This window comes from Protomyctophum bolini, assembly GCF_963924005.1.
Source record: "Protomyctophum bolini genome assembly, chromosome: 16".
NCBI classification, from domain to species: domain Eukaryota; kingdom Metazoa; phylum Chordata; class Actinopteri; order Myctophiformes; family Myctophidae; genus Protomyctophum; species Protomyctophum bolini.
In genome coordinates this window covers 6497461-6641639 of record NC_137877.1, presented here as the reverse complement: position 1 = coordinate 6641639, position 144179 = coordinate 6497461, and the positions used below count along the sequence as shown (strand labels likewise).

General features: G+C 40.3%; 7 protein-coding genes across 13 annotated transcripts in view; 4 read left to right on the top strand and 3 right to left on the bottom strand.

The window, feature by feature from the left end:
* Nucleotides 1–7624, top strand: part of sytl5 (synaptotagmin-like 5) — a 44407-nt gene extending 36783 nt beyond the window's left edge. For both annotated transcript variants that reach the window (XM_080786123.1, XM_080786122.1), the window contains exons 15-17: nucleotides 324–462; nucleotides 615–823; nucleotides 6144–7624. In XM_080786123.1, the coding sequence (XP_080642249.1) occupies nucleotides 324–462; nucleotides 615–823; nucleotides 6144–6286 (491 nt within the window). In that variant the 3' untranslated portion in view covers nucleotides 6287–7624. The remainder of the gene's footprint in view (nucleotides 1–323; nucleotides 463–614; nucleotides 824–6143) is intronic.
* A 31418-nt stretch (nucleotides 7625–39042) lies between these two features.
* Nucleotides 39043–65820, bottom strand: srpx (sushi-repeat containing protein X-linked). 2 transcript variants are annotated; one of them, XM_080786103.1, is made up of 10 exons: nucleotides 65674–65811; nucleotides 60455–60511; nucleotides 58771–58959; nucleotides 56407–56583; nucleotides 51569–51695; nucleotides 51084–51205; nucleotides 49848–50027; nucleotides 45262–45395; nucleotides 41113–41234; nucleotides 39043–39943 (listed from the first exon to the last, which is right to left on the bottom strand). In XM_080786103.1, exons 1-10 carry the CDS (start codon nucleotides 65759–65761, stop codon nucleotides 39760–39762), a joined length of 1380 nt encoding a protein of 459 aa, XP_080642229.1. In that variant the 5' UTR covers nucleotides 65762–65811; the 3' UTR covers nucleotides 39043–39759. The 2 variants fall into 2 exon arrangements, with proteins under 2 accessions (XP_080642229.1, XP_080642230.1); XM_080786104.1 differs by lacking the exon at nucleotides 60455–60511 and having other exon boundaries at nucleotides 65674–65820.
* rpl24 (ribosomal protein L24) lies at nucleotides 57965–138726 on the bottom strand. 2 transcript variants are annotated; one of them, XM_080786106.1, is made up of 7 exons: nucleotides 138667–138726; nucleotides 138466–138541; nucleotides 137953–138063; nucleotides 137160–137296; nucleotides 135858–135921; nucleotides 134865–134980; nucleotides 57965–57975 (listed from the first exon to the last, which is right to left on the bottom strand). In XM_080786106.1, the coding sequence occupies exons 1-6, from the start codon at nucleotides 138669–138671 to the stop codon at nucleotides 134900–134902; spliced, it is 474 nt and encodes a 157-aa protein (XP_080642232.1). In that variant the 5' UTR covers nucleotides 138672–138726; the 3' UTR covers nucleotides 57965–57975; nucleotides 134865–134899. The 2 variants fall into 2 exon arrangements, with proteins under 2 accessions (XP_080642232.1, XP_080642231.1); XM_080786105.1 differs by lacking the exon at nucleotides 57965–57975 and having other exon boundaries at nucleotides 134856–134980.
* Nucleotides 75649–79736, top strand: otc (ornithine transcarbamylase). The gene is made up of 10 exons (XM_080785166.1): nucleotides 75649–75762; nucleotides 75954–76092; nucleotides 76524–76605; nucleotides 77336–77423; nucleotides 77689–77842; nucleotides 77926–78048; nucleotides 78243–78296; nucleotides 78535–78684; nucleotides 78983–79120; nucleotides 79250–79736. The coding sequence occupies exons 1-10, from the start codon at nucleotides 75677–75679 to the stop codon at nucleotides 79304–79306; spliced, it is 1071 nt and encodes a 356-aa protein (XP_080641292.1). The 5' UTR covers nucleotides 75649–75676; the 3' UTR covers nucleotides 79307–79736.
* Nucleotides 80993–90138, top strand: gpr161b (G protein-coupled receptor 161b). The gene is made up of 6 exons (XM_080785417.1): nucleotides 80993–81183; nucleotides 82897–83287; nucleotides 84665–85389; nucleotides 85587–85694; nucleotides 87641–87766; nucleotides 88169–90138. Exons 2-6 carry the CDS (start codon nucleotides 82944–82946, stop codon nucleotides 88444–88446), a joined length of 1581 nt encoding a protein of 526 aa, XP_080641543.1. The 5' UTR covers nucleotides 80993–81183; nucleotides 82897–82943; the 3' UTR covers nucleotides 88447–90138.
* dcaf6 (ddb1 and cul4 associated factor 6) lies at nucleotides 90750–124253 on the bottom strand. 4 transcript variants are annotated; one of them, XM_080785476.1, is made up of 21 exons: nucleotides 123801–124253; nucleotides 119246–119307; nucleotides 115937–116029; nucleotides 115556–115741; nucleotides 115252–115365; nucleotides 114620–114755; nucleotides 113631–113842; nucleotides 109529–109622; nucleotides 108245–108364; nucleotides 106734–107333; nucleotides 106142–106339; nucleotides 103972–104031; nucleotides 101612–101831; nucleotides 99826–99929; nucleotides 98551–98944; nucleotides 97991–98032; nucleotides 96552–96690; nucleotides 96158–96314; nucleotides 95544–95632; nucleotides 92338–92443; nucleotides 90750–91458 (listed from the first exon to the last, which is right to left on the bottom strand). In XM_080785476.1, the coding sequence occupies exons 1-21, from the start codon at nucleotides 123886–123888 to the stop codon at nucleotides 91400–91402; spliced, it is 3273 nt and encodes a 1090-aa protein (XP_080641602.1). In that variant the 5' UTR covers nucleotides 123889–124253; the 3' UTR covers nucleotides 90750–91399. The 4 variants fall into 4 exon arrangements, with proteins under 4 accessions (XP_080641602.1, XP_080641603.1, XP_080641604.1 ...); XM_080785477.1 differs by lacking the exon at nucleotides 97991–98032; XM_080785478.1 differs by lacking the exon at nucleotides 106142–106339 and having other exon boundaries at nucleotides 123801–124252.
* mpc2b (mitochondrial pyruvate carrier 2b) lies at nucleotides 125386–132564 on the top strand. Its single transcript, XM_080786700.1, has 5 exons — nucleotides 125386–125746; nucleotides 129064–129104; nucleotides 129198–129282; nucleotides 131306–131417; nucleotides 131722–132564. Exons 1-5 carry the CDS (start codon nucleotides 125653–125655, stop codon nucleotides 131762–131764), a joined length of 375 nt encoding a protein of 124 aa, XP_080642826.1. The 5' UTR covers nucleotides 125386–125652; the 3' UTR covers nucleotides 131765–132564.
* Nucleotides 138727–144179: the final 5453 nt, after the last annotated feature.

Sequence of the window (144179 nt, the reverse complement as noted above, 5' to 3'; positions counted from 1 at the left end):
TGAGCAAATAGGCATAGTGTCTATTTTACGTCATGATGATGCACAATGATAAGACCGCCCCTCACTTCACACAGGCGTGATTTCTTTTTTTACAAAAAAAAGGGGTGGGATATCCGATCCTTTTAATAATCACGGTAAATCACCTCTGCAGCATTTCTGCCTTGCAGCAAACCTGCTTGTTTAAAGAAATGTGCGCCTGAGGATGCGACTCCTACTGTGCCTTAATTAAAGTACCCAGTGCACGGGTACAAAGTAGGTGTGCGTGCAATGACTCATGCTTTCATCTTCTGGTGTTCCACTTTATTTTGTCCCCCCTTCCACAGTAAAGAAGGGGTTCCTGAAAGGTAAAAAGACCAGCAGCTTCACGCCCCCTAAAGGGGGCATGGTTGAGCTACTGGTGAAAGAGGCCAAGAATCTAACTGCAGTCAAATCTGGAGGCACTTCCGATCCTTTTGTCAAAGGGTGAGTTGCTTTATTTTAGTTTGATTTTTTATTTATTCTGATGTGTGAAGTCCTTCACAACATGCAACAAACGCTGCTTGCCTAATCAATGGATATAGCATACAGCTTCTGCCCACGTGAAATACAGTATGTGCCCTCCCCTCCCCGTCAAGGTACCTGCTCCCGGACAGCAGCAAGTCAACAAAGCACAAGACGGCAGTGGAACGACGGACTGTGAACCCAGAGTGGAACCACACCTTTACTTACTGCGGCCTTCAGCCAGGAGATTTGAACAGTGTGTGCTTGGAGCTCACCGTCTGGGACAAGGAGTCCCTGGCCAGCAATATCTTCCTGGGTGGAGTGAGGTTGGGGGCCGGCACAGGTGTGTATGCTTGTGGGTAATTGCAACACATTACCTTTCCATGCTAGTGTAGTATCAATAATTAAATTTATTTTTGTGTGTGTGTTCATCAACTGGTGTGATATTATGCACAATAAACCCTGCTACTGTAGCTTGTGGTGGGTTCAGTAGTAGCAACACATTACCTTTCCATGCTAGTGTAGTATCAATAATTAAATGTATTTTTGTGTGTGCGCCGTTTTTGAAAAAAAATGAAAAAATAAAAAAACGATGGGTTATAGCCCATGTTTTTTGAAATTTTGAAAAAAAAAGTTAGCCTCGTTTCTCATCATTTTGGACCATGGGCTATAGCCCATATCGTACGGCATACTATAGCACGCCGTTTTTCATCATTTTGGAGGATTTGAAAAAAATGAAAAAATAAAAAAACGATGGGTTATAGCCCATGTTTTTTGAAATTTTGAAAGAAAAAGTTAGCCTCGTTTCCCCATCATTTTGGACCATGGGCTATAGCCCATATCGTACGGCATACTATAGCACGCCGTTTTTCATCATTTTGGAGGATTAGAAAAAAATAAAAAAATAAAAAAACGATGGGTTATAGCCCATGTTTTTTGAAATTTTGAAAAAAAAAGTTAGCCTCGTTTCTCATCATTTTGGACTATGGGCTATAGCCCATATCGTACGGCATACTATAGCACGCCGTTTTTCATCATTTTGGAGGATTAGAAAAAAATGAAAAAATAAAAAAACGATGGGTTATAGCCCATGTTTTTTGAAATTTTGAAAAAAAAAGTTAGCCTCGTTTCTCATCATTTTGGACCATGGGCTATAGCCCATATCGTACGGCATACTATAGCACGCCGTTTTTCATCATTTTGGAGGATTAGAAAAAAATGAAAAAATAAAAAAACGATGGGTTATAGCCCATGTTTTTTGAAATTTTGGAAAAAAAAGTTAGCCTCGTTTCTCATCATTTTGGACCATGGGCTATAGCCCATATCGTACGGCATACTATAGCACGCCGTTTTTCATCATTTTGGAGGATTAGAAAAAATTAAAAAAAAAAAAAAACGATGGGTTATAGCCCATGTTTTTTGAAATTTTGGAAAAAAAGGTTAGCCTCGTTTCTCATCATTTTGGACCATGGGCTATAGCCCATATCGTACGGCATACTATAGCACGCCGTTTTTCATCATTTTGGAGGATTAGAAAAAAATGAAAAAATAAAAAAACGATGGGTTATAGCCCATGTTTTTTGAAATTTTGAAAAAAAAAGTTAGCCTCGTTTCTCATCATTTTGGACCATGGGCTATAGCCCATATCGTACGGCATACTATAGCACGCCGTTTTTCATCATTTTGGAGCATTAGATAAAAATGAAAAAATAAAAAAACGATGGGTTATAGCCCATGTTTTTTGAAATTTTGAAAAAAAAAGTTAGCCTCGTTTCTCATCATTTTGGACCATGGGCTATAGCCCATATCGTACGGCATACTATAGCACGCCGTTTTTCATCATTTTGGAGGATTAGAAAAAAATTAAAAAATTAAAAAACGATGGGTTATAGCCCATGTTTTTTGAAATTTTGAAAAAAAAAGTTAGCCTCGTTTCTCATCATTTTGGACCATGGGCTATAGCCCATATCGTACGGCATACTATAGCACGCCGTTTTTCATCATTTTGGAGGATTAGAAAAAAATGAAAAAATAAAAAAACGATGGGTTATAGCCCATGTTTTTTGAAATTTTGAAAAAAAAAGTTAGCCTCGTTTCTCATCATTTTGGACCATGGGCTATAGCCCATATCGTACGGCATACTATAGCACGCCGTTTTTCATCATTTTGGAGGATTAGAAAAAAATGAAAAAATAAAAAAACGATGGGTTATAGCCCATGTTTTTTGAAATTTTGAAAAAAAAAGTTAGCCTCGTTTCTCATCATTTTGGACCATGGGCTATAGCCCATATCGTACGGCATACTATAGCACGCCGTTTTTCATCATTTTGGAGGATTAGAAAAAAATGAAAAAATAAAAAAACGATGGGTTATAGCCCATGTTTTTTGAAATTTTGAAAAAAAAAGTTAGCCTCGTTTCTCATCATTTTGGACCATGGGCTATAGCCCATATCGTACGGCATACTATAGCACGCCGTTTTTCATCATTTTGGAGGATTAGAAAAAAATTAAAAAATTAAAAAACGATGGGTTATAGCCCATGTTTTTTGAAATTTTGAAAAAAAAAGTTAGCCTCGTTTCTCATCACTTTGGACCATGGGCTATAGCCCATATCGTACGGCATACTATAGCACGCCGTTTTTCATCATTTTGGAGGATTAGAAAAAAATAAAAAAAATAAAAAAACGATGGGTTATAGCCCATGTTTTTTGAAATTTTGAAAAAAAAAGTTAGCCTCGTTTCTCATCATTTTGGACCATGGGCTATAGCCCATATCGTACGGCATACTATAGCACGCCGTTTTTCATCATTTTGGAGGATTTGAAAAAAATGAAAAAATAAAAAAACGATGGGTTATAGCCCATGTTTTTTGAAATTTTGAAAAAAAGAAGTTAGCCTCATTTCTCATCATTTTGGACCATGGGCTATAGCCCATATCGTACGGCATACTATAGCACGCCGTTTTTCATCATTTTGGAGGATTTAAAAAAAATGAAAAAATAAAAAAACGATGGGTTATAGCCCATGTTTTTTGAAATTTTGAAAAAAAAAGTTAGCCTCGTTTCTCATCATTTTGGACCATGGGCTATAGCCCATATCGTACGGCATACTATAGCACGCCGTTTTTCATCATTTTGGAGGATTAGAAAAAAATGAAAAAATAAAAAAACGATGGGTTATAGCCCATGTTTTTTGAAATTTTGAAAAAAAAAGTTAGCCTCGTTTCTCATCATTTTGGACCATGGGCTATAGCCCATATCGTACGGCATACTATAGCACGCCGTTTTTCATCATTTTGGAGGATTAGAAAAAAATGAAAAAAAAAAAAACGATGGGTTATAGCCCATGTTTTTTGAAATTTTGAAAAAAAAAGTTAGCCTCGTTTCTCATCATTTTGGACCATGGGCTATAGCCCATATCGTACGGCATACTATAGCACGCCGTTTTTCATCATTTTGGAGGATTAGAAAAAAATGAAAAAATAAAAAAACGATGGGTTATAGCCCATGTTTTTTGAAATTTTGAAAAAAAAAGTTAGCCTCGTTTCTCATCATTTTGGACCATGGGCTATAGCCCATATCGTACGGCATACTATAGCACGCCGTTTTTCATCATTTTGGAGGATTAGAAAAAAATGAAAAAATAAAAAAACGATGGGTTATAGCCCATGTTTTTTGAAATTTTGAAAAAAAAAGTTAGCCTCGTTTCTCATCATTTTGGACCATGGGCTATAGCCCATATCGTACGGCATACTATAGCACGCCGTTTTTCATCATTTTGGAGGATTAGAAAAAAATGAAAAAATAAAAAAACGATGGGTTATAGCCCATGTTTTTTGAAATTTTGAAAAAAAAAGTTAGCCTCGTTTCTCATCATTTTGGACCATGGGCTATAGCCCATATCGTACGGCATACTATAGCACGCCGTTTTTCATCATTTTGGAGGATTAGAAAAAAATTAAAAAATTAAAAAACGATGGGTTATAGCCCATGTTTTTTGAAATTTTGAAAAAAAAAGTTAGCCTCGTTTCTCATCATTTTGGACCATGGGCTATAGCCCATATCGTACGGCATACTATAGCACGCCGTTTTTCATCATTTTGGAGGATTAGAAAAAAATAAAAAAAATAAAAAAACGATGGGTTATAGCCCATGTTTTTTGAAATTTTGAAAAAAAAAGTTAGCCTCGTTTCTCATCATTTTGGACCATGGGCTATAGCCCATATCGTACGGCATACTATAGCACGCCGTTTTTCATCATTTTGGAGGATTTGAAAAAAATGAAAAAATAAAAAAACGATGGGTTATAGCCCATGTTTTTTGAAATTTTGAAAAAAAGAAGTTAGCCTCATTTCTCATCATTTTGGACCATGGGCTATAGCCCATATCGTACGGCATACTATAGCACGCCGTTTTTCATCATTTTGGAGGATTTAAAAAAAATGAAAAAATAAAAAAACGATGGGTTATAGCCCATGTTTTTTGAAATTTTGAAAAAAAAAGTTAGCCTCGTTTCTCATCATTTTGGACCATGGGCTATAGCCCATATCGTACGGCATACTATAGCACGCCGTTTTTCATCATTTTGGAGGATTAGAAAAAAATGAAAAAATAAAAAAACGATGGGTTATAGCCCATGTTTTTTGAAATTTTGAAAAAAAAAGTTAGCCTCGTTTCTCATCATTTTGGACCATGGGCTATAGCCCATATCGTACGGCATACTATAGCACGCCGTTTTTCATCATTTTGGAGGATTAGAAAAAAATGAAAAAAAAAAAAACGATGGGTTATAGCCCATGTTTTTTGAAATTTTGAAAAAAAAAGTTAGCCTCGTTTCTCATCATTTTGGACCATGGGCTATAGCCCATATCGTACGGCATACTATAGCACGCCGTTTTTCATCATTTTGGAGGATTAGAAAAAAATTAAAAAATTAAAAAACGATGGGTTATAGCCCATGTTTTTTGAAATTTTGAAAAAAAAAGTTAGCCTCGTTTCTCATCATTTTGGACCATGGGCTATAGCCCATATCGTACGGCATACTATAGCACGCCGTTTTTCATCATTTTTGAGGATTTGAAAAAAGTGACGAAATTACAAAAACGATGGGTTATAGCCCATGTTTTTTTAAATTTTGAAAAAAAAAGTTATCCTCGTTTCTCATCATTTTGGACCATGGGCTATAGCCCATATCGTACGGCATACTATAGCGCGCCGTTTTTCATCATTTTTGAGGATTTGAAAAAAATGAAAAAATGAAAAAAAACACAATAAACCCTGCTACTGTAGCTTGCGGTGGGTTCAGTAGTAGCAACACATTACCTTTCCATGGTAGTGTAGTATCAATAATTACATTTATTTTTGTGTGTGTGTTCATCAACTGGTGTGATATTATGCACAATAAACCCTGCTACTGTAGCTTGCGGTGGGTTCAGTAGTAGCAACACATTACCTTTCCATGCTAGTGTAGTATCAATAATTAAATGCATTTTTGTGTGTGTGTTCATCAACTGCTGTGATATTATGCACAATAAACCCTGCTACTGTAGCTTGTTGTGGGTTCAGTAGTAGTGAGAAGATAATAAGAAAGTTCCTTGTAGGCAGTCTAGTGTGGAAAAGGTATTAATAAAGCAATACAAATGTGCATTCCCTGTGTCCCTCCAGGCATTAGCTATGGGAATGAAGTGGATTGGATGGACTCATGTGGGGAGGAACAACGGGTGTGGCAACGTATGATTGATAACCCAGAGGTCCCTCATGAGTGTACCCTGATGCTGAGGTCCAGCATGCACAAGCGCAACACATGAGCTGCGTGGACACATGGAGAGAAAAGAGAGGGCAAGGAGAGACAGAAAACCGAGGTGGAGGGGTGGATGGCGAGCAGAGCACAAACGAAGTGAAACACACAAAGTTACTGAAAGATGTGATGAGAAGGACTAAATCAAATCAATCAGTGGCTGACAGAGTTCCATGTTCTATTCTGCAATACGGAGAGGATGACATGCCCCTACTTCCTGCCCTCTGAGCCACCATGTAGAGAACCCTTCTCCTTTATAGAACAACCAATCATGCCTTACATACTCCCCATATTCCTCTCTACCTTAGAAAGTATCTACCCATGACCAAGCACTGCTACTACCGCTGTATTGTGTATATTACTTTTCATGTATTGTATTTAACCTGATTTACTAAATAAGCACACGGTTTGAGTCCTTGTTGTGTGTCCGATATGTCTCCTGTGGTTTCTGTACACCAGTCATTTCTTCTGCTTGTGGTGACAAGTGACAGAGACCATTCGCAAGGTGTTAAAGAGTTTGATCACTGCATGCAGAGACTTGTATACATTCCATTTAGCCTACAGACAACCAAATTGTGTACTGAAGCGCATAATGAAGCACACATTGAGAACTGTCACACCAAAAATGGCACAAAGTTAAAAGACTACATATAGGCTACTGTAGTAGATATATATGCTCAATTTACCAAACACTGTATCAGTGAGATCATGAAATCTGTATCACGTTCTTAAGGAAATAAGAGGTAGCAGACCCAAAGCCAGATCAAGCCCTGATTATATCAATACAATGATATCCACTCTGTAAGGTGTAAGCATTACACTTCCAAGCATACAGTGTATGTGTGAGTAACAGGTGTGTGTCTGCTGTGTTGTATAGCATGAGTCACTGTGGAGGCAAGACCACCGCCTCCAGGAGAGCATAGTCACTGACTGTCACCCCATCTCTGTTACCCTGTTACATGTGTTCTCCATGCCAACAGATTCCCCATAATAAATCATCTAGTTCGGGAAAATGTGTCAACTGGCTGTGCTGTCATTCACGGAGGCCAGCTCTGCCTCATTGTCCTTGTAAAATCCTACGCTAGTCTAAATTCTCGGAGAGAAAACAAGTATATAATCGTACGTATACAATAATAGCAAGAATACATGACATCCTCCACCGTATAGTATACCGTAGATAGATGAGAGACCAGTGCAATACCTGACTATAGTGAGGAAACTAGACTCTAGGCATGTACTACTGTATATCTGTTTGTTGTGTCTGCAGAAAGGGGTCTGTATATCATGGCGTCAAATTCACTGTAATAAAACGTATTTTGTCTCAAATGTGTTACAGGAATATTTTGAAATAAAAGCATCTTTCCACAGATTGACTCCTCCTGTTCTTAGATACGTGCAGACCGATACAATAGATCAGGGCTACTCAATTTAAGATGGCTCAGGGGCCGTACGATATGGGTTATATGCCCATGGTCCAAAATTATGAAAAACGAGGATAAATGCTAATGTCTCTCATTCTCCGCAATTTCTGCAATTTCCATTTCCGCAATTACCATTTCCGCAATTTCCGCAATTCCGCAACTTTTAATATCACAATTATTGTAGCTAATCTTTAACTGAATCTGGAAGTATTCCTTTATTAAATGATTCTTCATAGTCTGGAATTGTAACTGATCAATTTTCTTTTGTGACTTTCGCCTTTATTTTATATGGAGGGACAGTCAGTGGTGTAAACTTTATTTATATAGCACATTTCATACATAAAATGCAACTCTGTCACATTCTGTCTCTCCCTCAGTCTCCACACTGGCCTCCCATATCCCATTCCAGCACACCCAGTTCCATTTACACACCTGTCAACTACCTAATCAGCCCAGCAGTGAACACTTCTCCAATCAACCTGCTCACTATAACTGTAATAAACTGGACTCAGTACAAACACTCATTGTCAGTTCATAACCTGTGTCACAGATGTCCTGCCTGTTCATGTGTTGACTTTGATGTCATTCTGATTCATGCCTGATTCCTACCTGCATTCCCCTGTGTAAGATATCTCGTAATTCTTTATTAAATACTTTATTATTATACTCTAGTTTGTTGTGACTTTGCTCCTGGGTTCAACTCTGTCTGCATCCTTGACAACTAAAGTACTTCACATATTAAACTTTATTTATATAGCACATGTCATACATAAAATGCAACTCAAAGTACTTCACATGAAAATAAAATAAAAAATAACAAGCAGCGGAATGCCAGAAACAAAAAGTACCGGTAGGTCAATCTACAATTAGCAAATAAAAATAGCAATACAAAACTAAAACATTAAAAATGGTAAGGAAATTTGTATTGGATAATACATTTTAAATTGATATTATTAGATATTCAACTTTATTGACATTTATAATTAAATTGGTGTCTTTACACTGTAGAATCCATTGTTGTTTGTTTCTGTTGCTTAACTCTGTTGCTTTAACTACATATAAGTGTCTATTTGTTTGTCTCTAAATGTTTTGATGAATTGAACAATGCCCTTTGTTCAATTCATGCCATACTATAGCACGCCGTTTTTCATCATTTTTGAGGATTTGAAGAAAATTCAAAATTTCAAAAAACATGGGTTATAGCCCATCGTTTTTTGAATTTTTGAAAAAAATGTTATCCTCATTTTTCATCATTTTTGAACATGGGCTATAGCCCCTACCGTACGGCATACTATAGCACGCCGTTTTTCATCAATTTTGAGGATTTGAAGAAAATTCAAAATTTCAAAAAACATGGGTTATAGCCCATCGTTTTTTGAATTTTTGAAAAAAATGTTATCCTCATTTTTCATCATTTTTGAACATGGGCTATAGCCCCTACCGTACGGCATACTATAGCACGCCGTTTTTCATCATTTTTGAGGATTTGAAGAAAATTCAAAATTTCAAAAAACATGGGTTATAGCCCATTGTTTTTTGAATTTTTGAAAAAAAAATTATCCTCATTTTTCATCATTTTTGAACATGGGCTATAGCCCCTACCGTACGGCATACTATAGCACGCCGTTTTTCATCATTTTTGAGGATTTTAAGAAAATTCAAAATTTCAAAAAACATGGGTTATAGCCCATCGTTTTTTTTAATTTTTGAAAAAAATGTTATCCTCATTTTTCATCATTTTTGAACATGGGCTATAGCCCCTACAGTACGGCATACTATAGCACGCCGTTTCTCATCATTTTTGAGGATTTGAAGAAAATTCAAAATTTCAAAAAACATGGGTTATAGCCCATCGTTTTTTGAATTTTTGAAAAAATGTTATCCTCATTTTTCATCATTTTTGAACATGGGCTATAGCCCCTACCGTACGGCATACTATAGCACGCCGTTTTTCATCATTTTTGAGGATTTGAAGAAATTTCTAAAAACATGGGTTATAGCCCATCGTTTTTAGAATTTTTGAAAAAAATGTTATCCTCATTTTTCATCATTTTTGAACATGGGCTATAGCCCCTACCGTACGGCATACTATAGCACGCCGTTTTTCATCATTTTTGAGGATTTGAAGAAAATTCAAAATTTCAAAAAACATGGGTTATAGCCCATTGTTTTTTTAATTTTTGAAAAAAATGTTATCCTAATGTTTCATCATTTTTGAACATGGGATATAGCCCCTACCGTACGGCATACTATAGCATGCCGTTTTTCATCATTTTTGAGGATTTGAAGAAAATTCAAAATTTCAAAAAACATGGGTTATAGCCCATCGTTCTTTGAATTTTTGAAAAAGATGTTATCCTCATTTTTTATCATTTTTGAACATGGGCTATAGCCCCTACCGTACGGCATACTATAGCACGCCGTTTTTCATCATTTTTGAGGATTTGAAGAAAATTCAAAATTTCAAAAAACATGGGTTATAGCCCATCGTTTTTTGAATTTTTGAAAAAAATGTTATCCTCATTTTTCATCATTTTTGAACATGGGCTATAGCCCCTACCGTACGGCATACTATAGCACGCCGTTTTTCATCATTTTTGAGGATTTGAAGAAAATTCAAAATTTTAAAAAACATGGGTTATAGCCCATCGTTTTTTGAATTTTTGAAAAAAATGTTATCCTCATTTTTCATCATTTTTGAACATGGGCTATAGCCCCTACCGTACGGCATACTATAGCACGCCGTTTTTCATCAATTTTGAGGATTTGAAGAAAATTTAAAATTTCAAAAAACATGGGTTATAGCCCATCGTTTTTTGAATTTTTGAAAAAATGTTATCCTCATTTTTCATCATTTTTGAACATGGGCTATAGCCCCTACCGTACGGCATACTATAGCACGCCGTTTTTCATCATTTTTGAGGATTTGAAGAAATTTCAAAAAACATGGGTTATAGCCCATCGTTTTTAGAATTTTTGAAAAAAATGTTATCCTCATTTTTCATCATTTTTGAACATGGGCTATAGCCCCTACCGTACGGCATACTATAGCACGCCGTTTTTCATCATTTTTGAGGATTTGAAGAAAATTCAAAATTTCAAAAAACATGGGTTATAGCCCATTGTTTTTTGAATTTTTGAAAAAAATGTTATCCTCATTTTTCATCATTTTTGAACATGGGCTATAGCTCCTACCGTACGGCATACTATAGCACGCCGTTTTTCATCATTTTTGAGGATTTGAAGAAAATTCAAAATTTCAAAAAACATGGGTTATAGCCCATCGTTTTTTGATTTTTTGAAAAAAATGTTATCCTCATTTTTTATCATTTTTGAACATGGGCTATAGCCCCTACCGTACGGCATACTATAGCACGCCGTTTTTCATCATTTTTGAGGATTTGAAGAAATTTCAAAAAACATGGGTTATAGCCCATCGTTTTTAGAATTTTTGAAAAAAATGTTATCCTCATTTTTCATCATTTTTGAACATGGGCTATAGCCCCTACCGTACGGCATACTATAGCACGCCGTTTTTCATCATTTTTGAGGATTTGAAGAAAATTCAAAATTTCAAAAAACATGGGTTATAGCCCATTGTTTTTTGAATTTTTGAAAAAAATGTTATCCTAATGTTTCATCATTTTTGAACATGGGATATAGCCCCTACCGTACGGCATACTATAGCATGCCGTTTTTCATCATTTTTGAGGATTTGAAGAAAATTCAAAATTTCAAAAAACATGGGTTATAGCCCATCGTTTTTTGAATTTTTGAAAAAGATGTTATCCTCATTTTTTATCATTTTTGAACATGGGCTATAGCCCCTACCGTACGGCATACTATAGCACGCCGTTTTTCATCATTTTTGAGGATTTGAAGAAAATTCAAAATTTCAAAAAACATGGGTTATAGCCCATCGTTTTTAGAATTTTTGAAAAAAATGTTATCCTCATTTTTCATCATTTTTGAACATGGGCTATAGCCCCTACCGTACGGCATACTATAGCACGCCGTTTTTCATCATTTTTGAGGATTTGAAGAAAATTCAAAATTTCAAAAAACATGGGTTATAGCCCATCGTTTTTTGAATTTTTGAAAAAAATGTTATCCTCATTTTTCATCATTTTTGAACATGGGCTATAGCTCCTACCGTACGGCATACTATAGCACGCCGTTTTTCATCATTTTTGAGGATTTGAAGAAAATTCAAAATTTCAAAAAACATGGGTTATAGCCCATCGTTTTTTGATTTTTTGAAAAAAATGTTATCCTCATTTTTTATCATTTTTGAACATGGGCTATAGCCCCTACCGTACGGCATACTATAGCACGCCGTTTTTCATCATTTTTGAGGATTTGAAGAAATTTCAAAAAACATGGGTTATAGCCCATCGTTTTTAGAATTTTTGAAAAAAATGTTATCCTCATTTTTCATCATTTTTGAACATGGGCTATAGCCCCTACCGTACGGCATACTATAGCACGCCGTTTTTCATCATTTTTGAGGATTTGAAGAAAATTCAAAATTTCAAAAAACATGGGTTATAGCCCATTGTTTTTTGAATTTTTGAAAAAAATGTTATCCTAATGTTTCATCATTTTTGAACATGGGATATAGCCCCTACCGTACGGCATACTATAGCATGCCGTTTTTCATCATTTTTGAGGATTTGAAGAAAATTCAAAATTTCAAAAAACATGGGTTATAGCCCATCGTTTTTTGAATTTTTGAAAAAGATGTTATCCTCATTTTTTATCATTTTTGAACATGGGCTATAGCCCCTACCGTACGGCATACTATAGCACGCCGTTTTTCATCATTTTTGAGGATTTGAAGAAAATTCAAAATTTCAAAAAACATGGGTTATAGCCCATCGTTTTTTGAATTTTTGAAAAAAATGTTATCCTCATTTTTCATCATTTTTGAACATGGGCTATAGCCCCTACCGTACGGCATACTATAGCACGCCGTTTTTCATCATTTTTGAGGATTTGAAGAAAATTCAAAATTTTAAAAAACATGGGTTATAGCCCATCGTTTTTTGAATTTTTGAAAAAAATGTTATCCTCATTTTTCATCATTTTTGAACATGGGCTATAGCCCCTACCGTACGGCATACTATAGCACGCCGTTTTTCATCAATTTTGAGGATTTGAAGAAAATTAAAAATTTCAAAAAACATGGGTTATAGCCCATCGTTTTTTGAATTTTTGAAAAAATGTTATCCTCATTTTTCATCATTTTTGAACATGGGCTATAGCCCCTACCGTACGGCATACTATAGCACGCCGTTTTTCATCATTTTTGAGGATTTGAAGAAATTTCAAAAAACATGGGTTATAGCCCATCGTTTTTTGATTTTTTGAAAAAAATGTTATCCTCATTTTTCATCATTTTTGAACATGGGCTATAGCCCCTACCGTACGGCATACTATAGCACGCCGTTTTTCATCATTTTTGAGGATTTGAAGAAATTTCAAAAAACATGGGTTATAGCCCATCGTTTTTAGAATTTTTGAAAAAAATGTTATCCTCATTTTTCATCATTTTTGAACATGGGCTATAGCCCCTACCGTACGGCATACTATAGCACGCCGTTTTTCATCATTTTTGAGGATTTGAAGAAAATTCAAAATTTCAAAAAACATGGGTTATAGCCCATTGTTTTTTGAATTTTTGAAAAAAATGTTATCCTAATGTTTCATCATTTTTGAACATGGGATATAGCCCCTACCGTACGGCATACTATAGCATGCCGTTTTTCATCATTTTTGAGGATTTGAAGAAAATTCAAAATTTCAAAAAACATGGGTTATAGCCCATCGTTTTTTGAATTTTTGAAAAAGATGTTATCCTCATTTTTTATCATTTTTGAACATGGGCTATAGCCCCTACCGTACGGCATACTATAGCACGCCGTTTTTCATCATTTTTGAGGATTTGAAGAAAATTCAAAATTTCAAAAAACATGGGTTATAGCCCATCGTTTTTTGAATTTTTGAAAAAAATGTTATCCTCATTTTTCATCATTTTTGAACATGGGCTATAGCCCCTACCGTACGGCATACTATAGCACGCCGTTTTTCATCATTTTTGAGGATTTGAAGAAAATTCAAAATTTTAAAAAACATGGGTTATAGCCCATCGTTTTTTGAATTTTTGAAAAAAATGTTATCCTCATTTTTCATCATTTTTGAACATGGGCTATAGCCCCTACCGTACGGCATACTATAGCACGCCGTTTTTCATCAATTTTGAGGATTTGAAGAAAAATAAAAATTTCAAAAAACATGGGTTATAGCCCATCGTTTTTTGAATTTTTGAAAAAATGTTATCCTCATTTTTCATCATTTTTGAACATGGGCTATAGCCCCTACCGTACGGCATACTATAGCACGCCGTTTTTCATCATTTTTGAGGATTTGAAGAAATTTCAAAAAACATGGGTTATAGCCCATCGTTTTTAGAATTTTTGAAAAAAATGTTATCCTCATTTTTCATCATTTTTGAACATGGGCTATAGCCCCTACCGTACGGCATACTATAGCACGCCGTTTTTCATCATTTTTGAGGATTTGAAGAAAATTCAAAATTTCAAAAAACATGGGTTATAGCCCATTGTTTTTTGAATTTTTGAAAAAAATGTTATCCTAATGTTTCATCATTTTTGAACATGGGATATAGCCCCTACCGTACGGCATACTATAGCATGCCGTTTTTCATCATTTTTGAGGATTTGAAGAAAATTCAAAATTTCAAAAAACATGGGTTATAGCCCATCGTTTTTTGAATTTTTGAAAAAGATGTTATCCTCATTTTTTATCATTTTTGAACATGGGCTATAGCCCCTACCGTACGGCATACTATAGCACGCCGTTTTTCATCATTTTTGAGGATTTGAAGAAAATTCAAAATTTCAAAAAACATGGGTTATAGCCCATCGTTTTTTGAATTTTTGAAAAAAATGTTATCCTCATTTTTCATCATTTTTGAACATGGGCTATAGCCCCTACCGTACGGCATACTATAGCACGCCGTTTTTCATCATTTTTGAGGATTTGAAGAAAATTCAAAATTTCAAAAAACATGGGTTATAGCCCATTGTTTTTTGAATTTTTGAAAAAAATGTTATCCTAATGTTTCATCATTTTTGAACATGGGATATAGCCCCTACCGTACGGCATACTATAGCATGCCGTTTTTCATCATTTTTGAGGATTTGAAGAAAATTCAAAATTTCAAAAAACATGGGTTATAGCCCATCGTTTTTTGAATTTTTGAAAAAATGTTATCCTCATTTTTCATCATTTTTGAACATGGGCTATAGCCCCTACCGTACGGCATACTATAGCACGCCGTTTTTCATCATTTTTGAGGATTTGAAGAAATTTAAAAAAACATGGGTTATAGCCCATCGTTTTTAGAATTTTTGAAAAAAATGTTATCCTAATTTTTCATCATTTTTGAACATGGGCTATAGCCCCTACCGTACGGCATACTATAGCACGCCGTTTTTCATCATTTTTGAGGATTTGAAGAAAATTCAAAATTTCAAAAAACATGGGTTATAGCCCATTGTTTTTTGAATTTTTGAAAAAAATGTTATCCTAATGTTTCATCATTTTTGAACATGGGATATAGCCCCTACCGTACGGCATACTATAGCATGCCGTTTTTCATCATTTTTGAGGATTTGAAGAAAATTCAAAATTTCAAAAAACATGGGTTATAGCCCATCGTTTTTTGAATTTTTGAAAAAGATGTTATCCTCATTTTTTATCATTTTTGAACATGGGCTATAGCCCCTACCGTACGGCATACTATAGCACGCCGTTTTTCATCATTTTTGAGGATTTGAAGAAAATTCAAAATTTCAAAAAACATGGGTTATAGCCCATCGTTTTTTGAATTTTTGAAAAAAATGTTATCCTCATTTTTCATCATTTTTGAACATGGGCTATAGCCCCTACCGTACGGCATACTATAGCACGCCGTTTTTCATCATTTTTGAGGATTTGAAGAAAATTCAAAATTTCAAAAAACATGGGTTATAGCCCATTGTTTTTTGAATTTTTGAAAAAAATGTTATCCTAATGTTTCATCATTTTTGAACATGGGATATAGCCCCTACCGTACGGCATACTATAGCATGCCGTTTTTCATCATTTTTGAGGATTTGAAGAAAATTCAAAATTTCAAAAAACATGGGTTATAGCCCATCGTTTTTTGAATTTTTGAAAAAGATGTTATCCTCATTTTTTATCATTTTTGAACATGGGCTATAGCCCCTACCGTACGGCATACTATAGCACGCCGTTTTTCATCATTTTTGAGGATTTGAAGAAAATTCAAAATTTCAAAAAACATGGGTTATAGCCCATCGTTTTTTGAATTTTTGAAAAAAATGTTATCCTCATTTTTCATCATTTTTGAACATGGGCTATAGCCCCTACCGTACGGCATACTATAGCACGCCGTTTTTCATCATTTTTGAGGATTTGAAGAAAATTCAAAATTTCAAAAAACATGGGTTATAGCCCATCGTTTTTTGAATTTTTGAAAAAAATGTTATCCTCATTTTTCATCATTTTTGAACATGGGCTATAGCTCCTACCGTACGGCATACTATAGCACGCCGTTTTTCATCATTTTTGAGGATTTGAAGAAAATTCAAAATTTCAAAAAACATGGGTTATAGCCCATCGTTTTTTGATTTTTTGAAAAAAATGTTATCCTCATTTTTCATCATTTTTGAACATGGGCTATAGCCCCTACCGTACGGCATACTATTGCACGCCGTTTTTCATCATTTTTGAGGATTTGAAGAAAATTCAAAATTTCAAAAAACATGGGTTATAGCCCATCGTTTTTTGAATTTTTGAAAAAAATGTTATCCTCATTTTTCATCATTTTTGAACATGGGCTATAGCCCCTACCGTACGGCATACTATAGCACGCCGTTTTTCATCATTTTTGAGGATTTGAAGAAAATTCAAAATTTCAAAAAACATGGGTTATAGCCCATTGTTTTTTGAATTTTTGAAAAAAATGTTATCCTCATTTTTCATCATTTTTGAACATGGGCTATAGCCCCTACCGTACGGCATACTATAGCACGCCGTTTTTCATCATTTTTGAGGATTTGAAGAAAATTCAAAATTTCAAAAAACATGGGTTATAGCCCATCGTTTTTTGAATTTTTGAAAAAAATGTTATCCTCATTTTTCATCATTTTTTAACATGGGCTATAGCCCCTACCGTACGGCATACTATAGCACGCCGTTTTTCATCATTTTTGAGGATTTGAAGAAAATTCAAAATTTCAAAAAACATGGGTTATAGCCCATCGTTTTTTGAATTTTTGAAAAAAATGTTATCCTCATTTTTCATCATTTTTGAACATGGGCTATAGCTCCTACCGTACAGCATACTATAGCACGCCGTTTTTCATCATTTTTGAGGATTTGAAGAAAATTCAAAATTTCAAAAAACATGGGTTATAGCCCATCGTTTTTTGATTTTTTGAAAAAAATGTTATCCTCATTTTTCATCATTTTTGAACATGGGCTATAGCCCCTACCGTACGGCATACTATAGCACGCCGTTTTTCATCATTTTTGAGGATTTGAAGAAAATTCAAAATTTCAAAAAACATGGGTTATAGCCCATCGTTTTTTGAATTTTTGAAAAAAAATGTTATCCTCATTTTTCATCATTTTTGAACATGGGCTATAGCCCCTACCGTACGGCATACTATAGCACGCCGTTTTTCATCATTTTTGAGGATTTGAAGAAAATTCAAAATTTCAAAAAACATGGGTTATAGCCCATCGTTTTTTGAATTTTTGAAAAAAATGTTATCCTCATTTTTCATCATTTTTGAACATGGGCTATAGCCCCTACCGTACGGCATACTATAGCACGCCGTTTTTCATCATTTTTGAGGATTTGAAGAAAATTCAAAATTTCAAAAAACATGGGTTATAGCCCATCGTTTTTTGAATTTTTGAAAAAAATGTTATCCTCATTTTTCATCATTTTTGAACATGGGCTATAGCCCCTACCGTACGGCATACTATAGCACGCCGTTTTTCATCATTTTTGAGGATTTGAAGAAAATTCAAAATTTCAAAAAACATGGGTTATAGCCCATCGTTTTTTGAATTTTTGAAAAAAACATTATCCTCATTTTTCATCATTTTTGAACATGGGCTATAGCCCCTACCGTACGGCATACTATAGCACGCCGTTTTTCATCATTTTTGAGGATTTGAAGAAAATTCAAAATTTCAAAAAACATGGGTTATAGCCCATCGTTTTTTGAATTTTTGAAAAAAATGTTATCCTCATTTTTCATCATTTTTGAACATGGGCTATAGCCCCTACCGTACGGCATACTATAGCACGCCGTTTTTCATCATTTTTGAGGATTTGAAGAAAATTCAAAATTTCAAAAAACATGGGTTATAGCCCATTGTTTTTTGAATTTTTGAAAAAAATGTTATCCTCATTTTTCATCATTTTTTAACATGGGCTATAGCCCCTACCATACGGCATACTATAGCACGCCGTTTTTCATCATTTTTGAGGATTTGAAGAAAATTCAAAATTTCAAAAAACATGGGTTATAGCCCATTGTTTTTGAATTTTTGAAAAAAATGTTATCCTCATTTTTCATCATTTTTGAACATGGGCTATAGCCCCTACCGTACGGCATACTATAGCACGCCGTTTTTCATCATTTTTGAGGATTTGAAGAAAATTCAAAATTTCAAAAAACATGGGTTATAGCCCATCGTTTTTTGAATTTTTGAAAAAAATGTTATCCTCATTTTTCATCATTTTTGAACATGGGCTATAGCCCCTACCGTACGGCATACTATAGCACGCCGTTTTTCATCATTTTTGAGGATTTGAAGAAAATTCAAAATTTCAAAAAACATGGGTTATAGCCCATCGTTTTTTGAATTTTTGAAAAAAATGTTATCCTCATTTTTCATCATTTTTGAACATGGGCTATAGCCCCTACCGTACGGCATACTATAGCACGCCGTTTTTCATCATTTTTGAGGATTTGAAGAAAATTCAAAATTTCAAAAAACATGGGTTATAGCCCATCGTTTTATGAATTTTTGAAAAAAATGTTATCCTCATTTTTCATCATTTTTGAACATGGGCTATAGCCCCTACCGTACGGCATACTATAGCACGCCGTTTTTCATCATTTTTGAGGATTTGAAGAAAATTCAAAATTTCAAAAAACATGGGTTATAGCCCATTGTTTTTTGAATTTTTGAAAAAAATGTTATCCTAATTTTTCATCATTTTTGAACATGGGCTATAGCCCCTACCGTACGGCATACTATAGCACGCCGTTTTTCATCATTTTTGAGGATTTGAAGAAATTTCAAAATTTCAAAAAACATGGGTTATAGCCCATCGTTTTATGAATTTTTGAAAAAAATGTTATCCTCATTTTTCATCATTTTTGAACATGGGCTATAGCCCCTACCGTACGGCATTTGTAAGTGTAAGGCTTAATTGGGTCGTCCACTCACAGTTAACAGTCTTTGTATTGAGTTTGTGCTTGAAATGTAGGCCTACTGTAATTCTGCAAACTGTTAATAAATATTTCAATCAATCAATCAATTTAAAATTGACATTTCAACTATTGATCAGACGCTGTGCATTGACGACACCTAGTGGTCATTCATTTTAATTGCATGCATGCAGAGAAATCACAACATTGTGAGACGCACTGGGTCGTTGCCATGTTTTGCCACGGAAACCAGCGACCTGCCTTGTGTAAGTAAGTAAGTAAATTTTATTTATAAAGCACCTTTCTTAACAATGTTACAAAGTGCTGTACAGTGACACAATAAAATCAATCATAATTAAAACAGGACAGTACAACAAGCAAATAAGAACAACATAATCAAGTCAAATAAAATCAGAAAAATGTTCCCGAAATAAAAACGTTTTCAGTGGACGAAGCCAGGCTTGATACGAGCAGACGTGGCAACGCGATCGAAACACAGGGGCAATCTCCCGTTGGCCGAGAGGTTGGAACTCACGGGCCAATGGGAGCCTGTGTCGTGTAATTTCTCCCTTTACACTGACTATAATTCTATCTATTTGAGACAGAAACGGCTAAGCAATACGGCAGGCTGTAGGCTGTAGTCAAAAGCACCGGACGAATGAAGGCAGGCAGAGAGTGTTCTGAAGTGTAGTGTAGAGTCGATCATTTTATTGCAACCGAGACCAAGACAGAGAGCTTCGCCATTGTCCCTGAGCCTGGAGCTCAGGGACTCCCTCGTACTGAACCGCTGCCGCGGCCAGTTTAAGACTCCCTAAACCTTGCATTTTACAGGACATATATACAGTGTTTTTGCATAGACACAGATATACGGAGGTGGAGACTGAAACTTTACATACCGGTATTCATCAACATATTGCCACTTGGTAAGCAAAGGTCTCTCCTGGATACAATAGAATGCTAAGTTCCCTATCACCAGGCCAAGCTACTTGACTAAGGCCCACGACACCTTGACTTTAAATATCAAAGACAGGCCTCTGCAGACACAGTGACTGCAGATAGTGACAGTTGACTTATTTAGCATGCCCTTAGCACAGTGACCAAATGTATAAGTCGGACATTTTAACATGGCTTATATATGAATATCATGAAATATAGATACCACACCTGCATGCTTTTGGGCGGCCAATAAGGGCAGGGGTAAAACAGAGAGAATTGTTCCGGATCCTTAACATCAACTAGCACAGAAAAGCTGTGTTGTAGTAACCAGCAGTTTAGCTCAGTGTGATGAGTGTCTGTGTTTGTGATCCACAGGTCCAGGGTTCAAATCCCACATTATTCATGTGTCTCTGTGATGCTTTGCTTTGCACACTGACTTTCAGAAGGACAACTTTAAAGCAGCACAGAAATTCCCAATGATTGTGTGCCTCAGTGGACCAACGGATAAGTCAAATGATATCCCTAGTATACCTAGTAGAAGTGTGCCGGTTCGAACCCCGACATACTCAAATCTTTACTGACACTTTGCATTCCACACTAACATCAACTAGCACAGAAAAGCTGTGTTGTAGTAACCAGCAGTTAGCTCAGTGTGATGAGTGGCTGTACTTAGTTGTGATCCACAGGTCCACGGTTCAAATCCCACATTATTCATGTGTCTCTGTGATGCTTTGCTTTGCACACTGACTTTCTTGAATAAAAAATAAAAACTCAAAAGCACCAGGAGACATCTGCTGAATGCCCCAAGGTGCCTTGGCTCAATGGTGTGGAGCGCTTGACCCAGTTGCCAGCTTCAGACAGTTGGCCGGTTCAAGTCCCATGTCATGACATCAAGGTGCTGGGAAGGACCATCGGGAGACGGTGCTCTCTCCCCCTGTTTCCTGAAAAGTAACGGTTGGGGGTTATGCCGTACGATATAGGCTATAGCCCACCATCCAAAATGATGAGAAACGAGGATAATTTTTTTTTCAAAATTTCAAAAAACATGGGCTATAACCCATCGTTTTTTTTTTCATTTATTCCGCAATTTCCGCAAATTGCGGAAATTGCGGAAATGGAAATTGCGGAAATTGCAAAATTGCGGAAATTGCGGAAATTGTAATTGCGGAAATTGCGGAAATGGTAATTGCTGAAATTGCGAAATTGCGGAAATGGAAATTGCGGAAATTGCGGAAATGGAAATTGCGGAAATTGCGGAAATTGCGGAAATTGTAATTGCGGAAATTGCGGAATTGCGGGAATTGCGGAAATTGCGGAAATTGCGGAAATTGCGGAAATGGAAATTGCGGAAATTGCGGAAATGGAAATTGTGGAAATTGCGGAAATGGAAATTGTGGAAATGGAAATTGCGGAAATTGCGGAATAAATGAAAAAAAACGATGGGTTATAGCCCATGTTTTTTGAAATTTTGAAAAAATAATTATCCTCGTTTCTCATCATTTTGGACGGTGGGCTATAGCCTATATCGTACGGCATAACCCCCAACCGTTACTTTTCAGGAAACAGGGGGAGAGAGCACCGTCTCCCGATGGTCCTTCCCAGCACCTTGATGTCATGACATGGGACTTGAACCTGCCAACTGTCTGAAGCTGGCCACTGGGTCAAGCGCTCCACACCATTGAGCCAAGGCACCTTGGGGCATTCAGCAGATGTCTCCTGGTGCTTTTGAGTTTTTATTTTTTATTCAAGAAAGTCAGTGTGCAAAGCAAAGCATCACAGAGACACATGAATAATGTGGGATTTGAACCGTGGACCTGTGGATCACAACTAAGTACAGCCACTCATCACACTGAGCTAACTGCTGGTTACTACAACACAGCTTTTCTGTGCTAGTTGATGTTAGTGTGGAATGCAAAGTGTCAGTAAAGATTTGAGTATGTCGGGGTTCGAACCGGCACACTTCTACTAGGTATACTAGGGATATCATATGACTTATCCGTTGGTCCACTGAGGCACACAATCATTGGGAATTTCTGTGCTGCTTTAAAGTTGTCCTTATGAAAGTCAGTGTGCAAAGCAAAGCATCACAGAGACACATGAATAATGTGGGATTTGAACCCTGGACCTGTGGATCACAAACACAGACACTCATCACACTGAGCTAAACTGCTGGTTACTACAACACAGCTTTTCTGTGCTAGTTGATGTTAAGGATCCGGAACAATTCTCTCTGTTTTACCCCTGCCCTTATTGGCCGCCCAAAAGCATGCAGGTGTGGTATCTATATTTCATGATATTCATATATAAGCCATGTTAAAATGTCCGACTTATACATTTGGTCACTGTGCTAAGGGCATGCTAAATAAGTCAACTGTCACTATCTGCAGTCACTGTGTCTGCAGAGGCCTGTCTTTGATATTTAAAGTCAAGGTGTCGTGGGCCTTAGTCAAGTAGCTTGGCCTGGTGATAGGGAACTTAGCATTCTATTGTATCCAGGAGAGACCTTTGCTTACCAAGTGGCAATATGTTGATGAATACCGGTATGTAAAGTTTCAGTCTCCACCTCCGTATATCTGTGTCTATGCAAAAACACTGTATATATGTCCTGTACAATGCAAGGTTTAGGGAGTCTTAAACTGGCCGCGGCAGCGGTTCAGTACGAGGGAGTCCCTGAGCTCCAGGCTCAGGGACAATGGCGAAGCTCTCTGTCTTGGTCTCGGTTGCAATAAAATGATCGACTCTACACTACACTTCAGAACACTCTCTGCCTGCCTTCATTCGTCCGGTGCTTTTGACTACAGCCTACAGCCTGCCGTATTGCTTAGCCGTTTCTGTCTCAAATAGATAGAATTATAGTCAGTGTAAAGGGAGAAATTACACGACACAGGCTCCCATTGGCCCGTGAGTTCCAACCTCTCGGCCAACGGGAGATTGCCCCTGTGTTTCGATCGCGTTGCCACGTCTGCTCGTATCAAGCCTGGCTTCGTCCACTGAAAACGTTTTTATTTCGGGAACATTTTTCTGATTTTATTTGACTTGATTATGTTGTTCTTATTTGCTTGTTGTACTGTCCTGTTTTAATTATGATTGATTTTATTGTGTCACTGTACAGCACTTTGTAACATTGTTAAGAAAGGTGCTTTATAAATAAAATTTACTTACTTACTTACACAAGGCAGGTCGCTGGTTTCCGTGGCAAAACATGGCAACGACCCAGTGCGTCTCACAATGTTGTGATTTCTCTGCATGCATGCAATTAAAATGAATGACCACTAGGTGTCGTCAATGCACAGCGTCTGATCAATAGTTGAAATGTCAATTTTGATTGATTGATTGATTGAAATATTTATTAACAGTTGGCAGAATTACAGTAGGCCTACATTTCAAGCACAAACTCAATACAAAGACTGTTAACTGTGAGTGGACGACCCAATTAAGCCTTACACTTACAAATGCCGTACGGTAGGGGCTATAGCCCATGTTCAAAAATGATGAAAAATGAGGATAACATTTTTTTCAAAAATTCAAAAAACGATGGGCTATAACCCATGTTTTTTGAAATTTTGAATTTTCTTCAAATCCTCAAAAATGATGAAAAACGGCGTGCTATAGTATGCCGTACGGTAGGAGCTATAGCCCATGTTCAAAAATGATGAAAAATGAGGATAACATTTTTTTCAAAAATTCAAAAAACGATGGGCTATAACCCATGTTTTTTGAAATTTTGAATTTTCTTCAAATCCTCAAAAATGATGAAAAACGGCGTGCTATAGTATGCCGTACGGTAGGGGCTATAGCCCATGTTCAAAAATGATGAAAAATGAGGATAACATTTTTTTCAAAAATTAAAAAAACGATGGGCTATAACCCATGTTTTTTTAAATTTTGAATTTTCTTCAAATCCTCAAAAATGATGAAAAACGGCGTGCTATAGTATGCCGTACGGTAGGAGCTATAGCCCATGTTCAAAAATGATGAAAAATGAGGATAACATTTTTTTCAAAAATTCAAAAAACGATGGGCTATAACCCATGTTTTTTGAAATTTTGAATTTTCTTCAAATCCTCAAAAATGATGAAAAACGGCGTGCTATAGTATGCCGTACGGTAGGGGCTATAGCCCATGTTCAAAAATGATGAAAAATGAGGATAACATTTTTTTCAAAAATAAAAAAAACGATGGGCTATAACCCATGTTTTTTGAAATTTTGAATTTTCTTCAAATCCTCAAAAATGATGAAAAACGGCGTGCTATAGTATGCCGTACGGTAGGGGCTATAGCCCATGTTCAAAAATGATGAAAAATGAGGATAACATTTTTTTCAAAAATTCAAAAAACAATGGGCTATAACCCATGTTTTTTGAAATTTTGAATTTTCTTCAAATCCTCAAAAATGATGAAAAACGGCGTGCTATAGTATGCCGTACGGTAGGGGCTATAGCCCATGTTCAAAAATGATGAAAAATGAGGATAACATTTTTTTCAAAAATTCAAAAAACGATGGGCTATATCCCATGTTTTTTGAAATTTTGAATTTTCTTCAAATCCTCAAAAATGATGAAAAACGGCGTGCTATAGTATGCCGTATGGTAGGGGCTATAGCCCATGTTCAAAAATGATGAAAAATGAGGATAACATTTTTTTCAAAAATTCAAAAAACGATGGGCTATAACCCATGTTTTTTGAAATTTTGAATTTTCTTCAAATCCTCAAAAATGATGAAAAACGGCGTGCTATAGTATGCCGTACGGTAGGGGCTATAGCCCATGTTCAAAAATGATGAAAAATGAGGATAACATTTTTTTCAAAAATTCAAAAACAATGGGCTATAACCCATGTTTTTTGAAATTTTGAATTTTCTTCAAATCCTCAAAAATGATGAAAAACGGCGTGCTATAGTATGCCGTACGGTAGGGGCTATAGCCCATGTTCAAAAATGATGAAAAATGAGGATAACATTTTTTTCAAAAATTCAAAAAACAATGGGCTATAACCCATGTTTTTTGAAATTTTGAATTTTCTTCAAATCCTCAAAAATGATGAAAAACGGCGTGCTATAGTATGCCGTACGGTAGGGGCTATAGCCCATGTTCAAAAATGATGAAAAATGAGGATAACATTTTTTTCAAAAATTCAAAAAACGATGGGCTATAACCCATGTTTTTTTAAATTTTGAATTTTCTTCAAATCCTCAAAAATGATGAAAAACGGCATGCTATAGTATGCCGTACGGTAGGGGCTATTGCCCATGTTCAAAAATGATGAAAAATTAGGATAACATTTTTTTCAAAAATTCAAAAAACGATGGGCTATAACCCATGTTTTTTGAATTTTTGAATTTTCTTCAAATCCTCAAAAATGATGAAAAACGGCGTGCTATAGTATGCCGTACGGTAGGGGCTATAGCCCATGTTCAAAAATGATGAAAAATGAGGATAACATTTTTTTCAAAAATTCTAAAAACAATGGGCTATAACCCATGTTTTTTGAAATTTTGAATTTTCTTCAAATCCTCAAAAATGATGAAAAACGGCGTGCTATAGTATGCCGTACGGTAGGGGCTATAGCCCATGTTCAAAAATGATGAAAAATGAGGATAACATTTTTTTCAAAAATTCAAAAAACGATGTTTTTTGAAATTTAGAATTTTCTTCAAATCCTCAAAAATGATGAAAAACGGCGTGCTATAGTATGCCGTACGGTAGGGGCTATAGCCCATGTTCAAAAATGATGAAAAATGAGGATAACATTTTTTTCAAAAATTCAAAAAACGATGGGCTATAACCCATGTTTTTTGAAATTTTGAATTTTCTTCAAATCCTCAAAAATGATGAAAAACGGCGTGCTATAGTATGCCGTACGGTAGGGGCTATAGCCCATGTTCAAAAATGATGAAAAATGAGGATAACATTTTTTTCAAAAATTCAAAAACAATGGGCTATAACCCATGTTTTTTGACATTTTGAATTTTCTTCAAATCCTCAAAAATGATGAAAAACGGCGTGCTATAGTATGCCGTACGGTAGGGGCTATAGCCCATGTTCAAAAATGATGAAAAATGAGGATAACATTTTTTTCAAAAATTCAAAAAACAATGGGCTATAACCCATGTTTTTTGAAATTTTGAAATTTCTTCAAATCCTCAAAAATGATGAAAAACGGCGTGCTATAGTATGCCGTACGGTAGGGGCTATAGCCCATGTTCAAAAATGATGAAAAATGAGGATAACATTTTTTTCAAAAATTCAAAAAACGATGGGCTATAACCCATGTTTTTTGAAATTTTGAATTTTCTTCAAATCCTCAAAAATGATGAAAAACAGCGTGCTATAGTATGCCGTACGGTAGGGGCTATAGCCCATGTTCAAAAATGATGAAAAATGAGGATAACATTTTTTTCAAAAATTCAAAAAACGATGGGCTATAACCCATGTTTTTTGAAATTTTGAATTTTCTTCAAATCCTCAAAAATGATGAAAAACGGCGTGCTATAGTATGCCGTACGGTAGGGGCTATAGCCCATGTTCAAAAATGATGAAAAATGAGGATAACATTTTTTTCAAAAATTCAAAAAACAATGGGCTATAACCCATGTTTTTTGAAATTTTGAATTTTCTTCAAATCCTCAAAAATGATGAAAAACGGCGTGCTATAGTATGCCGTACGGTAGGGGCTATAGCCCATGTTCAAAAATGATGAAAAATGAGGATAACATTTTTTTCAAAAATTCAAAAAACGATGGGCTATATCCCATGTTTTTTGAAATTTTGAATTTTCTTCAAATCCTCAAAAATGATGAAAAACGGCGTGCTATAGTATGCCGTATGGTAGGGGCTATAGCCCATGTTCAAAAATGATGAAAAATGAGGATAACATTTTTTTCAAAAATTCAAAAAACGATGGGCTATAACCCATGTTTTTTGAAATTTTGAATTTTCTTCAAATCCTCAAAAATGATGAAAAACGGCGTGCTATAGTATGCCGTACGGTAGGGGCTATAGCCCATGTTCAAAAATGATGAAAAATGAGGATAACATTTTTTTCAAAAATTCAAAAACAATGGGCTATAACCCATGTTTTTTGAAATTTTGAATTTTCTTCAAATCCTCAAAAATGATGAAAAACGGCGTGCTATAGTATGCCGTACGGTAGGGGCTATAGCCCATGTTCAAAAATGATGAAAAATGAGGATAACATTTTTTTCAAAAATTCAAAAAACAATGGGCTATAACCCATGTTTTTTGAAATTTTGAATTTTCTTCAAATCCTCAAAAATGATGAAAAACGGCGTGCTATAGTATGCCGTACGGTAGGGGCTATAGCCCATGTTCAAAAATGATGAAAAATGAGGATAACATTTTTTTCAAAAATTCAAAAAACGATGGGCTATAACCCATGTTTTTTTAAATTTTGAATTTTCTTCAAATCCTCAAAAATGATGAAAAACGGCATGCTATAGTATGCCGTACGGTAGGGGCTATTGCCCATGTTCAAAAATGATGAAAAATTAGGATAACATTTTTTTCAAAAATTCAAAAAACGATGGGCTATAACCCATGTTTTTTGAATTTTTGAATTTTCTTCAAATCCTCAAAAATGATGAAAAACGGCGTGCTATAGTATGCCGTACGGTAGGGGCTATAGCCCATGTTCAAAAATGATGAAAAATGAGGATAACATTTTTTTCAAAAATTCTAAAAACAATGGGCTATAACCCATGTTTTTTGAAATTTTGAATTTTCTTCAAATCCTCAAAAATGATGAAAAACGGCGTGCTATAGTATGCCGTACGGTAGGGGCTATAGCCCATGTTCAAAAATGATGAAAAATGAGGATAACATTTTTTTCAAAAATTCAAAAAACGATGTTTTTTGAAATTTAGAATTTTCTTCAAATCCTCAAAAATGATGAAAAACGGCGTGCTATAGTATGCCGTACGGTAGGGGCTATAGCCCATGTTCAAAAATGATGAAAAATGAGGATAACATTTTTTTCAAAAATTCAAAAAACGATGGGCTATAACCCATGTTTTTTGAAATTTTGAATTTTCTTCAAATCCTCAAAAATGATGAAAAACGGCGTGCTATAGTATGCCGTACGGTAGGGGCTATAGCCCATGTTCAAAAATGATGAAAAATGAGGATAACATTTTTTTCAAAAATTCAAAAACAATGGGCTATAACCCATGTTTTTTGACATTTTGAATTTTCTTCAAATCCTCAAAAATGATGAAAAACGGCGTGCTATAGTATGCCGTACGGTAGGGGCTATAGCCCATGTTCAAAAATGATGAAAAATGAGGATAACATTTTTTTCAAAAATTCAAAAAACAATGGGCTATAACCCATGTTTTTTGAAATTTTGAAATTTCTTCAAATCCTCAAAAATGATGAAAAACGGCGTGCTATAGTATGCCGTACGGTAGGGGCTATAGCCCATGTTCAAAAATGATGAAAAATGAGGATAACATTTTTTTCAAAAATTCAAAAAACGATGGGCTATAACCCATGTTTTTTGAAATTTTGAATTTTCTTCAAATCCTCAAAAATGATGAAAAACAGCGTGCTATAGTATGCCGTACGGTAGGGGCTATAGCCCATGTTCAAAAATGATGAAAAATGAGGATAACATTTTTTTCAAAAATTCAAAAAACGATGGGCTATAACCCATGTTTTTTGAAATTTTGAATTTTCTTCAAATCCTCAAAAATGATGAAAAACGGCGTGCTATAGTATGCCGTACGGTAGGGGCTATAGCCCATGTTCAAAAATGATGAAAAATGAGGATAACATTTTTTTCAAAAATTCAAAAAACAATGGGCTATAACCCATGTTTTTTGAAATTTTGAATTTTCTTCAAATCCTCAAAAATGATGAAAAACGGCGTGCTATAGTATGCCGTACGGTAGGGGCTATAGCCCATGTTCAAAAATGATGAAAAATGAGGATAACATTTTTTTCAAAAATTCAAAAAACGATGGGCTATATCCCATGTTTTTTGAAATTTTGAATTTTCTTCAAATCCTCAAAAATGATGAAAAACGGCGTGCTATAGTATGCCGTATGGTAGGGGCTATAGCCCATGTTCAAAAATGATGAAAAATGAGGATAACATTTTTTTCAAAAATTCAAAAAACGATGGGCTATAACCCATGTTTTTTGAAATTTTGAATTTTCTTCAAATCCTCAAAAATGATGAAAAACGGCGTGCTATAGTATGCCGTACGGTAGGGGCTATAGCCCATGTTCAAAAATGATGAAAAATGAGGATAACATTTTTTTCAAAAATTCAAAAACAATGGGCTATAACCCATGTTTTTTGAAATTTTGAATTTTCTTCAAATCCTCAAAAATGATGAAAAACGGCGTGCTATAGTATGCCGTACGGTAGGGGCTATAGCCCATGTTCAAAAATGATGAAAAATGAGGATAACATTTTTTTCAAAAATTCAAAAAACAATGGGCTATAACCCATGTTTTTTGAAATTTTGAATTTTCTTCAAATCCTCAAAAATGATGAAAAACGGCGTGCTATAGTATGCCGTACGGTAGGGGCTATAGCCCATGTTCAAAAATGATGAAAAATGAGGATAACATTTTTTTCAAAAATTCAAAAAACGATGGGCTATAACCCATGTTTTTTGAAATTTTGAATTTTCTTCAAATCCTCAAAAATGATGAAAAACGGCGTGCTATAGTATGCCGTACGGTAGGGGCTATAGCCCATGTTCAAAAATGATGAAAAATGAGGATAACATTTTTTTCAAAAATTCAAAAACAATGGGCTATAACCCATGTTTTTTGAAATTTTGAATTTTCTTCAAATCCTCAAAAATGATGAAAAACGGCGTGCTATAGTATGCCGTACGGTAGGGGCTATAGCCCATGTTCAAAAATGATGAAAAATGAGGATAACATTTTTTTCAAAAATTCAAAAAACAATGGGCTATAACCCATGTTTTTTGAAATTTTGAATTTTCTTCAAATCCTCAAAAATGATGAAAAACGGCGTGCTATAGTATGCCGTACGGTAGGGGCTATAGCCCATGTTCAAAAATGATGAAAAATGAGGATAACATTTTTTTCAAAAATTCAAAAAACGATGGGCTATAACCCATGTTTTTTTAAATTTTGAATTTTCTTCAAATCCTCAAAAATGATGAAAAACGGCATGCTATAGTATGCCGTACGGTAGGGGCTATTGCCCATGTTCAAAAATGATGAAAAATGAGGATAACATTTTTTTCAAAAATTCAAAAAACGATGGGCTATAACCCATGTTTTTTGAAATTTTGAATTTTCTTCAAATCCTCAAAAATGATGAAAAACGGCGTGCTATAGTATGCCGTACGGTAGGGGCTATTGCCCATGTTCAAAAATGATGAAAAATTAGGATAACATTTTTTTCAAAAATTCAAAAAACGATGGGCTATAACCCATGTTTTTTGAAATTTTGAATTTTCTTCAAATCCTCAAAAATGATGAAAAACGGCGTGCTATAGTATGCCGTACGGTAGGGGCTATAGCCCATGTTCAAAAATGATGAAAAATGAGGATAACATTTTTTTCAAAAATTCAAAAAACAATGGGCTATAACCCATGTTTTTTGAAATTTTGAATTTTCTTCAAATCCTCAAAAATGATGAAAAACGGCGTGCTATAGTATGCCGTACGGTAGGGGCTATAGCCCATGTTCAAAAATGATGAAAAATGAGGATAACATTTTTTTCAAAAATTCAAAAAACGATGGGCTATAACCCATGTTTTTTTAAATTTTGAATTTTCTTCAAATCCTCAAAAATGATGAAAAACGGCATGCTATAGTATGCCGTACGGTAGGGGCTATTGCCCATGTTCAAAAATGATGAAAAATGAGGATAACATTTTTTTCAAAAATTCAAAAAACGATGGGCTATAACCCATGTTTTTTGAAATTTTGAATTTTCTTCAAATCCTCAAAAATGATGAAAAACGGCGTGCTATAGTATGCCGTACGGTAGGGGCTATTGCCCATGTTCAAAAATGATGAAAAATTAGGATAACATTTTTTTCAAAAATTCAAAAAACGATGGGCTATAACCCATGTTTTTTGAAATTTTGAATTTTCTTCAAATCCTCAAAAATGATGAAAAACGGCGTGCTATAGTATGCCGTACGGTAGGGGCTATAGCCCATGTTCAAAAATGATGAAAAATGAGGATAACATTTTTTTCAAAAATTCAAAAAACAATGGGCTATAACCCATGTTTTTTTAAATTTTGAATTTTCTTCAAATCCTCAAAAATGATGAAAAACGGCGTGCTATAGTATGCCGTACGGTAGGGGCTATAGCCCATGTTCAAAAATGATGAAAAATGAGGATAACATTTTTTTCAAAAATTCAAAAAACGATGTTTTTTGAAATTTAGAATTTTCTTCAAATCCTCAAAAATGATGAAAAACGGCGTGCTATAGTATGCCGTACGGTAGGGGCTATAGCCCATGTTCAAAAATGATGAAAAATGAGGATAACATTTTTTTCAAAAATTCAAAAAACGATGGGCTATAACCCATGTTTTTTGAAATTTTGAATTTTCTTCAAATCCTCAAAAATGATGAAAAACGGCGTGCTATAGTATGCCGTACGGTAGGGGCTATAGCCCATGTTCAAAAATGATGAAAAATGAGGATAACATTTTTTTCAAAAATTCAAAAACAATGGGCTATAACCCATGTTTTTTGACATTTTGAATTTTCTTCAAATCCTCAAAAATGATGAAAAACGGCGTGCTATAGTATGCCGTACGGTAGGGGCTATAGCCCATGTTCAAAAATGATGAAAAATGCGGATAACATTTTTTTCAAAAATTCAAAAAACAATGGGCTATAACCCATGTTTTTTGAAATTTTGAAATTTCTTCAAATCCTCAAAAATGATGAAAAACGGCGTGCTATAGTATGCCGTACGGTAGGGGCTATAGCCCATGTTCAAAAATGATGAAAAATGAGGATAACATTTTTTTCAAAAATTCAAAAAACGATGGGCTATAACCCATGTTTTTTGAAATTTTGAATTTTCTTCAAATCCTCAAAAATGATGAAAAACAGCGTGCTATAGTATGCCGTACGGTAGGGGCTATAGCCCATGTTCAAAAATGATGAAAAATGAGGATAACATTTTTTTCAAAAATTCAAAAAACGATGGGCTATAACCCATGTTTTTTGAAATTTTGAATTTTCTTCAAATCCTCAAAAATGATAAAAAACGGCGTGCTATAGTATGCCGTACGGTAGGGGCTATAGCCCATGTTCAAAAATGATGAAAAATGAGGATAACATTTTTTTCAAAAATTCAAAAACAATGGGCTATAACCCATGTTTTTTGAAATTTTGAATTTTCTTCAAATCCTCAAAAATGATGAAAAACGGCGTGCTATAGTATGCCGTACGGTAGGGGCTATAGCCCATGTTCAAAAATGATGAAAAATGAGGATAACATTTTTTTCAAAAATTCAAAAAACGATGGGCTATAACCCATGTTTTTTGAAATTTTGAATTTTCTTCAAATCCTCAAAAATGATGAAAAACGGCGTGCTATAGTATGCCGTACGGTAGGGGCTATAGCCCATGTTCAAAAATGATGAAAAATGAGGATAACATTTTTTTCAAAAATTCAAAAACAATGGGCTATAACCCATGTTTTTTGAAATTTTGAATTTTCTTCAAATCCTCAAAAATGATGAAAAACGGCGTGCTATAGTATGCCGTACGGTAGGGGCTATAGCCCATGTTCAAAAATGATGAAAAATGAGGATAACATTTTTTTCAAAAATTCAAAAAACAATGGGCTATAACCCATGTTTTTTGAAATTTTGAATTTTCTTCAAATCCTCAAAAATGATGAAAAACGGCGTGCTATAGTATGCCGTACGGTAGGGGCTATAGCCCATGTTCAAAAATGATGAAAAATGAGGATAACATTTTTTTCAAAAATTCAAAAAACGATGGGCTATAACCCATGTTTTTTGAAATTTTGAATTTTCTTCAAATCCTCAAAAATGATGAAAAACGGCGTGCTATAGTATGCCGTACGGTAGGGGCTATTGCCCATGTTCAAAAATGATGAAAAATTAGGATAACATTTTTTTCAAAAATTCAAAAAACGATGGGCTATAACCCATGTTTTTTAAAATTTTGAATTTTCTTCAAATCCTCAAAAATGATGAAAAACGGCGTGCTATAGTATGCCGTACGGTAGGGGCTATAGCCCATGTTCAAAAATGATGAAAAATGAGGATAACATTTTTTTCAAAAATTCAAAAAACAATGGGCTATAACCCATGTTTTTTGAAATTTTGAATTTTCTTCAAATCCTCAAAAATGATGAAAAACGGCGTGCTATAGTATGCCGTACGGTAGGGGCTATAGCCCATGTTCAAAAATGATGAAAAATGAGGATAACATTTTTTTCAAAAATTCAAAAAACGATGGGCTATAACCCATGTTTTTTGAAATTTTGAATTTTCTTAAAATCCTCAAAAATGATGAAAAACGGCGTGCTATAGTATGCCGTACGGTAGGGGCTATTGCCCATGTTCAAAAATGATGAAAAATTAGGATAACATTTTTTTCAAAAATTCAAAAAACGATGGGCTATAACCCATGTTTTTTTAAAATTTTGAATTTTCTTCAAATCCTCAAAAATGATGAAAAACGGCGTGCTATAGTATGCCGTACGGTAGGGGCTATAGCCCATGTTCAAAAATGATGAAAAATGAGGATAACATTTTTTTCAAAAATTCAAAAAACAATGGGCTATAACCCATGTTTTTTGAAATTTTGAATTTTCTTCAAATCCTCAAAAATGATGAAAAACGGCGTGCTATAGTATGCCGTACGGTAGGGGCTATAGCCCATGTTCAAAAATGATGAAAAATGAGGATAACATTTTTTTCAAAAATTCAAAAAACGATGGGCTATAACCCATGTTTTTTGAATTTTTGAATTTTCTTCAAATCCTCAAAAATTATGAAAAACGGCGTGCTATAGTATGCCGTACGGTAGGGGCTATTGCCCATGTTCAAAAATGATGAAAAATTAGGATAACATTTTTTTCAAAAATTCAAAAAACAATGGGCTATAACCCATGTTTTTTGAAATTTTGAATTTTCTTCAAATCCTCAAAAATGATGAAAAACGGCGTGCTATAGTATGCCGTACGGTAGGGGCTATAGCCCATGTTCAAAAATGATGAAAAATGAGGATAACATTTTTTTCAAAAATTCAAAAAACGATGGGCTATAACCCATGTTTTTTGAAATTTTGAATTTTCTTCAAATCCTCAAAAATGATGAAAAACAGCGTGCTATAGTATGCCGTACGGTAGGGGCTATAGCCCATGTTCAAAAATGATGAAAAATGAGGATAACATTTTTTTCAAAAATTCAAAAAACGATGGGCTATAACCCATGTTTTTTGAAATTTTGAATTTTCTTCAAATCCTCAAAAATGATAAAAAACGGCGTGCTATAGTATGCCGTACGGTAGGGGCTATAGCCCATGTTCAAAAATGATGAAAAATGAGGATAACATTTTTTTCAAAAATTCAAAAACAATGGGCTATAACCCATGTTTTTTGAAATTTTGAATTTTCTTCAAATCCTCAAAAATGATGAAAAACGGCGTGCTATAGTATGCCGTACGGTAGGGGCTATAGCCCATGTTCAAAAATGATGAAAAATGAGGATAATTTTTTTTTCAAAAATTCAAAAAACGATGGGCTATAACCCATGTTTTTTGAAATTTTGAATTTTCTTCAAATCCTCAAAAATGATGAAAAACGGCGTGCTATAGTATGCCGTACGGTAGGGGCTATAGCCCATGTTCAAAAATGTAGAAAAATGAGGATAACATTTTTTTCAAAAATTCAAAAAACGATGGGCTATAACCCATGTTTTTTGAAATTTTGAATTTTCTTAAAATCCTCAAAAATGATGAAAAACGGCGTGCTATAGTATGCCGTACGGTAGGGGCTATTGCCCATGTTCAAAAATGATGAAAAATTAGGATAACATTTTTTTCAAAAATTCAAAAAACGATGGGCTATAACCCATGTTTTTTAAAATTTTGAATTTTCTTCAAATCCTCAAAAATGATGAAAAACGGCGTGCTATAGTATGCCGTACGGTAGGGGCTATAGCCCATGTTCAAAAATGATGAAAAATGAGGATAATTTTTTTTTCAAAAATTCAAAAAACGATGGGCTATAACCCATGTTTTTTGAAATTTTGAATTTTCTTCAAATCCTCAAAAATGATGAAAAACGGCGTGCTATAGTATGCCGTACGGTAGGGGCTATAGCCCATGTTCAAAAATGATGAAAAATGAGGATAACATTTTTTTCAAAAATTCAAAAAACAATGGGCTATAACCCATGTTTTTTGAAATTTTGAATTTTCTTCAAATCCTCAAAAATGATGAAAAACGGCGTGCTATAGTATGCCGTACGGTAGGGGCTATAGCCCATGTTCAAAAATGATGAAAAATGAGGATAACATTTTTTCAAAAATTCAAAAAACGATGGGCTATAACCCATGTTTTTTGAAATTTTGAATTTTCTTCAAATCCTCAAAATTGATGAAAAACGGCGTGCTATAGTATGCCGTACGGTAGGGGCTATAGCCCATGTTCAAAAATGATGAAAAATGAGGATAATTCTTTTTTCAAAAATTCAAAAAACGATGGGCTATAACCCATGTTTTTTGAAATTTTGAATTTTCTTCAAATCCTCAAAAATGATGAAAAACGGCGTGCTATAGTATGGCATGAATTGAACAAAGGGCATTGTTCAATTCATCAAAACATTTAGAGACAAACAAATAGACACTTATATGTAGTTAAAGCAACAGAGTTAAGCAACAGAAACAAACAACAATGGATTCTACAGTGTAAAGACACCAATTTAATTATAAATGTCAATAAAGTTTAATATCTAATAATATCAATTTAAAATGTATTATCCAATACAAATTTCCTTACCATTTTTAATGTTTTAGTTTTGTATTGCTATTTTTTTTTGCTAATTGTAGATTGACCTACTTTTTGTTTCTGGCATTCCGCTGCTTGTTATTTTTTATTTTATTTTCATGTGAAGTACTTTGAGTTGCATTTTATGTATGACATGTGCTATATAAATAAAGTTTAATATGTGAAGTACTTTAGTTGTCAAGGATGCAGACAGAGTTGAACCCAGGAGCAAAGTCACAACAAACTAGAGTATAATAATAAAGTATTTAATAAAGAATTACGAGATATCTTACACAGGGGAATGCAGGTAGGAATCAGGCATGAATCAGAATGACATCAAAGTCAACACATGAACAGGCAGGACATCTGTGACACAGGTTATGAACTGACAATGAGTGTTTGTACTGAGTCCAGTTTTATAGTGAGCAGGTTGATTGGAGAAGTGTTCACTGCTGGGCTGATTAGGTAGTTGACAGGTGTGTAAATGGAACTGGGTGTGCTGGAATGGGATATGGGAGGCCAGTGTGGAGACTGAGGGAGAGACAGAATGTGACAGAGTTGCATTTTATGTATGAAATGTGCTATATAAATAAAGTTTACACCACTGACTGTCCCTCCATATAAAATAAAGGCGAAAGTCACAAAAGAAAATTGATCAGTTACAATTCCAGACTATGAAGAATCATTTAATAAAGGAATACTTCCAGATTCAGTTAGATTAGCTACAATAATTGTGATATTAAAAGTTAAATGCTCGTCATATGACATAACAGAGAGGAATGGGCCGGACCCTGCGCGCAAGGGGACAATTTACAATTTTACAATTTAGGCATTTAGCAGACGCTCTTAATCCAGAGCGATTTACATTAAGCAAGAACAAAAGCATGGGAATACATCACATAAAAGCATTTATCATGAAACATGCGTGCGTATATATAATTGCACCACTGAAGAATCCCAACAATGTGAAGTGAGGGGCGCTCTCATCGTCAGATTCGCCGCATGGAGCTGGGGGGCGATGGGCTGAAGTCCAGGGGTGATGAGCTGGATAGGGGGAGGAAGAGGAGGAGGAGGAGGAGGAGGCAGCAGGTAGGCTGGCGGATGATGAGTGGACGGAGACTGATGGCAGCCATTGGACGGTGAAGAGAGAGGCTCGGAGCTAATGTCAGAGACACTGGGCTGGTCCACAGTCAGGTGAAGGATCATTTAAAATCACAATAAAGTGGAAAACAGGAAACAAGAAATGGGTAATACATTTTAAATTGATATTGTAATCACAGACTATCTTCTTGGTGTCTTTGAACTATAATTTGACATTTGATTTAAACATACAAAAGGACAAAAGTGTCATCAAAGCAGGTTATTGAAAAAATGAAAAAATGAAAAAATGAAAAAAGAAATCTGCAATTTCCATTTCCGCAATTCCGCAATTTGACAAAAACGATGGGTTATAGCCCATGTTTTTTGAAAGTTATCCTCGTTTCTCATCATTTTGGACCATGGGCTATAGCCCATATCGTACGGCATACTATAGCGCGCCGTTTTTCATCATTTTTGAGGATTTGAAAAAAATGACGAAATGACAAAAACGATGGGTTATAGCCCATGTTTTTTGAAATTTTGAAAATAAAAGTTATCCTCGTTTCTCATCATTTTGGACCATGGGCTATAGCCCATATCGTACGGCATACTATAGCGCGCCGTTTTTCATAATTTTTGAGGATTTGAAAAAAATGACGAAATGACAAAAACGATGGGTTATAGCCCATGTTTTTTGAAATTTGAAAAAAAAAGTTATCCTCGTTTCTCATCATTTTGGACCATGGGCTATAGCCCATATCGTACGGCATACTATAGCGCGCCGTTTTTCATCATTTTTGAGGATTTGAAAAAAATGACAATAACGATGGGTTATAGCCCATGTTTTTTGAAATTTTGAAAAAAAAGGTTAGCCTCGTTTCTCATCATTTTGGACCGTGGGCTATAGCCCATATCGTACGGCATACTATAGCGCGCCGTTTTTCATCATTTTTGAAGATTTGAAAAAAATTACGAAATGACAAAAACCATGGGTTATAGCCCATGTTTTTTGAAATTTTGAAAAAAAAAGTTATCCTCGTTTCTCATCATTTTGGACCATGGGCTATAGCCCATATCGTACGGTATACTATAGCGCGCCGTTTTTCATCATTTTTGAGGATTTGGAAAAAATTTCCATTTCCGCAATTTACGCAATTACCATTTCCGCAATTTCCGCAATTCCGCAATTTGACAAAAACGATGGGTTATAGCCCATGTTTTTTGAAATTTTGAAAAAAAATCCTCGTTTCTCATCATTTTGGACCATGGGCTATAGCCCATGGTCACAGGTACATAGGTTGAGTAGCAGTGCAATAGATAGATTAGAATAGCAAAACTTAAACAATATCATCTCTCTCCATTGCGTTTGTTTCCATGGTTATTTGCTTGGGGAGGGTTAGTCTTCTGAAGAAATTGAAGAAACTGGTTTAACAGTACTTTAACAGCATAAATCTTCACAGTTGCTGGTGTCTACAATCAGCGTGTCATCTTGAGTACCTGATGAAAGTTGCCCCAGGGCAGTTGCTCTTACAGTCATCTGCAGAACAAAAAGAAATGAGCCATGTTGCTCCCGACGGTCTTTAGGAAGTACATTGAGGTATGCCAAGTATTGGGTATCTTAAGTGGTGTAGCGATTCTTGTAGACCAGACCCATTGCAAGTTGCTGTACGCAACCCTAAGCCATTCTAAGGAACAAATTGATAAGATGATGTCATGTTGTTTACATATAACACCTGCTGTACCACTGACGCTTATACTTCAAAAATGACAAGATACCCTTCATGATAGTTGTGAGAGATGCTTTTAATGAGTGTCACATGACTTCAGACATAGAGAGAGAGGTGGACTGTCTGTCAGACTAGCATCACTGTCTCCCACTATACAAGAACACTGCAAAGAATGTCGGAAAAGTAGAAAAGGGGAGCCATAAATATTTGACAGGTGAAGTCTCCACTTTCATACCCCAAAATAATGTATTTATTATACAAAATAGAAAAACATGTTTCTGCTGTAGAAATAATAATAATAATAATAATAATAATTACAACAACAAAATTAAAAACACAAACAGACAAGACATGAGAATCAATATGATTGTAATGTATGACCCATTTTTTATGACCTCTTATGACACAGACGCACGCACGCGCACGCACACGCACACACACGCACACGCGCACACACACACACACACACACACACACACACACACACACACACACACACACACACACACACACACACACACACACACACACACACACACACACACACACACACACACACACACACACACACACACACTACAGTACATCCACTGCACTCACTGCTAACTGTATACAAAAGTGTAAGTGATTTAGAGCGTGTTTGATCTAAAGGCTCTTAGTGACCGCGACAGGAGATTTGAAAGGATACTGTGAAAGAATAGCAAGCCTCGGGGGGGGGGGGGGGGGGGGGGGTAGGGGTCGCATGGGATTTGACAAGCTGACAGACGAGGGTCTATGATTGACAGTTCTGCGCTGCCTCCTGCTGCAGCACCATCTCATCCTTGCGGACGGGGAACGTGTCGATGGTGGTAAAGATTTCGGCAGACGTGATGGGGAACGCGTAGCGCTGCTTGTCGATGCCCTGTTTGTCCACCAGCACCATGTGGTAAGATCGTTGTGGGATCTGGAGTAGTAACCTTGAATATACAGTGATATTGTCGTATTATTATTATATCCCTGCTGTCATCTTTCAGGAAATGACAAATATATAATTTTCAGGAAATAAGAAAACCATATATCATCATCATCATCATCATACTATCATCATACTATAATTCTAACAATGACAATGACTTTTTTCGATTTGACACATTAATGATTAATAATGAATTTATTAGTGAATAATAACAGCCGTTTACAGCCGTTTACAGCAGTTTATCCGTGGTCTATCTCCGACCGAGCCACACTATTAGCACACATCTCTCCATGGCAAAAGAAATCTGCACGCTCCCAGAATCCGGCTAGGCTACATTTTACCGACGCAACTGTCATATTTACTGTCCAAATATTGTGTGTGCGCGTGTGTGTGCGCGCGTGCGTGTGTGAGAGGGACGGTAAACAGTCAGCAACACGTTAAATTTCTACTTCGACTAAAGAAAGAGGCAGCGATGGAGCCATAAGTCCATATCCATACATTCGGGGACATAAATTGCGCAAAATACTTTTAAACATGACGGCAGCAGCCTGCTGTATCCTCCTAGCTGTTGTGTGCTAAGCTACATTATCATACGGAACGGAACCACAACAGTCAACACGGCAATGACCAGGGTTGCCACATTGACTGAGAGGGAAACAAGCAACCAGGTCTATGAAAATGTTAACAGGCCAGATAAAGTCAGAAAATCAGAAAATAAATCTAGAATAAGCAACAATATTGCTGACTGTCAAACATCATTGTCCAATGTTGTTTTAGAGCAGTGGTTCTCAAACATTTTCATGTCATGGACCACTAATATTATATATATATATATATATATATATATATATATATATATATATATATATTTACTATATATATATTTGCTGTTCATATATTCAGAACGGGTAATATAAGGACTAGTTTTTTTAAACAAAGCAATACAGCCTCATCAAAGTTGGTGTTGGTGTCAATTACTTCCATGAGAGGGGGAGAGGTGGTGGAGTTAGTTTCTTTCGCAGACATTTTGAGGGTCCAATGGAGTTTTCCAATATATATAATATAATTATATATATATAATTATATTTTCGAAACAACACACAGACCTAAAGGGTGTTCAATGTGTGTGTGTGTGTGTGTGTGTGTGTGTGTGTGTGTGTGTGTGTGTACCTGAGTTGCAGAGACAGGCCTGGGGTAAGAAGCCTGTGTCGAATGCGGCCAATCTGAGCTGGATAAGTCCCCACCAGCTCAATCACTGTCACATGCCTCAGGTCCAGACCACACTGGGCGTGCTGTAAAACACCACAGAGAGACCACAGTCAGACAGAAATCCTGTGTGTTAAATGTTAATGTAATGTGCTGCTTCCCTTGGCGCTTCCCCGTCATCTGTGGCACGCGGGGTGAAATCAACCCTCAGCGGCATCTGCCAGACACAACACAGGTTGGCCCTCATGCATCCAACCCAGTAGTAGAAGCCACGGGTGAACGCATGTACTGTATGTCGGACATTTAAAACCCTAACCCCAAGCCCTAACCTCAAGTCTTCACCGGCCATGCATGTCAGACCCCCGTCGCCTCGGGCTTAACCGGCCACGGTTTAAAACTTTACTTCATCGGCACAAAAAAGTTGTTTGCTGTGTTGGCACAGAAATAGTGGCGTAAGCAGGATTTGAACCCGGGAGGTGTGGATTCAGATTCTACTGAGCAGGTGGCCAGAATGAGTTTTCAGGCTGCGTTAAGGCTCATACATAGTCTGGATTTACGGTGTTTAGGTGACCACCGAACTACAAGATGACGTCACGAGCCGCGGTGAAGAGCAAACCACCGCCACCGCTCCAGCCCTTCTCTCTGTTTTTACTCACCACCACTCAATGTTATTTCAGCTCCGGTGGTCAGCTCACCACCGGAGCGGTGGTCACCTCACCACCGGAAATCCAGACTATGAATAGGCCTTTAGAATATGCCCAACACCCAACTCACGTAAAAAGAAAGAAACCCCGCCAGAAGCCCCGCCCAGTAGGGGCCCATCCCCTCCCCATATTTCTGGCAGAAGCCGCTGAGGGCTGATTTCACCCTTCGGCTCATCTGTGGCACTTCCCATGGTGCTTCCGTCATCTATGGTGCTTCCTATGGCAGTGGTTCCCAAAGTGGGGTCCAGGGGTACCTGAGGGAGTTCCAGGGGGGACCCATCTATTTTGTTCATGTTCATAAAGTGCTAAAGTGTTTAAAGCAGTGGTTCCCAAACTTTTTCATGTCAAGGACCCCCAAATTGACACTACTTAGCCCGTGGACCCCCATTTGAAAAGATATGCCAGGGACCCCCATAAGAGAAGACGTACACATTTAGACGTCTACATTTAGACGTCTACATTTAGACGTACACATTTAGCGTCTACATTTAGACGTCTACATTTAGACGTCTACATTTAAACGTCTACATTTAGACGTATACATTTATTTGTTATCCGTGTTGCGAGGATGAGGGGGTACCTGGAAAAATATCTACCCCAAAAGGGGTAACTGGTCCAAAAAAGTTTGGGAACCCCTGCTATAACCCATCGTTTTTTTCATTTTGTCATTTTTTTCAAATCATCAAAAATGATGAAAAACGGCGCGCTATAGTATGCCGTACGATATGGGCTATAGCCCACGGTCCAAAATGATGAGAAACGAGGATAACTTTTTTTTTCAAAATTTCAAAAAACATGGGCTATAACCCATCGTTTTTTCATTTTTTCATTTTTGTCAAATCATCAAAAATTACGAAAAACGGCGCGCTATAGTATGCCGTACGATATGGGCTATAGCCCACGGTCCAAAATGATGAGAAACGAGGATAACTTTTTTTTCAAAATTTAAAAAAACATGGGCTATAACCCATCGTTTTTTTTCATTTTGTCATTTTTTTCAAATCATCAAAAATGATGAAAAACGGCGCGCTATAGTATGCCTTACGATATGGGCTATAGCCCATGGTCCAAAATGATGAGAAACGAGGATAACTTTTTTTTTCAAAATTTCAAAAAACATGGGCTATAACCCATCGTTTTTTCATTTTTTCATTTTTGTCAAATCATCAAAAATTACGAAAAACGGCGCGCTATAGTATGCCGTACGATATGGGCTATAGCCCACGGTCCAAAATGATGAGAAACGAGGATAACTTTTTTTTTCAAAATTTAAAAAAACATGGGCTATAACCCATCGTTTTTTTCATTTTGTCATTTTTTTCAAATCATCAAAAATGATGAAAAACGGCGCGCTATAGTATGCCGTACGATATGGGCTATAGCCCATGGTCCAAAATGATGAGAAACGAGGATAACTTTTTTTTTCAAAATTTCAAAAAACATGGGCTATAACCCATCGTTTTTTTTATTTTTTCATTTTTGTCAAATCATCAAAAATGACGAAAAACGGCGCGCTATAGTATGCCGTACGATATGGGCTATAGCCCACGGTCCAAAATGATGAGAAACGAGGATAACTTTTTTTTTCAAAATTTAAAAAAACATGGGCTATAACCCATCGTTTTTTCATTTTTGTCAAATCATCAAAAATTACGAAAAACGGCGCGCTATAGTATGCCGTACGATATGGGCTATAGCCCACGGTCCAAAATGATGAGAAACGAGGATAACTTTCTTTTTCAAAATTTAAAAAAACATGGGCTATAACCCATCGTTTTTTTCATTTTGTCATTTTTTTCAAATCATCAAAAATGATGAAAAACGGCGCGCTATAGTATGCCGTACGATATGGGCTATAGCCCATGGTCCAAAATGATGAGAAACGAGGATAACTTTTTTTTTCAAAATTTCAAAAAACATGGGCTATAACCCATCGTTTTTTTTATTTTTTCATTTTTGTCAAATCATCAAAAATGACGAAAAACGGCGCGCTATAGTATGCCGTACGATATGGGCTATAGCCCACGGTCCAAAATGATGAGAAACGAGGATAACTTTTTTTTTCAAAATTTCAAAAAACATGGGCTATAACCCATCGTTTTTGTCATTTCGTCATTTTTGTCAAATCATCAAAAATGACGAAAAACGGCGCGCTATAGTATGCCGTACGATATGGGCTATAGCCCATGGTCCAAAATGATGAGAAACGAGGATAACTTTTTTTTTCAAAATTTCAAAACATATAACCTATGGTATACAAAATGCCACAAATCAAGAATGCAGCTTCCGATTGCTGTGAAACTCACTCACAGTAGGCCAAGAAGAAAGAACCTCCACCCCATCGGCCCCATGGTGGTGCTACAACATCCCACTTAAGGTTTTGGACAATAACTCCTGAACCATAGCTTGTACAATAAGATCATATTTCCCTTGTTTCCTTGGATTCTCACTCCATATAGGGCCCAGCCACTTGTGCCAGATTACATTTCCCTGTTTCCGCCATGTTGCATTTTCTTCAAATCACACATTTTGCTACTACTCCTACAGATTAAACTCACAAAACCGGTACACGTTATTGTAAAGTTGGGCTGTGTATCACCAAAGGTCAAGCCTTGTAAAGCTGACAGCCTTGTAATGGCTTTTGACATGCAAGGAAATATATCCTGGTCCAAGTCAAAATAAAACGGCTTTATCAGACATACAGTATGAATTCATTGCTGTGCCATTTTCTGTTCATCAGGTACTGCGACACTAAAGTCCCAGTCAATAGAAAAACCATTTGTTTATGCGTCCTTCTAATTAACCCATGTAGTGTGTATATCACGTAATCGGTTTGATTGATAGGTGCGGGATAATGATCACATACCATGGCTATGAATACTTTTTACTGTTGTACAGTACAGTTGCTAAAGAAAAGACATTAGGCTGTCAAGAGGAAATTCACACAAAATGTTGTGAAAGTGAAGTTTGATCTCTGTGGAGGCTTAACTGGTCCACCATTACAGGATGACATGAAAACACTGTTATGGTGTTAGCATCAAAGGCATCAGAAACAGCAAAGGACGAGAGGCAGAGCTGCACAAAGACTGATGAGTCTCCAGTGATCGAAATTACATCTTATTAAAAACTTTAGTTGGGACACGTGTATGGTTTTCTTTCACTTTGCCATATTTGGTGAGTGTTTTATAAAAACAACTCTCATTGTCCTATCACACCTAAGGGGGTTGTCCCCCCCTCCCCCATGGCCATATGGTTGCTTAACACACTCCCTCGATTGTGTTAATTGTATGATGCCTAATGGCCATTATCTTTTGTAAATCCAATTCTGAGCCATCTGGAATTTTCCTACTCCATCTGAGTCTTCCCACCTTCCCACATGCAACTCTCATCCCCCCCCCCCCCTTCTCACCTGTAGGTTGGTCATCTGGAAGCGGTAATAGTGATTGGCAGCAGTGGGGGCGGAGATAATGAGCAGCCGGCGTTTCTCATAGAACTGGTCGAGCAGCGCCGCAGCTGTCCGCACGCCCACATTGATGTTCATCGCTGTGAGAAACACACGACGGAACATGTGAGAAACACACGACGGAACATGACGACATGACAAGGTTATACGGCCGTTTCAGACGTAGTGTGGAGGAAAAAAAAGCTCACACAACAATCCAGGTCGACTAGTAGTCTTTTGATGCAATATTATCACATTTTGCTGAGGACCTCCCTGGAGCCCCCCTCTCAAAGGCCTCACTCTGAGGCCTTTGAGTGTGGGTCCAACCGTCCATCCGACCGACCGAAATACTCTTTGAGGTCAGTATTTGCTGAGGGGTTATTACATAACGTTGCTGTCCGGAGGAAACCTCATAACTCCATTTTTGATTTTATTCCATGAATCAGTGCTATTGAACACCCTTTACGTCTTTGTGTTGTTTCTAAATGTATTGAACCAATGGAAAGTAGTAAAAAAACGCATTGGACAAAACATCTTAACTCCATTGGACATAACTCAAACTGTCTGCTAAAACAGCTAACTCCACCACCTCTCTCCTTCTCATGCAAGTCATTGACAATATCTAAAGTCACAACACCAACTTTGATGAGGCAGTATTGCATCGTTTAAAAATATATAAGGTTTTATTCATTTCATTAAAAACGTATATTTTTAATTCCCTGAAAAATGAACATTTTGTAGATGAGGTTTCCTCCGGACAGCAGAGATATGATATGAGGATTATGAGCAGCAAAAGACTGTCATAAGCCGCAAACAGCAAACCACCTACAGTATAGTATATACACGTGTCATAGAGGAAGCTAGTCGATGAATGGGTGGCCAGAAATTGATGAAGTGTATTGTTTCTAATTGATAGACAGCGTGCTATGACAAAAAACCAGACACCGTTTTCACATCCACTGAACCACTCTATTGTAACCACTTCAGCATGGGTAATTAATGGGTGAATGTGCACTTTTAACCCATTTAGACCTGAGGATGATTCTACAAATGCCTTCTAAATGCTGACAGTTCTCTGAAAAACCCATGTTTCTATGTCAGTCGTTCTCAAACAATTTCATGTCAAGAACCCCCAAAAATACCCCCAAAAACAGGGACCCCCGCCAGAAGCAAAGATTTGAGTTAAAAACGAAAGATTATTAAAAGATTTGTGCCACATTTTCACGAAAAGAAACAAATTTGCAGACCTACAAGCTCGTAGCACGCCACTCGGTGGCACGCTATCAAGGTTCAAGGTTCAAGGTTGTCTTTATTTCGTCTCCCTTGGGAGAAATCTGTCTTGGAGACAGGACCACAGCTGCATACATATAAACATACGTATAATCACATAGACAGAGACATTACAGCAAAACAAAACAAATACACCCCTGGTGCGTACACCCCGTTAAGGTACCAATTACCCATTCAACATTTTTATAGAGAGAGGAATGAAAGAGTGTTTATATCTGTTGTACTTGCACTGTGGCATCCTGTACCTTCTTCCTGATCTCATTAATTCATATTCGGAATACAGAACATGTGAGGGGTCAGAGGTTATATTCTTAGCTTGCCTTACTACAGTCTGTTCAAAAATGGCTTGGGGAGTCATCGGGGGGGAAGACAGGCCCATGATCTTCCCAGCCATTTTCGCAACTCTTGCAACTTGAGCTTTATATTTCACAGTCAGGTTACCATACCAGCTGGAGATTCCATATCTCAAGATAGATTCAATGCTAGCTCTATAGAAAATTAACATAATATTCAGGCTAACACCAAACAGCCTCAGTCTACAAAGAAAATGTAACCGCTGGTGTATTTTTGAACAGCAGGATTCAACATGTATGTGCCAGCTCATATCTTGGTCAATCTGCACTCCCAGATATTTATAGGAGGAGACCTGTTTGATGTCATTATCGTGAACCTTGATCAAGGTATGGTCTCCTATGGACCTCGGATCCACAATGATCTCCTCTGTTTTATCAGTGTTGATCATTACATAGTTTCTATGGGCCTGATTCATTAAAAAGAAATACGCCACCGTTACACTGTGGTGGAAACAGATATCGTATTTATCCGTCCGATCAAGCTACGTTGAGATGACGTGTTATTCAGAGAGCGGTGTGTACCACAGGTGCGCTGGCGTATCGCAGGTGTATGTCATACTGAATGCAGTGGGTGCAAAGTGATCGGAAAAGCACCCGACAACCTCATTTGCATTGATCCACGCCCCATATCGCACCATAAAAGGCTTCAAGCATGACTCAGCAGACAGCAGTTTGGTCTGTCAAAAAAAGAAAAAAGGCTTTGCAGCCGCAGACTATGCGGCTTCACAGCCGCGGTCAATGCATGAATATAGCCCGCACTCTATTAATATGTCCACAACGGTGCGTGCTCCGCTGCTGAAACAATATAATTATAATTTATTTAATTAAGTTCGGGACCAAGGCGGGTGCTGCACTCATACCTTTGCACTTTGCAGTCAGAGGTAAAACATAGGCTATCCTATCCGATATTTAAAATATCGGATATATGTCAATGCAAAAGTCGTCTTTTGAGAGAGAGAGAGAGAGAGAGAGAGAGAGAGAGAGAGAGAGAGAGAGAGAGAGAGAGAGAGGAGAGAGGGAGGGGGGCATGGCTTGCGCGATAAAGAACAGTACAAGCCTATACATTCATAAGTGAATAATTGGGATCCTCTTGTCTGAAGAATTTAAGAAATTATAATCCAGTGAGTTTAGCCAGTGAGTTAAACTATTCTGTGTGTGTGGCATCCATGCATGTGATCAATATCAATACATGATTATAAAGTCTGTCCTTCATATTTGAAGCACGGGAGCAGCGCATGTGGAGCTGCGGAGCGGACCGTTGCCCCGTCGGCTAGAATGCTGTCGGAAAAAAGGCCGCCTCCCAGGCTAATGTGGTCTTCTATTTTTTATACAGGGCTATATAGCCCATTCATTTTCCAATGTGAATCGGATCGGCAGCACGCTGCTGTCTGCCCACCCCACACACACACACACACACACACACACACACACACACACACACACATCACACACACACACTGCACACACACACACACACACACACACACACACCGACCGACAGTCAACTGACTCAAGGAGCTCCGTAACAAAACAATTTCAATAGGCCTGCCGCCTACTGCAGGCATTACTACACTAAACAATGTTGGATTCGTAGTGCAGAATGCAGATAAGCCTATGTGTTCTTATTATAATTGTGAGTTTGTTTTTTAACATGCGCGAGAGCCGATCTACAAGCTCACAACCGTTGCACTGCGAGTAGAAAGCTGTCAAGTGAGAAGCGCAATCGCGCATGCTATAGTAATATCCTAATGAATAAATAAAAAGGTGTCGGGCTTGCAGGGGCAGTTTCTGTATTGGGAAATGCATGCATTTAGGCATACAAGTGCACTCAGCTTTTATTATATAGGCTATCATTTATTTTGTGCTGATCGACCAATATGTCATGGGGACACATGCCTACATATTTTATCTGAGATTTGGGAACAATTTATTGATTCAGCATGAAGACTAAAGCCTTCTGAATAAATCTCACGTGTATGCTTCCGCAAATGTCTCCCGTCTGGGCCGTCTCCGCCACCTAAAGACGTCCCGTGGGAATTGACGGAGTTTCCGACCAACGTACGTGAGCGTCAAGTTCACGGCCATTTCCATGAATTCCAAATGAATGTGGGAAATCCACGTAAATGCCTTTCCGCTAGCTTCACGTCATGTTATCACCGTAAACGCCGTTGTGAATCAGGCCCTATCACACCATTCAACAAATCTGCCTACTCCAGTTGTATGGCTGAGAATGTCAGATTTGCTTGTAAGAAGACTGAGTATGACAGTGTCATCTGAAAACTTGATCACGTATTGATTAGACTATGAGCTGACACAATCATTCGTATACAATGTGAACAGGAGCGAGGAACTAACAGTTCCTTGTGGAACCCCTGTGCTGCTGCGTGCCTCCTCAGAGAGAACACGGTTAAACCTGACCCTCTGTGGTCTCTTAGACAAAAAAGAAAAATACCATTTAATTATCCACGGATTAACATCTAGTAAAGCTAGTTTACGTAGCAGTATATCTTGGTGGATACAATTAAAGGCGGAGCTGAAATCAATGAAAAGCAGTCTGGCATATGCCACGGTGCTCTCAAGGTGTTTCAGGATATAGTGTGCTACAGTAGCAATTGCGTCCCCGGTACTTCGTTTCCTTGAATAGGCAAACTGGAATTGATCTAGACTAGGTTCTACTTCTTTTTACGAAGTAACTCAGTGAGAATTCTTTCTAATGACTTAACAACATTTGATGTCATGGCCACAGGCCTGTAGTCATTATTTCCCATTGGACAGGGTTTCTTTGGAACTGGGACACAATGCTATGAGCTTGTAGATCTGCTATTTTTCAATATCTACTGTAAATTATAACATAATAATGTTTGTGTGTGTTCTTGGCATGCGTGCATACAGGTCGATAATAATACATACGTGTACAGGTGGTTTCGATGCCGGACCATGTGAGGGCAGACTGGCACACCCGGGCAGCGCTTCCCCCGATGTCGAAGCCGCCCGTGCACTTGAACTCACACGTGGCGCCGTAGTTGTCCCCGTCGCTGTCACACTTCATGTAGCCATTGTCCGGCGCGAACAGGGGGCTACATCGACGCACTACACACACAGGACAGAGTGACTCACATGATGTGACACACGGAAAACAGCAGGACCAGGAAATGCTACGTCAATCATTTATAAATAGCTGCCGGTCATGTCAATTCCCAATTTTCGACCACCTTTGTCACAGACAGTGAACGGCTGCTACTGTTTGGGAAAGTGTAGACACGTGAAGAAAAAAATCCTCACGAGCTGTGGCCCGAAACTTTACCACTTCAGTAAATATATAATTGGGAGCATAAAATGGTGTGCAGATTCTTTTCATTTCTTCATTTGTGACTTTATATTGATCCAGCACACCCAGCCTATATAGATATATAGATGTGTGCGTTTGTTCAGCCTCCTCTACTACAAGCCAGATGCTTTTTTCTCTCCACTTGACAGGGGGTAGTGCGTAAAGCAGGTGGAGGAAGCTTGAAATCGGATGCACTGATGTTTACACAATGTTTTTGTAATAATAATAAATGACTGGACATTAATTAAGAGAACACAATAAAGCCCAAACTGAGTGAGCACATTTCAATCTATAAGACCAAGCCTCATCAGCAAAAACATAATTCTGAGATATAAAAGCAACAATATTAAAATAATGAAATCTCATCTTATTCCACAGAACAGTAGTGCGTGCATTGAAACCATGGGTAACTTCACTGAATGAAAGGTATTCTCCAGCAAAGATTCTAGCTTTTCGTGCGCATCCAAGTGGGGGGAGGTGCTGGTAGGCAAGGCATGAAATGTAGACCACGGGAAACTTCCTTAGAAGAGGAAGGGACCGCACACTCTCCAGAGACGCTCAGGACAAGAATATTTTTTGCTTCATTGCTTTATTTGCACGACGCGTTTCGCCGTGTGTAGGCTTCGTCAGGTGCTTTGCACGCGCGTCGTGCAAATAAAGCAACGAAGCAAAAATAATCTTGTCCAGAGCGTTCTCTGGAGTGTGCGGTCCCTTTCTCTTCTAAGGAAGTTTCTCTTGGTCTACACATATATATATATATATATATATATATATATATAGACCTCCTCTGTGACGCTGCAGGGATTTAAGAGCTTTACCTCGTACTCGGAAAGAAAAGCGGCAGGATGCTTTGTTCGCCGCACGATCAAAGACAGTGTAGGACATCTTATGAAGGCCCTCCAGGAAGTCCGCCTTGGGGGGCTTCCCTTTCAGAATCACACTGTTGGGAAGAAAAAAGAAGAAATTAGTTGAATGAACAAATGTCTTCTAAATCATGACAGTTTTCTGAAAAACCTATGTTTCTATGTCAGTGGTTCTCAAACTATTTCATGTCAAGGAGCCCCAGAATAATCTGAAGCAAAGATTTGAATTAAAAATGTTCACTGTGAAAGAATATATTCAAAGATATCCACCACATATTTTTTTTTAAATAGCAGACCTACAAGCTCGTAGCGCGGCACTCGGTGCCATGCTATGAGCTTGTAGATCTGCTATTTTGCAATAGCTAAAGTATAACACAATGCCCAAAACACCAAATGGGGTTCCTGCCCTGAATGGGTAAAAAGTGGATTATCTGACTGACTCTGTGAGGATTCCATCTGCTGTGTCCATGCCCTCTGGGGTGTCCCAAGCCACCCTCGCCGTTAGCTTTCCTGGCTCTGCCCACTTATCCTTCACATTGGGGCACTTGATCACTGGAGGGTCCCCATCTGCAGAGACATAAAGAGAAAATAGAGATGGGAATAGAATAGATATGATGGAGTTGATAGGATGAAAATAATTTGATGAAAGAAAGGTCAACAGAGATGTTTGGAAAAATCTAATTGTAAATATAATATAATTAGAAAGAATGAAAAAAGTTATGGAAAAATACAGCGACTACTTTTGACACCAAACTGACGTAACCTGGCTTCAAACCCGTTTGAAGTGAGTGGTGCAACTCCGTGTGGGAGTCCCCGGTCCCACAGAAACACACCCAGGGTGCCGGCCCCGTTCCAGCGAGCCGCCCCACGTCCGAAACGGTTGAGAAATGACAGAGTCCCTCTACTGTACTGTACTGTCACTGTACTGGCACACCCGAAATCACCATATATACAGTTAATATGTGCTTGTGTGTTTGTGTGTGTGTGTGTGTGTGTGTGTTAGGTTGCGCACAGGTGGTGAAAAACCAACCCAGCCAGCCAGCCAGCCACCCACACACACATAGCTCCGTAAGGGAGTGGTTGCACCACTCAAAAAGACAATTCATTAATGGGAGTCAATGACACAACAAAATCAGACCCGTCTGAAGTGAGTGGTGCTGTACTGTACTGTACTGTACTGTACTGTACTGTACTGTACTGTACTGTACAAGCCCTCCTCCCTGGCCTGTGTGTGTCTCTGTCTGTGTGTCAGGCTGTGCAACAGTGACACTTGGTTGTGAACAAACGCTATAACGCTATTTCCGTGCTCGGACAAGGCTAGGGACAGACCCAGGGACACAGCCACACACATAGCTGTCTATAGGAGTGGTTGCACCACTCAAACACAATATTCTGTGTCGCTACAGTAGAAGTTGAGGGATCCGACAGGGTCAGAGCTCTATGGGACTACACCAGTGCGTCTTAATTACCCTGTGATTATTAACCTTTATCAAGGCTGTATAGACTGTTAAGCCATGCATGTGATAGCATAAAGACAGTCATTACACGTTCCCAGAAAATACTGGTCGTTTTGAGGCTCAGTCTGCATTTTTCAGGATATAAAACTAAGGTTGAGAAAGCGAGTCATCAGTTCTCAGTTCCATGGTGACAGCAAATCAACCATGCGTGCATGCATTTGTCTTGTACGATTACCGAGCTAATTATTTAGTGAGGCATGAGGAATTATCTTTGCGGCAGGCCGTCGTCATCCAATAGTCTCGAGGACTCTCCTATAAACTCTGACCAGCTATGTGGATACCGAGTCACTGACCCCGCTTTTAAAGGTTGTATATAAATCGTTTACACAGCCGGTTTCCACGGTGCACAGTCCCAGCCATTTATCTCCCTTATGTCAGTTAGAATTCAGACAAACAACAATTCTGAGATATCATTTAGTTTAGCTCCTGCAGTCTGCCGAGTTGCCTGCAGGCTAAATTCTTCTGGCTCAATAACAGTGCTGGGGTTGTCGTTGTAGCTGTGCACACATGCGTATGTAGAACAGCAGAGTCAACAGTATTATGCTCGTGCTTGACACGCACAAATCTAACGCACACATTATTAACTTTAGGCATTGCTTGCTGTTTAAAGGAGAATTCCACGCTAGAAGGCTTTCTTACCTTTATTTGTAGTTGTTACGTCCAGGTGTTATTTTGTGCAAAAGTGCATTATTGGCTATTTCTCCTACCATAAGCCCTCAATGAATTGAATTGCATTGAATTGAATAGGGCATTGGGGTGTTGTGCTAATTTGCTTATTTTCATCACTCAAAAATCTATTTCTTTTTGTATATATCCTCTCTTCATGATGTAAATAGTATCCCAAGCGGCACACTTTACTACTTATTTCGAAGTTTCACAAAAACTCAACCCCCATTGAGGGCTTATACATTGACACGAAGGTAGACAGGAACGCCCACAAACGTCACATCCGGTTTTAGCCTGGGCTAAAGAAAATGGTCTTCCCCATAGAGTTACAAAAGCGTACGATCCTTTGGATCACTTTCAGAGCGATTTGTTGGATGATAGAAATATTGACAACCAAGAAAAATCCATCGGAAGGACATCTGGAACGCAATCGTTCAGTTGCCTCAGTCGGAAAGTTGACTTATTATTAAGTATACGAGACGATTTAGCCATGGTTCACAAGGCGCTGGTCTGTCATGGTGGAACTTCAACCTGTTTTACGCACTTTTCCCATTTAGAACGTTAACGTCTACAAACGTGTGTTTAGGATTTCAAATATAAAGTGCTCGCCCCAGAGCCACGGATGTTACAATCCTCCTTGGGTGGGTAGAAGTACCCGTATCTTCCCGATCCGTGGCCATTTTATCAGAGTTATAATGCACCAACCGATAGGTTGCGCATAGTTGAAAGCGCATGGCCAAAAACTGATTAAACCTTGCTTTTTATTGAAACAATACGGAAGATACCGGAACTTATATCCGCCGTAGCAGAATTGTAACATCCATGGCCCTGGGGTGAGAACTTTATGTTTGTAATCGGAAAATTTGTGTAGGCGTAAGCCGCCGTAAGGTCTGTAAATGGAGAATGTGCGTAAAACACTTCAGTCCAGGGCTACCATCAGCTCACAGGGCGTTGCGACGCATTGTGAGTCTATAGATTAGTTGTTTATGCAGGGGACCTGGGGTTCACGTGGTTTATAGTCAGAGTATCCTTATCTCTTTATACTTTATTGCATGCGTCAAGTTGCACAAGCATAAGCACCACCGAAATCGGACATATGCCTCTCCATCTCCCTCCAATGTTACAAAACATTGTGTTACCGCGGCGCAGTGTTTAATCGCCTGGCAGAGACACTCTATAGATATGATCAATTAAACTTAACATATCAAAAACCCACAGCCATCAATAATGTTTATAGAACACATTGTAGTGAATTCTAAGTAGTTTAGAGACAGTTGGAACTTGGCACGGTCGGAGCCATCAATTGGCAAAGTGCGGTCGAAACGAATAGTGTCGGTAGCTAGCCTACTTGGAATTCACTAAAACGTGTTCTATAAACAAACATCATTGATGAATTAATGGATTTAAAAAATATATATTATGATAAGTTTCAGTGATCATATCTAGCCCATTCTGACCGGGCACCCATTTTGGTGTTAGCATCATGTTATGCTTTAGCTATTGAAAAATAGCAGATCTACAAGCTCATAGCGCGCCACCGAGTGGCGCGCTATGAGCTTGTAGGTCTGCTATTTTTGAAAAATCGAAGAGCGACTGACATTTTTAGAATCTGATCTCAGGTCAGAATGGGTTCATCAGACCAGTGTGTGTCCAGTGGAAACCTCGTATGAATCTGATCTCAGGTCAGAATGGGCTGCTAGACGCTATAGAAAAGTGTCTCTTACCATGCAAATATATAGTCCATTGTGTTGTGTTGGATCATGTCCATGCAGTCAAGGAAAACATTCCAATCGGCCTCTAGCTTGTTTCATTTTCTAAAGTATAGTAGCGTTCCTTCCTTGTCGAGTGGCAACAAGGATCTGTGCCTGTGATCTGGCACGCCATGACGCCTACTTTTAAATTAGTAGTATTTAAAGCATCTGCGTTTGAAAACCCACTGTTTATTCCGGTTGGGAGAACTCTGACCTTTTCCCCCGGCTCCACCCCCCAGCTATATTGACGCCCCTGTATAGGGGAAATAGCTAATAATGCACTTTTGCACAAAATAACACCTGGACCTCTTTGGTGGGGACGTAACAACTACAAATAAAGGTAAGAAAGCCTTCTAGCATGGAATTCTCCTTTAGCTCCTTTCCATAGAGACATTTTGTGAAAATGCTATTTTCAAAATGTTTTCCTCTTTCATGCTTTTAACCTTCTGTAGCTTTTAATCTTTACAGGAAAGCCCACCACAAAATCAGCTTCTTAGGGTTTCATTCCCTTTTAACCATAACCGATGTAACCCAATCCTTTGCCTAACCTAGCCTAACCTTAACCATTAGTAGAACAGAAGATAAACTCCTTTTACCATGCAAGACCAAGACGTAAACCGGTAATCCCGAAAAGTAGTAAACCAAATACATTTTCCTTCTTATGCTTGATCAGAGTCAGAGGTACCCAAACATTACCATGCCAAGGACTCCCAAATAGACGCACGCACACGCACACGCACACACACACACACACACACACACACACACACACACACACACACACACACACACACACACACACACACACACACACACACACACACACACACACACACACACACACACACACACACACACACACACACACACACACACACACACACACACACACACACACACACACACACACACACACACACACACACACACACAGTATAGCCAATCTGCAGGCTTCAGATATTTTTGCTATTCTTGAAGGTTTAGACCTGAGGCCGATTCTAAATAAAAATGTCTTCTAAATCCTAACAACGTTTCTATGTCACTGGTGCTCAACCTTTTCCATGTCAACAGAATTATCCGTATTTGGCTGCGGACCCCCATCTGAAAATATGTTGATCCAGGGACCTCCCCACAAGCAAAGATATGAGTTAAAAGATTTGCGCCACATTTTCAAGATTTTTCAAAAATAGCAGATCTACAAGCTCGTAGATCTGCTATTTTTCAATAGCTAAAGTATAACTATAACACAACGCTTAAAACACCAAAAGGAATGTCTATTTGAGGCCAGGTCACAGAAGCACCACACATCATACAGTATGTGAAACCCCCCAGAGTCAAACTTACCAAAGCAGGTACTGTCTCCAGCACTCCACATCTTGTTGTGCTGGCAGACGGTGGTCTTCTGCCCCTTCAGAGTGTACCCCGCAGCACAGAGGTACTCGCAGCGGGAGTTGAAGTAGGAGCCATCCGAACACTTGTAGGCCCCATTAACGGGCATGTTCAGCTTTGGACATCGGACCTCTGTGGTGGGAGAGCACTTTATTTAACAATTCATTCCAGAGATGTCTGTCCGTCTGTCACTTCCGTATAGTACTGCACAAAACGGCTGCTGGCTTAAAATGATAATGAATTTATTTATATAGCACATTTCTAGACAAAGTCACTTCACATCAAAAGAAAACAACAAAAGATCGACCCATGCAATAGCAGGCATAGAAATACAAAACCTACACAATAATACAAAAATTACAGTTAAGAAAAGGCTTTAACATAAAGGTGGGTTTTCAGGAGAGATTTAAACGTGCGTGGATACTGATTTTGCACATCGTAGGTCAGTGGGTAGGGTGGGGGCCCTGGTTAGAAAGGCCCTGCCGCCCTTAGTGACCAGCTGAGCTGTAGGGGTCTCCAGGAGGGCATTGTCTGAGGACCTTAGTGGGCGCACATGGGCTTATAGGGTAACATTTTAAAATCAATTCTGAAACTAACGGAGTCATCTCTAAACCAGACAGCGCTCGGCGCACAACATTGCCCAGTGCTCTGGCCTCAATGTACGCTGCTGACAATGAAGCACCAAATATCTGCTTGCACTATCTTAATTTACTTAATTCTTGCCAAAATCACCTCCTAGCATCGCGCTGCCATTTCCTTACTCCGATTGCCTGCCACACGCCCGTCACGCGGTGAAATGCATGTTGGGATACAGGTGCATGACGGGAAGGCAAGCAAGTAACTCATTTAATGGGTCACAGCTTTCTGTGCAACATCGCCATCATGTTATCAACAGCTAATTCTGCTACACCACACTTACCAACCTATATAATTCCATTTTAGAACGACAGACAGAAGAGCTGTGATTGGCTAGCCCGATCACGTGGCACGCACGTCGTGCATGCAGCCTGCAGCGCGTGTCTCTGAGACACAAACACACTACATGCCTGCCACTCGACCTGTGTGTGTGACATTTGCGCGACCTAGATTAACTTCTTTCTACCACCACCGCCATTTACAAAGCTGTGTGTGTGTGTGTGTGTGTGTGTGTGTGTGTGTGCGCGCACGGGTGCATGTGAGAGAGAGAGAGACGTCTGTGAGTCCGAGGAATACACAGACCCACCCCCCACGGCATGCTTCGCAGACCACTTGGGGGTCCGCGGACTACCTGCCTTGGCTAAAAATAATAATATCAATTTTGTGCTCATCCCAACTTCCCAAGCTCATCCCTTATAACACTAAAAGGGGTTCCCGCCCAGAATGGGTTAAAATAGTGCCATCGCTTGTCATAGTGTCGAAATATATTCCAAAGTACAGACCCACCCGTAGCGCGCCGCCATTGCCCATAGGATTGCATTGGGACTCATTTACACAGAAGTGCTGAGAAGCGAGTGTCAGTTTTTTTATCGGTCAGTTTTTTTATCGGTCAGTGTCCATGGAAAACCTTGTATATGTCTTAAAAGTTATCAAAATCGGCAAATAAAAAAAAAATCGGGGTTCCACAGGGAAAGAGGTCTTTTATCAATTAGTACAGGTAAGTCGGGTCGAGCAGTCAAACTGTTTAAAGGATAATTCTATGCTAGAAGGCTTTCTTACCTTTATTTGTAGTTGTTACGTCCCCACCAAAGAGGTCCAGGTGTTATTTTGTGCAAAAGCGCATTATTGGCTATTTTCCCTAACATAAGCCCTCAATGAATTGAATTGAATTGCATTGAATTGAATGGGGCAGTGGGGCTAATTAGCTTATTTCCATCGCTCAAAAATCAATTTTCTTTGTATATATCCTCTCTTCATAATATAAATAGTATCCCAAGCGGCACACTTTACTACTTATTTCGATGGAAATATAAGCGAATTAGCACAAAAACCCAAACCCCATTGGGGGCTTATATTATTTAGGGGAATTATTTATTATAGTGGAATTAGCCAATAATGCACTTTTGCACAAAATAACACCTGGACCTCTTTGGTGGGGACGTAACAACTACAAATAAAGGTAAGAAAGCCTTCTAGTATGAAATTCTCCTTTAACATTCAATGCCAGACTAAATAATCGTTTAAATCATGTGTGTGCGTGTGTGTGTGTGTGTGTGTGTGTGTGTGTGTGTGTGTGTGTGTGTGTGTGTGTGCGTGCGTGCGTGCGTGTGTTTTTGCACATGCATGTGTTGTTGTGTGGAGGTGTGTACAGGTGTGATCAGATGATTAATGATTAGGTCTCACCTCTGCAGGCGTAGTTAGAAGACCAGTGTTTGCTGGCCATGCACACCACCTCGGAGCCCTGCACCTCGTAGCCTCGCTTACAGCGGATCTTGCAGCGCGCTCCCAGCACGTTCTTGTGGTGCTCTCCTCTGGGAGATCGGCAGCTCACGTCACCATGCTTCACCTTAATGGGAGCACACCATGGGGTCCCTGAACAACAGAGACACTTTGTAGTTAGTTACCGAACAGATGAAATAGAATATTTGCTTGGCTTCTCTACTGAGGAATACACCGCAGCATTGTTTTGTTAGCGTGTCTCATGTTGCTCCACGCTCAAGCAAACACACCGCCGGGGATTAAAGTTAATTTCACCAATGTTAACTATTGTTTATTCTGCATTGCTTGTACCTGCATGATTAGTGACAAATGAACCTTGATTCTTGAAATCCTGAAATCAATATCTGCAGACTATCCAGTCTAAATCAGGTAGCTATAGCATCCTCAGTCAAATGACTACTTACCTGTGGACTATGAGAACATAAAAGGACATATATTAGGAGAAGGAAGAGTAATGATGTACTGTATATGAAAACCCACCCATCAACTGCACACAGACTGATACAGTGGATTTGTCATTACCTTATCTGCTTCTGGCTGACTCTCTTGAGAAAGCATCTGATAAAAAAGCGTGGAGAGCTTTTGTTTGTGTGTGTGTGTGTGTGTGTGTGTGTGTGTGTGTGTGTGTGTGTGTGTGTGTGTGTGTGTGTGTGTGTGTGTGTGTGTGTGTGTGTGTGTGTGTGTGTGTGTGTGTGTGTGTGTGTGTGTGCGTGCGTGCGTGCGTGCGTGCGTGCGTGCGTGCGTGCGTGCGTGCGTGCGTGCGTGCGTGCGTGCGTGCGTGCGTGCGAGAGACAGAGAGAGTAAGAGAGTACAGCTGCTTATTGGCACTTCTCACTAGTGATTTAATGCATCACCCAACTCTTTATGGCTCTGACCCTGAATCCATTTCCATTTTAGAACAATATGATTGAGGGATAAAGATCTATCATCGGTGAATTTGCCTTTAACTTTTGCCGGATGATCTCTACAAATCTTTTTAGGAATGCCAAGTTTGAGGGGCCACAAAGGTTCGTATTCCATGCAGGGAAATAAAAATCTGCAGCCCATTTCTTGCTGGCTTGGGGGACATATTTACCCTACCCCATCCACCCTGTGAACCTACATAAACACACACACACGCGCGCGCGCGCGCTTAGGCTAACTTCCATTTGGAAGGGAGATGAGTATTCATAACAGTGGCAGGCCTTCTCCTCTCTCGCTCTCTCTCTATCTCTGTCTCTCTCCCTGCATGTGTGTGTTGGCGATGGCTCCACAACCGTTGGGTAAGAGAAAATAATTTATACTACAGTCAAGTTTTACAAAAGAGAATGGGAGTTTGGCTTGGCCTGGAGGATAATGTTCTACGTCTAACTGACCCTAGAATTAAAAGCTAGAAGTCAGTTTGTACAACAATTATATTATATATTATCATTTCATGTGTACATTGTTAAAATGTGTACACAAGATGTGCTTGGGGTTTTGAAGAAGATGACTTTAACTTGCAAGTATGAAATGAAATGCTCCTGCCTTATGAAAAACCAGAGTGAATGTAGTTTTCAGTCCGTGTAAAGAGTGTCTGTGTCCGTTAAAATCAAAATGAACATATCACCTTTGTATCTACGAGAATACCAGTCTTCATCGTCTCCATAGGCTTGCTGTCCCGACCCTATATGGGGAAAAGAAGAGGGGGGAAAAGCAACAGCTCACTGAAAATAAGAGCGTGGCTGCATTCAAGATGTCTAGCAATGTTTGAAAGCATTGTCTTGTTTTTTACTGTGTCCTGCAGGGCCTGTACTGCAAAACAACACACAAAGACAAGAGCTTGCAGAGCAAAGCAATAGCAGACCCTTTCGTCCAAAATGAACCGCATGAGGTGATCTTTAAAGGATCTCATGGACAAGATGGAGATTGGAGACAGAGGATAAAGCTCAAAAGGATGCTTTTCCTTCCAGCTGGTCTTGCCGAAATGAATCGTAACGAGGATTCACTTTGGTCAACCCAGTGGTGGTCGATCTCCCAGTGATCACCCTTGTGTTCATTTGGAACTAGGAGTAAAGGTGCTTTTGAAACATGCACAGTACTGCACTTCAAAAGTCTGTTTCAAGCTGCTGTCTCCTGTTGCTGAGGAGTACTTAATGTTAATGTGCACTGCTGTCTGTGTGCCAACAGTGTTACACTTTGTAGTCACAAAACGCAGAAGTGAATGGGTCCCGTCATCACCAGATTTCCAATGTCTTTTCTTCCAATAGTGTTTTTGATGCAGATAATCCAGGAGTTTCTGGTTCTATGCTATAACATACAGTAGATTATCCACATGGCTTTTTTATTATTTTTTTGCAAACTAGTTTTGCAAACTAGTTTATTTTTTAGAATGTATGCCAAAGCTAAATATTCCATTGGAAATCTGCAATGGAATCCCATGGCGGAGGTAACTTCTGGGTTGGCCTACAAAACAGGCTGTAACACTTTTTCCTTTTGTCAGCAAACTTCCTTTTAATGCAAGAATAACAGCAAAACAACCTATATTATTGAAATTCTAAAAACGAATTGAAGTCTTTGATGGGTATTTCAGGGAAAGGCTGACACAGGAGGTGATTCAATTATCCCAAATGTTTGGGGAATTGCTATGAGGGATGGGGGAAGAGACGCAACCTTGCTTTTCCTCCACAAAATCACACACAACTGTGACGAACACAGAACTGCCTCTCACATGAGGCATGAAATAACTCCCAAAACCCCTGCTAAAAGCAGAAGATAGCATGGAGTTGCCGTTAAAGTGCCTTGCGTTCAAATCCTTCTCATCGCAGTGTTTATTTTAAGGTTAGGTTAGGTTTTAGGCATATGACTTTTTAATGTCACTCGGCCCACTCGGTAAGAAAAGACTAAGAAAGGACTGTAGCAGTAGTTAGGCAAAAAACAGTTACAATTAAAGGAGAATTCCATGCTAGAATGCGTTCTTACCTTTCTTACCTTTATTTGTAGTTGTTACGTCCCCACCAAAGAGGTCCAGGTGTTTCTTTGTGCAATTTTTCAATTCAATTCATTTAGGGCTTATGGTAGGGAAAATAGCCAAAAAGGAGTTTTGCACAAAATAACACCTGGACCTCTTTGGTAGGGACGTAACAACTACAAATAAACGTAAGAAAGACTTCTCCTTTAAGGAGGCGCACCATCTCTGACGGGCATGAGCAACAAGAGGCGCAGCTCATGCCCAAGCTGTTGTGCGGAGCGTTGCGATGGCCACTAGAGCTATGTGTACTGACAGGCACAGAATCGTATAGGAATATTGCACTCTCGTCTCGTGTAATATTGCTTAAATAGGATCCACCGCCTGTTTTCGACCGGCACCCGCCCCGACAGACAAGAAATCATACAGGCTGGGCCAGGCTATGAAGGACTCAGGTTAAAGGGGGAGGGGATTTGTATTGGCCCCAGGATGTTAGCTATGAACCCCAGTGTGAATGTGTCCTCTGTTCAGCATCCATGATGGGTACAAGAGAGGAGTGTTCCACTACTACCAATGGCCACACCTCCTATAGCGTCACACAAACATCACACACCGGGGTGTAACTCCAGGGTTTAACATTCTGATTTCTCATCTTCTTCATCGTCATCTTAAAAAAACAAAAAAAGATGTCTAGCTTAGATGCCACAAATCCACGCACACACGCACAGTCGCGCACGCACACACACACACCTCACAATAGTTGAGGTTTCAGCAGTTGAGTTACACAGCATGTTTGCTACTGAGCAAAACCAATCAGATCAGATTTAGCCATCTAAGGGGAAAACCTTGCATCCCTGGCATTCAAGACTCAGACAGACAGGAGAGATATGGGAAAATAATTACAGGTGTGTGTGTGTGTGTGTGTGTGTGTGTGTGTGTGTGTGTGTGTGTGTGTGTGCGCGCGTCTGTGTGAGTACTTGTGTGAGTACATGCATGCATGTGCGCATGAGTCAGAGAGAAACAGACAGCAGACACTGTGATATATTCATCCCTTGAAGTTCAACATTGCTTACAACCAAATATGCCCGCACATTGATCGGCCAATAACACGGTGACAGATTTTCACTGCCCACGGGATGACTGGGATAACTAAGCACACAGCAGTTGGCACAGTGCGACATTTTAACCTAAAAATGCTGAGTAATTATTATGGACATCTGCCTTGGGCATGACCAGTAATAGCACTGACAACAAAACAACAATGTAATCAACAGTGAACAGATTCCATCTCATCAAAACATACTCAATCTACAGAAGAAATATGGAGAACCAGCAAATTTCCATTTCCACAGAGAGCACTTTATCTAGTTCTCTCTCTGCGTCTCTCTCCCCCTCACACACAAAATATGACTTTAAAAAACTGTTCAAGTAACAACAATATGCAGAAGTCCAGGGATGGGTCATAACATATTCCAATATAAAAGCATAAGCAAACAAGACGAGATCTCCTCCTTTCACTTTTATGTGTTCGTCATGTGATTTCCAGCGAAGCTCTGCCAGATCCAAGACCAAACTAATATGAATGAACGGTAGTTCATACAGTATTTTATTTTTACCTCAGATAAATCTGTCAACGTGCTGAGGTGTGTCCTCTGTGAGAGTAAAATACATCGGACTGTTAATGCGGCAGGCAGGAATGACGCCCACCAACTCGCCAAACCTCTGGGGGTGAAAAGGGCCTGTAATAGGTATTATTTCCATCACAAAAAAGCTAGTCATGAACAATGAAGGGATATACTGTAACTGTGAGTAATTTGCAGCGTAGGAAATACTGAGTGGGTATATCTCCCTCCTTCTACTCAACATCACATAATTACAGGGCGAGTTGCATGATTCTTTCTGTAACACATAATGATGATGATGCTATTAATGAATAATTCTAGACACTTTTATTGCATGTATGCATGTATACACTGTGGTCATGACTTCTCCACCATTCACTCTCTCTCTCTCTCTCTCTCTCTCTCTCTCTCTCAGGGACACTACTGTAGAAAAACTGTTCTCCAGAGATATGGGGCTTACTGGCAGTTATTTCCCCTGGTTACATCACAGACAGTGTTGGACTGACCTACACAGACCCACATCGTTACGAGAAACCATGGAAACTATCTATCACCAGTCTTTCACTAGCGTAAGCAGGAATGCAGTCCACAAACCAAGCAGTAAAGAAACTAAACCCAAAGGTTTCCAGTTCAAAAAGTGCACTCTGTGGAGTACCTATACTTCAAAACAAAACCCCACTACTATAGCTGACTTTATGGTCTCCAAAAAGCACACAACCATATTCAAATTACAGGGTCTTGGATCTCAAGCAATTTAGTCAGCTGCCACCCACTTTTTTAGGCATGCACACACACAAATGATAATGGTCTAATTGACCCCCTGAACAAACACGGTGGTGTAAAATAAAATCCTTGTGAATACTGCGCGTGCGAACACACTCACTCACACACACACACACACACACGCGCGCACACGCACACGCACACGCACACGCACACACACACACACACACACACACACACACAAAACAAATGACCAGTCAGTTTGACAAGCTGTGTTTACCCCGTCAGCATAAATCCACCTAGCGGCTTGTTTTCATGTTTCAGCCTGTATGATCATTCAACCATAGTGAGCCACGCTCCACCACTCTACAGGGAATATGCTTGTACATGTGCGCACAGACACACAGCTGGAATTTGGTGCTGCAGACATATCCAAGCTTCATCCCCGTCCCATCTTTGAAGTAGGCCTAATTTCAGCCTCATGCTGCTTTTCAATGGCTGCATTTCAACAAAGGTATAACAGCTAGTCCCCGTTTTTATGTTTGCATTAATCCATCTGGAGAACTAGTGTGGGTGTTTTCCATGTGCTGGATATTAGGCTACTTCAGAACATATTAAATGCATACAGTATTATGATCATTAATTAGATATGGTTAGATATTTCATACTTTGGCTATTCAAAAATTGCAGAACTATAGCTCACAACATGTTGCAGAGCTTGTAAATCAGTTGTTTAAAAAAAAAAAAAGTTTAATCATTCATTTTATAAAATTAAATGTACACAAATCTTCCCTTAAGACCCCCCCTAGTACAAACTCTTTTGAGATAGGGGTACGTGACCAAATTAAAATGTTGTAATGTTGTGTGAGAGAGAGAGAGAGAGAGAGAGAGAGAGAGCCAGCAGGAGGGGGAGAAACAAAAACAGTGTTGGAGGAGGGTAGCCAATATTTACTCAGCAATGAGCATCCATCCCTGCCAAGTAGGCTAAGGCAAACTTAAGAGGTTTTAATTCACACAGATCAGAGTTGTGCTTGATATTCAAAAATGACTAATTGATCTCACGTTTGGACACGTGGTGGCTATCTGCCTGTGGCTCATCACTCATGTGTAACAAAAAAGGATCAGAGTCAGACTGATGTGTAAAACTCGCTGGCCTCATTAGTTTTTCATTCATACTATTGACGGAGTTTTTCTGCAGAGCACAGAGAACGTCCCCCAGATGCACACTGCACTCCCCCCGCTTTCAGCCCCCTCCACGTAAACAGAAATGTGGTTCACCAAAATGTAGCGGTAAACTAGCCCTGGTCCAGTGCGTTACCAGGAACAGGGCTAATACAGCTTCAACGTGCAACGTAAAAAGAAGAAATATGTACACTTACCAGTTTATAAAAAAGAAGGCTTATATAGGTATTACTGCAAGTTTGGCCAACACACATTTAAATTCTAAATGGACAGATCAAAAACTATCAATTTCGTTATTTGATTTTTCTGGAATCTGGACTCAAGTATTATGGTTAATTAATTTGTCAATCCTACCTTCATACCCTAAGCAGAAGCAGAGCTGGACCAGCACGAGCAGCAGCGGCCAGATGTCCATATTCAGACACGGGACTCTCCTCAACATCTGAAAGTAGCCTCAGCAGGAAAACTTCCAACGCATTCCTACAGCTATACTCTCAAAGGCCCGCCTCTTGCTGCTGCAGAAACACGAGAGTAGCCCCTTAAAGTCTCGGTGTTGCCCGGCGTGTGCAGCAGTAGTGTGCACCGAGGGTGTCCAACTCTGTCTGAAGGCAGATGGGGAAGATTTACTGGATTAATTATCATTCCCTAATAGTTTCTTTCTCTTTCCTATGATATTTCAATCATTCTCATTGCACGCACCGGCCAGGTTCTTTAATTTCTTACCCAAGTGTCTATCATCAACCATGACAACCACATGGTCCACATCACATCAGGCCAACAGTAGTTGTAGTGTAGTGCGTGTTATGTTAATCTGAATGGAATTTAGAGTATATACTCTAAGGTTTGGAAGTCTCCACAGTCCACATCATATGCATTACAAAAGCGCTCTCGTCGAAACAGGAAAGGGACGGGTGTGTGGGGCAAAATGAGCCAAGCATCTCTCAATCTATAATCAGTCTACATATTGTGAGTTCAGTTGTGCTTGAAATGTACCGTAATTCTGCAAGCTGTTAAATATCCTACTTCAATCAATCAATGTGTTCACTTCCACGTGGGAACGGGAACATAAACGGACACGCGCGTGCGCACGCACGCACGCACGCACACACACACACACTATCAGGTCAGAAGGGGCAAATGCAATCACAAGTATTCTCAAATGAGCTGTTGCAAAAAGAACAGTTACTGACTGTACATGTTGTGCAAAGCTTTGGACTCTGAAGTCTGAAGCTTTACATTTGTTTTTATCTCTGCTCAACAGAGGCTTGCTTATAGGCTGCCTGCAACTTTGATGTGGTGGTACATGTTTGGCATGTGCGGATCAAGTGTGCCTACAGTATTAATCCTTTGTGTTTTGTCCTGTTCTGTTCTCTGTTGTCTAGAGCTTACAGTTACTTGTGCTCCGTGTGTGTATATGGTGCTCTGTTTATGTCGTACAGCATTACATTCAGCTTTGAACATTTGTAGAACATTTAGCATCATATGCAGGTGAGAGCTGCATATGTCCTTTTTATGAACATATGAAACATGGTGCATGTTTGGTGTGCCCAGGCCAGTGCCTATACTGCCCAGTATAGAATAAGGGAGCTTATTTTGACCAGGGCCGGATTAACACCTTCAGTGCCCCTGGGCACTGAAGCTCGAAGGGCTCCCCTTCACATGCACACGTAAATCTTTGTGCAACATTTTTGCTGTTTCGGGCCGTTTGGGGTGGTTTTATGCCGTTATATCGCCTCCCACCCAGAGTGACAGGCGTAGATGAGTGTTTCGCCACTGGGTCAAGCAGCTAAAGGTCATGACATGCACCAGTCTCAGAATCTCACATCTATCTACTGTATAAATGCACCACGTCTCATGTGTGTACGTCATCATCGTCATCATTTTTCGACGTAACTCAAGAACCGTTCGCCCCACCGACTTCAAATTTGACACACGCGTTCCACCCCCCCCCCCACAGGGAGTGCAGTTCCCGGTATCGAGTCCGTCAGATAGCCAGTTGTCCAGAACCAGCACAAAAGCCTTTGCATGGACCTGATCACATACAGGGACGTATCCTTAGCTGTCAACATGGGGGGACTATTGATTGTTTCTCCGTAAATGTCGTGTGTCCGCTGTCCGTGTATATTCTCGGGCCATCGTATCACGGGAAGGGAAACCACAGAGCTGGGTTGAGAACACAGGGCTAGGGTCGGTGACGTATCGTGGCCACAAAGTGCGTAGGCGGCGATTCTGCTTGCTCAGCATGAGTCACGGCCTATGACTTGCCCAACTGAACTGTGCACGAAGTGTGCACGCACAACTTGTTACCGTCTCAAATGTAATAATAATAGATGTGTTTCGACTTAAAATGGCAACAGCCATAAAAAACTGAAGTATGTCTCTGAGGCCTCCACATCCTAATTGATCCAAAATTTGGTAACAACACTCACCTTTATACTTAAGGGGCGTGGTGTGCTGCATGATAACATTGGATAACATGAACAAAATAGGAGACTCCTTCACAGCGTTCTTAAATGTGTGGGCTATGGAAATTATGATGAAATATGGCAACAATCCTGCAATTGAGGTTGTGTAAGGGTTAAATGTGAACACGTTTGTTTATTGGAAGGAGTGATCCTATATGCTCTTAACCGGGTTCTCAGATTTATTACACACTTTCTGGGAAAAGTATGCGCATTACAGATAGAAAAGAAGTGAGTTTAGTTCAAATTCATGGTCCAACTTCACTGTTTTACCAAGTGGAAAATGCCTCCAAACATGCACGCACACACACACACACACACACGCACACACGTGCACACACACACAAACACGCGCACACGCACGCACGTTGCACGCGCACCAGTATGCTGAGCTGCACTTTTGGTGGAAAAGTCAGTGAGTCTTCAACGTAGCAGCTTTGTACTCTGGAGTGCACATACTACAGTATACAGACCCAGGCTCAAGTACTGGAGTGACTCACAAGTCACGACATGAGCTACAGGATGCATTTTTCTAACCTACACATCATTAATGTTCAGGACATTTGCTTGTGTATCAAAGACAAGCCATAAACAGTGACATTATTAGACATCGTGTTCACAGTGATGAGAGGACCAGTGGTCCTCTTTGGTGACACTAAAATGCGTTTTGGCAGTTGCCTGTGGGTTTATAGCAAGTGTGTCGCAGTTGTCTTTGTGGATCACATTTAGCTATGGATTTGGGGGACAGAAAGGGAGATGATTCTGTACTTCTGGTTTAGATTTAGACTGGGACGCTGTGGAAAATACCTTACTGTTACATCTGAAACTAGATCACTTGAGTGGTCAGAGCAGGCGGGGCTTGTATTGTGGATTTGGGGGACAAAGTAGAAATAGACAGATTTGGGTAGAGATATTTGTGATTGTAGGCGTAAGGCTTACCTTTGATAGTGGTTTGGAGCAGTGGTTTTCAACCAGTGGTCCAGGCCAGGGGACCGTCAGTGGTCCTTGAGGCGGTTCCAGGTGGTCCCACTCCTACTCCCCAGCTAAATGATGGAGAGTTGGTAACCAAATGGACCCTTATAGATTAGAGTCGTACGTACAGGTCTATTTGGTTTCATTTTACGCTCTCAAGAGTTACATTATTGTTGTTAAACATGTCCATTACTTCATTTACAAGAAGACTACACAATTAGAGAATGTAGAAATAATTGTTATTTTGATAAACGTTTGCCTAAAGCATGGAATTGTTAGACAACATCTAAAATGTATACTATGAAGAATAAAGGCTGAGGTACTCTTGTGCCAAGAGACATCACATATGGCCGCAGATATTAATATGCATGAAATATGTATGAAATTCAATGTGTGGGAGTGGAGTGTATTCATAGTCAATCATACAAAACGTGCAGTGTAAAGGAAGCATATAACTGACATGGAGACATGGCTCTGGTCAGCAGCCTAAAGGCATGTCTGTAGAAACTGTCCCTTTATTTTGTTCATGCAGCACTGTGGTATTCGCCTAGCACTATAGCAGCATGAACAGATTGTGACTGGGGTGGTAAGTGTCTTCAACTTGACTTGACTGCTGAACAAGAACTAAGTCTGGTGACACTTTCTGTTGTTTTTTTGTATAGAGACTCCTTTATATTATACACACGTATAGGCTACATCAACAACAGTAACTTTATGTTTTTCTCTCTCTCTGTCTTTTAACTGCAATGATGAGCCTGCACAACCAAGAATTTCACCCACGTTACTTGTGATGTGACTCTGATTCTGATGAGGAGTTGTCTCACATGAATGATAGACCATTACTGGAGACTGGAGAGCACGTATATGTTCTGTCCACTCAGAGGCATGGTGGCTTGAACAATGAGTTTGGGATCCCCTCCTGATTTCACGGTGGAATTCTATAGGCGCCTGTCTGCTGCTGTGCCAGTGATGAATGGAATCTCTCCAGCAATAATACTCAAATGGAGCAGGTGCATTGAAAAATGTCCCAAACTGTGTTTGCCTATCATATGTGTGTGTAGTTAACTATGTTACAGGAAAGTTACAATTAAAACAACAAAACAAAACAGTTGAGAACTTATAATAGCGCCCATCACCTAAAAAGGCACAAACCTGTATTAGTCTACTACTGTAGACTAAAATTTGCAAGTAGTATAGTAAACTAATTTTATGAAAACATTAAAACTTCCAAGATCAAGCAAGTGAAATGTTAAAACACAAGGACCGTTTTCTTACTGTAAGAGTGTAAGGTATACTGTAGTAGACAATGAGCTACAATCTAAGTTTTATCAAAACAAGCCATTAACTCCAAGCTGGTAAAATAACATGGTCTACTCTTTCTCTTTACAGCCAGTTGTGAGACAAGTGTGCAGGGATTGTTAATAAATTATAAAATAAGGTTGTAGCTCCTTAACGTCTACATTACAACGGTATAGGAAAGAGGTCGTCATTTGTGAGCGCAGAAGTTTAAATTAGGGATGCACAATTAATCGGTAGCATAATCGGAAATCGGCCATAAGTATCAGTATCGGAACGGTCTCAAAATAATACAGATCATTTAATCGTTTTCACCAGCAAATGAAATTATAAATTAAAAATGATTCTACATTTAATTTGTGTAGGCCTACCCATCTCATTCAGTAGTCATTCAGTTGTGAAAACAGACAAAAGAGTATAATGCTATTTAACGATTTATTGAATACTGGCTTTGGGCCAAGCCCCTACGGCCTAGGATTGTTTCCATTGTGGTCCTCTGTATAATAGTATCGGCAGACATGACCCTGCAATTAATCGGAGATCAGATATCGGTCATAATTTCATAATCGTGCACCCCTAGTTTAAATCCGTTAATATATTTCCAATGATACAAACTCTACTACTAATAATAAGAAAAACTGCTGAATTAATTTACTGCTTCAACTGTTTTGACCACTGTTTTTATAATATACCGTATACAGCAGATTTCAGTATATACAGTATTTTGCTCCAAACTGCTCACGTAGGCTCCCCTCCCCTCAAGTCGAAGAAACATCATCCACATCCACATCGTCAACACACCCACTTGCAATGAATCTGACCTATTTGCCCTCAGCTCAGTGCCCTGACACATACGAATGGGGCTCAATCATCACCACACAGTGTCAAGTCTGGTGCATGTCAGGTCCTACTGAGTCAGATATTTATGTTCTCACAGCCTCTCTCTCTCTCTCACACACGCACAGTCTCGCACGCACACACGCACACACAATTGCACAATAGGACTGTCTCTGCCTGCCTCTCGGAGATAATAAAAACGTTGTACTGTAGCTCCCCCTTCTAGACAGTGCCTCTGCAAGAAGACAGCAGTATGAGAGAAGACTGCCCCCATGTAGAGGAAAAGATTCACTACAATCGCCAATTAAATGATATGACCACAGTTGAAATGAAATAAAAACGTTTGATTTCCCCGTCGCTGTCATTCGTTTGAAATGTGAGTAAAGCAGAGCAGGTACTAACTATTTCTGTGTACTTAAACTCCATGGTTCTCTGAAGGTTTCTGAATCACTATTCATCCAGACTAAAGGTGCAGGTCACTACCTCATACCCTTTACATCACAGTTGTAAAGATACCCATGTACCCTGCATGTATCTAAATACCTCCTTAATGTCAACGAAGTCCACACCCACAACACCAGAGGGAGTTCAACAAACCATGTTGCAACCCAGACTCGGCACAAACAAGGGACTAAATTAATTTAGCTCCTATGCCACCAAAATGTGGAACGCCCTACCAACAGTCATTAAGACATGTGAATCCCTTGACTCCTCAAAAACGCTCTTAAAGGGAACCTACGGACGGGATGGCTGCAATTCGAAACTGGCCCCCGTAAAATCTGAATCCCCCCCACACCTTGTCCGCTTACTGTTTATGTTTCTTCCCAGTTTACCTCCTTTTATGATGATTTTCCAGTTTTTTATTATTTGTACGTCTTTAAATGTTCTGATGAATTGAAAAGTTTGGACCCTATATAATGCTTTATGGTGTCGTCCACAGTTAACAGTCTTTGTATTGAGTTGAAATGTACAGTAATTCTCCAAACTGTTAATACATGTTAATCAATCAACCAATCAATCAATCAATCAACCAAGTTATTATACACTACATTCTCTGGACAGAGTGTAGTGGATGTAGTTCTTCTCTCCTAACGTGTTTCCCATAGCGACCATCACCAGAACTGGAGAAGGCTACTCTGTAAAATTGTAAATAGTAAATGGTGCATTTATATAGCGCCTTTGTCCAAGGCGCATTACATAGATTGTGCATTACAACCCATTCACACACCCATTCACACACACATTCATACACCGATGAAACCATCCAAGGCACTAACCTGCACATCGGGAGCAATTAGGGGTTCGGTGTCTTGGTCAAAGACACTTCGAACTGACAACCTTGCAGTTCCCAACCGGCCACTCTAGCCCTGAACCACCGCCACCCCTTTGTCTGTCAGCAATATGCGTTAAAAAGCCTATTTACTGTGGCACTGACTTAATGGTATAGCATAGCATTCAACAAGAGTTTTTTTTCCTGAGATGGTTAATGTAGTGGGCCTGAAAAGAAAGCTCGCAACTCACTTAAAGGGACACTTCACCCTTTTTGCAAAAAGATATATGTTAATGACGTTTAGAAGCTTTAGATCACTTTCCTGGGGGTATTTATGTGTGTAATATGTGGTTTTAGATATTTTAGATTGTAGCAGTGAGCCTTTTGTCTCTGATGTCATGGACACTGGTCTCACTACCTTCCTGGACTACAATTCCCATAATTATTTGGTGCACTGCTCCTCCTTGTGGATAGGGGGGAGAGCTGTCTTACTGAGACAACATGTAGTCCAGGCTCACTGCTACAATCTAAAATATCTAAAACCACATATTACACACATAAAGACCCCCAGGAAAGTGTTCTAAAGCTTCTAAACGTCATTAACATATATTTTTTTGCAAAAAGGGTGAAGTGTCCCTTTAATGATGAATGACTGAATGAAATTAGGAGCCATTTGCAATGAAAATACATATTCTAAATAACTTTACAGGGGTTTGGACACTTCACATTTCCTTTTAGGTTAGCACAGCACACAATATTATTATTATTATTAATATGACTAAAGTGACCTTGTGACTTTTTCACTGAGCCAAACGGTCCTCTCTTTCTCGACTCTCTCCACATGTGACCACTGTTCCACTCGTTTAGGTAAGGTAGGTCAGCCTCAAACAGAAAGGTCCCATGCCCCAGCTGGGGGCTGGGACCCAGTGTTGCAGACTCTATTTTTTCCCATGCCCCAGCTGGCCATACTGACCATGGCCAAACATGTAGATAGAGGCATAGAAAATAAGGAAGATCTAAAATACAAAGGATTTAGTCTGTTTAAGTACCGGTATGTACTTGTTTTTGTATTTGTATTTGTTCATCAATCATTCCATTCCTCTCCACAGGACACAATCTAGAATGCCCTGCACCTTCCACACAATGTTCGGCCAGTTTCTAGGGAAGCCTAGAGGTCTCCACTGGGACCAGGTCTAAAACATACGTGTATTTCTTATCACTATATTGCTATTGATAGCATATGCTATTTGCTGATATATGTTAATTTATTTGGAAGTTCAATGCAATGTTGCTACAGGTCTATTTCAGAATCAGACACTGTGCGTGTGTGTGTGTGTGTGTGTGTGTGTGTGTGTGTGTGTGTGTGTGTGTGTGTGTGTGTGTGTGTGTGTGTGTGTGTGTGTGTGTGTGTGTGTGTGTGTGTGTGTGTGTGTGTGCTTGTGCGTGCGTGCGTGCATTACCTGTGACAAATGTTGAGTGATGATGTTAGTCCCAGAAGGCCCAGAACACTGACTGTCCTGTACTCACTTCTCTGGGATCTGGTCCGAAGTTCTCTTCCTCCAGACCTGTCTGTCCCAGTTATCTTCCACACAAAAAGCCTGCCATCCTGTATCAGAATAAGCAAAGCGCATTCTGAGGAAAACCATTGATGCCATTACCAATCCAAAGTGTGTGTATTCATTCATGCAGAGAAGAATGTGTGCATGCTGCCATCTACATGTGACAGTATAACATTGCTTGTCACTATCCCAACTTTTGAAAGGTGAAGGCTAATTAATGGCCATAGAAAGAATGCAGTAAGTTAATTTATGTAATGTCATTACAGTGGCCTATTATCCCCTTTACCAGTGGTTCTCAACCTGTGGGTCGGGACCCCTGGGGCGTCCCCAAATTATTGTGGGGGTCCCCAGATGATTAGCCTAATGTGCAACATTGTTTTCGCACTCAACTGTAAACAAACCAGCATACCGTATAAGTGTAGGCAGGGTATCTGCACATTTCTGAATTGACAATTTAACTACTTTTAACAAGAACTCTGTAACGCCTCTGGAATTAATTTGACATTGTGTGAAAAGTAATCAACAAACTATAGGCTTACTATAAAAACTGGTCAAACATTGGCCAAATTGTCAAATAAATCATGTATGAAAGAGACAGACATTTTGAAAATAGTCGATCTACAAGCTCACAACGCCTCGCAAAACACAATATTTATCTGTGGAACAGAGTCAAATAAAATGTAATGCCTCATGTGAATATTTTGGGGGGTTCCCCATTTCAAATGTGATTATTTTGGGGGTCACGGCCTGAAAAGGTAGACAAGACTGCAAGTGCCCTGCAGGCTACTGTAAGGTACCCCCCCCCCCTCCATAGACTAGCAGGAAATATAATTTATTATTTTAATTGAATGTATTATTTATTAATTTAGTATAAAATAGTACATAGTATTTTGTAGGCTATAATATAATGCTGGTCTCATGTTAGCTCTGGTCCATAGCGCATTAGAGCTATGGACCAGAGCTAGTCTCATGTGCAGACAATAGTGAGACCTCTCCGCCGGCTGTACACCGGCGGGAGGCCAGAGCCAGTTGGTAAACGGGCGACTTCGTTGGTATTCCAATTCACAGACAGACTGCTATATAAAAAAATATATAATTGGGGGGGAAAATAAACACTGACAGAAATGTTGCTCTATTCTGAGGAGCAGATATAAAGAGCAAGAAAGTCAGAAATAGGACTGATTGAAAATAAAGTTCCTCTAAATCATCCTAGTCAGTAGGTGGAAAGTCTGCGGTGACGCAAGGTTACCTAGTCAGTGGGCCAATGGTTCCCAAAGTGGGGTCTGGGGACCCCCAGGGGTACTTGAGGGTGTTCCAGGGGGTCCCCAGCTAAATGATAATTTGGAACCAAATGGACCCTTATGGTCTGTAACTCAGAGAGTTGTCCGCTCTCAGAGTTAAATTAGCATTGATTTTACAATATAAATTGGGGGTCCCAGAGATATACATGCTATTAAATGGGGGTCCATATAGACTAATGCATGTCAAACTTGGGGTACTTGAAATTAAACAGGTTGAAAATCACTGCTAGAGCCATAAAAATCTTCTCTTTATTGAGTTTGTGGTCCCTGGCATTATGTTTTCAAATGGGTTATTTTATTTAGTGTCAATTTGGGGGTCCTTGACATGAAAAGGTTTGGGGAGGTTTAAGCTACTACAGTCTGCTTACTCTGCTATTTTCGACACCGTCGTATTATGATTAGTATGATTCGGGCTGAACCAGTGAACCCATTACCCTCCCCCCAGCCCCGCACCGGTTTGCTTTGGCCGCTTCTCCATTCACAGCTGATTCACAGGCGGCTAGCCTACTGCTGCAGGTCTCCCTCCCTCAGCTCCCTGGTCTGGTCCCGCTGCTGCGGCATGCTGTCTGGTGGTCGTGTTCTGCTGAAATAAATTAACAAACTTTACCTTTTACAAACAGTTACTTTTGTCCTAGTCTGGGATATCAGTATTGAGTCGCAATGTCAACCAAATTATTCACAGTTGTAAGGAGTTCCGCTTTGACGTGTTTGAAAACTTTTCAAAACATTCCCACGAGGGGCTTTAGGTAAGTGACAAGTCAGTCCAGCTACAACCAGAACGCGACTTTTGGTGCATGACGCTACCAAAGCAATTTGAACGTTATCGTTATGAACACAAATGTGGCTACGATAAGACACGCACCATTCTTGTTATATTTCTTCTCACTGCTGATTCACACGAAATAATTCATGCCTTTTGTTTGCGACATGTTGACAGCATTGGAGCCGCATTGCTTGGTTCAGTCAATTTAAAGGGTCGCAGTTTTCTCACATTAAAAGATTACAATTCAGATGAAATCAAGACTATCCTGTCGATCTCAGCGGATCTAAAACATCGGATCAAGCATGAAAAGCAGGTAGTTAGCGCCCATGTCCAACGCATTTTAACAAAGTAGACACAATGATCAAGATGATGTGTAGGCCTAACTGGTACAAAATTCAAAGGGAAATTAAATTTGCCCAGTCTGAACATTTTTTTTAAATATGCTGAAAAAGTGGCTGATAAGTTAGTAGGCTAGTGTTTTATTTATCTATTGTATATATCTATTTGTCTTTTGTATACGGATCTATGATGGCCTGTTGTAAATGTCATTATTATTGTGATTTTAGTACACACATGTTCTTCTTACCATATGCTGTATTAAACTATTTATTTATTTGGATCACAATGGAATTAAGTCCTCTGACTTTTTGTGTAATCCTGATAATTCTGTACTGCTCTTTTATGAATTGTATCATGAATATATCAAATAAATCAAATCAAATCAAACTGTCATTTCCATTTCAGTATCTCCCTCTTCTTCAAGGAAAGTCAATTGCCATGATATTTGAGAAGAGGAGCACCAGAACAAGAATGTCCACTGAAACAGGTGTCAGTTTGCATCAGGATCTAATTGCATGCTAGTGACTAGCATGCAAGTTCAAAGTTCAACCATTTTTTACTATAGACTAGCAGCTAGTCTATAGTAAAAAATGGTTGAACTTTGAACTTGTGTAGACTTATACTGCGCTGTAGGCGAAGCCCAGTGGGCTATTACATTCATTCTAATTTGTAGAGCAGATTAACTAGGCTACTGAAACTTGTTTTTTTATTTGAGTGAGATGTGTGATTGTATTTTAAAATATAGCCCTATGCTGCCACATAGCTTAACCCATGCCATGTGTTTAGTGGCCCAGAAATGATACAGGATACAATAGAACTGCTGAAAGCCTCTGTCTGTGCCTCCCCAAAAAGCACAATGTTGTTTTCTGTCTTTCCCTCAATACTTTAAACAATCAGTCTGTAAGTTATTTTCATGAACAAGGCATTGGCCATCTAGTTAATTTGGGATTTTTTTACTGTAGTTGTTAATATAGGCCTAACAATCATTTAATTTAAGCATATTCATGAACTTCCTTTCCACAGGCTGGCAAATACATTGAGTCCTTATACACTTCAAATCGAAACATTGATAAATGCACAGTTACATCTATTGCAAACATTTGAACAAGTGCAGACTCCATTTTATTTTGTTGTTTAAGCTCAGCAAATTATATTTTATATTTTTCTTAATATAAACAAGCCCTTGTGTTCTCACTGTTCTGTGATAACATTTACAGGTTTTGCTCTGCTGGGTGGCCATCCCTGTTTCCTCACATCCCAGGACATCCACTTGGGGGTGAATGAGAGTAGCACCGATACAGCTAGGTGAATCTTCTCATGGTCTAGTTAGTAAAATCCTATTATAAATGTAGAAAATCTCTGTCATCTATTGTTCACCTTACACGTATCTCAAGTCGAGAACTTCTAATTTTGCTTGCGCGTCGCAGACGACCCGAGGGAGTGCGATTAAGTCTCTTGAATACTGTATGTGTATAATACAGTGTATGCATGTTAATTCATCTGCAACTTAGAGGGTGTTGTACACTCTCAGAGTTAATTTAACACTGAGGATTTACTGTATATGCACTAGGGTTCTATCTGGACTCTGTGACATTGTCTTGGCAAGAGTGTACAGTCACTCCACACTGGAGGAGCTAGATCGAGAGGCCTCCATCCCCATCATTAATGGCCTGTCTGACCTTTACCACCCAATCCAGATCCTGGCCGACTTCCTCACCTTACAGGTACCGAAACACCCATTCTATGATATACAACTCGGAATGCATTTCTGCTTGCTAAACTACCGTACTATCGTATCATTGTATAGGAGCATTATGGTTCCCTCAGCGGACTAACAGTAAGCTGGATCGGCGATGGAAATAATGTCCTCCACTCCTTCATGATGACTGCTGCCAAGCTGGGAGTGCATCTTCGCATTGCCACGCCCAAGGTCTACTACTTTTCCATTAGACTACTGGAAATGGAATCAGACTAGTTGGGAATCCCAACTAGTCTGATTCCATGCAGACAGACTCTGTCAGCTATAGCTGCCCTGTAAATAGTATAAAGACTCAATGTAAAAGCATCTCATCTCTAATTAACTAATGGAGCATGTTGAGACAAATGTACTGTACTTGTTTTCAGGGATATGAGCCAGAAATAAGTGTGATTCAAGAGGCACAGAGACTCTCCAAGCAGGTGAGTGGTTCCACAATAATACTATTCAACTGCATTGACATAGCACTTCAAATCGGGGTGCATACGTTGGTTAAAATGAGGTGCAGTCTAAAAGATAAATCTAAGAAGTGATTTAAAACTTTTTTTGTTGTTGAAAAGGACATGGGACATGTGACAATTTAACAGGCTGTTTATGAAAATCCATATTATGAACCAACGCAGCTTGATATCATTTGTCTCCACATACCTATTAATTTAGCACGGGACAGAGCTAGTGATGACCTCTGACCCAATGGAGGCGGCCCATGGGAGCGATGTCCTGGTCACTGACACCTGGGTGAGCATGGGACAGGAGGAAGAGAAGAAAAAGCGGCTCAAAGACTTCCATGGATACCAGATTACTATGCAGGTAGGTGAAATGAAATATCACATAGTTTGTAGCAGCATTATAGACTGAATTTACTGTACTGTGTCTGTAGTAACAATATAATGAGGATAAGATAAAAGTGCAATAGTAATAAACAAAATAGCTTTACAAATAGGCAATATCTTCAATCCTCTGTTATCCAGGAGAGAGAGAGAGTGTGTGAGTGTGTGTTTGTGCCCCTATCCATCATTGTTATGAATAGGTAGTTAAACTGTTGCATTACTCCACTCATGGAGAGTTGATGCAGGCCATCATTTCTGACCTTGAATGCTCCCTACAGACGGGAAGCGTGGCCAAACCAGACTGGACCTTCCTGCACTGTCTGCCCCGGAAACAGGAAGAGGTGGATGACCAGGTTTTCAACTCAAAACGCTCCCTCGTCTTCCCCGAGGCTGAGAACAGGAAGTGGACCATTATGGTGGGTAACCTAATATACTCTGTATACTGTAGATTTGTTATTTATTGGTTTGATCCCATTTGTTATCTGTCAGAACAGTCAGTCTATGCTTGTCAGTTTTATCCAAGTGTGTTTATTCTCTTCTTTCAGGGACTGATGGTGTCTCTGCTGATTGATTATACTCCACTGAGGCCAATTAAGTTTTAAATTAAGTATCCCCAGCCTCTGTCAAATACCAAGTCACAGCTTTGTTAAGAGATGTTGAGTGAGTGTACACTGATTTATAACATGGATGCACCTACTATGTAATACAAATTGTAAAGTGTACACAAAATGTGACGCAGTCGCATTTGAGCTACAGCTCAGGTGTAAGTGATAATGGGGCAGCGGTGGATCAGGGGTGGAGTGGCTGGATGGTAACCGCAAGGTTGCCAGTTCGAACCCGGGCTCCCCCAGAGTTAGTGTCGAAGTGTCCTTGAGCAAGACACTGAACCCATAATTGCTCCTGATGTGCTGGTTGGTGCCTTGCATGGTTTCTGCCGCCATCGGTGTGTGAATGTAATGCACAATCTATGTAAAGCGCCTTGGATAAAGGCGCTATATAAATGCACCATTTATAATATGCCATCAGCGTTGTGTCCTCGTTCAACTCTGGAAGAAACATTAAAATTATGAATCACAATAAAAATGTATGTGTACAGTATAAATCTTAATGGTGGTACTGAAACATTTATTTAATTAATTCAAACTTTTATATGCCATCAACGTTGTGTCCTCGTTCAACTCTGGAAGAAACATTAAAATTATGAATCACAATAAAAATGTATGTGTACAGTATAAATCTTAATGGTGGTACTGAAACATTCTTTAATTCATTCAAACTTTTATAATGTTTAAACATCATTGAGGTTTCCCTTATTTTATCCCTTATTTGCAGAGTTCAAACAAAATATACAGAGTTAAACGAATCAAAGAGGATGGTACTCACTAGTCAGTGAAAACAGCACACTGAGGTGACATGGTTCAAAATCAAGATCATCATTTTGAATCGTCTAGGGCGAGTGTTGATCATCAAGATGTGTTTGGTTCACAAATAGCACAATTTAAGGGGGATTTCCCAAATTCTAAATAAAGCCTGCAGGATTTGGAAACACGAGACAGTAGTTGAGCAAGTTTGTCAAGTTCCTGTGGTCCAGTCTATCCAATATATTATATCATAATAACTCATCAACCCAAATCCAATGTTTGTTACCGTAATTAGGCTACTCCAAATATGGATTTTCACCAGAAAAGGTAAATCTTCTTTCTTGGATATTAATTGCTACAGCAGAAACAGAGCCATCTCTGGAGGTAAAGTGCACGGGCGCCACCAAGCGGCCCGAGGCGACAACATCCCTCTTTACAGATTGGTTGGCTGGCTGATACTGACGTATCTGTGCGGGAAGCTTTGATCATCTTTGGTGGTCCAGGAGGATAAAAGTGAAGTTACACTTCGTTCATTCACATTAATATACTAGTGCAGATAGACCTACTATAAATAAAACGTGCATGCATCAGTCAGTGTCTTTCATTTTCACTTGTAACATCATTCAGAACCATCTAGTTTACGACATTAACGAGTAGAGAGCAGAAATAGAGATAAACGTTTGAATAATTTCAAATATGATTGCAATTTGCAACGAAGGTGTATAATATACTATACAATACAATACACATGTCAAAATGCAATTAAAATGTCAACAACACGCACTGATCGAGTGCCATAAACTTCCTGTCCACGAATAATTAAGTTAAAAAAATATGCAAAGTCGCCAGACCACCCACACGCCCAAATCCGCTAGGAGAGCAGAGAGGGAGAGTTGAAGTTGCAGGGTTTAGTTGGGAGGAGGAGGAGGACGCCATTGCGACCAGCAGCTGCAGCAGCTGAGGAGGAGGGATAACTAACGATGGCAGTAGGGGGGTTTCTGTCCGAGTTGTTTTTAAGTTCAGTCTTGGTTCAACTACTAATGTAATACAACAAAACAAATATAACGGGACCATTCAATTTAGAGGAGAAAATGAGGACCAACACCATCCTAGAACCGGTATGTTTTGGTACTTTTCCCCCCACCGTTTTCTTTGGGGCACAATGGAAGAAAGTTTTCGCTATAGGTTGTTTTAGCTAATGCTAAGTAACTAGCAAACCTGTGGTCACTGTGCGGCGGCACTTTGTTCACAGTTTGAGACCGATTACCGTACCTTGGGTGGGATTGCTGAGGAGATGTTATAACGTGTACTAGTGAAAGTTGTTTACTATTACACGCTATATTTGGTGTTGATGTTATGCAGGTATGCTTCAAGTTGAAGATATGTGCCTGGAGTGATGAGGCGAATGGATGTTTAAACGGTTTCATACTGAACTGTGCTAAAAAGTTACAAGTAACGATAGCAAAAAAAATTAACAGACCGCTAGTGGCTCTTGTTGACTTAACCGAGGCACAATTTAATACATAATCCACTTGAAATAAGCGTAAATTCTAATTGTCATTGTTGCAATTATCTGCCATGTTGCATAAAGAATAGTAGCCCTGCTCCAGCGCTTATAGCGAGTATCTGGAGATTCTGGACCAGGGCCAAAAGAATAGTGCGTGAGATAAGCTTAAATGAAAGTCACGGCTGCATGATTTTGATTTGCGCCGTGAACAGCAGGCCAGGTTAAGCAATGCAATGTTAATTAAACAAATCCCCAGTGTTAATCAATTATTGAGGATGTGCTCATTTAACCAAATGGTCCTTAATTTACGTGTCCATTTGGTTACTTACATCTGTAGGCTACAGACTGCGGTAAATCCTAGCCCTCAGGCCAGGGTTCACACTTCACACAATCTGTTCACATGATGCTCGTCTCTAGCAGACTCATCGTGACTGCATTTATAATAGTGGCGCTGCGTGCGTAGTCTGTGTACTCTACTGTCTACGACTCACCCACTAATTGAATTTCTGCGACTTGGGAGTCAGACATTGTCCTCGTTTCTGTTTATATCCATTCGAAAGTTGTGGCATCAAACGTTTTTTTAGGAAAATATTTAACTTTTCCACGAACTTCACACTGAGCACGTTCTCCTTTGGCGAGCACATAATATTGTATGGGCGGGGCACACAGTTGACAGGTGTTGTCATTAGTATGGGTTCACAGAGAAGATTGTGTGCACAATGCACATCTCAAAGGCCAGGTGCTGGATGTTAGGCATCAAGGCAAACATCCGCACACTAGTTTCTAGAGCTCCAAGAGACCTACTTTATTAAGAGGCAACAATTGCAAGAACGTTTCGACCTACAATATGGTTGGTATGGAGTAATTCATCACACCTGCCAATTGTGTTCCCCATAGTGCCCATATACTCAAAGGATTGTCAATCATTTCGGGCTCTACGGTGGGTGGGAAAAGTGGAGATATTTGACTAAACACATTTTCTGCCACATCATTCAATTGCATGTGAAATTAGAGGGCAATATCTGACTCAGCTTCCCCCACGTGACATGTCTGCTACCATAGCACCCCATGCATGACTTAACTGCATGACGTAACTGGAATACATGAAAAGTATGTAATATTACAGCCATTCTAGGGCTACGAGACCCCTAACTAACCACAGATGTGCTCTAAAATAACCCACTCTACCATATAGAATGGTTAAATATAGTTATTACTTTTAAATATTCTGGATTGCAGCTTTAAATTAACATGTCTTTACAGTGTCTTGGACTAACGTTTCATATTAATCGATATTTCTTCTAATCATGCACTCTGTCAACAGCACTCCCCAACTATGCCTTCACCTCTGTGGACGCCTAGTCTCTCACCATGAACAGCAGCAGGAACAACTGCACTCTGGGACATGGCGAAGGCCCCGCGGTCCTGGAGTCGGTTTCCATTGTGACCATCACACTCCTGGCCTGCCTGGGGAACCTGCTGATTGTGGTGACCCTCTATCGGAGGCCTTACCTGCTCACGCCCAGCAACAAGTTTGTGTTCAGCCTGACACTGTCCAACCTGTTGCTGTCCGTGCTGGTGCTGCCCTTTGTGGCGGTGAGCTCAGCCAAGAGGGAATGGGTGTTCGGGGTGGTGTGGTGCAACTTCACCGCCCTGCTATATCTGCTCATCAGCTCTGCCAGCATGCTCACTCTGGGGGCTATTGCCATTGACAGGTCAGTCACAAGCCATGCAGATAATTGTGTATGCATGTGACCCGATCATAGATGTTTGCATGTGACTGAATATAGTCATGGAACTGTGACCTGTTTTAAAGTATGATATATATATATATTCACAAAATGAAGGTTGAAAACTTTAAGAGATTAGTAACAAGTGATTTGGCTAGATTTCCCCTTAAATGTGTGTACATTTGTAAATAAGATAAACCATGCACTCCACTCCAGTCATGGTTTTATGCAAGCCATTTGCCCAGTTCAATAAAGAAGTATTTGATTAGCAAAGAAGCCCAACTATAACCAACAGCTAAATGAATGCACTATTCATTGATCATTCTGACGTTCTCCTATTTTAAGCAGTTTGAGTTGTAGATTAGTCTAAAGCTTTCTATTGGACCTTGAACCATCTATTATTTAGGCTGATTTGAAGGAAGCAATGAAAGCATTGTGTTTTAGGTTTGTTGGGAATTGATACTGAATGCTACTTCTGTTACACTCACACCGTTGGTTACTCCACATGTGATGATGGATCACAAGGTAGTGTGAAATGTAGATGATGACCTAATAGCATTTTTCAGCGTACAGTATTTACTGTTTATACATGGACTTCACCTCTGGGGATTTGAGTACTGGGGTAGATTTTGTATTGCAAATGCAATACCCCAACTAGGGCCAGGCGATATGACGGAGCACAGGGTAGGTTATTGTGGGCCAGTAATGTTTGGAATTCAGTCATTATATAGGTGAGTGGAATCTGTAGAAGTTGAGGGATTAATGACATGTTGATGAAATTATTGCACAGACACATTCTTCCTGTCAATGGAGACATGATTTGAGGCATTTTGTTCAAAGCGAACCACTCGTGCAAACCTTGGATGCCAAATCTTAGCCAATCGGGATGGAATAGGAATATGAAGAATCAGACATCACATGACTATAGAAATAATGTGTGCCAAGCACAATTTGCGTCAGGTTTGGACAAAATCTCCAGGAGTAATTGCGAAAGTAAGTTTTTGCGAAAATCGGCCTCCTGTGCTAGTGTGCTGTAACAGGCGGATCAGATTATTTCAGAGGTTCTGCTCTGGCATGACATTCAGGGAGTGTGATTGTATAGGTTCATGTCGATCAGGCCAACGTGCTGGAGCTGTTCACGGACGGACGGACAGGGGGAAAAACTGTCTCTGCCTGGAGGAGACAATAATAATATATCACAATAATGAGTGGTTGAGTGGTTAATTAGACAAATCAATACAGGGACTGTATTATTTACTTAACTCTAAGATTGCTCACGTGTCATCATGTTGCATGGACCAGATATGTTTTGAGAGATATTTGAATTCACTATCCACAATTTCATTCCTCTCACCTCAACAGGTACTATGCCGTGCTCTACCCTATGATCTATCCCATGAAGATTACAGGAAATCGGGCTGTAGTGGTCATCGCCTATGTGTGGCTGCATTCTCTGGTGGGCTGCCTCCCCCCACTGTTTGGCTGGTCTTCCTACGAGTTTGACTGCTTCAAGTGGACCTGCGTCGCGTCCTGGCACCGGGACCCAGGCTACACGTCCTTCTGGGTCATCTGGTGCACTCTCCCGCCGTTGTTCGCAATGTTGATCTGTTACGGTATTATATTCCGCGTTGCCCGCATGAAAGCCCGGAAGGTACACTGTGGGACTGTGATAGTAGCCAAGGATGACTCTGCGGGTTCCCAGAAGAATTCGAGCCGTAAGAATTCGAACACCTCGACCTCCTCCAACAGTAGCCGACGGAGCCTGGTGTATGCTGGGAGCCAGTGCAAAGCCTTTGTCACCATCCTGGTGGTCGTGGGTACCTTCCTCATGACATGGGGTCCATATGTGGTGGTTGTATGTACTGAGGCCTTATGGGGGCAGGGGAGTGTCTCCCCGGGGATAGAGACTCTGGTGGCCTGGCTGTCCTTCTGTAGTGCAGTGTGCCATCCACTTATTTATGGTCTTTGGAACAAGACGGTACGGAAGGAGTTACTGGGAATGTGCTTTGGAGATCGTTACTACAGAGAGTCGTTTGCCACTCGCCAAAGGACATCGCGCCTCTTCAGCATCTCCAACAGAATCACAGGTGTGAGCGGGCACAATTATCTGTTATTGTGGTGTAAAAATGTAACCCAATTTTGCATTACTGTTCCCAAGTTTATTTTTATTTTATCCCGGTTGCTCTAGCTAATGGAATTGCAAACACTTGAGATTTCAGTTTTTGTTTGTTTTGTGTTTGAACAAGATGTATTGTATGGTGACTAACCTATTGTGGTCTTGCAGACTTGGGTATGTCCCCACACCTGACGGCCATGCTAGCTGGTGGGGGGCAGCTGGTGGCCCCTGGGAGCAGCACAGGAGACACTGGCTTCAGCTTCACTCAGGACTCATGTAAGTCTTTCTAAAAAAAAGAATTGTCTGCCTTTAAATTCTACCCAAGGAATAAAGTGATCCATTGCACAATAAGATGTCTTTGGTAAAAGAAGATAATATGTTCAATTTCCATTGCACAATACCTCCAGCACTGTGGTACCTCACATTCCTGTTCCACAAGCTTGGCAGATGATACATGGGACATGTATTGTCATGCGTGATGAGAAATATGCTTGATGGCATCATTGGTATTCTTTCCCTTGAATGTGGTAGCCAGTTAGTCTATTAATTCGTTTACTGTATCAATGGAGAGTAAAATAAAGAAAGTATATTTCAATACATAATTAATAATAATGAACATTGTTCAGTGGGTAGTGCACTCGCCTTTGATTGGCTAGGTTCTTGGTTCGATCCCGGGCACTGCCAACTCAGTCTATGATTAATATGGTACTGGGAGCTGACTATTGGTGTGGTGCTCCACCTCAGCAATCCGTCTCCCAAGGAGTCTAATGCACTGTAAAGGTTTGGTTAAATCAGTGTTTCCCAACCTTTTTATGCCAGGCCACACTTGCCTTGATGTAATAATAAAGAAACCTTGAACATACAAAATGGCACATACAGTGACACGACACGTTCAATTTGTCAGTGCAAATCTCAAGCTTGGCCAATGTGTGCAGTAACCGTGCTTGTAAGATTCTCATTTTTTCTTTGCCTGTTCATTTCATTCAGATGGTTAAAATATCGGCCATGCGTGCTAGTCTTGCACTGCAGTATGCAAACAGTTCTGCATATTGTGATTGCTCAGCAGACAGACGGTGTTGATATATAAATAGTTGTTATAAATAGGGTAGGATATTAGAGCAGAGCGGTATAACTTACAGTGGTGGGGTGTTCCCAAAAAGAAAGAGGAGACAACAAAACAATAACTTCACCAAAACCTGAAACCTAACACTCCTTTCCGAAGGGAGCTAAACATAAACCAAAAGGATAAGTTAACAAACAGAATAATAGCAAACAGCTAGAGCTAAATAAGCGATGTTATCTCATTGGGAGCCAGGCAAAGACTGTCTCTTATAGTAGACGCTCCCTCTGGGGCCTCAGAGCGTCACATGACCGAAATGACAGTTACCATGTCCCAGGGGGTCCCTAGGGGTCCCTGGAACATCCAGACCACCAGGAGCGTGCCCAGGGTGCTGGCCCAGCCGCCCCACGTCCGAAACGGTCGAGAAATGAGTTACCGTGTGGGGGTCCCTGGGGGTCTCTGGAACATCCAGACCCCCAGGAATGCGCCCAGAGGCCTGGGCCCGGGCCGTTTCCGGCAAGCCGCCCCAGGTCCTAAATGGTGAAAACCAACCAAGCTATTTTCGTGCTTGGACAGACAGACGCAGGGACAGACCCAGGGACACACATAGCTGTGTAATCGAGTGGTTGCACCACTCAAAAAAAAAGAAAGAAAAGTTGCTTGGTGGGGAAATGTACTGGTACTTTGTACCAGAGATTACGGAGTACCAACCCAATTTAAGCACGTAACTTCTTAATGTCATAGTCAAATTACAGCCTGATTGAAAGAAATATTTCACTCAACCAGCAGAGGTCAGTGTGCAGCCTAATGGACAACAATGAAGGCCATGTAAAATATTATCTTCTCATAAAAGATCATCAAAAAAATAAAGTGTCTCACCTGACTGGAGAAATGGTTCAATACTACTAATAGTACTATTTAGCTCAACATCTAATATTTGCATAAAAGTAGTGGATGGAAATGTGCATAAATTAGCGTTTTTCTTTTGAAGATGTGAAATGTGATTAATATATCCAATATATTTGACCGGGGACACCCAACTCGTAATACAATCTGAACTACATGTCACTACTCGGTGTTTAGTTCCTTGTGGTTGTACTGTAGGTCTAATAGCCTAAATGGCAAACTATTATTCAAAATCCCTTCTCTCTTTGTCGTACAGGTACAGATGTGATGCTGTTGGATAACTTCTCCACAGATGGCTCCTCCACTCCCCACTACCATGGAAATGTAGCGGGGAAGAGGCGGAGCTCAGTTACCTTTGAAGACCAGGTGGAGCATTCCAAAGGTAAATGTCACTATGTCGCTTTGAAAGGAGATTAGAGGGAAGCTGGCTCACCGAGTAATGAGAAGTCTGTCAGCACTCAGCAGACAACTAGTAGGCCAAAAAAAGGAAAGAGTGAATAAACGATCTCAAACAGAAGCTGTCCTAAGATGTTATGCCAAAATTCATACCAGCAGTGATTTCTGTATCATTTGTTGCAAAATGGGACCATTTGCTGAATGTCATCTCGTATACTCTACGCATTTGCTGTCTCTCTCCTCCGTCGCTATCAAAAAAGGAACCATGCCGCTGTCTCAGAAGGCGGCAGCAAAAACAGCTGCTGGTGTGAATTGAGCATTAGTCTGTTTTATAAATATGAATTCAACATAACATTAATATTGTTCAATATTTACCTCCACTCCTCAGCTGAAAACGTACCCACCGTCCAAGTCCACGCAGAGCTACACGAATCTCTGGACACCTTTGCTTCGTGCCTGGCAAAGGCAATTGAGTGCGACGTAAAGTTCACTCTCTTCGGGGAGGAGACGGCCCTGCCCGGGGGACTGTCTGCGACCAAGACAACGCCACGACCCAGATACCTCGACGGTCAGAGGCTGCGACTGGAAAGTATCGATGAAGGGATTGTCAAAGATGACAGAGAAGACGATGACGAGGACGAGGACGTGGAGGATTTATCAGCCTAAATATATCTCTGTTGGGTGACATAGTTTACAATGCAAACACAGTAGATGAAGTTACATTTCTCTACCCATGAGTGGTCCATACTTGAAATGAGGATTTTTTTTTAAATTAATGGCACATTAATCATTCCACTATGTTGGACTCTTATGACTTTCTCATAATCTTACGTATTCATGTAAACAAATAGGAAGCCTTTTTACTACTGCTTCTTCGCTGATTCAACTTTTCTTTTTAAAACACAGGTTTTGTTTACCCCCCCGATATTAATCATAATCTTGTATCTCTGGATTTCATAATTTGTGCCTCACTATATTAACAGAATCTGTTAGACACCATTTGTAGCATTAGTCAGGTACTTAGATGTCCTATTTATCGAGTGCATTGAGTACATGGTACAAAGATGGTTCCTAAAATGTCATGTATGCCAGTTTGTCATATTCTTGCACTTGAATATGCAGTACGAATATGCTGTCCTCTGCATATGCTGCATGTCAGGAATGATAATCCTTATGTCAGTGTTAATCTATACCAGGGGTGCCCAAAAGGTAGATCGCGATCTACCAGTAGATCACAATGGATGTGCAGGTAGATCACATGACATGCCCCTAAATAATATTTAATTTAAATCTAAAAACTATTTTTGGCATCTGCCACTTGAATTAAGTTGACTTGATTGATTGATTGATTGACTGACATAAAAAAGGGCCTGTCAGCTCAATGCAATACTTTGTATTGAGTGTTGCTGTGCACAAATGTCAGTAGATTACAAATGAAATACAAAAAAAAACCTCTTTGTCTTAAATGCAATGCCAGCACCGCTATTCCAAAGCCATTTTCAGCAAGGGTATTATGTTTTTGGTGGGTAGATCATGTTGAGCTGGTCATTTTAAAAGTAGCTCTCAAGTCAAAAAAGTGTGGGCACCCCTGATCTATACAGTACAGTCCCAGAGGGAGAAGCATTTTATTAATACCGTACGCAATCAACGGCCAATAAGTTAGACACAGGGTGTGTTTGATGCCAATTTCCAGACTAAACAATCTTTCCAAAGATGGAAAAGAGAAATGCCGTTTCTAAACCACTTGAACCCTAGCATCGCTATTCTGGGCATGTCATAATAGGTGAATATTCGGAATCTGCAAGTACACCACAATACCACAAATGTCCACAAGAGTGGACACGACAAAGTATAGACTCCTGGGAAGTATATACGGTGTGGTTTTAGCGGTTAAGACTACAATTTCTCAATTACTGAATAGACCTGGATTTAAAACAAAAATCATGAAAGTAAACACGGAAGTAAAACATGTAGTTTTGCGCTTATCTGTAAATGCAGTTTAGTCTAGGCTAGTCCTGTAAACTGGTGATAAGGAATATTAGTCGAGGGATCCTTTTGTATATTTGGTTTCCTCTGTATTTATAGACTGATTATTTTAAACACTGAATATTAGTTTTTTACACAAGTAGCAGATGACCACACAAATTACGACTTGTGGATATTGTTGACCAGTTCTGGTGTTTTAGTCTTACCTCAAGTTTTTGTTGTACGTTTGCATTTGGTACTATATTGTAAGAGGACATAGTACAGATCAGTAATGGTATTTAACATTTGATTTCCACTATAGCTTAAAGCTAATTTTGCAAGTTTTGTATTTTCTTTTGTATGAAAAGCTTTGTATAAATGTTTTTACATAAACTATTGCATGACATCATTGTATTTATTCCAAGATGTATTGGACTGATTTATTACTTACTTATACCTACCACCCATTCTAGGGCATATAGGCCATCAACAAGCGATCTCCAGGCATCTCCGTCTTGAGCTGTTCTCTGGTTCCAGGTAATCTTCATGGTCTTTGTGTCTGCCTCCAGATCTCCAGGTTTATTACCCGATTATCCTTTGTGGTGTAGACCGTAGACAACGGGGTGAGGCGAGTTGGGTGTAAATGTAGGCCATCCTGTGTTTAATGGACAGCGCTGGAATAAGTACTCACCAATAGTGCAATGTAGAAATACTATATAAGTAAAAGTATTGGCATCCAAAATATACTCCTGTATAAAACATCTTTTTGTAAACAGTGTGGTTAATCTAAACTTTAACATTCAAAAAATTGTGGAGTAGAAGTATTAAATTGGAAATACTCCAGTAAAGTAAATATACCTCATTTGAGTACATGACCTCAATTACTTTCCACCAAGCTGTCCCACAATGCATGCATGATGGATCCCTGTTCCTCTTGTGGGTCTTCTGTGGCACGCAAACACTCGAGTATCACTGGAGTGCTAGAAACGCTAAGAATCACTGTGCAAAGATCAGATTGTTCTTTATTTGTGGAAAGAATTTGCCAGTTAATTTGCTTGATGGGGTCAAGTTACACAACTTCTGGGTAATCCTGACCTGACAATCACATCTCTGAGATGCATCCGATTTTTTTCTTGCATGTTTTTGAAAGATTCGTTTGATTTAACTCTTTGGGGATGACAAGCAAAGATTTGTTTCAACAAAAAAAGAGTTAAAGCATACTTTGAGTATGGTTTACTTAAATCAAAAAATCTTGTTTACATGCGTAACTGCAAGTGCAGTACATAAACATTTCAGGTCTTTTACCTTGTGCTACAAATAAGAAATTTCACACATAACACTGATCAAAGCTCACTTTCTCCTGACAAAATAATATTGCACTTAACATCTTAACACACCAGTCACCATAGTTCCCTCACTCTTTTATATATATATATATATCGTATATATATTTACTTGCCCTTTGCATTCACACACATTTTCTCAGATGTAGTTTTCTCATACAGAAACATCAGTAAGAAAGTCATCTTAAAAAACAAGAGGGGACTACAAATTCAAACTAATTCTCATAAGGAAGTATTTCTACAGTATACTTATACAAATCTCAAGTGCTTGAAAGCAAAAGAAAAAACGGTGTTCAAACAATCAGCTGGGGCTATTGCTCATCCTCGTTCTCCTGGCCAGAACCTTCAGAGCGATCACCCTCCAAACGATCTAGGAGGGAGTAAATGGGCACATGTAAAGGGAGTAAGAAAGTACTGCCGAAGCAGACAACCCGCAGCACTCCAGGTTAGAATAAAGTCCTTATGGTGCCAAGCTTGAATATACAAGTTGAAATGAAGAAAATGCCAGCACTCATTGTATGTCCTTTTCATACAAATTTATTTACCTCCGACGTTGATAACGACCGTGTTTCGGCCTGTGTGGCCTTCGTCAGCGTTATCATGACGAAGGCCACACAACAGGCCGAAACACGTTCGTTATCAGCGTCAGAGGTAAATAAATTCATATGAAACGGACATACAATGAGTGCTGGCATTTTCTTCATTTCCACATGTAAAGGGAGGCCGCAGCAAAATCAAGCAGGCCAAAGGCATGACACGTTGAAGGTCAAATAAGTATTAACCCATTCTGGGCGGGAACCCTTTAGTGTTTTAAAGCATTATGTTATACTTTAGATATTGAAAAATAACAGATCTACAAGCTCATAGTGCAGCACCGAGTGCCGCGCTATGAACTTGTAGGTGTGCTATTTTTATTTTATCGTGAAAATGTGCCTCAAATCTTTGAATATATATTATTACAGAGTGAACATTTTAACTAAAATCTTTGCTTCTGGGGAGATCCCTGGAACAACATATTTTCAGATGGGGGGCGGAGGCATATTACATATCATTTTTGGAGTCCTTGACATGAAATATTGACCACCACTGATACAGAAACATAAGGTTTTTTTAAGACATTTTTTTAAATGTCGACGTCAGGCCTAAATGGGTTAAGGGGCTTACTGATGGCATGACTGCCACGCATAATTACTAATCATTTCTTTATCAGAATTTGGCTAAGTAAGTAAATAACCAGGCGTTTGTGTACCTGTTCTGATATGGTTGAGGGAGGCCAGCATGCGAAGCATGAATGAGGCTGGGACTGTGATGGTGTTCCTCGTTTCCTCTAGCATCAGCTCGTTGCGAGTTATTACCTGGGAAGAGAAGAGAAGAGGAGTATGAGAGAAGGCTGGCAGAAAGTCAGAGCGGGAGTGAGAGTGTATGAATTTGACAATAGTGCTCTTAAATAATTCCCTCGTTCTTTTCTCTCCAAGTAGAATGATGGCACGTGGAAACGCCAGTAGAAAGGGTCCCTGTCGTCTTTTTTCTTTTGGCAAGGAAGCTTCCTCATTAGGCAGCATGTTTGAGTGATGCTAGCCCCTCTCCTATACACAGTAGTGTGTGTGTGTGTGTGTGTGTGTGTGTGTGTGTGTGTGTGTGTGTGTGTGTGTGTGTGTGTGTGTGTATTTCTAAGCACGGAAATACAATGTTTTTCCCCACCAACTGTCTCTGCTGCACAGCGCCACACAGCCACACACACACACACACACACACACTCACACACACACACACACACACACACACACACACACACACACACACACACTAATCAGTTCAGACGGGGCTGATTTTGGGAGCATAGGATAAATCCTAGTTTGGTTCCTTGATTAGGTGAAAAGATAGCGAAATCATCAAGCGGTTCCTTGGCCGGTTCCCCCCCCCCCCCTTTTAGCCACTGCAGATTTCCCAGGTCTACTGATGTCTCTGTCGCTGCCGACTGTTGGCCTGAGGAGGGTGTAAATTCCCATGTGCCTCCTTCCAGTACACATGGAGTCGGCCTCTTCTTTTCATCAGACAGTATAGTTTCACAAGGAAAGGATAAGGTTCATGCCATCTCCTCCAGACTCCCCTTCCTGCTGAAAAGGCTGAACCAGACCAAGCAGCCAGCAGGGGTCGCTGGTGCAGCGACTAGGACATGATTCCTCGCTTGGCTTCCCATACTCAACCTTGTTTTCGAGGGAGTGCACACCGTCTCCTATGCACAGCTATGCGTGTCTGTCCGTATGTCCGAGTACAGCAATGTATGTATGTCTGAGTCTGTATTTCTTTTTCCTTTTTTTAGGTCCTACATCCAGCTTTTGGTTACAAACTTCGTCTAAAAAAATAAAAAAATAATAATAATAATCGACAATGAATGGAGAACTTTACATCATAGTGTAAAATTATGTTTTTATTTTAAGTCATGGTGATGTACGATGATAAGAGCGCCTCTCACTTCGCATGAGTTTTTTTGCGTTACATACAACTGTGCTCGACAGGAAAGCGACCGCTCACTTCACATTGGTGTGATATTTCTAAGTGTACGGCCAAGCCAGAGGCACCACAGCTGGGAATTGAACACCGGCCTCTGTGGTTCCCAAACCTTTTCATGTCAAGGACCCCCAAATTGACACGAAATAGCCCGCGGACCCCCATTTGAAAACATATGCCAATAAGAGAAGATTTTTACGGCTCTAGCAGTGATTTTCAACCTGTTAAATTTCAAGGACTCCCAGTTTGACATGCATTAGTCTACGGACCCCCATTTAAGAGCATTTCTATCTCTGGGACCCCCAAATTATATTGTATAATCAATGCTAATTTTAAAATGGAACAAATTTGTACACTCTCTGAGTTACAGACCCATTTGGCTCCAAACTATCATTTAGCTGGGTCCCCCCTGGAACTCCCTCAAGGACCCCTGGGGGTGCCCGGACCCCACTTTGGGAACCTCTGGCTGGACGCCTCTACGTATGGTTTCTTTTCAGCATTGCTTCATTTCTCATAGTGAGAGTGAGACAGGCGAGGCGATAGTGCTGCACAATTAATCGAAAAAAGATTGAGATCTGGATCCAGACAGACACCTATGCAATCTCATTTTGTGGAGAATCGTTGCAGCACTAGTTGGATGTCCAATTCATTTTAGTTACTCTTATGTTTTTGTTAATGTTTTTTTTTAATAAATATTTACATGGAGAAAAAAAAAGAGAATGGTGTTCTCAATCTTTGTGGACGACAATCAAGATTCACATTTGAGCATGGACAAAATGAGAATCGTGATCTCAATTTAACCCATTCTGACCTGAGATCAGATTAATACGAGGTTTCCACTGGACACACACTGGTCTGATTAACCCCATTCTGACCTGAGATCAGATTCTAAAAAATGTCAGTCGTTCTTCGATTTTTCAAAAATAGCAGACCTACAAGCTCGTAGCGCGCCACTCGGTGGCGCGCTACGAGCTTGTAGATCTGCTATTTTTCAATAGCTAAAGCACGACATGATGCTATCACCAAAATGGGTTCCCGTTCAGAATGGGTTAAAGGAGGACAATCGAGATTAACATTTGAGCAAGACTCGTGCAGGTCTAGGACTAGGACTAGTCAGGACTAGGCGATAGAGAGAGGATGCCATGCATCCAAGAGCCTCGAGGTCAAATCTGAACCGGGGTCAGCTGCACGAAGGAATATAACCATATTTATGAGTTATATTTATGTGCTCTTAACCCATTCTGAACGGGAACCCATTTCGGTGTCAGCATCATGTTATGCTTTAGCTATTGAAAAATAGCAGATCTACAAGCTCATAGCGCGCCACCGAGTGGCGCGCTACGAGCTTGTAGGTCTGCTATTTTTGAAAAATCGACTGACATTTTTTAGAATCTGATCTCGGGTCAGAATGGGTTCATCAGACCAGTGTGTGTCCAGTGGAAACCTCGTATGAATCTGATCTCAGGTCAGAATGGGTTAACAGGTGGTCGAGTGACCGCTTGGGAATTGGAAGGTGTCATTGAGCACTCCTAAACTGCTCCAGATGAGCCTTGCATGGTTCCCTCCACCGTCTGTGTATGAATGGGTGTGTGTGTGTGTGTGTGTGTGTGTGTGTGTGTGTGTGTGTGTGTGTGTGTGTGTGTGTGTGTGTGTGTGTGTGTGTGTGTGTGTGTGTGTGTGTGTGTAGGGTGAATGTAATAGACACTGTAAAGATAAAGGGTGGTATATACATGCACCTTTTATAAATATGCCTCAAATAAGGCGCAAGTAATCAATACAAATTTAAAACAATCGATCATGGATCCCTTGAAATAATCTGTCAGGGCCCCTTGAAGCTACACCTACTCCCACTTCCATTCACATCGTTTGTGACCTCACTGTTCTATCCGTGGTATTGTTTTTTTTCTAGATGCATTGTTTACCCGTTCTGTTTGACATTCCTACCTCAGAAGCAAGAAGCCTGTTGAACGACGCTGACTGTTCCAGAGGAGACCAGATCTTGATATCATAGTCTATCCCTGATGAGGCCAGAACTGGGGGAAAAAAGAGCAGAGAATGAGCATGAGCACAGAAACACACAGAAAAAAAACCAATGGTATACAATAGTACTCAAGGTTGTACTTTGTTACATCGTGTACAGGTACATAAGAGTAAAACATATTTTTGTGTAGTAAAAAATTTAAAAAGTTTTAAAAAACGGTTTCCGCTTAGGCTAGTTAAAGGTTTTAGGGGTGCCAGGTAGATCTTGTCTACCAGAGAAATGTTATTTCTCCGTTTGATTGAGTTCTTCCTCGCCTGGGTTTAACCACAAGTGAAACCGACACAGGACTTGCATGTTAAAATGCAAACCCTTACACCAAGAAATAACCCCTGGCAGCACTTATGCTGCCAGGGGTTTTCATTGACATGAAAATGTTTGAGAACGACTGACATAGAAACATACAGTTTTTCAGAAAACTGTCAGGATTTAGAATCCATTTGTAGAATCGTCCTCCTCAGGTCCAACTATGTCACTTGGGGTTCAGAAAAAAAAGACTAGACACTAAAGTGTAACTCACTGGGGTCGTAAGGGTGCGGCTGTAGGCAGTTCACCACATGGTTGTCGGCCTCGAGCAGCATGAGGTGCTCTCCGGAGTGTCGGTCCCAGATGAAGATGTGGCCACAGTCTGAACCACTCATGACAAAGTTGTTGCCCCAAAAACAGGATTCCTTTATCTACGGTACAAATAAAAAAAAACACAATAATTTACAAGTTACAAGTAATGTTTATGAAATTTGTCAAATTCAATGCGGAGCCTATTGTGTATGTATGGTTTGAGAACAAACCATTGTCCTGGAGTTCCGGTGGCCCTTGTAGACCCGTTTAACTAAGTATATTATGTATAATGTATGGTTTGAGAACAAACCATTGTCCTGGAGTTCCGGTGACCCTTGTAAACCTGTTTAACTAACCATTGTCCTGGAGTTCCGGTGGCCCTTGTAGACCTGTTTAACTAAGGGTCTCCTGATGTTCTGGGTCTCGCTCTCTTCCATCTCCCTTCTCTCCTTCCTCCTGCGAAACAGCTCCTGAATACGGGCGGCCGCTGAACGCCTGTGAAACACAAGGGAACTCCATCTATCATTCACGCTTCTATTGACCCCCATGCCATCACTCAATGCTTTATTACCCTTAAAAGAACATTCAATGATTCTAGTCCGGAGAGCTACGAGACAGTCACTGATCATGCTACTAAATGATCTATTATACCAAGAATAACTGCAGTAAACACAACTCCAAGCCAGAAAGCAGCCTCAATGCATTCAAAATAACTAATTTGCTCAATCACCACTACTAAACTATTGAAGAATAACATGGATAGTCTTTGTGATAACCACCCACTCATCCATATTAATTCAACATTTTCTAGGACATTCAGTATGCACGAAATGCAGCTAAGCCTGGAGGTAAAGAGGCCGCGTTAGAACTAAATGGTTGCAGCTTGTGTGAATCTCTGTACCAACGGCGAACGTCACATACACGATGCCCACCAACTCTGCCATCAGTGTTGTTGGCAGCAAACTTCTGTTTTGGTTTAGTCATAGTCTTTGGAATAGAACTTAATTTGGTTTTAGTCATATTTTAGTCACCTGGAATGTTTTAGTGTTTAGTTTTAGTCGACTAAATATCATAAGATTTTAGTCGACTAAATCTACAGTTGATTTAGTCGACTAAAATGTATTTTGGCGGGCCTTGATGCCGTCGTAATGACAGATTTTTCACTTGCTGAAAATAGCCAATCTACAACAACGCGTTGCGCGTTGTGAGCTTGTAGATCGGCAATTCTCAGCATGCAACCAAGTGTAAAATGACTTAGATATATTGTCCACTAGTCCCTTCCTAACATTTTAGTCTAGTTTTTTATTTGTTGACGAAACTCAAAGCAAAACAAAACACTGAACCACCAAGCCAGGGGCACTAAACTGCCGTTGACCGTGTGCTCTGACCTTTGAGCAAAGTGCATGTGTGTGTGTGTGTGACTGTGAACCCAGGAGGGATATACTTCTGGACATTTTCCAGCCACAAACTCTGGCTGTCATAATGTTTTCGTAAGTCTTTGGCTCCCTCTAGTGTGTTTATGTGTTTAGGCGACGTAGTGATGACTCAACTGGAGGTGGTGGACAGTATACAACATGCAAGGCATGCTTTAACACTATCGTTAGCCATGTTTTTGTTAATCAACTGCAAGCAATATTGGCCAAACCTTTACAAAACAAAAACCATAAAACAAAATGGTGAAAAATGACGAATCACTTTTTCCACCTTGATCTTTTTTTTTGTTTTCTTTTTTTTTTTACTTGATGCCACACGCGTTGCAGGTTAGATGCTTTAATTGTCAATACAAATATTTTACCTGATCATTCTATCTCCTACTGCAGATCCCCTGGAATTAAGTCTATATGTACAGTAGTAGAATCATCAATGGCAAGGCATCCATAAAAGAAAACATAATGGCACACCTTTAAATACCATGCAAAAGGAGAGTGATATTTGAATCTAGTAAACAAATTAAGTGTGCACGCCTTTTCTTGCACACTTTCTATGTACACAAATTAATTATATGCCATTGGTTAACCCATTCAGGACAGGAACCCCTTTAGGTGTTTTAAGCATTATGTGATACTTTGGCTATTGAAAAAAAATGGGAAAATGTGTCGCAAATCTTGAATATAATATTCTTTCAGCGCGAACGTCAAATCTTTGCTTCTGGGGGGTCCCTGGAACAACATACCGGGTCGCCGGCCAAATTACATATAATTTGTGGGGGTCGTTGACATGAAATAGTTTGAAAACCACCGATATAGAAACATGGGTTTTTTTTCGGAAAACGGTTCGGATTCAGAAGTCATTTTGTAGAATCTAGTCTAATCGGTCTAAATGGGTTTTAAAGGTAGAGTATGCATCGGTCCATACCTCTGGCCCTGTCCTCTGTACCTCGAAGAAGGGATAAGTATCGGATCGTCGTCGCTGTCGTCGGAGTCCTGGTTGCTCCGCGCCGCCGGCTGCATGGCCGTCCCCCCCCCTGCTCCCTCCTGCAGGCCGCCCGCCTGGCCTTCCTCTCCCACCGGCTCCTCTCTCCTGCACCCGCCTGAGGTGTCCTCCATGCCCTCCGGCTGGCTTCTCTCCGGGGGAGGAGGGGGAGAGGACGACGTGCCACCCCCCTCAGGGGGGGAGGAGGAGGCCTCTGCCGGGGCCGGGGCGGCAGACAGACTGCCCTGTGTGCTGGAGGAGGAAGCCTCGCACGCCGCCGGCTCCGTGCGGGGAGCTGCAGGCCTGCTCTGGCTCGACTCGGACACGGCCGGAACAACTGGAACACCGGCAGGAAAGGAAAGGCAAGGTGAGAGGTACCGTCATGAACAGGGAACACACACCCGACTTCTACTTAGTGCGCCGGTGTCTTTTATTTAACAGGGACAATACAAAACAATGTATCAAGTTGTAAAAACATGAAACCATTGCATTGTATAATTATGGGTTTGTAGCAAAGGCTAATTTGCAACCCCAGTCCCTGGTTAGGCCTTTCTATACAGCTATACATCTACCTAAAACAATCTTTTACAACTACACATCTACCCAAAACAATCTTTTACATACAAATACATCTAATCTAAGTACAAAGCAATAACAGTTTTAAAATGTGCCTAACATATGTTCGCACCTCTGGCCCCGATTTATAGCAGTGAAAATAGCAGATCTAGAAGCTCACAATGCGCATGATGCACATTGCACAACCAAGTATAGAAATCAGGCTTTACAGGCCTGGTTTTTTTTCCCCTCCATTTTTGAGGGCCTCCTATGGCCAGCTTTGTGTGTTTGTGTATACCAAATTTGAGATGATTTGATTGGCTGAGCAAGGAATGTGATGTATGATAACAGTGTGATTCTTTTCTTTTTTTATATGTTTTTTTTTTTTTGCCTTTATTTTATTTTATTTTTTTTATAGAAAGACAGACAGTAGGCCGACAGGAAATGGGGGGAAGAGAGATGGGGGAGTGACATGGAGTAAAGGCCGCCGGGATCGGGAGTCGAACGCACGGCACACTGCCAGACTCGGACTACCGGCCAAGGTGCCTGGACCGCTGAGCCATGGCCCATTTTTCACACGATAAATTAACACTCAAAGGATTTTACCGTTTCATCAACGCATCATCAATAGTTTCTCTATATGGTTGGCTGCGTTTGTGTCACCTTGCTGCGTTGTGGGGCTCTGTTCTGACGGGTTCTCTTTGTTCTGTACAGGGCCAGATGGTCTGGGCCCTCCGCTGGCTCTGGAGCTCGATGTTCTGCTACTCCTGAAAGAGGTCAAAAATAAGAAAATAAGATGCCTGCATGGGAAACTAAATCTATTCTCAAATGGAATGAGAACGTGTGTGGAAAAGCTTAAATGATCGGATGGATTTCCCCACAACTCTCTTTTATTATTATTATTATTATTCATTATTCAGTTCACCATCAAGTACAGAGGACCTCATTTTTGGAATGCATTACCGCCTCACATCGGAGACTGTACTATAGCCTTAGTTCTTTCAAGAGTCAATTACTGCAGTTCCTATTATCAAGCTTGGGCAACACGCCCTAGTCACCCTGCTCTTTATTATCATTACTTGTGCAAGCAGAGCACGCAAGTACTAGTTTCGCCCAGGACGATATCCGATGCGTATGCACCGTCCCAGCAAATGACGTAATGACTACTCACAATGCAAGGCATTAGTTTCGCCCAGGACGATATTCGATGCGTATGCACCGTCCCAGCAAATGACGTAATGACTACTCACAATGCATTGGGTCCTTTAATACCCTGACGTCATTTGCTGGGGCGGTGCATACACATCAAAAGTGGCGCAAAGTAACCACAGTATACCGCTAATCAACTTACAAATGACATAGGCATTTCCTTTAATCCACCCGACACTGATCGACATACAGTATACGTCACCATCGGAAGCCGTCACTCATGCGTATGAGTAGTGACTACGTGTCCTTGATATAGCAGTGGTGTCATATTACATACATGTATAGATCGAGCATTACATTTAATCCTCCCGACACTCAAACATATCGTCATTACGTCACCATCGAAAACCAATTACACTCTGGCATTGTGTCCTTCAATCCACATCTTTATTACGTCATCATTGAGAGCTAGTTATACCAGTTATACCCTGACGTCATATGCTGGGACGGTGCATACACATCAAAAGTGGCGCAAAGTAATCACAGTATACCGCATCATGTGATTTGCCTGGAATTTTTCACATCTGCTCTTTATAGCGCCACCAGGAGGCCGACATATGTAAAACACATTTTCTAATATTACTCCTTCAGATTTTATCCAAATTTCACGCAAATCGGTACACATAGTCATGTGATCAAGACGGGTTTGTTTGATTTCTCATAATCCCTCATTGGCTACGATTGGCTTCTAAACTTTTCAGGAGTAAATCACCATAACTACTCAACGCAGCGTCCGATTGTGGTGAAACTGTGCATGCATATTCCCACTAGGCTTGACAGTTTTCAAATCAGCCTCATGGTGGCGCTACAACAGGCCAAGCCTTGTCACACACACACACGCACACACGCACACACACTTATATTGCTCCTAAACATTTTGCCAAACATCACACACACACTCCTATCCTCCTGGCCGAGACCTGTGCCCAGAAGGGCACTTTTTCTAGTCATTATTATTATGTATTTTCATTAGATGTTTTAATTTTATTATAATTAGTTTAAGCTCACTTGGCAGCTTTAAGGAAGGCCACTCGATAAGCCCCTCTGGGTTTTTTTGGCCCTTCCGGCACATTGTTTTTCTGATTTTTATTTTATTTTATTTATTTTCATACAAATGTATTTATTTAATGTACAATAAACTAAATGTGCAAATAAACTAAACTAAACATTTTTTTTAAATCTTTGTGCAAATAAACTAAACTAAACTAAACTATTATCTTTTACCAGAAGTCAGTCTCACCACTCATCTGTGAAGTCCAGTTTGATAGTACTGGTGGTGGTTCCTTCAGAACTGTAGTGCAGGCTCAGGACTGGTTCAGCTGCACCGATTCGGCCACTGCTACTACTTCCAGCAGTGGTGGTGGTGGTGGTGGCGGTACTGCTGGAAGCCACTGGCTCACTGGTAGGTGCAGGCTCTGTTCCAACAGGGCATGGAGGAGATACAGCATCTGATGAGCCTCCTGGAAAAGGCAAAAAAAACAAAGAGAGATGGAAAGAGAAGCAAAGTGTGAATTGAGGATAAATCACAATCAAAACACCTGCCACGTCTCGGACGGTGTTGATTTCGTCGACTAAAACTATAAGGTCGACTACCTTTTTTCAGTGACAAAAAACGAAATAGAAACTAAATGAAAACAAAGCTATAATGACTAAAACTAAGAAAATATATCGACAATTTCGTCAATAAATAAAAACTAGACTACCGGTAAATTGTTAGGAAGGGACTAGTGGACAAGAGATCCAGTACAAGTCATTTTACACCTGGTTGCATGCTGAAAGTAGCCGATCTGCAAGCTCACAACGCGTCGCAGCAAAATCGTACAATTAGCCATTACGACGGCATCGAGGCCAGCCAAAATACATTTTAGTCGACTAAATCAACCGTAGATTTAGTCGACTAAAATTAGACCAACACTAAAACATTCCAGGTGACTGAATGAAAACTATTTAAAAAGTCTATGACTAAAAACTACAATCAAATTTTGCTGACAAAAACAACACTGTGTCTCAGCGACTCTCCCAATAGGCTTGATTGTGCATAGGCATGCTAGCACACCAACAACACATGGGGCACATTAGCTCTGGTCCATAGCTCTAATGTGTTGCATTTAGAGCTATGTTACTCTCAACTTCCCCCGCTCGCATGAATGCAGACCAGCCTCTCGTCTTTAGCGTAAATAAAAATAACTTTTTTGCTACTCACCAAAACAAAGGTGGGTTGTGTCATTAGAAAGCCTACTTTCCTTAGTGGAAGCACTGTGAGCCCCCCACCACCACACATAAACGGTACTTTTTGGCCAAAAGAGGATTTTGTTTCCACCAGGAAAAAAAATACTTTTAGTTACTCCACTGCGCCTTCTACCGATATTGCCCAGAGAATATTTTTCTTTCTGGCCAAAAAGTACCGTTTATAGAGTGCTTCCACTAAGGAAGCACTCTACTCACCTTTGTTTTGGTGAGTAGCAAAAACATTATTTAAGCTAAAGACGAGAGGCTGGTCTGCATTCATGCGAGCGGCGGAAGTTGAGAGTAATATAGCTCTAAATGCAACGCATTAGAGCTATGGACCAGAGCTGGGGGCACATGCAACAATGCTGACAGGTTGGGTAGAATACACACACGCACACTATAAAGAAAACAATGGTATCTATTATCAATAGAAACACACAGAAAACACACAAATTCAAGCCCGTAAAAAGGGAACATTACACTCAGCCCAATTTGTTGCTCGTGGAAAAATTGCTATTGTTCAGCCTTATTTATTATTTATTTATTTTGTTATCAAAAGGAACACTATATTTAGGGTCCAACTTGAACAACACCTTTGGAAAAATGATATCAGCCAGTCCACTGAACAACATGGGGAAAATCAACAGAGAGACAGGATATTTCTCTGACGAAAAACAAAAGTAGTGGTTTCCCCCAAAAGGCAAAACAGGAGTGCATGATCTGGATCAGATAGGCAGAATCTATCAATCCACACACATGTACATTACTGAGGGAAAGGGGGAGATTGTCTCATGCAAATGCAAAAGCCGCATCACATGTGGAGACATAGAGAAGGGGCGAGGGGCAGCGGGAATGTAGTGGTGGATAGCGAAAAAGCGAGAGAGTGGAAGAAAATGATGGGAGAAAAGGAGGAGCGTGTGAGAGAGAGAGGGTAGACTAGAGGTCTTGCATACAGCCTGGGCACACCTGAACGTCCATGCACGGCCAAAAGAAGCTGTCTGCCGGCATCTTTTCCGGGTTTTTAGACAGCTGGTGGATGGAAATGAAGCTCCACCCACAGCTTTTCCGGGAATCTGGCCGACGCGGCAATCTGCCCCGTGGGTGGAGCTTCATTTCCATCCACCAGCTGTCTAAAAACCCGGAAAAGACGCCGGCAGACAGCTTCTTTTGTCCACGCATGGAATCCTAGGTCTGCTTACACCCATAGCCAGACGATTGGATATCTCCACCTAGCCAAGCCTAACTAATCAGTAGACAGAGATCTCTGAAAGTCTGGCTATGTGAAACCAGGGTTGAGGAGGCCAGAGGAGAAGAGAAGAGAAGAGAAGAGAAGAGAAGAGAAAGCAAGAAGCAGGGAGAGAGAAAACGCACCCTGCTGCTCATCAAGAGTCATGGATCCCAGCTGTTTGTTTACCACAGATGAGGGGGAATCTGGAACACAAATGAGACTGACTAAACATCGGACAGTGAGTTCAAACCAATAGGGGGCACACAGTCGGGGCACATACGGTACAGGATAAGAGTTCAAATTCACGTACATGTCAAGGCCAAGCATGAAGCCATCGAAATGGGCACTCCCTCAGCGAGCCCGGCGTAATGTATTGCGTGTACAATGGTAAATGGTGTATTTATATAATGTATTGTACGTCTTGATGATGAATTAAGTGCAAAAGGGCCACGATGGAAACGAGCTCCCCGGGCTATCCTTGAAATATTCAACCCCCCCCCAAAAAAAGGTGTAACCATATTAATATGGTTACCCGGAGGTAACCATATTGTATTACAGGCTGTATCGCCAGCCTGTAAGCTATGTACGGTACAACTGTAAAAGTTTTCTGGAAAAACCTATGTTTTGTCAGTGGTGCTCAACCTTTTTCATGTCGAGGAGGACCCCCAGAATTATCTGTATTTGGCCGCGGGCCGCCATCTGAAAATATGTTGTTCCAGGGACCCTCCCAGAAGCAAAGATTTGAGTTAAAAACGTTCACTCTAGATTATAAAATAATGCTTTAAAACACCAAAAGGGGTTTCCGTCCCGAATGGGTTAATGTATTAACCCATTCTGACCTGAGATCAGAATCATACGAGGTTTCCACTCATGGACACACACTGGTCTGATTAACCCATTCTGACCTGAGATCAGATTCTAAAAAAATGTCAGTCGTTCTTCGATTTTTCAAAAATAGCAGACCTACAAGCTCGTAGCGCGCCACTCGGTGGCGCGCTATGAGCTTGTAGATCTGCTATTTTTCAATAGCTAAGGCATAACATGATGCTAACACCAAAACGGGTTCCCGTTCAGAATGGGTTAAATAACCCATTAGCCTGTTCTGCTTTCTTTCATTCCACCAACTTTTGAGGGTTCACATGCTAGAACTCTACAGATAAAAAGAAAGCAACGGCAAACCTTGACATGTAATTCAGCATAAAATTGTTTCATGCCGCTATAAATCAGCTGTAGTGCAATTAATGATGGGACAATAATATGGCGAATGTATTAACAGCAGAAGAGCGCACATGACAACCACACAAACATCCAGAATCAGAAGTGTAAGTGATTAATTAATAGTGCCGTTTTCCCCCCCGTTAGATAAATATTATCCACTTATGGCTGGATTGGGTCACCTGGCGATGATGTCTTCTAGTCATGAGACTTGAGCATTGTACATTCTTACTGCACCGTCAAACACAGGTACACAACCACACAAGCTGTGGGGATGCCAAAGCGATGCTCCATTGATGGCCGTTGCCACTCCAAAACAGGGGAACTATGGAGGACTTCCAGCAGCAAGTGGATTAACCCATTCTGACCTGAGATCAGATTCATACGAGGTTTCCACTGGACACACACTGGTCTGATGAACCCATTCTGACCTGAGATCAGATTCAAAAAATGTCAGTCGTTCTTCGAATTTTTCAAAAATAGCAGACCTACAAGCTCGTATCGCGCCACTCGGTGGCGCGATATGAGCTTGTAGATCTGCTATTTTTCAATAGCTAAAGCATAACATGATGCCAACACCAAAATGGGTGCCCGGTCAGAATGGGTTAAAATGAGAGGAATCGGGGAGTTGAGGACTGAACATCACAGCAGGAAGGGGGATAACATTAACATCACAGCTACACAGTAAATCCTCAGTGTTTCATTTATCTCAGAGTGTACAAGTGTAAACAAATGTAAGAATTCACGTGGTGACCTCCTCTGTGGATGGATACAGAACACTGGATTTTACTGTGTATATAGTGGTTAACGTGGACAGGAGGTGTGATCTTGTCAATGGGTGATGTTTTTTTTTTTTTTTACTTTGACACAATTATACCAAGCCACGTCCTCCTAAGTTTTTAGCCTAGGGCTACACTTAAAGTTTGTGCAAAAAAAGAGACAACTCCGCCATGCCTAGAAGTGGTGAGGAGCGGGATGGGATGGGGGGAGGGGGGGGCTGTGTGAGTTGAGGAGAAGGAGGAGGCCAGGCAAAACGACAGCTATGAAAAGGGGGGGGGCAAGGTGTGCAATCGTGGGAGGGTTGGGGGGGCAGGAAACCTGTACGGAGGGGCCTCTCGGCAGTGGCGGCGGCAGCAGCAGCAACAGTGGAAGCTCTTTGTGACAGTCTCTCAGTCATCATGTCTGCAGAAGAGGAGGAAGAAGAAGAGGCCTGTCCCGGAGGGTCGGCCTGCAGCAGCAGGAACCTCTGCAAGCGCCTACATACTAAACTTACCGGCAGGTTGTGAGGGTCGTACTCTGACAAAGAGGAGGTAGAGGGGGAGAAGAGGAAGAGTGAATACAGGGGTGAGGGGAGGGAGGGAGGAAGAGGAGGGCGATGAAGAGAAGGAAGAAGAGCGACAACTGAGGCAAAGAAAAGGGAAGGAAATGAAGCAAATAGTATGCTGGGGGGGGGGGGGGAATAAGAGTGAGGTGATGCTGCCGCTTGAGTGGAGTGCCTCCGACACACATCACACACACACCACAGAGACTCCACGCTACAAATTATGCAAATGAAGAGGCAGATATTACTCTGCTGGACTGGGGGGGGGGGGGGGGACACTGACTTTCTGCGACTGCACTTTTTTCTTTATTTACGTGCCCAGGTGGAGGAACAAGGAGTACTTTGTGTGGATAAGGACGAAACTCTTACCGGACAGTGTGGGGTCTGAGGTGGGTGTGGGCGTTTGCGTTGGCATGGGAGTCCCCCCGGCAGTGTCGGCTCGACTCCTCTGCTCCGAGTCCGGGGAGGAGGAGGACGTGGGAGGCGAGGAGGTGGCGGCGGCCGAGCTCTCCATTGACGAGGAGCTGGAAGGAGCCGGAAGGGGAGGAGGTGCCGAGACGCTAGACGACGACCCTGATGAGGAGGAGGTGGGTGATTTAGGCGTGGCGTCGGAGGCAGCGGGGCTGCCACCACTCGCCTCCGGTTCGACCACCGCAGCAGCAGCAGCAGCATGCCTCGACGCTGGAGTGGCGCTCGTGGGGCCCTGAGCGGAGGCCTGCAGCATGGGTGGAGCCGGGGCAGCGGAGGCCTGCAGCATGGGGGGACCCGGGGCAGTGGAGGCCTGCAGCATGGGGGGACCCGGGGCAGCGGAGGCCTGCAGCATGGGGGGACCCGGGGCAGCGGAGGCCTGCAGCATGGGGGGACCCGGGGAAGCGGAGGCCTGCAGCATGGGGGGAGCCGGGGCAGCGGAGGCCTGCAGCATGGGGGGACCCGGGGCAGCGGAGGTACCCTCTGGACGGAGCGCCGTTCCTATAGGCGAAGAAGAAACAACACAAATGGATGCTTAACCCATTTTGGGGCATTATGTTATGCTTTAGCTGTTGAAAAATAGCAGATGTATAAGCTCATGGCATGAGCTTGTAGGTCTGCTATTTTTGAAAAAACTACATATTTTCAGATGGGGGTCGGTAACCAATTACATATAATTTTTGGGGTCCTTGACATGAAATATTGAGCACCACTGACATAGAAACAGTACAGTATTTCAGAAAACTGTCAGGATTTGACTTTTTTTTATTTTGATGTCAGGTCTAAATGGGTTAAAGGACCACTTCATCACTTTTCAACCCATCTTCATATAATTGGTCCTCACTAATGTTCATGATAAAATAGCACGATTCTTTTCTACTCTGTAGTCTGTGTCTCATTGGAGGACTGTGGGCAGTCCAGAAACCCATCCACCAGTGACATCATCGTTAGGCAGATTTTTAGCTTAGCTATGTCACTGGTGGACGGGTTTCTGAACTGCCCACAGCCCTCCTATGAGACACAGACTGAGTAGGGGAAAAAAAACTATTTTATCATGATCATTAGTGAGGACCAATTATATTATATGAAGATAGGTTGAATAGTGGTGAAGTGGCCCATTTTGGGCGAGAACCCCTTTTGGTGTTTTAAGCATTAGGTTATACTTTACCTGGAACAACATATTTTCAGATGGGGGTCGGAGGCCAAATACATATAATTCTGGGGTTTCCTTGACATGAAATAGTTTAAGAACCACTGACACATAGAAGCATGAGGTTTTTCAGAATATTGTCCATTTAGAAGATTATTTTTTAGAATCGTCCTCAGGTCGAAATGGGGGTAAGAGCTTTCATTGTGCCGTCTCAACATCTGCAGGAATAAAGCTGGACTGGGGTCGTTTTAGTGCGTCTCACCTCTGGGTCGTGCCTGTGGCCTGGTTCCTCTGCTGCTCTGAGCTTCGCTGGCCTCCTCGAACCAGCGGGACAGCATGTCTGACATTCTTTGCATCAGAGACACATTGGGACTCTGCTCTCCTGCACGAGTGTGGACACAAGTGATTTAAGATCAGACTTAGCACAAACTAAATACATAGCATTACAACACGGTGTTATTATTAATGGCAGTATGAATCATCGTGAAGCACAACTAATATGGTATTGCATTCTCATGCCTGTTCAACAACAGACGCCTGCTAACAGCTTCAGTCTTCATTCCAACCTGGAAGGATGCCGTTATGTCCCCTGTGTGTGTGAAGCCCTTTCCCCACTAGACATGCTGCACACAGCTCCTCACTACACTGGTGCTTGCAAGTGAGCATGCAGATCAATCGATGTAAGAGAAAATAGACACACACGAAATAAAACAAAAACATTATTAAGGGTGCAGGGGCCCTTGAGATGGTTCCATTTTAAGTTGCTCAGGAGGAGGAGGACAAAATAGGGGGACTGCGACACCCATGCCGAATACGTGGAATACTGTGCGGTTTTGAACATTGGCTCAAGTGTCACCTTATTCATTTTGTTCTTCTCAGAACAGAAACATCCCTGAAAAAATACACGTCATGAAGTTATGGAATTCTTCAAAATATTACTCTTCGTGTGACCACCGCGCTCTGACTTTAGGTGCGTTAATAGTAATACCCGTTCAAAACATATCAAATAAATAAATAACGGTAGTGGGTCGCACACATACCAAGACTTCAGTTCAAAATGAAATAAATGTTTTGAACTGAAGTCTTGGTGTGTGCGACCCACTACCGTTATTTATTCTTCGAAATATCACATTACTTCTCTTCATATCCCTATCACTATGTATGCGCTAGTGTGTGCATTCTTTTCTTTCTGTAAAGGCTAAAGTTACATGACTGACCCACCCAGGTGATGGCAATAATACTAATCAAAGTAGTCTGTAGTAGTTTATTGAAATAATGTCATGCACATTTTTCCAGTGCTTAGCCTACTACAAGTCCTTGTTGGATAGATCGGTTATTTAAATGGGGAATTCCTGTCATTTAACATGCATCTCAAAGGGTGAGAAGAACAGCTTGCCATCGCAGAGTGGATGGAGTGTGTGGGGCTTAGCGAAGGGCTAATTGCATATGTGGAACAGCATTTTGGGCAACTGGATTTCCACTGCTGTTCAGAGATTTGTGCGTGCCATGCGGGTCTGCTGTGAGTGCGATTCAAAAGACCTCTCACCGTCTCTCTCTCTCTCACTCTCGGGACGAGCTCGGGGCCCGGTGTCAGACCAGTCCCCTCGTAAACGAAGACGCTTCACTGGGGGCTGCCTCAGCTGTGGACATATAAACACACACACACACACACACACACATGTACACACATGCACACACACACAAGCAAACTGTCAGTCAAAACACTGTTAAAAATAACCCATCTGCCAAAGCAAAACACTACATGTCTGTCACTATCCTTTTTAATGACCCACCACCATCTTTCTAGCAACATGACTGAGGTCAAGCTATTTTTCCATCCACACATTTCGGCTCTGTGCAGAAAAACAGGCTGAGAGCCAGAGATGAGGGGGGGGGGGGGGGGGGGGTCACAGTGGGCCGGAGCTATCAAAGGATTTACACAGGAAAAATATGGTACTAACTTAAACTGGTCTGGTTATGGGAGGACAGGTGCTGCAAGAAGCACGGGACATTCGAGATTACAACAGATATGACAGACCGGAGGAGAGTCAGACAGAAAAGGAGGGAACAGGAAAAGGACAAGTGGAGCTACAGGTTGGAAGGAGAAGACCGACATGGTGGGGTCAAGTGGAGTAAAGAGAGAGGGGGTAACGAGACTCTCCTTGGCACGGCCCTCCACTTCGCCCCGGGGTCTATTTTTGTCGCGTGGCAGTGAACCGGCCTGCGTCGGTCGCTGTATTTGGAATGGAATGTTGTGTGGTGGTTTGAATGCAGACACAGCTGAACACGCCACGAGCCAGTGGAAGGGCTGGCACCGTGACCCAGCACATTTTGTTCATGTGCACGTGAAGCTACCCCCCCCCCCCCCACCCACCCTCCAAAAAAACATTTCATATTCTGGATGAAATACCTCTACAGGGGTAACAGGTCCATCTCGCCCCACTACTCTACCTAGCTGTAAATAACAAACATAATTCATGTTGGTGATTATTTAAAAGGTATTATCATATTCATTTATCATTGTTAAGTTCACTCGGTATATCCACGGGCATAATAGCATGATGATGCCATTACAAAACATGGGCATTAACTGTTAAATACATTTTTTTTTTAATGCGGGGGCGAGTTGGTAAAGGGGCGAATCGTTTGGTATTCCTACAGGTACGTAAATGTACGCGTTATGATATGTGCAACTCTTTCTTTTACAGACCGGGAGATGCACAGCAAGACCTCAGACTTCCAAACTGTGTTAATTAAACCAACAGGTACCAAATATGTGGTGGTGCAAATGAGAAATTAGTTGCAGAACAGTACATTGTCATGCAAAATGTATTCATATTCATGGTGTGGGGTGTTTTGGTCACAAAAAACAGTTCACAATATGGATTCCAGCTTCTGGCTGCACTTGACTGGTTCCTTTCATTGTAGAGAAATTAATCTTATTGTATAATCGGAAATCCCTTATCTCTGGTTCCTCTCTCTCCCTTCTCATCCTCTGTCATCTTGTCCTGGCTTTTCAGGGTAATCAGGGTGATTTAATTGCTCTATGTCAGTCGGCAACTTTGACGATGGAGAGGGCCACTATATTTCCACACTCACTGCAGAGGGCCACATTGCATATTAGTGTTGTAGCGAAAATAGCTGATCTACCAGCTCAAAACGCGTCGCAGTTGTAGATGAGCTATTTCTGCTATATTTGAATTGAAATCCTGATTTATTTTTTTGCCATTTCATAATTGCAATCCTGAAAAGTAACCGCGTGTGAAGTCGAATGTGAAGTCGGTGGGGCAAACGGTTGTCGAGTTACGTGCATTACAACCGTACACACACACATGCACGCACGCAGACACGGCGGACACGGCGCATTAACACATTTTGTACATAATACGTCCTGAAACGTCATAAGGATTGGAACCGAGAGGTGCCTTAGACGTCTGTGGACGTCCTAGCGACGTCCAAACGATGCGGGGCGAGATAATAATATTCAGAATAATTACTTCTTTTTTTTTTGGCATTTCGCTTTTCGCTTGCCGTATGCTAACGCTCTGTGAAACTATTAGCTTGTCATTGACTCCCATGTTAGCGCGGCGGAAAGAATGACTCGTATCTCCTCATCCAGGGCGCTCTCCGTGGTGATGAATGGATGGATATGCTGGCGCTGCGTTTCTGCTCCTCATCCGTCTCTCCCGCAAAATATGAACTCTTTTTGTAGCGTATATAAATATATTAACACTTAGACTGCCGCCATTTATTGATAAATTAGGTCCTAATTCACGCCAGCATTTTTTTAATTTGAGCTCTTATTTTGAAAAGCCACATTTTGCCTCAACCGGAAGTGAGCTCATCTCTGCCAGCTTTATGTTGCCATGACAACCTTTGTTTACATGATCACATCATGCCGGGTACACTTTAGCCCTCCACAACGTCGGCTCGTGCCGTCAAAGAAACGCTGTTTTGACCAAAAATGCCATCTGGGACAAGGAATAGGAGATACAGGCGATTGAAAGAAACGGATAGAATGGATTCTTATGGCGACGACGAACTAAGATGAACTATCCAATGCTGTGCTAACAACACAGCTAGCTAACCGGCTAACGTAAGTAGCATTATGGCTCGATCGATCAAATGCACTATAAAACAACAATTGCCGAAGGGCTACGGCAATGGCGGCAAGCGTTTTATTAATGAATTGACATTAATCTAAGGCAATGGCGCGGAGGGTGTTAAGATGATCGGAGATTGTGATGGCACTTTGTCAGTCAACTTTTTTAAGAAAGTATTTCCGGTTCATGGCTTTCAAAATGGAAGCGATCACTACTCTGGCGATTACTCCGGCGCAAGCAGCGCCTTTATTTTGATGCAGTTCCGGTACTAAATGTGTTAATAGTAGGATGTTAACTTTATGACCTAAATACAAATACATTAGACATTTAAAAAAAAAAGACAATAACATTTCAATACTACTCAATGAGCTACTAATTTGGACTGAAGTAAAGCCGGTCATGTTTGCATGTTTGGAATTATAACAGCTGAAATCAATAATATATCAGTATTGTGATATCAACACATTATGTGACCTTTCATTCTTTCAAAAGAGCGAAGTGGGGTGCCCACATTTAGACCCACATTTTGACATTTCGAAGAAAAAAAAAGAATAATAATAATCCTAGGACGTCTGTGGACGTCTTGGGCATATAGTGTGTTAACCTGCAGGCCACATTAAGTGAAGGTGAGGGCCGCATGTGGCCCCCGGGCCGCCCGTTGCCCATGTATTTCTTTATGTGCTCTGTGTACAATGGCTTTAGCAGCGATGCCTGCAGAGAACTTTGCACACCGGCTGGCCAAAACAAAGTCTCATCTTGTTTATAATACACATCCCATGAGCAGAGAGAGGGTGAGATAGTATCTAATTAAAGCCTCTACATGCAGTGTTGCGTTACAGTCCCAAGCAAGTGTATACATGCATAGTACTGTAGATCTACTACATGTACATAGCCAGGTATACCAAGTATAACTGGATGTTAACACCCCAATCGCCCAGGATGAAGTTCACCGTCCTTTCAATTAGTAACACCCAGCGCCCAGGATGAAGTTTTATCCAAAAGATAAAAGAGATTATTGATATCAAGACCGATCACATCGCTCCACAGCCCTAGGAGCGCCTGTTGCGCAATACTCGATGTTGCGCAACAGTGGGACGACGCCATCGAAAATGTTCCCCAACCGGTTTAGCCGACGAGACCAAAAATCTTACAGCGGTAATTACTCTTGATCTAAATCATCCTGTCCAATTCTAAGAAAAGATCATGTTTTAGACGGCCCACCGCGGTCCCGTCGCTAGTCGCGATAGAATTAAACCATAACTCGCGTTGTTTTTGGCTACATTTAGCTGCTACATCCACATCGGGGATAACATACGGTGCTATAAATGGCTGGGCGCTATGATTTAATGGATTAAATAACCCCGGGCAATCGGAGTGTTAAAGACAACACATCGTGAAACGTCACAAATACTAAAGCTGAAAAGTTGAATCATACAGTCGGAAAAGAAACATTATTTGTAGCCCAACAGAACAGAGTATCACCACAGGTCTGTTCTGAGCATCCGAGACATTGACGTATGCATGATGTGTTCAGCAAAGCCTCACCTCCTCCCTCCGCTCCTCGGAGGGGCTCTTCAGCTGTCTGGCCTGGTCGTCTTTGGGATCAAACAGGTAGATGTAGTCAGAGGAGTAGCTGACCAGCACCTCCTGACCGTCTCCGCTGTAGCACAGGGACGTCACTCGGCACGACTTGTTGGACAGGTGGGTGGGAACGAACCTCACGCACATGCCCGTCGTCCCACGGCCCATGTAGTTACCTTGTAGTTTTAAAAGGAAGAGAGTTTTAACGTCTATTCAGTCAATGTGAACTTGCATAAATCTAGTGCTATTGAACACCCTTTACGTCTGTGTGTTGTTTCGAAAATATTATTGAACCAATGGAAAAGTAGTAAAAAGTGCTAACTCCATTGGACCCTCAAACTGTCTGCTAAAGCCACCTCTCCCCCTCTCATGGAAGTAATTGACAATATATAAAGTCACAACACCAACTTTGATGAGGCTGTATTGCTTTGATTTAATCTTTCATTTCCTGAAAAATGAACATTTTGGAGTTATGAGGTTTCCTCCCGACAGCAGAGATATCTTACATCTTACATAACAGTAAGATTTTGCTATATAAACACGGCTGAATAAAAACAGGCTACTGGCCTAGTGGAGTAGTAGACTGGCTAGTTGCCTGAACATATACAAAACAAGTCTATTCACGAGACCAGCAGAACACCCACAGATCAGACAGTAAAAGCACTCATCATTCCACTTGGAATGGCTCATAACAACACAACCAATGTATCTTTCACGTATCATCCTTTCCTTTGCACACGCAAAAGGATGATACATGCTCTTATTGCCCATTTATTTCCGCCTGTAAACATGAGGAGGACAGATAAGAAAGATGGACATCACAAAAATAAGCACAATCACATTAAGATCAAATTCAATCCTAGTACAATACATGCAGTATGAAGAGAGCGGAACAGCACACAGTGTGTGTGTGCGTGTGTGTGTCCGTGCGTGCGTGTGTGGTGCAGTTTTACCCGTAGCTCTGGTGCCCAGCATGCGTCTGTCGTAGATGCGCACTGAGCTGTCCGAGCAGCCCACAGCCAAGTAGTAGGGCACCAGTGGAGAAATGGAAATAGAAGTCGCTGCCCTTCGACAGTTTATCAGTATGTCCTGAAATCAGAATTTCATAAACAGGTTATGAAACGTCACAATTGAGACAAGAACACATATACAAAAGACTATGAGATTAAATCACTGCTTGTATTCAAAGTGTTGCTTCTTGTTAATTGTTAATTTGAACACGGAATACGAAATGACCAATAGAAGCGTCTTGTATCATGCATTTAACAGAGCTGTCCTGTCTTATCCTGAGTGTTGAGAGATGGTGACAGCACTTCCAATTAAAACTCCCCCGACAGCTTTAAGCTCACAGCTACTGATATTAAGTGCGCGCGCGCACGCACGCACGCACGTCAGCTCCAGTTGATGCAGCTGGGCATCAGCTGCGTCAGAGACCGAGAAAATGATCTTGTTTTAACACCAGTCTCTCCATTAAGAGAGGACAGAATGGGCACAGAAGCAAGTAAAGCACAATTCCATACAACAACAAAATAAAAGGTTTTTGAGGATTGTAAAAAATAGAGTGGTATAATGGTTGCTTCCGTACATCTTTGCAGTCTTCTTTAGTGCAACTAATCTTCATGCGCAGGTCAAACCACCGGACTGTGCCGTCCTCCCCGCATGACAGAAACGTGTAGGGGTCATTTGGTACCGTCATAATCTGCCCAGAAAAGAAAAGGGGAAAAAAGCATTAACATTTCAAAAGCAATGGTAAAGGGAAACACGGGTAGCAAGAGACAGAAACACACTACCCAAAAGCAGAGGCCTATTTTTCACAGTCTTAATTTAGTCTAAGTAGGCCACTAGTTGGGTTCTGAAGAAGATTGATGAGAATTCCTGTTGTCCGGCACCTCGTATGCAGTTCCGTAGTGGCAGGTGAACTGGCATTGTCTGTTGAATTCGTGGCTCTTCTCTGTGTGGGTGTAGTAGATGATGCCATCCCCCGAGCAGGAGATGATCTCCTGGTCGTTGGTGTGGGGCATGAACTTTGCACTGAAAATGTTCGCACGATGACCCGACCGTATGGACTTCTTAACCTGAGGAGCAGTAAAAAGGAATCAGAGAGTAAAATAGATCAATTCAATAACGTTGGTTCGGCTTGGCAGCTCAAAGTAATTGTGTGTTTGTGTGTGCTGAATTTTTTTCAGTCAGAACCTTGTTGGGAAAAGACGCACTCCTATTAACGGCCTGCTTCATGAATTTTGTGTATTAATAACAGAGATGACTTTTACCTTCCTGTTATATGGGTTGGTGATGACCAGGAAGGTGTCATCTGAACCCGACAGGATGTATTCTCCTGTCTCATTCCAGGATATTGTGTTGACCTGTGAGCAAAAGGTACACAATATACAGAGCATAACGTGAAATATGTATTGTACATTCACACTGAAACCAATATAAATTACTAAAGCAAAGGGGGGGGGGGGGATACTACATGATAGACACAGTTTCGCAATTTTGCCGTCTTCACATCTGTCTTCTCTACAGATGAATATTTCATTAACACCTCCTTGACCGACACGGTTCAATTTAAAGGAGGAGTGCGTGTAAGCAATGTTTTTGGGAAAAAATAAATAAATGCCAATTTAGTCATTATGCCAATTTCCTCAGCACACACATTTCTGTGTTCACTGTTGTCACTGCTGTCGCATCCTACTGACTCGCCTGCCAGTGAGGAGCCCCCATCGGGAGGACGCGGAGCCTTCGTCCTATACTCCTCCTCCTCACGCACCAAACACTCCCTGCTGACAGGTGCCGCCCCAGCCCGTAGGAGTACATGCAATGACCAAATATCACCCTCCCCCCAAACACAGGCCAATTGTGTTCGCAGAGACAACCTTTGCCACCCAAGGCGCTAGAGAAATTGTATCCAATAAGGTGCAGATACAACACAAGATACAACAAAAAAAAACATATCACACCCTTCAACTGGCAACCACATTGCCAAAACGCTTTTTTTCCCCCGTTTTTTTGAAAAAACGCGTCCAGTGTACAACCACCTTAAACGGTCCTTTCAGACAGGCAGCAACTGACGTGGCGACAACAAAAGCCCCCGGTCCCGTGGCGGGACCTGGATTGTGTTAAGCTTCTTTTATTTTTTACACTACGCAAGTCGCGCCCCTCATGAGCGGACCTGGAGAGCAGACCTGTCGTTGATCCAGGTCACGTCTGCGACTGCGCCACACGCTCCCCACCTGAAAAGGCCTTAATGCTCATTTTTTTTATCTTCGTCACCATCTAATGAAACCTTAATTAAAAACTCTATACTGCAGTGCATACCCGCCAACAGTCTCCTTATTTTAGCCCTTTATCCAGCTGTGCTCGCATTTGGTAATTTCTCCTTCTAATCTCTTGGTTTCATGCGCAGTGAAAAAAAAACAACCCCTGCCTGATCTGATGTGTCGCTCATCAAGGCTCAAAGAACCCACACTCACACATTTCAGTCCACTTCTTGGTGCGAGACCTTCCCCTTTCCAATCCCCAATACATTCCATTCTAACTGCGACACTAAATGTACACTTTGTGTCCTGCTGCATTTCAACGTCTGCTAGATGACTTCTGAAACTGCACCAACAACACCCGATAAAAGAAAGTAAAAGACAATATAATTTATGAAGCATATTTCCTACATCTTTCTCCTTCTCTTAAAGTTTAAGAGACAGACGGGGAGAGAATGGGGTAATCTAGATGTGGAGTACTACGTGACACATTTGAAAGTGAAAGACTGACTATCTTTGTCCCCGATATAAAGAGGTTGTCCTCCCCAGGAGGATAGAGAAGACAGGGCGACCATCCTATCCTTTTGTCACTGCTCGGCCGGCTCATATTTCAAATGCTGTACTGTATGCAAAAATGTCTTGCGTGCGTGCACTGTGACGTATAGTATAGAGACTAGCTATACTAGTACACGACTACAAGTTCTGTGTCAGGTTTCTATATCAGGTGGACAGACAGCGGACACCATCCGATGCTTAGAATGTGTTATTATAGTTTATCGTCAGACACATGCAGATTTTAGTCAAGCTAGCCCGGCACCGCTCTGGATTAAGGACGTCTGCTAAATGCCTAAATTATAAATTGTGTCTTTAGAATAATACAGGGAACAACATAGCAGTACTGTCAGAGTCTGACATCATCAATATGATCTGTCAAGTCAGTAAGTCGCCGCCATATTTTTATATATGGCGGTGCTGGTGATTTAATAAACCATAAAAAAGCATACATTGTGTAGAATGAAATGTATCCATCCATCCATCCACATAAGTGTTGCCTTAATCAGGCTAATGACAGATACCATCAATTCCAACAATGCAGGCACACTTTGGTAGGCCTGTAGCCCTGTACTCAACATTGCAGAATTCAAGTGACCTGCAGAAGGCCAAAACTAAAAAACATAAATGGTATCCTCTAAAATGTAGTTACTATGGGCAGGGTTTTGATCACGTATATAGCTTTTTTTAAATAATATCCTATTAATCATATTATAACAATTAATCAATTAAACAGACCCATCTCTAGTTAATTATGAATACACTATTTACGTTTTTAGTAAATGTGCATAACATGACAAGCTCAGAAATCATAATGAATAGTCCCTGTTCATTATGAAATAAAGCCTGTTCCCTGACTGTGTTCTGAAGAGTGCTATAACACATGGATTATTCCACGACTATTTCCGTGGAATGTTCATGTTTAGATGCAGCTCGCAACAATCTAATGTTTCGGTGTAAAACAAAGAAAATTGAAAGAGAGATGTACAATACATTTCACAATGTAACACAAAGTCCAATAAGAGTTAGAGCCGAGCTACAACAGTGCTGGTGGTAGCATGCTTCGAAGTACTCAACTTCCTCTAATACTTCCCGTTTATGTCAGCTAATAAATATGATCTTGAACCGCCTGAGCAGTTTGATAGAACTAGATATGGAGAAGGCTGCAGCGAGAACGAATTGGTCGGGCTGAGTGCAAGTCATAACATTGACTGAACCTACAGGGGTTCTCATCCTTTTTGGCTGGGGACCCCGGAAATGCTTTGGCCATCTCTACAAATTGCTACAATAACCTTATAATAGAGAAAGTACATCAGAAATAACTACTGAAACCAGATATAATCGCTAAGGAAGGTCTCCTGACCCACATACTGAGAACTCCTGCTCTATAGTATTGAGGGTATAGTAACTTTGTCAATTTTATTGAGTCTATACAATACAAAAAAAATGCCAGATGTATCTAAACATGTAGCATGTTACAACAAGCCAATTTTTTTATAATGTGTGGAGGGATTTCCTGGGTAGTTCCATGACAGAGCTTGTGACCGAATGTCAGCCTCGGGTTTCTCAGAGGTATATTATATCAACAACCTTGGCTTGAGGCTCAAGCTGTTGCTCTACTACTCTGTGTCCGAACCAGGATCTCACACTAAGACTGGCACAGAGAGAGATAGAGGAAAGGTGACGTGCAACAAAACATCAGCGGACACAGACAGACAAAAAAAATGTAAATGCATACAAAAATAAACAATGTAACAAAGAGGCACTTACACAGCCATCATGTACATTCAGCGTTGCTTCGAGTTTAAGCCTCTGGACAAATTCTTTCCTACCTGTAAGAGAAGAGGAAAATGCATTCATTAATCGTCTCCACACTACACACAACTCCTTTTTTTCTTTTTTTCTCTGATTCGTGAAAAGAGTGTGTGGACTGGAGTAGGATTAAATGTCACATTAAACATTTGCATTCAGAGTTTCCGTTGCAAGTAATGTATTATTCATCTGGAGGAAACCTCTCACACATCTGCTGGCACCATCAGAGAATGTAAAGGAGAACAAACAAATGCCATATGCTAATAGTCTAGAATTAACATTATAAATGCAATGTATCAATGTGTTTCAGGGCTTCTTTCATAATGCTGAATGATACATTTTTTTAAAGTAATCAGTAAAAAACAAAATTGCCTTAAGACAGTTTAATTTAATTTCTCTACTTCCGTTCTTCAAAACATCATGTCGTCAAAACATCAAGGAAAATGTCAAATCGCCAGGATGTCTGTGTAGTTTCTAGCCTTGGAAAAGAGTGGTTCGTGTTCCGTTCACAATTACTGATGATGTCTTAAACAGAAATAAGGAATCATGTATATGCAAGACTCATGGATACAGTATGCCTTCAATTTAGAGACAAATGTTTATAACCGTTAGTTCAGGTCTAACAGTGACTGTCGTGTGTGTGGTCATGATCTTAGTGTAGATACAGGCTGCATTGATGTAGGAGTGTTCCTTGTGTAAGCCATAGCGATACAAATAATTTGATTTCCTGTAGTCATATCGCCACATGGTATGAGCTGTAGAATATGTATCTCCCCACTAGTTACATTTCATTTTTGTGTGTCTTTGTTGAGATCCTTTGTGTTTTATACCCAACATCATATGTTTAGTTAAACCTATGTTAGAACAAAAACATTAGTTTTTGTTTTTTTCCCAAAATGTAGGCAAAATCTAAGCCCGGCTTAGACTCTTCCTCACAATCAGTGGTCAGAAGTTTATCGTTTTTTATGAAATCTACAGTATGTCTGAAAATATACTCTGCTTTGTTTAACCTGAGTTATGTTTAAAAGGGGTAGGCGATATAAGCCTCAGCTTCTGCCTTCACCTTTTCGGTACCACTAGTAGTAGTGGATTTTTTTATCTGTACATGTGCTCTTTTTCCTTTTATGGACCGAAATAAAATCTATCCATTTCACTTGATCGATTTAAAAGTCTTACTCTGGAAAGGAATACTCTGAAATTTGTTAATTCTGAAATGTATTTCTTTGAATGTATTTGCTATTAAATTGTACGTTCTTATGTTTACTGAAATCAGGGCATCAGTGGAAAAGAGACCTGGCTCTCAATTGACCTCCCTGAATAAATAAAGGTGAAAGAAGAAGGAAATATGTATACGTATTTGTCCCTTGATTCAAGAAGCAAGCTTCGTGAAGTTGTGAACCATCGACCTGCACAGAATGATACAACGAAACAAGTATTGTCTACACTACAGAATCAGTATACATCTTATTTTATTAGACTCAACTTCCCTGGTCAATCTAAATACACAGTAATTATTTCAGATGACATCTTTTGAAAAATACAAGATTACACACAATCAACAGCAGACAAAGGAGGCTTGCACAAGGGCTGCTCTCAGTATGTAAATAGAACAATTTGATTCTGCTAACACTGTACTTGCCAAGACAAAATTGCATAGTATAAAATTTGGAGATGCACGGATGAAAATCAGAAAGGTGGCGAGTGCTATATAGTTTAAATGCAGACAAGGTCAGTCTGCTAACTGTGCCGCGAATAGGAACGATCTATGACTGTGTGTATGTGTAACAGAGTGCACACTGCACAGCATATGCACAGCATATTGGCACATTATTAACTTGCGCAGTTGTATTTTGCAGTTATGATATTATTGTTGAATACCGTTTCCTATTTAGCTGAGATGGCCACTCAGTCAACGAGTTCCACCTGGGGAAATGCTTGGTGATTAACAAACATGAGGGTGCAATGCGGGTTATATTGCAATATGTTTGGGAAGTGCAGCAATGTGGAGTTTTATTGTTGAGGTTTGATTGATTGCCCAACAATTGCCTGTGATGTGATTCAGTAAGGATTGGGCTGGACCATGTCAGGATAGCAGGGGGGGTTAAGATGTGCTGTTGTGATTGCTTATTTATGTTGTAGTGACTAAAGCCCTAACCACACCAAAGGGTCACCATGCAACTCCTTGGGTCCAAACGGTTGCAAGGAGTTAACGCTAAAACAGTCTCGACCCTTTGGTGTGGTTTGGTCAATTGAAGTCCATGCATTGAATCACTAGGGACGGCGCGTCAACGTGCAACAGGACATATCACACCGCAGGGACAACGCTAAAACCGACTCGACCCTTTGGTGTGATTAGGGCTTTAGTATATACCGTAACTTGTATAGTTCATGTAGACATTTAATACTTGTATGGTTTAAGGTTATTTATATATTTATTGTATGCTTATTATTATGGTATGTTCTCATTTGAAGACACCCCTGTAAATGGTATAGTCCAGGCTCATTATCTCCAGCGTTGAAGCACTCGGCCCTAGTGGTTGGAGCGTGAACTGCAGGCGGACCCATGGATTCATGATGAGGAAACCCCATGCAGCTGAGCTTTAACATTTCACTTCCGCATTTGCCAACCAAAATTTGGTTGGCAAATGCGGAAGTAGAGTGTTCTTTTGAGCCCGGACAAGTGAGTGGGAAATGTACTTGTCCAAAGGACAAGTGCCTCAAAAAGTTAACGTCAATGGCCCGGACGGTTAGCTCAACCGTCTGGGCACCTAGGCTACCAAACCAGCCGGACGGCGTGCCACGGGTTCGACTCCTGAGCCTGACGGCTTTGCCACGCGTCACTCCCCATATCTCCCCCACTTTCCTGTCTGGCTACTGTTCACATCAATAAATTAATAAAAAGACCAGAAAGAAATATTAAAAAAAATAAAAATCTGCTACAGTTGCACCTCTCATAAATATTCTGCCCTAAATTCTTCACATACAAACCATCTGATGGGAACTCATAAATGTAATTTTTGCACTTTAATAAAGGATTATGCTCAATTATAAATCCTGCTCCACAGAATATACGTCAACCTAGGAGTAGACACTGGGGTATCTATCTGAGATTTATATGTGATTATCTTTTTTATCCTTCAAATGGCTGTGTTCCTGTGTCCTGTGTCTCTCTAAAGCCCAAACCATACCAAAGGGTCAAGACGGTTTTAGCGTTGTCCCTGCGGTGTGATATGTCTTGTTGCACGTTGACCCACGTTGACCCTAGTGATTCAACGCATGGAATTCAATGGCCCAAACCACACCAAAGGGTCAATACGGTTTTAGCATTAGCCGTTAACTCCTTGCAACCGTTTGGACCCAAGGAGTTGCATGGTGACCCTTTGGTGTGGTTAGGGCTTCAGCCTATGGGCTCCATCTTGCGCCACCCTTATCCCTAAACTTATTTGCCCTTTTTTACTATTTTGAAAATCATTTTAAAATAGTTCAACTAGCCGATCTACATCTACATGTTGTGAGCTTGTAGATCAGATATTTTAACTATTTTAAAAGGTTTTTTTAAATAGTAAAAAATGGCAAATACGTTTAAGGGTAAGGGTTAAGGGGTGGCACAAGATAATAGGCCTGTATGTGTCTGTGCATTTAGAGTAGGACCTATCGACCCCTTATGACCTATTGACCCCTGCTGATGCTGGGCCATTCACACTAACCACTCACCCATTGACCATTGCAACACAGAACACACACACACACACACACACACACACACACGGGTGTGTGTTTTTGGGGGTTTTTTTAATTAGGGGAGCTAGCCCATCCTATGCCCAGCTTTGTGTGCCTGTGTGTACCACCAAATACATTAAGATTATATCAAGGGAAGTTGATCTTGGATTACAAATAAAACATATCTCTTTCAAAACACACAGATGTGCTACAGTTGAACCTCTCATGCCTCAGGCTCAGAGCAGACTATCTGATGGGAACTTGGACATTTTTTTTTGCACAGTAAAATTATTATTAACAGATTATAAAACCCATGCCACAGATAATTTATCTGACAACCTCAGAGGGAGGCACCTGAGAAGATTTCTTAGTTAATTTGTTCTGATTCTCGAATTTATAACAATTATTAACAATATGATGAATAATACAATTTACAGTGATTATTACAGGTTTTTACATAACAATTCATGGGCAAAAAAAACTACACAGTAAAATCCTGTGGGTTAAATTATCCTTTGCTCTGATTAGTGTACAAATGGAAATCAAATCGACCCATACCCGGGCGGTCCATTTGTATGAGAATGTAAAGCATTTTACTGTGTAGCCTAATGTATGCTACGAAGAACAGTAAAATAACACTGACCAAAGTCAATGTTTTTGTTAGTTCAGGTCAGTACTGTAGTACTGTGTGTGCATGTTATTTGTTAAGTGTAGAATAGACACAGGCTGCATTGAGGAGCGTTCCTTGTGTAAAGCCATAGCGAAGCTCACAAAGGCTCGATTTTAATCTTACCCAAATAGTTGGTCCTGATGATATTCGGGTCGTTGTATCCAATTGAGCGTTTGTTTACATCCCAAACCAGATTTCCACTGCAGGCCATTGTGAAAGAAGAACGCGGCTTTTAAACAATAACATTGAAATTGTGAGAAGCCAATCCCTCTTCCTCCTGATGAATGTCGCTTATTATTATTGTCGTCGTTTATCCATCGAGACGAACCCCAGTCAGAGTGTTGGCGGGGCACAAATTTAGCAAGCTACAGCATTGAACAGCGGCATAGCTGGCACTGCCATCCTCCCTTCACCCTTTGCTGTCCTCCGCGCATGAGTTTAGGATGTATGTCTGATGTTGTTAGCTATCTATCTATCTGTCTACAATGTATCTGCCCTGCTAGCCTAGCCTGCTCCTCTGCTCTGCTCTGCTCTGTGGCTTGTCTAAGTGTCTTGCAGTCAGACAGCAGTTCGGCTGTAGCCAATAACGAAGCGCTCCTACAGACCCCAACAGCGTAAACAACGCGATAAATGCATGTTGGCAAAGGTTTTAGAAGCGCTCGATTTATAGCGCACTATAACATTCTAGCAGCTGAGCATTATATGGCATCGGGGACGGGTGTGTACGTGTGTGTGTGTGTGTGTGTATGTGTGTGTGTGTGTGTGTGTGTGTGTGTGTGTGTGTGTGTGTGTGCGCGCGCGCGTGTGTGTGCGCGCGTGTGAGTGTGCGTGCGTGTGCTACCGTTCAGTTACTGAATACGAGGAATCAAAAAACAAATGTACCCATATCAAAATGTTTTTCATCTGAATTATGGGGCTTTATACCACCATTTAACCTCTCAAGCACTAAATACTTTTTAACCGAATGGGTATTGTTTTGTATATTTTTCAATGTATGGGTCAGGACTCAGAACTACCTTCCTTGATCCTTCTCCTTCCTCTCGTTCCAAGTTTTGACTAAAAGCTCAATGGTTCTTTTTGACAACATTGTGAAATATCCACCCGCTCTGGTGACACCGAGTTGCAATTTAAGCGTACCTATCTGAACCAATCCGATACCAAGCTACTGATCCAACGTGCCAATGAAAACAAGAACAGTATAGTTCAGATCCCATATTCCAAAGGAGCGGCCCTTGTGTGATTGGCTCGTTGGTTGTCAAGTAACCTCTGATTCGTTGTCAATGTTGTTTACAAAAACTGCAGCCAAACAGCGTTATCCTATCCTGCATATCCAATCACTTTGTTAAACTACCCTGCTTATATGATCTATTCAATCTGAGAATCCCATCGTCAAATATTCGGGAAAACAGCGGCGGCAGTCTGTAGGACATATTTCTGTTTACAACAAACACCCAGTGTATGCATGATCGTTCTTGAACGTATTTAAATTATAATTATTTGTTATTTGTTATTTGTTATTTGTTATTGTTATTGTTATTGTTATTGTTATTGTTATTGTTATTGTTATTATTTTACGTCTCTTTTGTGGTTGCTTGCTGCTTGGCAACCAACTAGCCAATCAAAGTACGAGAGTCCCTCCGAGCTATGGCAACTTGATCCTACCGAGGTAGGTAGGTTGCACAACGGGAGGAGGAAAGTCACCTCGTAGCCAAGTCCGGTCGGATTTATCATTCACCAACTGCTGGGGGCGCTTATAGCAGCACTAGCATGCTCATAGTGCTGTTTTGCAAGGTCGACAGCAGGACAGCATCATTTCGGCCCATATAGTCTATTACACTGTAACGTTGCGCATATATTCTGACAGATATCAACAAAGGACTTTATTCGCAAGCTTGAAGCCGGCTAGCTGAAACAAATCTCAGTTTGGTATCTACTGTCTATCTACTGTATTAGCTAGCAGCAGCTACTGTAAACCATGGCTGCACTGAGAGCGTCCTACCACAGGATTCTGGATAAGATCGAGCACGCCCTGCCCGCCAAACTTAGACCACTGTACAACCACCCAGCAGGTAATGTACAGTACACTGTCGTTATTGGTGTGTACAGTATTGACAACTTCAAACTTGCCTCATTGTATTTGTTCCTTTATCAATGAGGGTGTGTACAAATGTATCAGTGGAACCACATGGAACAGCATGTTACTGTGTAGCTCAGCCTCAGTATGATGATGATCATGGTGTAGCACTCACTCAGCAGACCTATACAATAAAAAGCTGACAATTGACATGTCAGCAAAGGAGATTGAAAGTATGTTGTGACTGCTGTGGGACTATTTAGTTCTGTGAACAAAATGGATGTCATCTTTGTCTAAATAGAAAGGCTATAAGATTTGTGCAGACTGCATGTTGACAACTTGTTTACTGATAAGTCAATATGGTGTATATTATTAAGTGCTTAATAACTGTAGTATTTAGCCCCCAAGCACCTATAGCTCTGGTCCATAGCCTTACTGCCGTTGCATTAAGACGGCATTAGAGCTATGGACCAGAGTTTCCAAGAACCCTATTGTCCTTTTAGGGATTAATGTCTTGAACAGTGAGTGGACACTGGTGCGCTGCTGTCATAGAGAAAATAGTTATATCTCTATATTCTGATAGTATTGCTATTGAGGGTTCGTTCAGTAACAGTAACGGAAGCTCCCCACCTCTCCATGTCTCTCCAGCTTTTAATTAAACATATTTTAATAACATATTTTCATTTTATCCAATCAGCATAGAGACGTCAGACAGGTCTACAGATTAAACCAGTTAAACTGAAAGTGATGACACAAAACAATGAGAAGACAAATTGCAACACTATAAAAATGAAGCTGATGGTCCTCTTGATTGGCTGAACGTTTGTCACCTAACCTACTTGAAAAAATATTTTATGATTATTAAAGATATTGGGAGACTCCTGTTACTGAACAAACACTCAAGCAATGATTACAGAATATAGTGCTTTTTAACAAAAAAAACTAAAACGTTTGTATTAACCAAAACACATCACTTAACCTACCCTTTAAAGTCTAGGCTGTCCTACTTATGGTGGTGGATTTAGTGATAAAAAAACCTGAACTTCTGAATAGTTATTGTGAGATTAAGCTTAATAATAGCTCATGTTCAACACATGGTACAATGGCTGACACTAGAGTAAAGTCCTTGGAACCAAGAACGGAACAAAGATTGTCTAGACAGACAATAAAACAGACCAGGTTTTACCACACTCGATCAGCACTTTAAGCAGCATTGTTGTTTTCATCCATATTGCATCCAATACAAAGTTAAAGGTGTAGAGAGCAGTTAAAGAAACCTAGATTAACATAAAAACAAACAAAAGAAAACTTTCTGTTAAGATTTGTTCAGTTCATTTCGTTTGTTTTCAGCACTTTTGGACAACATAAAAAGGTCTGTGTAATGTACATCAGTGCATATAGAAAGAGGCACAATCTCAAAAAAGTCCAAGTTGTCAAGTCCATTTGGCATAATAAGGTGTCCATAGATGCTGACTAGGGTGACAGGGAGAAGCATAATTCTTACACTTTGCATGAATACATTATTTTAAGCTGTCGACAGTGTTTACAGCACACTTCAAGAAAACATAATTAACATGGTGTTTTTTGCACACATACACACATACATACAGCATACCCTCCCACACATTAGACCAGTCAATAATGTGTCAAGCTGGTTTGTCTGTGCATTGTGCAAGGGTATATAGTCCATAAGTACAGTAGGCTCAGGCTATCCTACTTATTATGGCGGTGGAGTTTAAGTGATCAAGATCATCAAATTTATGACTTCTGAATAGTTATTGTGAGATAAGCTTTAATATAGCTCATGTTCAACACATGTACAGGTACAATGGCTGACACTTGAACAAAGTCCTTGGAGCAAAGAACGGAACAAAGATTGTCACTCTAGATAGAGTCTAGACACTACTACACTAGACAAACAGACCAGTAGCTGACCGATCGACCCTCTTCAGAAGTTGGGGTTGTTCACTGTGAGTGTGTCACTGCGGTGGGGCTGCTGCTGTATTACCGTACTCAAGCGGACATACATTACATACAAACATGGACACATACATTATATACATATTAGTCTCTCAAGACAGACTGTTGAGGACAAAACACTGGGGTCACTGTTTTTCCGTTATTTGCCGATGGGATTCTCAGATTGCATACATACAGTATATATATATATATATATACGGACATACATAGGGACACACACAGAGGCACCGCGTGTGCAGTGCATATCCGAACGCACCCAGTGACCATAGATGCCGAAAGAAGTGTCAGGGAGAAGCATAATGCTTATCGAGCCCTACCCCTGGCTCAGTGCATAAATAAAGTTGTCACTAAATTACAGCACACTTCAAGAAGACATAATTAACATGGTGTTATGGCCCCTGAGCCAGCCATAACAATGCATACAGCATACCCTCCCACACATTAGACCAGTCAACACTGTGTCAAGCTTGTATGTCACTCTGTGCATTGTGCAAGGGTATAGAATCCAGGTTGTCAAGGACAACTTCCTGACCATTTACTGAGGGGTGGTGACAAATGTCAACTCCCTTGAAGATGATTGGTTAAGATAACATCATTTTCTCATGATTGGTTGAGAGTAGTTGAGACATTTCTCTCTCTTTTTTTCTATCTGCAAAGCAGTAGTTCACAAGATAGACCTAAAGTTGATAGACCAGAGTGGTTTCATGTTCTCTAAAGTGACTAGACCAGAGTGGTTTCATGTTCTCTCACAATTTTCCATCCCTTCTGCCCTAGGGAATTGTGTGTAGTGTTTTGAGTTGTTTTCTGATATGTTTCTGTGCTGCATGTTTTGGCAACATATACAGTAAAGCTATGTTATCAATACAAAGCACCATTTTTATATTCTGTATTCTGGCATGTCTTCCACACATACTCCACTTTTAGGGGATAACCTACTCACCTTTTTAGGTCACCTAAAATGTGATTATATTGAAAATCACATATTAGGTGATCACGCCGCTTTCACCTAAAAGGTGAGCTGGTTATCACCTAAAAGTGGAGTATGCTACAGCCTAAAACTCTACGACACTGATAGGACAGCAGAAGCTGGTAGGTAGAGAGGACTTCAGGATTAGAAGGTTGCCCAGTGTTCTTGAGCAAGACACTTTAACTCCTCCTAACTAACTGCTCCCTGTGTGCTGTAATAATGGTAGCCACTACCCCTAATAGTTAGGCTAAATGCAGAGGACACATTTCCATGTACAGTATATGAAAATGTCAAATACTTTGATGAAATGAACAGCTATCATTAAATAACTGCTTTGTGTAACAATTTGTCTTCTTTTATTCTAGGTCCAAAGACTGTCTTCTTCTGGGCCCCAATGTTTAAATGGGTAAGGAAGTATATTGTAATGTCTTAAACATTTAAGAGTATACCTGGCACATGTGTATAATTAATCATGGTAATCCACTGTTGTCTAACCTAGGGCCTGGTCGGGGCTGGACTGGCTGATATGACCCGACCAGCAGAGAAACTCAGTCTCTCCCAGTCAGGTGTGCTAACGGCTACAGGTAAGATCATTTTATACTGAGAAGCAAATACTGAAATGTTCTTCCAGACAGGACAGTGGACACTGGAACCCTTTAAACTCCACCAAATGCACAAATGTGCTTTTGTTTAAATGTACCACACACAAAAAAGATCCATATAAAACCCAATCCTGATATGTTACAGGCTTCATGCAGATCTATTGGTCTTGAAATTGCCTGATATTTTGGTATGTTAAAAATGACTCCTGTGAGAGTCATGTTCCGTAGATGTTCTGTTCCCTCTAGTTCCTTGGTTTAACGATCATTAGTTAGTAGTTACCCAACAGAAATTTTAAGAAACCTAGGATGAATGCAAGTTGTACGCATTCCAGGTTCGGCATGGCCAGCAATGTGTTGAATATGATCGGCCAAACTGTCCATTTCATGGGGGAAATTCAAATTGAGAATGGCAGTTTCCTTTTTCTTTCTTTTTTTAATGACGATTTTCTGCTTGCTTTTGCCATTGTTTATGTCGCAATCTGCATCTTCCAACCTGTAGAATAGTGACAAGTCCAGACACTTTGATTCCCAGTTCAGGGCAAGAAATAAACAAATACATTTTCAGTGGAAATACTCTTAACTGGTTAAAAATTAGGCAGGGGAAAAAAGAACCGAACCGGTTCAACCCTGAGGCCACAGAGTTTGAACGGGTGCAGTATGTTGTTCAGACTAGTCATTGATCCTACAAATGACAAATGACCTCATCTCCTAACCTAACCATAACCGCAAGCACGGGAGCAGACGCTAGTCGCATGTCGGACTAATTAGTCTGATTAGCGTACAGACCCCGTTTGAACCACAGCTGTGGTTCAGGAGGTAGAGCAGGTCGTCCAATGATCCATGGCTTTGAGCACTTGGAAAAGCGCTATGAAAATGCAATTCATTATTATTAAATAAACAATACGGAAATGCATCAGTGAATATTGATATAATTAATGGCTCATTTATATAGGTTAAAGTGGCACTATGTAACTTTTTTTAATGAATACATTTTAATTTCGCCCAAACTGTAGGGTAGATTATGTTAATACGATATAACTTGTACAATTGGGGTGGTTGTTGACTCCCTGCTTTTCTATTGAGACATTTAGATTGTGTCAAAGGTCTCACCTAGACACAGGATCTGACCAATTTTGACCTGATGATCGTGCTTCAGTAGAGCTTCCTTATGTCCTTTTTTAATTATTTTTTTACCTTTCACACAGGGACCTTATATGACTCCTCTGTGAAATCTAATTCCTACTAATTAAACTGCTAAAATGCATCCATTGATGGTAGTTGATTTGTAATATCGTTGCTGTCGGGAGAAAACCTCATAACTCAATTTCTGCTGTTTTTGATTATTATTTTTTGCATAAATCCAGTGCTGTTGAACACCCTTTACGTCCGTGTGTTCTAAAATATTGAACCAATGGAAAGTGCTTTGGACAAAACATCTTAACTCCATTGGACCCTCAAAATGTCTGCTAAAACAGCTAACTCCACCACCTCTCCCCCTCTCATGGAAGTAATTGACAATATATAAAGTTACACCACCAACTTTGATGAGGCTTTATTGCTTTGTTTTAAAAACTATAAGGTTTTCTTTATTTCCTGAAAAAAATATATTTTTAATTTCCTGAAAAATGAACAATGACAGCAGAGATATATGAATCATGGTGATTATGTGTCATATACCATAGGCTACAATACATCATTACTGTATTATATTCAAGCATTTGTTATGTTTCATCAACCAGTGTTTTACTGTATGTTTACTACAGTACTAGGTTCATGGAATTTACTGGGAGGCTTTTTATATTCTGGGATTCGCTTATCAGATAATTTTATCAATCTGTGGAAAAGTTGCTCGCTGTGTATACCAGCGCAATGTGTGTGCAAACAAAACTTAGAGGCCATTCACATCATCATATCCACAGACATGGTGGCATGTCTTTATATGAACTATTGTTTATTTAAATTTGGAATGCTGTGCTCAGCTGTTGCTGTTGTCTGTCTCCCTTAGGTCTGGTTTGGTCCAGATATTCTTTGGTCATTATTCCAAAGAACTACAACCTATTCGCTGTCAACTTCTTCCTTGGTTGTGCGGGAAGCAGTCAGCTCTACAGGATCTGGAGGTGAGTGTGGTCCCCAGTGCCCATCATCAGCACCTACTGTATAGCTTGATCCTAATTATTGTTATTGTTTGACATAAATGCACAGAAGCAAGTAACAAGTTGTTTATAGTTCACCTTCATATTTAGTCATCCATGGTGTAATTGACAAAGCTGGCTAACTCACTAAAGCTGAACTATGTAAAACCTGGAACCCCTTCTTAACCCTAGATTGCAGTTGTTTGTAGCCTAGCCATAGAGGTCTGATAATTGGATACTAGGATTGATTGTAATAAAATACATACATCACTTTCATTTGTTCCATTAGGCATAAGCAAGACCAGAAGGCTAAGCCGGCTATAGAGTCCTGAGTGTTTGTGCTGCCAATCCTCCACTCCAGTGGATCGAAAGGGAGACCCCACACTGGGCACAAGCCTGCACCGCCTCGTCTCATATCCATCCCATGCAGTCTCCATGAAATCCACGCCTAACCATTATTTTACCACAGAAAGCAGCCCTGTTGGAGATGTAGATTTTTCTGACATTTCATAATTTTCTCGGGATGTTAAGGATTTATTTTTAACACGCCATAGTCAACATGTCTATGAACGGTTCAACGCTCAACTCACAAGTTGTACCATTGTACATTCGGAATTTAATTCCATGCTTTCTACAGCATGCCGTGCGCTTATGTGGGAAAATATCTATTATTCTTTTTCCATCTGGACTTAAACATTAAATTCCTAAGAATAAAACTCGGTTGTGTGTTGAATGTGGTTAAAGGAATGTTATCAAGTGAATTTAAGGATGTCAATTTTTCATCATGTCTTTTCATGAATCATTTAAAACTGTGCCGGAATGATTTAACCATTTCTCGCAATTGAACGGTTTACTTTAATGTAGTTGTGTGCAGTAGCACCTTAAGTATTTTATTTAATTTCCTCATTGCCTACATCTTATAGAAATGACACAATTTGTGCACATTGTTTTTAACACTTTGCCAGATATGTTAAGGATTAAATTAATCGTGGTGCTAGGGAATAGGAACATTTCACTGTATGTATTTAGACACATTAATTTGACTTGAATATTTAATAGAACTTGGGTGTGATCTGACTTTATGGCTCTGTGGCTATGTAATGGCAATAAAAATTTAACACCTACATTTTGACTGATTGAGTATTGTAGTTTCTATCGGTAGCTAAACCAGTAGTTGTCAAAGTGGGGTTCCCAGCTAAATGTATTAACAGAACCACAATCATTTAACCTCATTCAAAAATAGCAGATGAACAAGCACACAGCATGGCACATACATTTTTGAAAAGTCTTCGCCTGGGAGTCCCTGGCACAAAACATCTTTTAAGATGGCCAAATATACATCAATTCAGGAGTCCTTTTAACAAAAAGGTTAGAGCTCCTAGGACTGTACATTAGTAGCCTATTATGAGAGACGTTCGAGTTTTAAATCGTTACATTCAGTAGTAAGTATTTAGAGTGTTCAGTGTTGACAACTGTCTCTCAAAATGGTTGAATATTACATTTAGTTGCTCGTTCCACATATATCGTAAGAGGCCTCGCATTAACAATAAGTGGGTAGGCCAGTAGTGTCCCTTTGTCTTAATGCAATTTAATGACCTTTGAAGAGTAGTGTAGTGGACTTATAAAATAGCACTCCATTATGAGAGAACCTATGATGAACTTTATCAGTCAACCCAAATGTTTTTCTATATTTATTGCTTGATCTAGCCGAGTCCCCTAAACCCCTTGAAACCCCCCCTCACTCAGTCAGATATACCTTATTGTATTTAGTATATACTGTTTCAATATGTATACCCATTACCTCAGAGACTTATGTGACAAGATAACAGAAAACTCAGATATTTTTGCCTTAATTCCTATATATGTATTTAAGGACTTTATTGTCTATGATTTAATGACTGTCTGAACTGCTGAATATTTGCACTTTTGGTATAAGTTGGCTGTGTGTTCATGGTCTGCACGGGACAGAGGAAGTCGTCTCACCTAGGGAGACTATATAATGGGACACTTCCTGTGTCTCCAGCAGACAACGCTGATGAAGGCTTGAACGCCGAAACACTTTAGTTGCTGCTGCTCTGCAGCATAGATGTCAACAATTAAATAAATTAAGAGTGCCTTAAAACATGAGTTCCGTGAGTGCTGGTTCTCTTTTAGAGAAATTTCTGTTTAACAAAAAGGTTAGAGAACTACTGCTGTAGACTTGTGTAAAGAATCCAGTATGAGACCAAACTCACTCACCTAAAGTAGATTGTGAGCTATGAGTTCCACACAGCCCCACCAAAAGTAAAAATACCGGTATTGAATGGTAAAGCAGTTATGTAAATAGATTTTCAATGTAGACCCGGGATGGTCTTTTAGATGAGTCCCAGAGACATTTGATGAAATGACTTCAACATTAAGAGCAATGTCATTTTTACAAATTGCAGCATTTAACTCCCACTTCATACGGTTATATTCATGTAGAAAACAGAATAAATGATTTATTATAACTAAAGCTAGCAAAGTAAACTAGAATTTCATATTATTTAACTAGATGTATTGTTTTTATACAGTACATGCCGAGTACAGTAGTGCATACCATGGATGCAGAGGTCGTTGTATTGTCCCTCAACTATAAACTGGGATGGAAAAAATGCACCCCATTTTAATCTCTGGTAAAGTACACTTTCCTATAGTGGAGCTTTGTCTCCCTCTTCTGTTTTCATAATTACATTGCTGGACAGAGCTCTAGTTCCCAGTTGAGAAATGCATCATGAATTCCATGTAGAGAGAGATGCATATCATAGCGTACGAAATTGGCCATAAAAAATTCCATATAGCTTCGGTCTCAAAATATTCCAGATTTTCACCGATATTTATGATGCAATAATAATGTGAGTCAATGGCTTTGTACTCACAGAGCAGCAAGTCTGCCTTTTAAGAGCATCAGCTGTTAGTGGGGAGGGGACTTACCATCTACTTTCACCAGAAGAAAAAAAAAGTCAATATAAATATTACGGTACATGTAATACATCGGAATAGGCAGATATGAACCTGCAAATAATTGGAGATCGGAGATCGGTCATAATTCCAATATGGTGCGTCTCTCTCTAATTCCATGTTATGCCATCTCAATATTCCAGTGGGGGAAAAAATAGTTAGAATCAACACATCCTTGGAAAAGGATTAACCCATTCTGGGCGGGAACCCCTTTTAGTGTCTTACCCCCTCAGGCCGGGAACCAATATATGGGTTCTGTACAGTATGTACAGTATTGAAAAAAATACAAAAAATTGATGCTGCAATATAAATATTTGAAGTTTTTCAAAAAACTTAGGTCAGGCTTTAGAAGGCGTTTTTAGAATCGGCCTTAAGCCTAAATGGGTTAACACCAGTTCTAGAGATTACCCAATGGAACCATTATAAAGTCACTGTCACAAAGAGTAGTTATCCAACAAAGTTTTATTCACAATCAAAATAAACCACTTCTAGCGTTTTCCTCCAACACGAGGTGCATTCACCTTCATAGGCTTTGCAACCTTCATGGGCTTTGCAGCCTTGGTAGGGGCCTGCAAAGAAATAAAAACATATACACGCGTCACACCCAAGAATTTCAAACCAAATCATAAGAGTAATTCGATAGTCTAGTCAGTGAATACAGAAGATAGAGAACAGTAGTGCGTTTATAAATCACACTGCTGATTGTAGTGGCAGGGAAAATCATTTGCCTTTGGAGGGGGTTGAATTAAATTGAAAATATTTAACCAATATTTATCATAAACCGAACAGCATTACAGCACTGCATGACTTTGCCAGAAATGTTGGCTAACACATACAATATAACTCCCAACGAGAACAACCCATCTAGTTGAACTTGGCAGGTACAAATCTACCCACCAAGAGAAAAACATTTGTTCAAGAGAACTTATATAAAAGACTGAATGACGTGCTTCTGATACTGTGGGACCATTCCTTCAGGCTTTAAACTGAAATGTTTTGCCATCTTTAACCCATTCTGGGCGGGCACCCATTTTGGTGTTAGCACTATGTTATGCTTTAGCTATTGAAAAATAGCAGATCTACAAGCTCATAGCGCGCCACCGAGTGGCGCGCTACGAGCTTGTAGGTCTGCTATTTTCGAAAAATTCGAAGAACGACTGACATTTTTAGAATCTGATCTCAGGTCAGAATGGGTTCATCAGACCAGTGTGTGTCCCGTGGAAACCTCGTATGAATCTGATCTCAGGTCAGAATGGGTTAAGTAGTACTAAAGTCAGTAAAGTGCATGCCTGATGGTGTCGTTTCTCACATTTGACATCCCCACCCCAATTGTTCCCAGCCAATCCAAACCGTTGAACTTCCAGATGAAAGATTGCTTCACTGTCAAGTCAAACAATCCATGTTAGGATTTATTTTTAGGAAAGTACCTGTAGAGTCTAATCTTACCTTAGCACTGGTTGTAGAGGGCTTCTTTGTTGCCTGCTTTGCCTTCTTGGCATCCTTGGCAGCCCTGGAAAATAGAGAAGCATGAATGAGCCACAAACTACATTGACAATATTTTAGCCACCAATTAACAACTAAATCACATCAGCAAACGGGTCCCTTGTAAGCACATAATGCACATGAAAGGAGGGCTGCAACTATTGATTATTTTTTAGTACTATTATTCTAGTAACTTGTAAGAGAATATGGAGGCCGACCTTTGGTATGTCTAATAAGACAGTCAAGGGCCGGTACTATGATCTCTAGTTTCTCTATGGCTGCAGGTGTGGAGTGAGCACTGTTGCACAGGCTGTAAGACACAGCCCAGCAACAGCACATAACACAGACCAAAACTATGCACACCATCCACCCACAGCCAAACATGGACATGAATATCCGAATGGTGCATAATGTATTGCCAACTATCATTTTTAGATTTGTATTAAATTATTATGACATTTGTGGCAAATGTATACAACTTAAGTTAAAGATGCTGGTGCTGGCGATGAATTGAATACACAGAACCACAATGTAAACAAGCCCACAGGGCTTTTTGCGTTATCCTTTTAACATTATACAACCGTACCTCTGAACTTTTGCTATTAAAACTTCAAAGTAATTCAATCAAAAACAATTTGATGGTATTGCTGTAACATAGTCCTTGAGCCATATGAGATAAGATCCAAAATGGAAACACGCATCTCAAAAAGTTGACGGGTGCTGAACAAATAAATATACATAAAAAATAAAATAAAGGTAGGAAGGATGTCCGCACACCATTCTTAGTGCTACCAGTAGTATTTTATTTAAGATTCAACGTTTCGGTCAGGTCTTCATCAGGAATTGGGTCGAAACGTTGAATCTTAAATGAAACACTTTGAGCCACCCAGAGCTAGTGAAATCGGAGATCACAGATAGCTATTCAAAAACCATCACACTGGTGACAAACTGTGGACCAAGTAAAATTGGGTTGAGCGGTTGCCTTTGCTTGCCAGTATTTTTTTGTAAGTAAAAAGCATGAGATACAATCAAACAAGGTTAAAGGATAACGAAAATGTCAAGGGGACTTGCGGTCAATTCATATTATTTTCCTTTAGATAAACGTCAGTACTATAGATAAATAAGAGTTTAAGTCCAAATTTTTATTCTGACCACCCCTCCACGAAAAGGCCTAGTTGTCCTGACCCCTTATCCATTATGGATAATTAGTGTGGACTTAAAGCGTTATTTGTCTATAGTACTCAGGTTGCAGAGTAGTGTTCTTACCTGATGGCCTGCTCACGCTGGGCCTTACGGACCTCAGGCTTCTGGTTCCTCTTGGCCATGATTTCAGCCAGAGAGGCTCCAGTGATGGCCCTTGTGAACTTCACTGCACGGCGTGTACGCCTCTTTGACACCTCTTCCTGTTAGGACACATTTTGATACAACTTTAGAACCGGGCATTTCTTCCAATGTCCTATGCTGAACATTACAACCTCAGCAGCCAGACAAGGCAGATGCTGTTCAGATGCTGCACATTACCCATTTCTGTAGTATAATAGTTTTTACCTATACTATATTAGTTTTTTTATTACGTTCCAGTATTAGCGTTATCTTGTTATACAGTATAGTTAGCACAGTCTTACAGAACACAATTGACATTTCACTACTACTATATGACTTGGTAACAAATAACACTCTTGAATCTTGAAATCATTCTCAAAACACCACCATCTCTACTCTCATGACAGAATATACATAAATGTACAAAGTAGCTTGTAAGAGAATATGGAGGCCGACCAATGGTATAATGTCTATTAAGACGGCAAGGGCCGGTACTATGATCTCTAGTCTCTCTATGGCTGCAGGTGTGGAGTGAGCACTGTTGCACAGGTTGTAAGACACAGCCCAGCAACAGCACATAACACAGACCAAAACTATGCACACCATCCACCCTCAGCCAAACATGGACGTGAATTATGCAAATAGTGCATCACTCAATGTTCACAAGCATGTTTAGATTTATTTGTATTAAATTATTACACTTTGTGGCAAATATAGGCTACAGCATGTAACTTACAGACAGGCCCTTCTTGTGCTTGCGTCTGTACAAGACAGTCCAGTTTATCTGTCTGGGGTTCCTCTTGGCCAGGAACGCAGCCTCGCACTTGGCATTCAAGAATTGGAACACCTGAAGAAAACAAACGAATATATAACCACCACAGCTTACAACACTCACTGTAGCATGACAACAAGTAACGTATGATCAGATACATGTGTACGCCATATATTAATAGTTACTAATGAACTTAATACAATGTTGTGGAATACATTACAGGCTTCAAGTTAGTATACAACACGAAGAAACGTGGACACGGTGCATTTCGTACACAAGAGAACACAGACACGTTAGCATTAGCAATTGCTAGCAAGTGTTCAGTTAGCAGTTAGTTAGCCCTCATGAACACCTAGCTGCTAACTAGGCAAAGGTGTTACAAACGTTGCTTGTGTTTACTGAACAAGTTAACGTAAAACAAAGACAATATACAAAGAGTAATTGCTGGTGTCAGACAGTATCAGGCCCAAGCGTTACCTTCCCATCTATCCTGGCGTATCGGCGGCCATGGCCGGGGTATATTTTATACCCGCTGAAACTGCACAACTCGACCCTAAAATGGACAAATAAACATAATGACCGATAGAAGGGGATACAATGATATACATAACATGATATTACTTAAAGATAGTTTATTTAAAGGCTGGGATGCCGATAGATTATTTTGTGAGAACTCACTTCATGATGGCTACGAGAGGGCACGAAACCGGAAAGAAAGATGACGCATACGGAAGCTGATTTTGTGTAACCCGGATGTGTAACATTTATAAACCAGAGCCGTAGAAGAAGACGCTGCCTCAGACATTGTTTTAGTAATTAAAAAAAAAAAATTATAGTTTATATTCATATAATATAAGATCAAACTGACACTCGAGTATTTTTTATTTTATATATATTATTTGTTTAGTATTCTTGTGTCAAGACTCTCGATCACGACAGCCGGCAAATTGCCAATCGACACTCTCGCGAGAGTACATGTTGCTCATAGGGTATATAGTTTTGTCTTGTTTGATAAATGTAATGTCGAATCTGCATTACTTTTTCAACTTTTTAACTTCTTACATTTGTCGCAAAGAAGTCGCTAAGTATGTAGTTATAGCCTAACTTTTCCTGGGTAAATTAAAAATAAGTAAGGAATTGCAGTTTAGTTGAAGAAGATTCATTGAGCCCTTTTGATATAATGTAGACCTAATACGAGTCATGTGTTTTTCTATTTGATTATAGTGTGACTGGTGGTGACTATATATATATATATATGCATTATTTTCATTTATTTATTTATTTATTTGTACTTATTTCTTGAGGTCCTATGCCCAGCTTTGTGTCTTTTTGTACCATTGAAATGATTTGATTGGTTGAGCACAGAATGTGATGTATGATGACGGATCATCATACATCACATTCCGTGTGTCATTGCTGATGTATAGTGATAAGAGCGCCCCTCACTTCACACAGGTGTGATTTTTCCTTAACGAATTATCGGACAAAGTTTGCAATTATTAAAAAACGTTGTTCATTCATAAAAATAGGTCAAACAGAGGTGCTACTATTGTACATGTTGGCTCACTGTGCTGCTACCGATATGATGATAGGTCACAGGGTCTATTTCGCATTAAAGGGGTATGTATCCACATATACATAGGCTAGTAAGGCTACTGTATCTTTATGATGTCAGAACTAGGACATCATTGTCTGTTGTCAGAGTACTTAGTGTAGTGACCAGTAGCTGTGACTATAATCAACAATGTCACTGTGATGTCAGAGCAGTGGCTTTATATTCTATGCAGAGTTGGTTTTATGTTAGTATAATTTTGGAATCTGATGAATGTACGTGCAGTATGAACCTTTAAAAAAAAGGGTTGAGCCCTGAATAGTTTTATTTAAATTAATGCATTTAGTAAGATCCAGACAATGGACAAGCGCCGCCCCACAGAACTAAAGATGTGCAAGTATTATGCAAACTACATTGTGACTAAATACCATTTAGAGAACCTAACACAAATCCTGGAAGAGATGTTTTCAAACCAGCGGACCTGCCATGAGGAGAAAACACAACTGGTTGAAGAGCTGAAGGAGTTGGCTGAAAGGTTATTACAAGCAGAGAAAACAATTAAAATCACGGAAGAAGAGCGCACAGTGAAAAAGTACAACTTACAAGCAATGTCTGAGACTCTCCTACAACTCCAAAAGACGTTGAAGGAGAAGGATAAAGAAATCAACTCCCTCAAGGAGAGCCTCTGCATTCAGATGGAGGACCATTACAAGTGTGAGGGTAAAAAGAATTCCAACGGAACACCAAAGGAAGTTATCATTCCAGAAGATAAGTGTGAGTTTGAAATGAGTCCTTTTCCACACTTTTCTGTTCACGGAGATACATGTAAACGTGAGAGTGAGAGCACTACTGGGAACAATCATCTGGAGGTCAGCAGGACATCATACTCTGAACTCAGTGACTACAGCCTCCCCACCATGCCAGAGACCACATCGGTCTCAGTCATCAGTAAATGTCACAATGATGAAGGCATGGAAGCCAGCAAACGCTGCAAACTGCAGCAGACAGATCAAAGTTCCTACACTAAGACGTGTGCGTTTCCTTGTGATGAACCAATGGAACCAATGTTAGCACACAACGAAGAACAGTCTTGTGTTGAACCAGAACCAATAAATGGTTCAGAGCCTGTGTGCGTTGGTAATCCTGTCAAGTCAGATAAAAAAGAACAAATGCAAGAAGGAAGAAGGAAGGCTAGGAAAACACAGTGGTTTTAATATAAACTAAGTTTACTTAAGTTCCGTAAACGGTTAGGATGAACGGAGTTCCTCAGTGATCTGACCGCAGGTTGACAGGCAATTAACACCTTGAACAGGACTCTTCAAAGCAGTGTGAATTGGGCCTTATGGATAGGTGATGGAAGGTAAATTTAATGGTTACTAATAAATAATGGAAAGTGGCACTTTTTTTTTACTTTGCCCTCCACTCAAATGTATCAAAAACGTTTTTTGGACACACCATGTTTTAGGGTGCCGGACAAGCTAGAACCGGCACTGAGTGGGGGAACCCTCTCAGTGACTTTTGTTGTAGATATTGTTTCAGGACATAAGTTTCACGATAGGACAAGACATCAAAGGATTATCACTTCCCTATGCTGGGGGAACCATTCACTAGAAATATCAGATCTACAAGCTCACAACAACACGTTGCAATGCAAGTACGTGTTGCGAGTTTGTACATTGGTTATTTTTTAATCTCGATTTTCATACAAGTTTGATGTTTGAGGGGGCTAGCCCCCAATGAAAGGAGAAATTAGGTCCGCCAAATACATCATATGTAGACGAGCAAGTCGGCTAACCAATCACATCAGTTCAATGAAAGGAGAGATTAGGTCATATGTGCCTCAAATATGACATAAATGTTGTGCGCCCCTCACTTCACACGGGTGTGATTGATTAGCCGAATGATTAGAGGGCTTGGGGCCAAAACTATTTCAACCTATTCTTGAAGGGCACTAGCCCCACACCTGGATGAGCAAATCGGCTAACCAATCAATCACATAAATTCAGTTGTTGATGTATATGTACAGTATAATGATAAGAGCGCCCCCACAGGTGTGATTTTAATCGGGTAAAGTGAATGATTGGAGGGCTTGGGGCCCAAACTATTTAAACCTACCGTATTAGCTTTAAGTTACCGTCCACAAACTTCGTCTTAAACAAACATTAATTCCCATTGACAATGAATGGAGAATGTTATGTCTGAGTTATGAGGATGATGATAAGAGCGCCCCTCACTTCACACAGACGTGATTTTGTACCTCTCGCATTCCTATGCCTATTTGATGACCGGCAAAGTCTCTGGTAGGAGGCTCAAAGAGTCTCACTGCCTGGTCATCAAATGTGACAAATCTTGAGCAAGACACTGAACCCCTAATTGCTCCTGATGTGCTGGTTGGTGCCTTGCATGGTTTCCGCCGCCACCGGTGTATGAATGTGTGCGTGAATGGATAAATGTAATGCACAATCTATGTAAAGCGCCTTGGATAAAGGCGCTTTATTTATGTCAATATCCCAGTGAAGGTGAATTATAGCCAAATAGCAAATTGGTAAACTAGTGGTGGCCAAACACGTTTTCTTGTGTCTGGTTCTGGGGGGCACCAAATGATGGAGCAGGGGCGAGTCACCGGCCTCTACCATGTTTAAAACAATATTGTCAACTTCTGTGACAGTGAGGGTTGATTATCTGGGATCGAATACAACATGATGTGTGTGATGTTGCTGCTTTTGCCGTTGTTATGATTACTCTGAGTTTGAAAGTAAAGAAGAGTTGTGTTTAAGCTGTGTCATGGTCCACTGATTCACAAACACAATATTGAGACAAACAGGTGTTTCACACAATAAATGTAAATCAGTCACACGGACTGTTATTACGGTTGTTCAGCAGATGATGGTTGGGAGTAATCAGTTCCATGTCCATGGTGCCAACACAGTCCTGTCCATTACTCCCCTACGCAGTGGCAGTTCTAGCTTTCATGGCATTCTGGGCCGGCAAAAATGGTGTCTTAAAAAAAGATCTCTATAAAAGTATTTAAAGTATAGTATTAAAAAAAACTATGTAGGTGCTCCATCCCATTTTCCAGTATGTTAGTTTGGGGTGCAAGTTATGATTATTCATAATCTCCACTCCATCACCTTGTCCACATGGCCAGTTTCACTTGGTCTTCCTCGCCTTCCATTAATGGTGGACAGGTATAGTTACATGAACGGGGACAGTGGCTTATGCTCAAAACCACTGTGTCTTCCTAGCCTTCCTTGTTCCTCCGAGTCCTTGCAGTTGTTGTTTTGTCGCTGACTTGTCAGGGTTACCGACACACACAGGGAAGGAACCATTTATTGGTTCACCAGTACATTGTTCTTTGCTGTCAGGTGGTACAGCATGGCACTCCGTCGTCAGGTCAACATAAGGGCAGCAGTCGTGCTCTGTCGTCTGCACTTTACGGCGTTTGCGGGCTTTCTTTCCTTCATGACTGGTGGTATCTGGCTTGGTGCAGATGCTCGCCTCCAGATGACTATTCCCAGTAGTGCTCTCACACTTATCTCTCTGAAATAGACCGTCGTTCGGAAAATGAGTCTCTCTACACTCACACCTATGTCCCTGGATGAGAACTTCCTTTGAAAAAGGATTAGTTTTTGTTTCATGCTCACTCTTGTTGTCCCCATGAATTGTAACTTCTTTTGGAAAAGGACTCTTTTTGCCCTTTTCTTTCACTGGCAAAGGACTACTTCCCTCTTCCCTCCTGGCTTTCGCACTCCTCTTGCTGTAGTCCCTGTTTTGAACAATGAGTCTCTCTCTGAGGGTGGTGATCTCTTTATCCTTCTCCCCCAACATTGATTGGAGTTGCTTGAGGTCCTCGTCATTTTCCTGTAACAATAACTGTTTCATTGCGTTGTCTTCCTTCGCAGCTTTAATTGTTTGCTCTGCATGTAACAACCGTTCAGCCAACGTCCTCAGGTCTTCAACCAGTTGTGTTCTCTCATCATCACAGCGCTGCTGTTTCACAAACATCTCTTCAAACTGTTGTGTTAGGCTTTCTAAATGGCATTTCGTCACAATGTAGTTTGCATGTATGCACGTCTTGAGGTCCATGGGGCGCTCGTCCTCCATCATTTTGGATCTTGTGATTTAATTATGAACAGACTTAAGAAAAAATCATAATATATGTGTAGCTGACTAGCTTCCTCTGAGATCAGCACTATACTGAAACTAGGCCACTGTTGCTCATTATATAAAGCCTAGTGCTCTGACATCATAGTGACGTTGGTTTTTGCCTAGTGTGGTTGGTTGGCCACAGGGCAACATACCACACTAATGAGACTATTGTTATTATCAGTTTATTGTATGTTTCTAGAGTAACTTATGACATCATGTTTTATTATGATTTATGTCATCACTCATCATCATACCTCTATCCCCATCAGTTCTAAGTCAATGGGCAATCTGAAACTGTGCCCAAATTTGGAGTCATACATACGTCATCATACAGGCTACGCAATAGACTACGGTGTACGTCACAGGGACAGGACAGGGAGGGTATAAAATCGTGATCCACAAAAAAAAATAGGTCGTGTTATATTTGTAAAACTATTCTCACAATTTCACTGTTCGTATTCACTGTAACAAAAATAATGTTACTTTTTTA

Excerpts from the sequence above, each read along its gene's own strand:
- srpx (XM_080786103.1), bottom strand. The coding sequence starts at position 65,761 with ATGTTGAGGAGAGTCCCGTGTCTGAATATGGACATCTGGCCGCTGCTG. Across the intron at positions 60,512-65,673 it reads CTTCTGCTTAGGGTATGAAG|GGTCGGGACAGCAAGCCTAT; the intron begins GTAGGATTGACA and ends TTCCCCATATAG. Across the intron at positions 51,696-56,406 it reads TGGAGACAGTACCTGCTTTG|ATGGGGACCCTCCAGTGATC; the intron begins GTAAGTTTGACT and ends ATGTCTCTGCAG.
- mpc2b (XM_080786700.1), top strand. The coding sequence starts at position 125,653 with ATGGCTGCACTGAGAGCGTCCTACCACAGGATTCTGGATAAGATCGAG. Across the intron at positions 125,747-129,063 it reads ACTGTACAACCACCCAGCAG|GTCCAAAGACTGTCTTCTTC; the intron begins GTAATGTACAGT and ends CTTTTATTCTAG. Across the intron at positions 129,105-129,197 it reads GGGCCCCAATGTTTAAATGG|GGCCTGGTCGGGGCTGGACT; the intron begins GTAAGGAAGTAT and ends TGTCTAACCTAG.
- rpl24 (XM_080786106.1), bottom strand. Across the intron at positions 138,064-138,465 it reads ACGCCAGGATAGATGGGAAG|GTGTTCCAATTCTTGAATGC; the intron begins GTAACGCTTGGG and ends TGTTTTCTTCAG. Across the intron at positions 134,981-135,857 it reads CCTCTACAACCAGTGCTAAG|GCCCCTACCAAGGCTGCAAA; the intron begins GTAAGATTAGAC and ends ATTTCTTTGCAG.
- dcaf6 (XM_080785476.1), bottom strand. The coding sequence starts at position 123,888 with ATGGCCTGCAGTGGAAATCTGGTTTGGGATGTAAACAAACGCTCAATT. Across the intron at positions 119,308-123,800 it reads CATCAGGACCAACTATTTGG|GTAGGAAAGAATTTGTCCAG; the intron begins GTAAGATTAAAA and ends CTTCTCTTACAG. Across the intron at positions 113,843-114,619 it reads GCTGGGCACCAGAGCTACGG|GTAACTACATGGGCCGTGGG; the intron begins GTAAAACTGCAC and ends TAAAACTACAAG.
- gpr161b (XM_080785417.1), top strand. The coding sequence starts at position 82,944 with ATGAACAGCAGCAGGAACAACTGCACTCTGGGACATGGCGAAGGCCCC. Across the intron at positions 85,695-87,640 it reads CAGCTTCACTCAGGACTCAT|GTACAGATGTGATGCTGTTG; the intron begins GTAAGTCTTTCT and ends TTTGTCGTACAG. Across the intron at positions 87,767-88,168 it reads CCAGGTGGAGCATTCCAAAG|CTGAAAACGTACCCACCGTC; the intron begins GTAAATGTCACT and ends TCCACTCCTCAG.
- otc (XM_080785166.1), top strand. The coding sequence starts at position 75,677 with ATGTCAACCAAATTATTCACAGTTGTAAGGAGTTCCGCTTTGACGTGT. Across the intron at positions 76,093-76,523 it reads GGATCAAGCATGAAAAGCAG|TATCTCCCTCTTCTTCAAGG; the intron begins GTAGTTAGCGCC and ends TTTCCATTTCAG. Across the intron at positions 79,121-79,249 it reads ACAGGAAGTGGACCATTATG|GGACTGATGGTGTCTCTGCT; the intron begins GTGGGTAACCTA and ends CTCTTCTTTCAG.